Raw genomic sequence first — 136,401 nt, 5'->3', positions numbered from 1 at the left:
GCGAAAGCAACTCCTAAAATTAAAAAAAAAAATGAGTTGCATTAACAAAAGAGGTTTTTTGTTGTTTTTTTTTTTAAAGAGAGGTGTCTACAGTACAAAAGCTGTATAGACGAGTTAACAACTCTGCTTCCCCTGGGTACAAAGTTCCACCTTGTCTTTTGTGAGGCGAAGTCTCCCCCTAGTGGAGGCTGGTTTTACAACTAGTCCCGGCCACCCCGCGCCACAAAAGAAGAAATCTGCCCACTTTCCCCTGCCTCCCCGTCTGTAAATTACGTTGGTAGCAGACTGTCCAGCAGGAGAACGTGGTGCAGGGTACTGAGCAAAGAGTCAGGGGCTGAGTCAAGTTTTAGAAGGAAGTAGGGGTCGGGGTGGGGGGACGAGGAACTAACTGGAGAGGCTCTAAGAGCCTTGATGACTTGGGGGGGGGGGGGAACTTGAGCTTCCGGTGGGTGGAGGTTTCCCACCGCCTCCGGCCAGAAGGAGGTGATTAACATGCTGACGTCACTGTGCTCTGGGGCAATAGCTTTTCTGGGGAGAAGTGGACGGCGCGGGTAGGGATTCTCAGGAGCCAGGTTAGGCGTCATGGGGATGAATTCCCGACGTCCCCGCCGTCCCTCCGGACTCCCCCAGAGCCCCAGTGACGCGATGATCAGAGGCGTGAACGCTTTGCCTTCCCAGAGACTGATGGGGGGAAAGGCCGTGGCACGGCCTCTCCGGTTCCTGGCAGGGAGGGCAGAGCCTGGCCCACCCTGAAAGTGGCCCCTGGGGGTGGGGGGTTGGGGAGGGGGATGGGAGGGCCCTTGTGTCCTGGCTACCCTAGCTCTCATCTGACCTCACCTACAGGAAACTACCCGGCTGGAAACTCCCTCAGCAGGGAAGCCTTTACGTGGAACTTCTTCAAACCCCCCCCCCCCATTTTTTTTTTAAATTTATTTCTTTGGAGAGAAGGTTCACGGGTGGGGGGAGGGGCAGAGAGCGAGGGAGAGAGAATCCCACGCAGGTTCCATGCGGTCATCGCGAGCTCCGCGTGGGGCCGGGGCAGAAGTGGGGCGCTTAGCGAACTGAGCCACCCAGGCGCCCCGCGTCTACTCCGGTCTCTGAGACTCAGGTACGCAGGCTTCCACGTTCCGTCACACTGTGGCCCTCCCCTTGGTGAGGAACGTTGGGGGCTGCCACGTCAGGGCGTGTATCTCCAGTCCCCTTTGCACTTCTCAACCGCAATACTAGAAGCAAGGAAGACAGTCTTGTTTCCTGAGTTCGACTGCTGGTCCTACAAAACCTAGCTCTTCAATTCGGCTCTTTTGCTCTTTCGCATAGCTAGCTGGAGAATGCCGTCCAGGGAGCCACCCTGGAATAATTATTTCTGCCCATTCCTGCACCTCTCTTTGTCCTGCCTGCACTTCTTCTCTTCATTTTTATTTTTATGAGACAGAGAGCACGCAGCACGTGAGCAGCGGAGAAGGCAGGAGGGAGAGTGAGACTCTTAAGCAGGCTCCAGGCTCAGCACGGAGCCTGATGTGGGTGGGGCTGGCTCCCAAGACCCTGGGAGCAGGACCTGAGCCAAAGTCAAGAGCCAGATGCTCAGCGGCCTGAGCCACCCAGGCGCCTCCCACTTCTTCTCTTTAAAAGGTGAATTTCCAGGGGCTCCTGGGTGGCTCCTTGGTTGAGTGTCCAACTCTTGGCTTTGGTTCAGTTCATGATGTCACTGTTGGTGAGTTCAAGCCCCTCATCGGCGGGCTCTTCACTGACAGTGGGGAGCCTGCTTGGAATTCTCTTTCTCCCTCTCTCCTCGCCCCTCTCCCGCCCATTCTCTCCGTTTCTCTCTCAGAATAAATAAATAAACTTAAACATTTTAAGGAAAAAAAGGTGAGCTTCCAGACACTGAAATTCTGGAGGGAAAAAAATTGGACTAACTAGCTGTGGCAATGCTTCTGGGGTGCAAAATGCAACATATTTCTCTAGGAGTCCATTGACAAGGAAGATAGCTGATGGAGAAAGGGTATTTCTTTCCCTGAGCATGTCGCTAAAGGACAGCCCCCAGATCATAATTCTCTTTAAGATGGTAGTTTTTAATATAACAAAAAGTATTAGGAACCCTATACGAAGGAGTGTTGTTCTGCCTTGAAAAGGCAGGAAACTCTGGCACGTGTCACAACATGGATGAACCTTGAGGACATTATGCTAAGTGAAATAAGCTAGACACAAAAAGACAAATAGTGGATGATTGCATTTATATGAGGAACTTAGTCAAAATCGTGGACACGGGAGATTGAATGGTGGTGGCCATTCTACTGGGAGGAGGGGGATGGACGGTGGTGTTTAATGGGTCCGGAGGGTCAGTGTTGCCAGACGACAGGACTTCTGGAGATGGAAAGACGTGACCGATATGCAGCAATATGAACGTACTTAATGTTTTTGAACTACACACTTAAAAGGGTTAAGGGGTGGCTCAGTCGGTTAAGTGTCCCGACTTCGGCTCAGGTCATGGTCTCGTGGTTCGTGGGTCCAAGCCCCGCGTCGGGCTCTGCACTGACAACTCATAGCCTGGAGGCTGCTCTGGATTCTGTGTCTCCCTCTCTCTCTGTCCCACCCCCGCTTGCTCTCTGTCTCTCAAAAATGAATAAATGGTGTTTTTTTTTTAATTTTTTTTAACGTTTATTTATTTTTGAGACAGAGAGAGACAGAGCATGAACGGGGGAGGGTCAGAGAGAGGGAGACACAGAGTCCGAAACAGGCTCCAGGCTCTGAGCTGTCAGCACAGAGCCCGATGCGGGGCTCGAACTCACGGACCGCGAGATCGTGACCTGAGCCGAAGTCGGCCGCTCAACCGACTGAATAAATGTTTTTTAAAAATATATATATTTTTTAAACATTAAGATGAGGGGAGCCTGGGTGGCTCAGTCAGTTAAGCATCTGACTTAGGCTCAGGTCATGATCTCACAGTTTGTGAGTTTGAGCCGCTCTTAGGGCTCTCTGCTGTCCTCGCAGAACCCGCTTTAGATCCTCTGTCTCCCTCTCTCTCTGCCCCTCTCAAAATAAAGAAACACTAAACATTTTTCTTAAATGGTTAAGATGGTAAGTTTGATGTTATGTGTATTTTAGCACAATAAAAAAAATGGAAGAAAAACAATTGGTGAGTACTGTGAGCTTCACTGCAGGCTGCCAGGGGTACCGAAGGAGGGTACCAGGGCCTGATGCTGGCAGAGGCTCTCTCGCCTCAGTTTACCCAGCACCAGCAGGAGCCCTTCTCTCCAGAGCCTCCGTATCCTTCCTTCCACATGCATAGATCACACAGTCATCATTCAGGCCCCTTGTCTGAAACATCTGGCCTCAAACCACTCCCAAATGTTACCCTTTCCTTTTTATTTGTCAACGAACCGGGCACAGAGTCAGTCATTTCCTAAAAACTCTAGATCAGACTACTTTCCTCATTATCAATCCTCAGTTTTTGAGCAATTACAAAATGCCGGTGTTTTAACTTACTTTTCCAACAACCCCGTGCAAAATTGGTGAGGGAGAGAGGCAGAAAAATGTTCACCTTTAGCCCAGAAGACTGACCCACAGCCTGCGTCGTCCCGATAAGGATCAAGTGAGTGTCGGGTGCTGCGTTCTTCAAGGGTCTCATGACTGCCCGTGCCTCTCACCGATTGTTAACCTCGAGCTGAATGATAAGCACCACAGACATCTTGCGAAAGTGGTTTTAGGAGTAGAAATTCGGAGAAATGTTTATGATCCAATACTTCCTGCATGTCTGTCGCCTCCCACTTGAGCGTATGACCACCAGCTTCAGACAGCCAAAGCGTGGCTCTTTCAGCCCGCGGCTCCTGTCCCCGTGCTACGTGCTGAAATAAACTAAGTTACGCAGTAAAATGTCTCAAGAATTCTTTCCCGACTGGCGCGCTCAATGATCCCGCAAGAGAAAGAGAATAGCATTAGTGCATTTTACATAGGACAAAACGGAAGCATAGGAAGGTTAAATACTTTGTCCACAGCAGCACAGCTAGGAAGACGCAGAACCGGCTTTCACGTTCCTGGACTGGCCTGGCCCTGAAAGTCCAGACTCTGAAATCTGGACGCTCTAGCCCTCCTTGAATCTGATTGGGCTACTGACGGGAAACAGGCTTCTCAGATGCTTAATTTCCTAAGGCACACGGACACTTCAAGGGTGGGACAGGGCTATACTATGCAGCATCACTTCAACCTATTTGACCACTGGGCTTCTTTTTCACGAAGCATCTCAACGAACTCTCCCGGCTGCAGTTTTGCAAAACTTTGCATCGTTAAACAGTGTAATAAGCAACACTGCTTTTGAGAGAGAGGGAGACACAGAATCCAAAGCAGGTTCCAGGCTCCGAGCTGTCAGCTCAGAGACCGACACGGGGCTTGAACCCACAAACCGTGAGATCGTGACCTGAGCCAAAGTCAGATGCTTAACCGACTGAGCCACCCAGGCGCCTGAGAAAATTTTTTTTTCTTGTGATAAGGATTTTAAGGTCTATTCTCTCAGCAACTTTTATTTTTTTTTTTTATTTTTTTTCAACGTTTTTTTAAATTTATTTTTGGGGCAGAGAGAGACAGAGCATGAATGGGGGAGGGGCAGAGAGAGAGGGAGACACAGAATCGGAAACAGGCTCCAGGCTCCGAGCCATCAGCCCAGAGCCTGACGTGGGGCTCGAACTCACGGACCGCGAGATCGTGACCTGGCTGAAGTCAGAAGCTTAACCGACTGCGCCACCCAGGTGCCCCTCTCAGCAACTTTTAAATATACAATACAGTACTATTAACTCTACTCACTATACTGTACATCACATCCCGAGAACTTACTTATTTTATGATGGAAACTTTGTACTTTTTGATCTCCCTAACCTTTTTTGCCCATCCCTAACCCTCACCTCGGGCAACCACCAATCACTTCTCTGTATCTATGAGCTTAGTTTATTATTTTTGTTTTTTTTAGATTCCACATATAAGTGATATCATATGATGTCTGCCTTTCTCTATCTGACTCATTTCACTTAGCATAATGCCCTCAATGTCCATCCATGTTGTCACAATGGCAAGATTTAATTCTTTTTATTTATTTTTAATTTTTTAATGTTTATTTTTGAGACAGAGAGAGACAGAGCGTGAGTGGGGGGCGGGCAGAGAGAGAGGGAGACACAGAATCTGAAGCAGGCTCCAGGCTCGGAGCTGTCAGCACAGAGCCTGGTGTGGGGCTAGAACTCACTAACCATGAGATCATGACCTGAGCCTAGGTCGGACGCTCAACCAACTGAGCCACCCAGGCACCCCAAGATTTAATTTGTTTTAATGGCTGAGTAATACTCCATCACACACACACACACACACACACACACACACACACACACACTCACCTTTATCCATTCATCCATCGATGGGGAATTAGGTTGTTTTCATGTCTTGGCTATTGAGTAATGCTGCAATCAACATGAAGGCCCATATATCTTTTCAAATTAAGTGTTTTTGTTTTCTTTGGATACCCAGAAGCAAATTGCTGGATGATATGGCAGTTCTATTTTTAATTTTTTGAGGAACCTCCATACCGTTTTCCACAGTGGCTGCATCAACTTACATTCCCACTAGTAGTGCAGGGGGGTTTCCTTGTCCCCATATCCTCAGTAGTACTTGTTACCTCTGGTCTTCTTGAGGACAGCCATTCTAACAGGTGTGGCGTAGTATCTTATTGTGATTTTGATTTGCATTTCTCTGATGATGAGTGATGCTGAGCATCTTTTCAGGTACCTGTGGGCCATCTAGATGTCTTCTTTGGAAAAAAATGTCTGTTCTTAGATCCTCTGCCCATTTTTTAATTGGAATGTTTGGGGTTTTTGCTATTGGCTTGAATGAGTTCTTTACATATTTTGGATATTAACCCCTTATCAGATGTATGATTTGCAAATATTTTCTCCCCTTTACTAGGTTGCCTTTTCATTTTGTTGATGATTTCCTTTGCAAGGATGAAGCTTTTTAGTCTGCTGTATTTCCACCTTGCTTATTTTTTACTTTTGTTGTGTTTGGTTTTGGAATCAGGTCCAAGAAGTTATCACCAAGGTAAGGAGTTTACCACCTGAAGTTTTCTTTTGGGAGGTTTACAGTTTCAGGTTGGCACTAAATAATCTGAAGTGCTTGTTATGTATTCTTTCAAATTGTTATGTCTTCTGGTACTGTATACATTACTCGGCAACTTGCCTTCTTCATTTAACATATCATTGAGATAACAGAGTCCTTAGTTGAGAGAAACACAAACGGGGCACCTGGGTGGCTCAGTCGGTTAAGCATCCGACTTCAGCTCAGGTCGTGATCTCGTGGTCCACGAGTTCAAGCCCCACGTCGGACTCTGTGCTCACAGCTCAGAGCCTGGAGCCTGTTTCAGATTCTGTGTCTCTCTCTCTCTGACCCTCCCCCATTCATGCTCTGTCTCTCTCTGTCTCAAAAATAAATAAAGGTTGAAAAAAAATTTTTTTAAATGAAAGAAACACAAACTGGGGTGCTTGAGTGGCTCAGTCAGTTAAGCGTCTGACTCTATTTGAGCTCAGGTCATGATCTCATGGTTTGGAGATCAAGCTCCACATTGGGCTCTGTGCTGAGTGTGGAGCCTGCTTGGGATTCTCTCTCTCTCTCTCTCTCTCTCTCTCTCTCTCTCTCTCTCTCTGCCTCTCCCCCACTGGTCTCTTGCTCTCTCTCAAAATAAATAAACAAACATCTAAAAAGAAAGAAAGAAACACAAACTAAATCTGGCTAATTCAGCAGGAAAGTAGCTTATTAAAGGCCATTGTGTAGTTCGTACAATTTCTGGAAAGTAGGAGCATTAGATTTTAGATTATTAGATTTTAGGTTATTCCCGATTGTCCTGCGAAATGGCTACCCTGAACTGTCACTGCCACTGGGCACAACCACCGCATCTTGCACGTGTGACTCACTGGTACTCTCTCGGCTGGCTCCATGGACACATGACCTGTGCGATCGCCTGTGGCCCTGCACTCGGAAAGGCCACGCTCTTGGTTGAATACTCTGCTGTTTCCATCTTGAAATTCCTAATAATCGTTTAACAAGGGACCCCGCATTCTCATCTTGCACTGGGCCCTGCAAATCGTGCAGTCAGTCCTGGGTTCTGGACATTGGGTGCCTGCTCTTAGAGTCACTATCACCTCTAGAAACGGGACGAAGTTGCCCCTGTTGTCATTAACCCTCACCAGGATGCCTTCACGCATGCCTTCCATGCCGCTCTCCCTCCCCTGTTTCCAATTCAAGATGTGGGACCCCTGCTTCTAACCTGCAGGTTTTCCAGCTACAATGGAGCTAGAAGAATGAATATCTAGTCTTTTATGGTGGGAGGAAAACCGTATCTTCTAAGGCAGAGGTGGGTGGTAGTCCCCCAAACATAGGAAGTAGGTTCAGATGCTCAATAGTTGAATGGAATCACAGCTGCTCAGTAAGATAGAGCCACATGAGTATGTATAGATTTGTCACATCCTTTGAAATAGCTGTCTAGGGGTACCTGGATGGCTCAGTTGGTTAATCGTCCTACTCTTGGTTTTACCTCGGGTCATGATCTCACGGTTCGAGAGTTTGAGCCCCGCATCCGGCTCTGTGCTGACTGTGCGGACCCTTCTTGAGATTCTCTCTCTCTCCCTCTCTCTGTTCCTCCTCGACCTGTGCTCTCTCTCTCTCTCACTCTCTCTCTCAAAATAAATAAATAAACTTAAAAAAAAATAGCTGTCAGGCACCAGGTGGCTCAGTTGGTTAAGCATCCGACTCTTGGTTTTGGCTCAGGTCATGATCTCATGGCTTGTGAGTTCCAGCCCTGCGTTGGGCTCTCTGCTGTCAGCACAGAGCCTGCTTCAGATCCTCTGTCCCCCTGTCTCTCTGCCCCCCCTCTCTCTGCCCCTCCCCCACTCGCACACACACTCTCTGTCTCTCAAAAATAAACAAACATTAAAAAAATAGCTGTCTTCACAGACATCTTTGTACATTTGACCTTATGTACTTACGGTTTTATTTCAGTAAGCTGGATTCTTAGAAGTGGAGGATCTGGACAACTGTGAATATGTTGTGTCTATGTTTAGTATATATTGCCAGATACTTTAAAAAAATTTTTTTTTCAACGTTTTTTTTATTTATTTTTGGGACAGAGAGAGACAGAGCATGAATGGGGGAGGGGCAGAGAGAGAGGGAGACACAGAATCGGAAACAGGCTCCAGGCTCTGAGCCATCAGCCCAGAGCCCGACGCGGGGCTCGAACTCACGGACCGCGAGATCGTGACCTGGCTGAAGTCGGACGCTTAATCGACTGCGCCACCCAGGCGCCCCACCAGATTACTTTTTAAAATATACAGTAATTTAGATTCCCACCAGCAAGATACAAAAGTGCCTTTTTCTTCCATCCTTTCAGTCTCTGAATATTATCACTCTTTTTATCAATCTCATGAGTGAAAAATGACATTATCAGTATTCTTTTGACTTCTGGTTTCTTGACTACTAGCACCTTTTCATATTGTTTATTGGCTACACGGAGTTCCTTTTTGATGGTTTGCCTGTTCCCATCCTTTGCTCATTTTTCTTTTGTTCCTTTTGTTTTAATGTTTATTTTGAGAGAGAGAGTGTGAGAGAGCACGATTAGCAGTCCTGCAAGGGGTGTAGGGAGGGACGGGGGGGGGGGGAGAGAGAATCCCAAACAGAGAATCCCAGCATGGGTCTCGAACTCACAAACTGTGAGATCATGACCTACCTGATGCCGAAATCAAGAGATGCTTAACTGACTGAGCCACCCAGGCGACCTGTTTTTTTCCTCTTTCTTATCAAGTTGTTGGTACCCTATGTGTATTAGAGATACTCTTTATTAGTCATATGTGTTGGGTTATTTCTCAGAGCATGTTTTTAGTTGTTTTTTGTTTGTTTGGGTTTTTAAATTCTATTTATGATATGCTTGAACCCACGAACCCTGAGATCATGACCTGGGCCAAAGCCAGACACTTAACTGATTGAGCCACCCAGGCACCCCTGGCTTAATTTTTTTTAAGGTAGTTAAATATGTCTTTTCCTTTGTGGCCTCTCTGTTTTTGTTATTCTTAAGGAAGTTTTATCATTCATTTCTGTGTTGACTGGTTACAATAAGCACATGTTACTTTTGTAAAAATTATATATGTATTTTTTAAAGGAAAAAAATGTAAAAGCCATGAAAGAATATCTTATGAAGACTTGTATTCTTAGACCCAAATCTATTACCAGCTAGTTACAGCCTCAGACAACTCACCACGCCTCTCAGTATTTCCTTGTGTTAATTTTACCAACTGAGAATAATAGCACCACCCTGCTGACTTCACAGGGTCACTATAAAGATAAAATGAGATTTTAAAAAAGTAAAGGCTTGAGGGACGCCTGGGTAGCTCAGTCGGTTAAGCGACCGACTTTGGCTCAGATCATGATTTCGCGGTCTGTGGGTTTGAGCAGCGCATTGGGCTCTGTGCTGATGGCTCAGAGCCTAGAGCCTGCTCCCCATTGTGTGTCTCCCCACTCTCTCTGCCCCTCCCCCTCTCATGCTCTGTCTCTCTCTAGAAAAAAATTAAAAAAAAATAAAGGCTTGAAAAGTGTCAATAAGGGTTGTAAAAATATGATGTTATTAACATGCATTCCCTCATTACTTGAAAGGTAATGGGGTGAGTAAAAAGATCACTACATTAGGAACTCGTGTTCCATCTTAGGCCAATTACTGAGTGGTACACTTCTAAGCAACTTATTTAACTTCTGTGAGATTAACTTGCCTCATCCCTAAAATGAAAGAGTTGGTCTGTACGTTCCCTTCCAGTGTTAAGGATCTGAAGATACTACAGCAAAATCCCTAACAAGAAAGTTATTTAAATTTCTTTTTGTAGTAAAGGCATATTCTTAGGATTAAGTGTTTAAATATGTATCTTAAAGCTGCATCAATGGAGAATGGGTTGGAAGAGGACAGCTGTGGGTGCAGACACTCATTAGGAGGGTCTGCGGTAGTTTAAGTGAGGGATGGTGGAAGACTGAACCAGGATGAGAGCAAAGGAAATGAAGAACAAGTGAATGAGGCTTCAAAGTCTCACCCGATCTTTTGATCCACCTTAAGGTGTTTGTTAAGTCACGGCAAGTACTGAAATGATGGATAGATGCAGGTATAAAAGCTTTAGCATCAAAACCAAAATTAATCTATTTCCCATCCTGATCCACATTTGTTACCCAGTTTGATTTCTTAAGGCCAGGACTCTTTCTAATGCATACTAGCATTTTGACATATGTAGTGGCTCACAATTTACTTAAAAAAATTTTTTTTAAATGTTTATTTTTGAGAGAGACAGAGACAAAGAGTGCAAGTGGGGGAGGGGCAGAGGGAGAGAGGGAGACACAGAATCTGAAGCAGGCTCCGGGTTCTGAGCTGTCAGCACAGAACCCGATGCAGGGCTTGAATTCACAGACCGTGAGATCATGACATGAGCTGAAGTCGAACGCTTAACCAACGAGCCACCCAGGCGCTCCCCCCCCCCCATTTACTCTTTATACTCAAATATGCAGGGGAGAAAAAGTGGCATATTCACAACTGATCTTTTTCCTAAGCCTCTGTCCCACAAGATGGGATGAAATAGGGGAAAATTTAACGCCCAATTAAATATCTCTGTTTTTTCTTGTTTTGCACAGTAGTGGTGACTGTGTTCCCAAAGATGACCACATCAATATCTCCCCTCCCAAAAGCTCTTTTGCAATGTGACCTAGACAATTACCCTTCAACAGATGGAGTCTACTTCCTCTCCCTTTGCATGGGGGTTAGCCCTCTGACCTGTTCTGACCAATAGAACCGGATGGAAGCACTAACATGTAGCTTCTGGGGTGCAAGCCTTAACAGACCTGCAGCTTCTGTCTCTTTTGGTTGGAACGTTTCTTCTTGGAAGTCAGTTCCATGTCCAGTCACCTTGCCAGAGATCAAGGCCATCGTGGAGAGAGGCCAATGGCTATTTTGATCGTTCCAGCTCAAGCCAAACTCCCATCAGAACAGCCCAGCCTAAGCCCCAGCCAAACAAAAGAACCACGAGAAATGGTGAATTATTTCAAGCCACTAAACTCTGAAGTGGTTATGTAGAAAGAACCAAAACATAGTGTGTGGAGGCTAACTCAGTCGTTCTTGGTAAAATGATCGCTCGTCATTCCTTTAAATCTTTCATGAAGACTGTAACAAGATATTCCACAACACGTGCTGTTCTTACATGTGATGCGGACACTCCTCCCATTGAGGGCTGGAGTCAATATTCAAGTCTCCTCTTGAATTTGGGGGTGCCTATCGCTAAGGTGGAAGTGATACTAAGTTTTAAAAAAAGATGATCTCCTCTGCTTGGTTCTCTCGGGAGCCTCTCTCTTGGCATCCAGCCACCCTGATGTGTGGAAGCTGGGAGACCCTATGGGGAGGCAGCCTGTAGGTGTTCCTGCTGAGATCCTAGCCCACAGCCAGCACAAGGGAGGAGTGACTCTGGATGATTCCAGCACCGACCTGGCAAGTCACCTCTAAGCCTCCGTCTTCCCAGATGGAGTCCCAGAGATTTTGGACCAGACAAATGCTGTTTCTACTCCTTCCAAACTCTTGACCCTGTAGTGGTTTGTTACACAGCAGGAGATCATTAGAACACTCCCTAATGCCACTCAAGGTGGCACCTAGGTGAGTGTGGAACTACCATGGTAGCAGAGAAAAGGAGGCAACCTCAGGTCCCTGTGACTGGCCTCTGGGACCTTACTGCCCTCAGCTGTGTTGGCCTTGGGTACAAGGGCGGCGGATTTGGATGACCCCACCGCGACACCCCGGCTCTGCTCCGATTCCCTTCCGCGGCGTGTTACCGGCACTGCCGGGAAACGACACCAGCCCTTCCCCACCCTCTGGTAGTGACTCAGCCTCGCAGGCGGGAAGCCTCCCGACCGACGGGGCGGACACACGAGCGGGGAGGGGGGGGCGTCCGCGGGCGTGACCGCGGGCGGGAGGCGGGGCTGGACGTGACCACGGACCCGGAAGCCGGGACTTCCGCGGAAGACAGGCGGGCGAAGCCGGACGCGACACGAGGACTGGGGGAGCGATGACGTCCGCCAGCGGGAGGCGGGGCCGGACGTGACCGGGGGCGGGGGAACGGGGACGTCCGCCGGCGGAAGGCGGGGCCGGACGTGACCGGAGGCTAGGGAGGTGGGACATCCGCGGGCAGGAGGCAGGAGGCGGGGCCGGGCGTGACAGAGGGCGGGGCGTGCGGGCGGAGACCTCGGTGGGCGCGGTCGTTGGGTGTCCTCGGGCTCCCGGGGAACGCTGGCTCACCTTTTCTCGGGCCTCAAGCGTCTCATCTGGGATTTGGATTCCCGGGATGTTTGATGAGGCTGGCGAGGTTGGCCGATGTGCAGGGTCGATGTCCCGGAGAAGACACTTCCGTGTCCCAGGGCACGTGGGTGTGGCTGGCGCACTGCGGGCACCCGCCCTGAGCCTGGGGGAGACGGGTCAGGGGTTAGGCGCAACTCGGACGCCCCCAGAAGTAGGAAGGCGAAATCACCACGTGACGAATAAGTTTTGGGGAAATAAGCGTTAATGTGGCCCCGTTTGTCTTTGTAATGAAAAGGTACTCATAATCTCGCCTCTGCCTGACTCTTCCTGGCTCTTCCTCTTCCTGGCTCATTTGACATGATGCCGCCCGTCTTTTTACCGTACTCGCAATTCGGGTTGCACTGACCTTTCTTTTACGAACGTTTGTCATTTGGTAGCTACTATGTTAACGTGATAAAAATAAGTTCATGGGAGTGCGGAACCACTTCAGAGAAAACTTGGCCTCCGTTTTCACAAAGGAAAAAAAAAATAGGATAGGCTTCAGTGGTGCGAAGGGGAAAATGGTTTTTGTTTTCGTTTTGTTTTTAAATGGAGCCCTGAGGCATCAGCTATTATACTTGGGACTCTACCTCTCACTCACTATATGCTACCTTAAAGCCATTCAACAAGGAGTCCAGTAGGTATCTGAAACTCAATACTCAACGGACTCCTCTTTTTCAGCTGTATTTTTCAGGTACTGCGTGGTGAACGCCCCCCTCGTGTCTCTTACAGGGCCACTTTGGTAGTTGTGTATCTGCTCGTGTATGTGGTTTGACAAACCAGTTTTTTTTTTTTTAAACAAATGGCTTTAAAAATAATAATAAGTTCAAACATTAAAGTACATGCAAGGAAAAGTAAATCTTTCCACCTCTGCCCTCAGTTCCCCATTCCCTTTCCCAGAAGCAACCAGTTACCAGGGTCTTGTAGGTACTGCACAGATAATCTACGCATGTGTGTATTTCTCTATGCATATGATGTGGTTTGAAGGAGGGCTCAGCAGCCAACAGCCCAGACAGAATTCTTGATACATTTGCATAATAAAAGGTGGTTCTATTATAACAGGGGGACAGGATCCCTGAGCAGAGAGAGCTGCCCCGGGATTGTGAAGGCAATTGATTTTTATACTTTGGAGTTGGGGGTGGGGTGGGTAAAGACCAGATGAGGTTTCCAAAAGGATTTTCTGACCTTAGAGAAGATTTGGAGGAATCTGGAGGCCTGCCTAGGGTCAAGCTAAGATTTTTCCCTTTAGCAAGGCATTAACATAAAGACGGGGAGTTCCTCGAAGAATGTTATACTCTCCCTGTCTCAAGTATTTGTCAATGGGCTTTAAGTATAAGGAAATTTAATTTTACCTCTAGTTTCTTTTGCCTTGTTCTCCACATCACTTACATATATGTCCTCCATTTTTCCTTCCCCAAACACCACATACTACACACATGGCTCTGTACCCGAGTCTTTCAATTATCATAAGTTGGAGCCCCTGAATGAGTCCAAAAGTGAGGCGTTATGCAAGATTCTATGGTTGGGCTTTAACGTGCTTTCAGCTTTTTGACAAGTTAGGCAGGAGTCCCAGCTATGGGAATTATAGATGCATTTCTGGCCTCTGCCATGCACCGGCTGTTCCTAAACAAAGGGAAAAGGTTTGTTTAGTCTTCTCACTGGAGTTGGGCAGGAATGGTGATGCCTGAGAGTCCTGACTCAGCCACGTGGAGCCCATCCCCCCGCCGCAGTGTGTGCGGCTCTTACCTGAAGCACCAAAACTTGAATAGAACTACTGGCCTGTGTAGCGTGGCCTCTTTGAAAGCCAAGGCTGCTTTTGCATCAGTGGGGGTTCCCTGGGGCCTCACCAAATAGGTAGTGGTGATGCTTGTTGCCGGGGAGGCCACGTTCGGGCAGACAGGCTAGAGCAATGGAATATGGAAAGGGCCCACAGTTAGCACTTTGCTGAATACAAACAGGCCCATCAGGCAACCCACTTCAAAATAACCCCCTCAAAGTATTCATAGGCCGTAACTAACCACTGGACGGACTATTTACAACTAGGCACTGTTACCAAAAAAGGGAAAATTCCAAAAGTCACCATACCTCCTTACTTTCCCCCCCCCTTTTTTTTTCAACATTAAAAAAACTTTTTGGGGGCACCTGGGTGGCTCAGTCGGTTGGGCGTCCGACTTCGGCTCAGGTCATGATCTCATGGTTTGTGAGTTCGAGCCCCACGTCGGGCTCTGTGCTGACAGCTCGGAGCCTGGAGCCTGCTTCGGATTCGGTGTCTCCTTCTCTCTCTGCCCCTCCCCAACTTGTGCTCTTTCTCTCTATGTCTCTCAAAAAATAAATAAATGTAAAAAAAAATGTTAAAAAAATAACTGTTTTGAGAGAGAGAAAGAGAGAGAGCGAGCATGTGCACATGAGCAGGGCAGGGGCAGAGGGAGAGATCCCAAGCAAGCTCCGACACGGGCTTGATCCGACAACCCTGGGATCATGACCTGAGCTGAAATCAAGGGTCAGATGCTTGGGGCGTCTGAGTGGCTCAGTCGGTTAAGCATCCAAAGTCGGCTCAGGTCATGATCTTGCGTTCGTGAGTTTGAACCCCACGTTGGGCTCTGTGCTGACAGCTCAGAGCCTGGAGCCTGCCTCGGATTCTGTGTCTCTCTCTCTTTCTGCCCCTCTACCACTCAAAAAATAAATGTTTTTTTAAAAATTAAAAAAAAAAAGAGTCAGATGCTCAACCCAACTGAGCCACCCAGGCGCCCCTCGCTTTCCCTGCTTAAAAGAAGCCCCCCTCCCACTCTCTTTGCAGACAGAGTCTCCTCCGCTGTCCTGCCCACCACTCCCCTGTGGCGGATTCAATAAAAATCTCCTTTGTTCTGCCTCAGGTGAAATCTTTCACCTCTCATGCCACCAGCTTCGGCCCATCAGTACCCCACGTTTGGGGGCCCCCATCCAACCGGACAGACACCCCATTTAGGCAACGACAGAAGGTTCTTGGTTCATCATGAAAATGAAGTCAAGGACATGCACGCAGCACGGCGGATGGGTGACACAAGCTGGAAAGTTTATTAAAGCGAAAAGTACACTCTTGAGATAGGAGAGAGGCCAAGCTCAAGAGAGAGAGAGCTGCGTGCCTTTGGTGGTTGTGATGTGGAAGACGTTGGGGTTTGGAGTCAATGGCCAAGAAAGAATTCTTGAGATGTCTTCAGTGCAAAAAAAGTGGTTTATTAAAGCACAGGACCAGGACCTGTGGGCAGAAAGAGTTGCCCTGGGATTGTAAGGGGCAGTTGATTCTTTTTAAATTTTTTTTTTTAACGTTTATTTATTTTTGAGACAGAGCGTGAACAGGGGACGGTCAGAGAGAGAGGGAGACACAGAATCCGAAACAGGCTCCAGGCTGTGTGCTATTAGCACAGAGCCCGACGCGGGGCTCAAACTCACAGACCGTGAGATCACGACCTGAGCTGAAGTCGGCTGCTTAATCGACTGAGCCACCCAGGCGCCCCAGGGGCAGTTGATTCTATCCTTGGGGGTTGGAGGAGGGAAAGGCAAGGGAAGTTTCCAAAAGGACTTTCATATGCTAAAGAGGCCCAGCGAGGGTCCAGCTAATGTGGTTTTTCCCTCTAGCAAAACATTAACATTAAGACAGTTTGGAGTTCCTGGAGGAATGACCTACTTTGCCAGCCTTTATAAGGAAATTTAATTTATCTGCATTTCTTTCTGCCTTTGTTCCCCACATCAGTTGTTTCATTTTTTTTTTTTTAGACTGTTGTTAACTAGGGAATGGAATATGTGTTGCCTGAGGTGGGAAACAGGGTTTTGCACTTTTGCTTCGTAATCTGGTCAGGGGTTTCCTGTCTTGGCATCCGCCATCTTGGGCCTGTCTGGTTTGATCCGGCTTCCTGGGGAGTGTTTCCCGGACCGGCCTCAGACCTTCCCACAGCTGGCCACGACTTCTTTATTGCTGGCCTCCGGGTGTCCTGTCAGAGCCTCACTAACTGTGTATGCTGACCTGCAGACTACCCATTTCAGGCCCAAAACACAAGCGACCCAGCCATTTCCTTATTTCTAAGCAAGCCTCGCAGATTCTATCCTGAAACTCCGCAGAAGGCTCATCACACTTTTCCTCGGACCTGGGGCGACAGCAGCCTGGGTTCTGCCTGATGGCAGAGAGGGGACTTGTTTGCTCCCGCAAAGAAGGTCTGTGTCCCTGCCCCCCGAATTTCCCTTCTGCATTCCGCCAAGGATCAGACTTCGGAAGATGCTGACCAGTCTGGGTAGCACAGGCCTATCACCCTACTAATTCTTTGTGCTCTCCATAAAGCCCTGAAATATTCTGACCAACAGGGAGGGACTCATTTCAAGGTGCACAAAGCTCTGAGGAATTTGCCCTTCTCCCCGACTGGCCCAGGTTTCTGGCGTCTACTCAGAAAGCAGCTAGCGGAATGGGTAACCTAGGAATGCTAGGTTAGTTGGTCTGGAACAAGGGTGAAGAAGAGCAGTCGACCACTTTGGGCTCAGGATAGAGAAGAAAGCAGGGCCACTGAGGGAGCTGTAGTTATTCCTTCCGTGCTGCTGTTTGGCTGCTGTTTCGCCATGTACAGCCGCAATGGCCGTATATCCATTCTCTGCCCTATTGTGCATTGCAGGGACACGCGTTTCCCAAGCTTGCAAAGCAAAAGCCAAATTTCTTAATATGTCTCACAGGGAATTCGACTGCCCCCTAGCTCACGCTGATCCAGTCACAGGGGTCTTTTTGCTATATCCGGAATACAGTAGCGCCTGCCACAGGACCTTTGCACTTGCTGCTGCGCTTGCTGGAAGCTGGGCACCCAGATGTCTACAAGGCTAGTTTCCTCACTTCTTGTAGGTTTTAACTCAAAAGTCACATTCTCAGGACCCCTTCCTTGGCCGTGCTGTCTAAAACTTCCCATGCTTCCCCCCCCCGCCCCCCACACACGCATATCGCTGACACTTCCTATTCTGCTGCCCTCTTTATTTCCTCTTAGTATTTGTTATCACTGAGCATACTATATGTTTTATCTTGTTATTGTCTGTCTCACCCACTGGACCGTAAGCTCCATGCAGGCAGGGATTTGTTTTTGTCTCTCGTTGTCATTACCAAATCCCCAGGGGTTAGAACAGTACCTGGCACTTAGGCACTCTGTACATATTTATTTAATAAAGAATGTATGATGGCATTGTTTGTCCTGGCAAGGAGTACGTGACAGCCTGGTATCCATCATGGGGGAAGGGGAAGTAAAATGGGTGAGTGCTCACTATAAAATTATTTACAGTAGTTAGAAACAAAGGACTAAATGTGCGTACAACCACGTGGGTAGACCCTAAAGTTACAGCGCTGAGTGTTACACACCTATCAACTGCACACTTTACAAGGATACATACAAATCCAAGATACATATCAAACACATTAGAGGGGGTGGGAGTAAGGAATAGGGATAAAGGAAAGAAGATTAAGACAAAAATAAAGAGTTTTGTACCCATCCATGTGGACAGAGGACAATGAATTGAGATTAACACTGTACCTGAGGTCCGCCCAAGAACTAATTAATGTTGTGAATATATATTTTTGTTTCATACAAACTTTTTTTAAAAGTTTATTTATTATTGAGAGACAGAGAGCGAGAGCATGAGCATTGGAGGGACAGAGAGAGGGGGAGACACAGACTCTGAAGCAGGCTCCAGGCTCCGAGCTGTCAGCACAAAGCCCGATGCGGGGCTGGAACTCAGGAACCGTGAGATCGTGACCTGAGCTGAAGTTGGATGCTCAACCAACTGAGCCACCCAGGTGCCCCTTGTTTTTGTTTTGTTTATTTTAGAGAGAGAGAATGAGACCGCATGAGCAGGTGAAAGAGGCAGAGAGAGAGAGAGAAACAGAGAGACAGAGAGAGTATCTTAAGCAGGCTCCATACTCAGCACGGGGCTCAGGACCTGAGCCGAAATCAGGTCAGACGCTCAACCCACTGAGCCACCCAGGCACCCCAAAAGGTTTTTAATATTTAAAAAATAGTTTTTATGAAGGAAGTGGCCTACAAATGTCCAGGTGCCTATGGCCAATGAAAGTCACAATATAGATCTGCTACAGTTAAGACAATGAGCATATTCATCACCCCCTTCAAACTTCTGCGGGCCCCTTTTTATTTATGTATTTAAAGTTTATTTATTTTGGAGCTCATGGGTGGCTCATTCAGTTAAGCTTTGGACTCTTGATTTCAGCTCAGGTCATGATCTCACATCGGGCTCTGTGCTGACAGTACAGAGCCTGCTTGGGATTCTCTCTCTCCCCCTCTCTCTGCCCCTCCTCTGCTCATGTGCTCCCTCTCCCTCTCTCAAAATAAATAAATAAACCTAAAAGTAAAACTGAAAGAAATACACATTAAAAAAGTAATAAAAATACACAAAATACATTTGAGAGAGAGAGAGGTAGGGGTAGAGAGAGGGAGGGAGAGAATTCAAAACAGTGCAGAGCCTGATGCAGGGCTGAACCCATGAACCTCGAGATCATGACCTGAGCTGAAATCAAGAGTCCAAAACTTAATCGACTGAGCCACCTAGGCACCTCTGGGCCCCCTTTTTTTTTTTTTTAATTTTTTTTTAAACATTTTTATTTATTTTTGAGACAGAGAGAGACAGAGCGTGAACAGGGGAGGGTCACAGAGAGAGGGAGACACAGAATCTGAAACAGGCTCCAGGCTCTGAGCTGTCCGCACAGAGCCTGACGCGGGGCTTGAACTCACGGACTGTGAGATCATGACCTGAGCCGAAGTCGGACGCCCAACCGACCGAGCCACCCAGGCGCCCCAAGGGCCCCCTTTTAATCCTTATCACCTGCTATCCTCCCATTTCCCAAGCAACCTCTGATCTGCTTCTGTCATTATAGTTTTCATTTTCTAGAATTTTACGCAAATGGACTCCTATAACCCTCTTTTTTGGTTGGGCTTTCACTCGGCATAATTATTTTGAGGTCCATGTTGTATCACTAGTTCACTCCTTTTTGAGGAGTATTCCTTTGCATGGGGATACCACAATTTACCTTCATCTGCTCATTGGCATTTGGGTTGTTTCCAGTGTCTGGCTATTACAGATAAAGCTGCTATGAACATTTGTAGACAAGCCTTCGTATGGGCATTTATTTTCTTTTTGCTTGGTAAATACCGAGGATTGGAATGGCTCAGTCGTATTTTAGCAGTTTAACTTTCAAAGAAACTGCAAAGTGGGCTTTTACATTCATACCAACACGTATGAGTGTATCGATTCCTCTGCGTCCTGGACAGCCTGATACGGCAGGCGTTAATAACAGCGCCTAGTGAAATCCCAGCGTGTTTTTGATTTGCGTTTCTCTGGTTAACCACGTCGAACACCTTTTCGTGTGAGCATTTGCTACTCCTCTGTCTTCTCTGGTGAGGTGTCCGAGGGAGGGGTTGGATTGCGAGCATAACTCTTTAACGAGAAGAAAATGTCTCGTTTTCACCTGGTTGAGAACCGAGGGCCTTAGGATCCCCGTGGGGAGGGGCAGAGAAGAGGGAGGGAGGAGATCGCTGTCGTCGACTGAGAACCGGCGGGGTGGGGGCAGCGGGCACGGGGGAGGGAGCCCAGTGAAGGCAGGTTGGGCTGGGGGCCCGGCTCCTGGATCCCGGCACCCGAGAGCCGAGAGCCGGACCGTCGCCAAGCACTGGCTGGGTCCCCGCACAGCTTTGGCAGATTTTCCGCGGGAGGTGCGACCGCCGCGGCCCCGGCCGGAGGGGGCGGAACCGAGCAGAGGCCGAAGCGCAACCTGCTCATCGGGGGTCCGCAAAGGAACCGAGGGGCTTCGCTCACTGAGCAGCCAAGAACGCTCTCCCTTTCCCGGCCGGAAAAGGACCCCGCAGCGGAGCGCGCCGAAGGGCTGCGGCGGCGCCTGCTGACCCGCGCGGGGCCGAGCCACCTGCCCACCCGCCTCCGGCTCCCGGGCGCCGGTAGTGTCCCCGCGGGCTCGGCGGATTCCTCCGCAGGACTCCCGACGGGGGTGGGGGTTTGTAAAAAAAAAAAAAAAAAAAAAATGTACGGTTGTTTCCGCCCGGTTTCGAACCGGGGACCTTTCGCGTGTGAGGCGAACGTGATAACCACTACACTACGGAAACTGGCCGGCAGCGGGAGCCTGGAAATCCGCCTTGGAGCTCTGCGGCTGGGAGCCGCTGGCCGGCCGGCGGCGGTGAACCCGAGCGCGCCTCCCCGGGGAGCCCCCGGCCCAGCGGGCCCCGGCAGGTGTCGCCGTGGTGGAGAGTCGCAGTCTGCCCCGCAGATGCTGGCCGCGCTGGCGACGTGCGGTAACTACAGGTGGGAAGGGACAGGTGACGGACTTGGCCAGGGTAGGGAAAGCCAGCTTCTATTCGAAACAATACAAATACACTTGATGTTCGCCCAGCACGCAACTTAGAAGGCACTTAGGCGGGAAAACTCCGTTTTCTCTTTCCTATGTCTTTCCTCCTGTGAGTCTCATTTCTGCTCAAACACTTCCTGTCCGCTCCCCACCTGGGTGGGAGGCCTCCCCACGCCCAGCCTGGGACAGCAGCTCAATTCTGACACCATGATCGCAGACACAGCGTCAGATCCCCCAGGTTAAGGGCTCGGTCCCACCTGACACCCCTTGCCCCCCTTCAGGTACATATCACAAGGGCACGCTGTCACCTGTGCTTCTGACCAACCAGCTACAAATCGGAGGTTCCCACCACCTCCTTCTGGGATTTGACAATGTGCTAGAATGACTCACTGAACTAAGGAAAACAGGTTGCTTACCAGAGTGTCCCTTTATTATAAAAGGATGCAACTCAGGAATAGGCTGACAGAAGAGATGCATAGGGCGGGGTGCGGGAGAAGGGGCATAGATAGGGGCTTTGTTGCCCTTTCCGGGCCCTCCCTGTGTTCCCCAAGCTCCCTGAACACCCTACCTAAGGGATCTTTTGCAGACTTCATCAAGGAGGCATGACCCATTATTAACTCAGTCTCCAGCCTCTCTCCAGAGTGGTGGGGGGGGGGGGGGGGGGGAGGGTGTCACTGAAATGTCCAAACTTTTAATCACAATGGTTTTTCTGGTGACTGGACCCCCATCCTGAGACTATCCAGGAGCCCACCAAGAATCACCCCCTTAAAACATGACACATGCCTCTCCAGGAAATTCCAAGGGATTTAGGAGCTCTGTGACAGGAACCAGGTCAAAGAGCAAATGTTAGAACAAAAGATGCTCCTAGCACCTTTAAAAAGAATTGTTTTTTAATGTTTGGTTATTTTTGGGAGAGAGAGAGAGAGAGACAGAGAGTGAACAAGCAGGGGAGGGGCAGAGAGAGAGGGAGACACAGAATCCGAAGCAGGTTTTTTTGTTTTCCTAGCATTTTTCTTTCTTAGGAAATTACAAGAGTTTTAGGAGCTCTAGCCCGGAGCCTGGGACGAAGACCAAAGTATACATTTCTCGTTATGTCACAGTATCACATTGCCCACGCATTTGGGCGGGGCCGCATTATTTTATAACACTGACTATTAAGTCAGACAGATGCTAGCACCTTCTCTCTCTTTCACTCGGGGCCAGGAAGGAGTTGGGGCTCTCGGCAGAGACCAAAACTAAGACTCAGAAAGTTGGAGAACGAACGAAGGCAGGTTGAAACGTAGGGGGCAGGGCAACTCGGGATGAGGTTACAGGATGGTCACCTCAGAAAAGGTCGTCCAGGGACAGGATCGCACCCGCCGCCCTGAGTTCAAAGCTGAAGGTGGCCGCCGACGGTGCCACGTGCGGTCGCGGGCAGGGCTTCCCAGGTAGGTCTTGTCTTGTTCAGGCGCTCGCCGCAGAGAGGGAAGGCTGTACTTCACGCTCGGCCCTGCTGGGCCCAGCACCGGCCCTCGCCACCGCCCGGGGCCCGGCACTGTGATCCAGAGCCTGGTAACAGGACGGACTCGGGTGATTGCAAAAGCCGGACGCGGAAATCATCACCACCACCTTCGGGAGCCCAGCACTTTGCTTCGTGTCTCCCAAAGCCCCACTCCAGCTGAAAGCCACTCTTTCTTTTACCCAGAGTTGAGACCCAGGTCGAGAATTAGGCTGGACCCTGTGCTGGCTTGAAGGGACCCTTCCCTTGGACTGAGGGAGGGGGGTGCCAGGGCGGGGGAGGGAATTCCCATCCACCAGCCCTCCGCCTGACGGTAACAGCTTCTCGGCAACCTCTTCTGTAAGCTAGTTTCATTACTTCTTTCTGAAACATATCTTATTTTTTTTTAATTTTTTAATGTTTATTTATTTTTGAGACAGAGAGAGACAGAGCATGAACGAGGGAGGGTCAGAGAGAGAGGGAGACACAGACACAGGATCTGAGGCCGGCTCCAGGCTCTGAGCTGTCAGCACAGAGCCCGACGCGGGGCTCGAACTCATGGACGGTGAGGACATGACCTGAGCTGAAGTCGGACGCTTAACCGACTGAGCCACCCAGGTGCCCCTGAAATATATTTTAAAGGTAGGGGTGCCTGGGTGGCTCAGTTGCTTAAACGCCCAACCCTTGGTCTCAGCTCAGGTCATGATCTTGTGGTTTGTGGGTTCAAGCCCCGCATTGGGTTCCGTGCTGGCAGCACAGAGCCGGCTTGGGATTCTTTCTCTCTCCCTCTAGCTCTGTCCCACCCTTGCTTGTGCTCACGCGCACGCTCTCTCAAAATAAGTAAATAAACAGTACAAAAACTTTTAGGGTCGCCCTGGGTGGCTTAGTTGGCTAAGTGTCTGACTCAAGCTTGGGATTCTCTCTCTCTCCCTCTCACTCTGCCCCCCTCCTCTGCTCGATCTCTCTCTCTCTCTCTCTCAAAAAATAAAATAAAACATTAAAAAATTTTAAAGTAAAAATGCTGATCATTTACTCAAAAGTGTAAATGAAGAATGGCAGTGAGCTCCTAGTCTCCCTAACTGTAATTCTCAAAAGAAACAAAGCACAGCATCCAACATCCGGCTGCTGGGTCCATTGACACCTGAGGGGCAGGGAGGCTGTGAAGATTGAAGATGTCCTTCAAGTAGGAGCCCCGCCCCCGCCCCGTGGAGAATCACTGATTTGTGATTAAACTTTCACGCTGACACGTGCACCGTACTTCAGAATCTGCTAAATCTAGAAAGGTTATGCCAATAGACGCACAGCATTATTAATGATAAAACCTCTCTCACTTTGAAGTCCTAAAAATAGTTACAATTACAGTTCTAGGCAGCCCAATAATTTTACATTTTTGGTCTTTCCACTGGTGGCCGTCACCAGGCGCTCAGGGTACCGTATAGGGAAGCCCAGAGTCATGTAATGCACTTCCTGGACTTGCGAAGTCGGGAAAGTCACACTTCATCCCTTTGGATTTCTTGCAAAATAGGAATGTATTTCTCTATGGTAACTCACTGCTTGATTTTATTTGTGAGCCAGGAAATAAGATGAATAAGCCAAAGTGATGTGGTAACAGATTGGTTAAATGAACGGTGAATTAGGTCCTATTCTTCTATGACGGATGGGAATAAATCACCACTATACTAATGAGGAAGGAAATGGCACTTTTCATCAAATCGGTTCTCTATATCTTCCTTCTGCTCTGGGTCCAGCTACCTACAGGGCTTTGTTTGCTCTTGTGCCATAGCTCCCTGGTGACCACCAGCATCCAGTCCCCAGCTGGCGGCCGGAGAGAGTGAGAGACCAGCATAGGAGTCACACAAGGTGGAAATGCCAGAAACACTGCGGGCTTTCCACCCCTCCCCCTCCCAAGTCCACAAGGTGGTGGAAGGTGGTCATAGACAGCCCCTCTTCCCACTGGGGACGAAGAGGTGGCCTGGGGGGTGTGGGGCCCACGTGTGGGAGTGGGCAGAGCAGAGCAGAGGCTTGGCCTTGCAGAAGCGGTGGGTCAGCAAAATCCAACCGCGGGCTCAGGCCAGAGGCCTGCCTGCCTGGCTCCTGCTGGCGGAGAGGGCAGTAGGCGATCGCAAGGAGCCCTCTGTTGGCGTCTATCCTACAGGCGAAGCAAAAAGAGCGATTAACCGGGTCCAGGGTCCAGCCCGACGCCTGGCTGGGAGTTGTAGCCTGGGCTTCCTGAGCTCTTAGGCCTTGTGCAGAAAGCATCAGGAAAAGGGCTGTGAAAGGTAGGGAAATATAAAGCTTTTCCCTTTCTTCCATGGCCTCCCTCCCAACTTGTCATGGTGTCGTTTTTACTTGCTATTTAATGTCGTTCTGTGTGAGGAAAAATTAAAATAATTCGCACAAATGTTACCTGTCATCTTTATATTGTACAAGGCCCATTTCTTATCCTCTACTTTATCTGGTTTTTTCTTAAAAATTTTTTAACATTTATTTATTATTGAGAGACAGGGCATGAGCATGGGAGGGGCAGAGAGAGTTGGAGGAGACAGAATCCAAAACGGGCTCCAGGCTCTGAGCTGTCAGCACAGAGCCCAACGCAGGACCCGAACTCACACACCAGGAGATCATGGCCTAAACTGAAGTTGGACACTTAACCGACTGAGCCACCCAGGCGCCCCTCTTCTGCTTTATCTTGAGCTCCTAGAGTCAAGCTTCTCTCCTCCCCATAGGTCCTTGGACTTTGACGTGTCCCCAAGATTGAGCAGGCACCCCTATGCAGAACATGTCCCATTTACTAGCTGATCCTGACAATCGGGTGACCAAAGGGAAACACATTTCCTGGGAAACTGTAGCATCATCATGTTCTGTTCACTCTCCCTTGCTGCCTCAACTTCCCCTTAAAAGTTTCTGCTAAGCTCTGCTTACCTCACCCTATGACAGAAATGCCCTTTGCTGTTTGATTTTGAGATATTTGCAGATTTCTGAGATTGGAGCATTCTCTCTATTGTGGTAGTCTTTTTTTTTTTTAATTTTTTTTTCCAATGTTTATTTATTTTTGGGACAGAGAGAGACAGAGCATGAACGGGGGAGGGGCAGAGAGAGAGAGAGAGAGAGAGAATCGGAAACAGGCTCCAGGCTCTGAGCCATCAGCCCAGAGCCCGACGCGGGGCTTGAACTCACGGACCGCGAGATCATGACCTGGCTGAAGTCAGACGCTTAACCGACTGCGCCACCCAGGCGCCCCTGTGGTAGTCTTTTTTGAGAAGTCTCTCCTTAACTAAGTCCGGATTTGGTTTTAGTTGGCAGTGCAAATTCAAAAGCATTTAACTCATAGGCAGAATCACCAGAATCATGCACATAAATTAAAAAAAAATGTATTTCAATTCTAGTTAGTTAATATATGGTGCAATATTGGTTTCAGAAGTAGAATTTAGTGATGCATCACTTACATACAATACGCAGTGCTCATCACAAGGCCCTCCTTAGTACCCATCACCCAATTAGCTCATCCCCCCCCACCTTCCCTTCAGCAACCCTCAGTTTGTTCTCCGTATTTAAGATTCTCTTATGGTTTGCCTTCCTCTCTTTTTTTCCCCTCTTGTCCCTTATGTTCATCCGTTTTGTTTCTTAAATTCCACATATGAGTGAAAACCTACGGTATTTGTCTTTCTCTAACTTATTTCACTTAGCATAATACATTCTAGCTCCATCCACATCCTTGCAAATGGCAAGATTTCATTTTTTTGATGACTAATAATCCATTGTTCATATATATATATATATATATATATATATATACATACACATATATATCACATATCTCACATCTTTTTTATCCATTCATCTGTCGATGGACATTTGGGCTGTTTCCATAATTTGGAAATTTCCATAATTTCCACAGTTGTTGATAGTGCTATTAACATGGGGGTGCATGTGCCCATTCAAATCTGTATTTTTGTATCCCTTGGGTAAATACCTAGTAGTGTAATTGCTGGGTCTTAGGGTAGTTCTATTTTTAACTTTTTGAGGAACCTCCATACTGTTTCCCAGAGTGGCTGCCCCAGTTGGCATTCCCACCGGCAGTATAAGAGGGGTCCCCTGTCCCCGCATTCCCAGAACATGTTGCACAGACTTAACTCAACTGTTTTTATTTTACTCCTGAATATGCCCATCCTACCGCCATTGTCTGCCTTCAGCTTGCTGATATGGAAGGAAGGACTGGAAGGAAAAGGAACTCTGGCTTGTGCTGTCTTCACCTTTCCTTCTGTGTCATCCTTTCCCCCCTAAGCAGTTGGCTAATACAGGAAGTAAGGGAAGAAAGGATATGATAGGATTATTTGGTCTTTGGTCTTTTTGCTTAGAACGCCATCACCTTCTTATTGCGTGTGAAGCAAATTCTGCTTGGAATGGAAAGCGTGGCCTCGGGGCTGGCAGGTCAGTTTATTCTGTCACCAAGACGACGTGCTTACTGTGCACTCGCCTTAAGTCTCTGAACTCCCATTGCGGCGGTGGGTCCATCCCGAATTCTGTGTTCATCAAAGGTAGCAAATGCTAGGTACAAATGCGCCACGAGGAAGGTGGACACGAATGTTGCTGGTATCTTCTCTGCTCATACGCAGGCGCCCTAGTTCCGGTGGACTCTGTTACAAAACCCACATTTAAAGGTTGTTTAAAATTTCAAGGACATTTCCCGGACATCCCCCCCGAATTCCAAGAGACAGAATCAGTCCTAAGCTCCTTTTCCAGGAGGCGCTACTTAACGTTTGCTGAGCGCCGCTCCCTGGTGGTCTAGTGGCTAGGATTCGGCGCTTTCACCGCCGCGGCCCGGGTTCGATTCCCGGTCAGGGAAGCCTGTTTTCTTTCTGATCACCACCGACATTCTGCTGTTGCGGCCAACAACTCGGTTTTGACCAAGGCTCACGTGCGCGCACCTCACATGCCATCCTGTCCCGAGGTGTGTCAATATCACGGGAATGGGGTACACGGGGTGTATGTGAAGAATGAAAAATTTCTCTAAGCCTAGCCAAACTCGCCTCTGCCTCACTCTATTGGGAATTATGGATTTGTTTTTTCCATCTAAGAAAATTTCTACATGAAACGAGTTCTATCAAATAGACCCACATCTATTACGGTTTGATTGGCATAGGACGGTTTTAGTAATGGATGTAATTTTTTCCCTGTTCATTGAAACCCTAAGGTACATGCGAGAGGTGTAGACAGCTCAGGTGATTTTACCAGATCTGGGGCCGTTTGGTCTTTTGTAAGGGCAAGAATACATTTCTATATGTTGATTAGTTCATTTTACCTGTAAGACAGGAACTATAATGCAAAGATGAATAGCAACTCATATGACACCAGTCTTTGGCTCCCTGGTGACTTTGTTCTCAGCACTGATTTCAGGATCACCTGGGAAAAGCTTGAGAGGCAGGCAGATTTTGCGAGGCATCGTCTTATTCCGGGGATCCCTGAGCTTGGCCTTGGCGGGCAGGAGTGGGGAGCCACGGGAGCACTGGCTGGCCTGCAAGGCTGCGTGCAACCGGCCTTGGGGGTAACCAGGCTCAAGAGCCGTAACAGTAGCAAAATGTCAGCGGTGGACAGAAAGGAAAAAAAAAAAAAAAAAGAAAAAAGAGTAAGGAAGGCGAGACCAGCTTCCCTGACTGGGAATCGAACCCGGGCCGCGGCGGTGAAAGCGCCGAATCCTAGCCACTAGACCACCAGGGAGAGGTGTTTGGGGCACCTGAGCAGCAACTCCTAGAATAAGATCTTAAGAATGATGCAGCCACCTGTTAGGGGCCTTTAGAAACGTCTGGAGAATGCTCTGTAGGGGAGTGTGTGGTGCTGGATGCAGCGACTGCCACGTGGGTCAGAGGGTGGCAGGAAACTTTAGTGGCAGAAAAGTTGCAAAAAAGACTGTCACAAGTCAAGCCAGGGAAGAGGACACTTTTTCCTACATTTTTGTCACCGACTCCCTCTGACCACAGGGCTCGCTCGTGTTTTTCTTTTTTCCCCCTCTTCATTCCTAAAATGTTTGTGCCTCTCTCACTTCTAGATTCCCCGTGGTTGATTGAGGAAACCCATGTCTCTCTTTTGCTCCCTCACCCCCCAAAAAGGATCCTGTTCCTGATCTTCTCCGATTATGGCCCTCCCCGGTGCAGAGGGAGGAACATTCAGGGCCAAGGGGACATGCCCACCGGAAGCCGCACCCCTCTCCCCGGCCTAGCTCTGTTATTTGGGACCTAGAATGACCTGCACAAACGGCTGACGTTTGGTTAGGGCGCCCCTCTCCCCCACCCGCGTGGTGGAAGTGGATTAGCCTCCGGTGCGTGCAAGTAAGGCTCGACAGGTGGCCAAAGGAAGGTTGTTTGCAGGGGTTTGAACAGATCCTGGTGCCCACACACCTGCACAGGACCCCTCTCAGTGCAGGAAGGAGCTAGAATTGAGAGGAGAGGGTCTTTCCTGGGCCACGGTGGTCAGGCAGAACTATGACGAGTCTCACAATTCTAAATGCAAATCTGGACCCACAGGTCCTTAAGAAAATATTTTTGTCAATGTAGATGGAAAGCTCTTATTGTATGTTACTGCTTATGAGCTTAATTGATCAATTTAAAACATCTAGACATATGGTATGTGGCCCTCCATTTGTACTGTTCCCCGCAATCACAAATATGAGGCACTAATGGAGGGTCTTTTGGGCTATTCCCTTTTGTATTCCTTCCAGGCCCACCCCCAACAGAGCTCTCAGCTCCTTACCCACCACTGGGAGGATCTAAAGTCATGCTCCCCCAAACTAAGTCATCTTCCTCCATTCCCCCAACCAGGAACCTTTCCCACGGCCCCACCCCACAGCACCCTTGGAAATAAGCCCAGAACCTTTTCTACCCACCATATCTGTGGAACGTACGGTCCTTTCTGTTTTAACCTCTGTGGCTCTCCCTCTGGTGAGGACACTGCCAAGTTCTTTGGGGGGTATTTTCGCCTCAGCAGCTCAAGCAGCCCGCGTGTGGATTAAGGTAGTGGGCTAGCAGGTAACAGGTATGCAGTTTCTCCTTAAAATTGTATTCAGTAGCATGTTTCCAATTAAAAAAAAAGAAATTATAAAGTTGTTTCTGTTTCTTGTAATTTGAGGAACCCTCAGATCTTCTGCTAGGAGTTAATGAGAGGAGGGAGAAGAAAGCACCTGCTTGCGTGGTGTATCAGAGTTCTTCAGAGACACAGAACCAATCGGAGATCGACATCCACACGTATATTTGTATCTATGTCTGTGTGTATATCGATATCTATACCTGTACCCACATGTATATCTGTATCTTTATCTATATCTATATATGTTTCTGTATCTGAAGATCACATGATCATGGAGTGTCGAGGTCTGCAAAGTGAGCTGGCAAGCTGGAGGCCCAGGAGAGTTGGTGGGTCCAGTTGGAGTCTGAAGGCCTGAGAACTAGGGAAGCTGCTGGTGTAGTTCAAGTCCAAAGACCAAGGCCAGTACGCTCGAGACCCAGGAAGAGCTGGTGTTGCAGTCCAAGTCCATAAGCAGGAAAAACTCAATATCCTAGTTCAAAGGCAGTCTGGCAGGAGGAGTTGTCTCATCTGATTGGATGAGGCCCACCCACATTAGCCAGGGCAATAAGCTTTACTCAGTCTACTGACTTAAATGTTAATTCCATCCAAAAACATCCGCACAGAAACACTCCAGGGGCACCTGGGTGGCTCAGTGGGTTAGGCCTCTGACTTCGGCTCAGGTCATGATCTCACGTTCGTGAGTTCGAGCCCAGCGTTGGGCTCTGTGCTGACCACATGGAGCCTGCTTCCGATTCTGTGTCCCTCTGTCTGTGTCCCTCCCCATCTCTCTCTCTCTCAAAAATAAATTAAAAAAAAATGAAAAACAAAAAAAAAGAAACACTCCAAATAATGTTTGACCAAATATCTGGGCACCCCATGACCCAGTCAGGTAGACACATATAATTAAACATCCTAGAAGGTGATGCCTTATACTAAACACACAGAAGAGAGATCTGCCTTGGTTAGGCTTCAGTGTAGGATAGTTGCTTCTTCAGAGCACTTTTGCCTTTGCCTCTGCTCTCTCTGCGTATAGTGCAAAGTTGCTTTCATCCGGTCACATAAGAGGGATGAATTAAAAAGAAAAAGTCCGTTCTGACAGAGCAACAGCAGGGCTGGAGAATAGCAGGTTACCAACACACCTCCCCCAGGGGACTCGAACCACCAATATATTGATTTATGGTCAAACCAGCTGACCATTGGACTTCAGGGACTCTGCGGCTGAGTTTTTTTTTTTTTTTTTTTTTTTTAAGTGGAATGCATATAAGTTTAACTATTTTAGAGTGGAACTATCCAGTTACAGAACTATTCAGTACATTGTTAATGTACTAAGTAACTTTGTGTAACTACCTTAACTATCTCGTTCTAAAACATATTCATCATCCCAAAATAAAGCCCCACATCCATGAAGCAATTACTCCTCGATACACGCTCCTCCTGGAAGCCATCATCTTGCTTTCTGTTCCTATGGACTTATCTATTCGGGATATTTCATTTACACGAAATCATACAACAGGTAACATTCTGTCTGTGGCTTCTTTTACTTAGCTTGTGGTTGGAGTTCCTTCCAGCTGCGACATGTATCATTTAAATGTTAATTCCATTCCTTTTTATGGCTGATTAACATTTCATTGTGTGTATATGCGACATGTTTATACATTCACCCACTGATGGAACTTTTGGTTGTTTCTCCCTCTTGGCTGCTGTGAGTAGTGGCGCTGTGAACATTCACATGCAAGGACTAGTTTGAGTATCTAGGTTTTTTTTTTGTTTTTTTTTTTTTTAACGTGTATTTATTTTTTGAGAGGCAGAGACAGAACAGGGGGAAAGAACCGAGGAGGGATAGAGAGAGAGGGAGACACAGCATCTGAAGCAGGCTCCAGGCTCTGAGCTGTCAGCACAGAGCCTGACACGAGGCTCAAACCACCTGAGACACCCAGGCGCCCCTCGGTGCCCCTGGTTTTAATTACTCTGGGTATATACCTAGTAAGTAAAATCGTGGGGTCATTTACATTCTCACCAGCAATGTTTGGTGGTCCTCATTTCTCCTTCCTGCCAACACTTTCTATTTTCTATTGTTGTTGTTGTATTTAAAGTGACAGCAATCTTAGTGGGTATGGAGTTAACACCACATGTGTTCTAGAATGACTAAAATTAACAAGATTCGTGATACCAAAGGAAAAAGAGGGCCTTCGGTATGACCCCATTTATGTAAAATCTAGAAAATGCCAACTAATCTACAGTGGCAATAAGCAGATCCGTAATCGCTCGAGATGCGCAGGTCAGTGGGGACGTGACTTAGCAAAAGGCAGAAGGGGGGAATTATCAAGGGCTATAAGGACACTTCTGGGGATGATGGGTACGCTCATTATTTTGATTGTAATCATGGCTTCAGTAGTACATACATATGTCAAAACATCACACTGTATATTTTATTTATTTATTTTTATTTATTTATTCAATGTTTGTTTATTTTTGAGAGAGACAGAGAACAAGCAGGGAAGAAACAGAGAGAGAGAGAGAGAGACACAGAATTGGAAGCAGGCTCCAGGCTCTGAGCTGTCAGCACAGAGCCCAATGTGGCTCAAACCCAAGAACCATGAGATCATGACCTGAGCCGAAGTTGGACACTCAACCAACTGAGCCACCCAGGTGCTCCTTTATTATATATTTTAAACATGGGCAGTTGGTTGTATGTTAAATACTAAAGTGTTAAAAAAAAAAAAAGAAACAAGGTGAGGGGTGCCTGGGTGGCTCAGTCAGTTAAGCATCTGACTCTTGATTTAGGCTCAGGTCATGATCTCACGGGTTCCTGAGATGGAACCCCACGTGAGGCTTTTCACGGACAGCGTGGAGCCTGCTTGGGACTCTTTCTTTCCCCTCTCTGCCCCTCCCCCACTTGTGTGAGCTCTCTCTTTCTCTCTCTCAAGAAGAAAAAAAAAAAACACCAAAAAAAGGAAACAAAGCCAAACAGTTTTACATATACCTTTTGGAGGTCACTAAAGTCTCTTCATTTTAAACGGTGCCATAAATTGAACATGTAGGGGACTGATTACACCATTCTCTTTTTTTAAGACTGTTTTAAAAGGAGACTTTCTGAGACTTTAAATTTCTCACACCTGTGACAAAGTCCTAAGTCATTAGCAATGTAGATTCCCAGATGGCAACAGATGACCCTTCACCGCTACACAGCAGTTCTCCGGTTGTTAGACTCCCTTTCCAGAGTATTCAAAATATCTTGCCTGCTTTCCAACCAACAAAGCCCTTTCACCTATTTCAGATACCCATATTTTTCTGTTACTAATGTCTAAATATTAGTGGTCTTGGATAGAAACTGCATAAATAAACTTTAGCAAATGAAGCAGAAAAGGAATTAATTGAGAGATCACTGGGTGGTCATAGATTTATGAGAATTAACAACCAGACTCAGATAAAGGGAATAACCAAAGGGGAGCTAGGAGGCCAGAAATATAGCCAAACTCATGCCAAAGAAAGAGTCTGGGAAGGAAACTACAGAATCTGTCAAAACTACATGCTAGCTTTGACTTCCTGGATAAAGGAATTCTAAACTGTTTATGAGTCTACACATCATTGAATCAGAATCTGGGGGAGTACCTTATAGCTAAAAGAACCAAGAATTTTTCCTCCTCTACACTGCTTATAATGAAACACTAGAAAGGAGACATGAAGTAAGGACTGAGTATTCAGTTTTCAGCTGAAATTTGGACAAAATGTAAGGCTTGGGACAGTTTCCATCCAGCAAATGCTTCAGGAAGAAAGAGGAGCCAAGGAGATCAAACCCAGGTGCTGTCAGGAAACATGGTCCAGGGGAAAGAGGAACCTAAATCTGTATCTACAGAAGTCTTTATTAACACCTCAAGAAGATCGAAGGAATGCCTCCTAGACTTTTTCAAAAAGAAAGAAGGCCTTTTATGAATCTTAAGGGCTTGCCTCAGAGACCTTCCTGTTAAGAAGGCTTTTAAGGATCTTAAGGACATTGACCCACAGCAACCTTACCAGGGGCCCAATGTAGAAAAGGGCTGATCTCAAAGAGATTTGTGAGTGTGGCTTTGCCTAATAAGTGAAGTATATATTGATATATTTATAAGAAACTCTTCAAGCTTTTAAAGGAAGTATATCAGCTTGGACCAAAAGGGACAGAGGCAGTACAAAATTGAAAGAAGCCTTTGGACCTGCAAACTCCTATGAGCAGGAAGCAGGCTGAGCAAATGATCAGCTGTGAACACCGACTATTCCTCTGGAAAAGTAAGCAGAATTCAGGAAGCAGAAGTGAGGAATTCCCAGGGAGTAGTAATGGGGCTTAATCAAGGAACTGGCCACATGAATCTGACTGGATGTCAGAGTTGATGCGGACCAGTGGTCTTCAATTTCTCTCTTTCTAATGGGAGTGTCAACAGAGGTTGACCCATGCCTGTCCCAACACTGTATGTTGGAGATGTGGGGGCCGGATAACTTATTCTTTCACTCAAAAGTCTTTTGACCAAGAAGAAACTACTCACGGGGCCTCAGGTATAGCAGGAACAACTAAGAAATGAGATAAGGAGCTTATGAAGAGAGGGGAAACATGGAGTTCTGCAGGCAAAGGAAGCATGTTTGTGGCTCAAAGGACAGTAGTCTCTGGGTGGACTGTGAACCACCAAGCTTTAACCTAACAGCAGAAAGTCTAACTCATTACAAAGATCAGGCAGAGTCCATGGGCTGGCATTTCCTATTGAATAATTTGTGGCCGAACACCAGACTGTACTCTTGGGTTAACTGCCAACTCCTGGGTGCAGCACTTTGGGGAGCTCAACTCTAGGCAGTCAGAGACCCTGCCCTGCTCTCCTGAGTCTGAAAACCTGGCAGTACAACGGATTTGGATGATTCCAGAAGCCAAGTTCTTTCGGCCAATATGGGGCGAGTACATAGAATAGCCTTGGAGCCTCTATAGCTTTGTAAATGGCAGGAGAAAGATTTAGGGACTATGGTGCCCCCATTTGTTCTGGAAATTCCCCCAGGGGGCACAGCTGGATCAAACTGATCTTGGTAGGAATTTCAGAAAGTAGGTTATGAACTGAAAAAGTATGGTAACTGTATCTGTTTTCTCACTCATCATTTTATTTACAGCTCTTTACAGAGTGCCTGGCATGTAAGAGTTGTCAATATGTTTGTTGAATGAATGTATGTGTGCATGAATAAATAGATGAATAACAGGTACATATTTAGAGACTGGGGACAAGCCAGGATTTTGTGTTTTTCGAAAAGCCTTCAGGGAGAAAGTTTGATTTAGCCGACAGTTTCGTTTCCGTGGTCTTCCTGTCTGCGGACTTCTGAGCTAAGAAGGGCATCTGAGAGATGGGAAAAAAAAGTCAGCTTTGGCTGAGGGGAAAGTCCAGCTCACAGGAATTCCTGGCATGAGAACACACAGACAGGAGTCCTGGCAACACATACCTTGTACTATAACAGGACTTCTCAAGGTGACCCGGGTCCAGTCCCCGAGGGAACCTGGCAGTGGGCTAACAGGAATGGAAGGCAGAGAAGTTAAATTGGAAGAACTCGATGACGGATGGATTTGCTGGGTGAGGGAAAAAGACTTGAAGGAAAGTCCCCTTCCCATCTGGCTTGTTTCCCTAAAGGTGGTGGTAATGCCATTCACTAAGAGAGGAAACACTGGAAAAGACTCTCATGCCTCGGGGATGAGGAGAAGGTGAACTCAGCTTGGGAGAGGATAACCCTGAGGGCAACGGGTCATGTGAAGCAGGCAGGTGGAGGCGTGGGTAGGTTTAGAACTCAGAGAGGTTCTGGAGACACAAATTTGAAAGTCAACAAGATCACCAAAAGAGCACAATATGAAACGAGAAGCGTTGGAGCCCCAGTCAGAGCCTTGAAGGTTTATTTCTAGGACCTTCACTGCAGCCTTATATCTAAGAGCAGTGTCAGTTCTAAGTAAGTAGCAGGATAAACGTGAGAGCACATTAATGCAGGAAATGAAACTTTAATTCCTTTTAAACGCGGCCAGAGATCATTGGGTTTCTCCAGGTGCTTGCCATCTGCTACAAGAATTAACTGAACTCAAAAGAGCCTTAACTGTTTTCTGTACTAGCAGTGCTCATTTGCAAAGGCCCACTTGCTGTGGAATTCTGCAAAAAAAGCAGCTCGAAAAAGGTTTTGATTTTAGAGGAAAGGGAAGTACAGGTACCTAGTTTCTCCATAGAAAGCTCCCGATCCTAAGATGTGGCACTCGGAGAATCTCTCTTAGTAGACAAGTAATTCGCGGAATTTTGGATTGGAAATGGAACTCTGATTTTTAAAATGAAGGAAAAAAAAAAGCGAGGCTATCACTTCAGGCGTCCCTGGGTGGGATCGAACCACCAACCTTTCGGTTAACAGCCGAACGCGCTAACCGATTGCGCCACAGAGACTACCCACAATCCCTAGCAAAATTTCGCACATCCTATGTATGTGTAGACCATTAACCCAACACTAGCGTTCCGCCATCTGGGTTCGTTTCTTCATCTTGAGATTGCAAGTAGGTTCCAAGTTATGTGATTCTAAAAGCCAGAACAGTAAACCATCCCTGTCATACAACAGTTGAATCCTTGCTTCCTTTCTTCCCAATCTCTTAGCATCAGCGGGAAGCGACGTCCTCTTTCTCCCCAAGTGGAGATCTGGACCTGAGTTAAGACCCGATTCACCACCGGAGGAAATGGAGAATGGCGGGATGGAGTGGAGGACTAAGCAGGGATTAATGAGTGCTGGGGAAACAGCTTGCTGCTGATTTGAACTGACATCCCTGCTTGGGACATCAGCCTGATGTTCTTACTTCGCTAAACTTCTATGAAACCCACTTACATTACCTCTCTCTGAATTATAAAACCCAGATGCCGAGCGTTTATTTAAAAACGTAACTTCAAAAGGGCAGTGATCTTCAAAGCTCTTCCTGAATGTGATTCTCAAGTAATAGCGAATATTCCAAGGGGGAGGGAAGACAACCTCTGGAGACCGGACATACAGACTAGGTTGAACACTTCCCCCAGTTCTCCTCCCTCCACTCACAATTGTGGTTCAAAAATATCGCCAATGGGCCCTGGCTCTCGGTAGAGAATTTAGTAATTTATAATAAGTAAAACTACATTTTTTCTTAAACATTTTTAAATTTAATAAATTTTTTAATTAATTAATTTTTAACTTTTACATCCAAATTAGTTAGCAGATAGTGCCACAATGATTTCAGGAGTAGATTCCTTAATGCCCCTTACCCATTTAGCTCATCCCCCCTCCCACAACCCCTCCAGTAACCCTGTTTGTTTTCTATATTTAAGAGCCTCTTATGATTTGTCCCCCTCCCTGTTTTGGTATTATTTTTACTTTCCTTCCCTTATGCTCATCTGTTTTGTCTCTTAAAGTCCTCATATGAGTGAAGTCATATGATTTTTGTCTTCCTCTGACTAATTTCGCTTAGCATAATACCCTCCAGTTCCACCCACATAGTTGTAAATGGCAAGATTTCATTCTTTCTGATTGCCGAGTAATACTCCATTGTATAGATATACCACATCTTCTTTCTCCATTCATCCATCGATGGACATTTGGGCTCTTTCCATACTTTGACTATTGTCGATAGCGCTGCTATAAACATGGGGGTGCATGTGCCCCTTTGAAACAGCACACCTGTATCCCTTGGATAAATACCTAGTAGTGCAATGGCTGGGTCGTAGGGTAGTTCTATTTTTCATTTTTTGAGGAACCTCCGTACTGTTTTCCAGAGTGGCTGCACCAGTTTGCATTTCCACCAGCAGTGCAAAAGAGACCCTCTTTCTCTGCATCCTACCCAACACCTGTTGTTGCCTGAGTTTTTAATGTGAGCCATTCTGACAGGTGTGAGGTGGTATCTCATTGCGGTTTTGATACAACTAAAATGTTTTACATCGAAACCAATCTGCAAGTTACTTTGAATCAAGAAAATAAGTGTTAGTAATGAACGTAATTTGACTGGTTGGATGAAATTCTAAGAACAGGTAAATTTTCAGAATTTTGTAGAGCCTGTGGGCATTTGGCGAAACCCTCTGCCATTTCCAGGGGTAGATACCGTGACTCAGAAATTCCTGGCTAGAGAAACACAGATCGTTCATTGCACAGACTTAGGCTCAGAAAAACACGAGTACAGGTACACCGCATATAGTTAGTCTTCTAGATGTAAACAGGTGGAAACTTCAGCTGCTTGTAAAACCAGATCAAAGTCATCTTCACGAAGTAGAAAATATTAGCATGCCATTTCTCTGCTAGACAACAAAGCAGATATGACTGAAACACACTGGTCCCTCAGGGATACATCTTCAGTTGACTCAAAAGATTTTATAAAAATTCACAGGCCAAGTTACCTAGAGGTACAGGGGTCATGGCAGATGGCTGAGTCAACAGACCCGAAGGGCTTTTTCCCACCCATATATTTTCTTACCAGGCTCTGAGGATCCACGTCCTGTACTAAGGAAGAAAGCCCAGTAGCTTCAGAGAATACATGGGTACTGAAACGAAAGCCAGCTTTCCCATATGACCAGCAGCTAAAAGCCTAGGAAGAAAATACAGAAAATACAGAGCACAGAACGGATTTCCCAGGATCAGAAACAATATGAGGCACTGTTTGCAATATAGCCAGGACGCCTTGGGGGGAGGGGGGGAATCAAATGGTGTGAAAAAGATTGGCAAAAGGGAAGAGTTCTCAAAAAGGGAAAAAAATCAAAATAAAAGGTCTTCAGAGAAAGGAAAAACTAAAGAAGTCAAGACAAGCTAGTATAAGGAAGATGTATTAAATAGTTTTAATGTAATGAACGTCGCACTGGGATACAGGTTGCACACAACGCAGGAGTGTGCGATTCACCTTGGAGAGCACCCATAGAAGAAGGGTACCGAGCTGGTGAGAAGGAACGGGAAGATCCTGGCTAGGTGTAAGGTAAGGCCGGAACGGGAAACTAGTAAACGTGAAATCTTGGTGGCGGGCAAGAGGAATGAGGGACAGGGGTGGGGAGAGGAGGGGGAGGACCGTACTTCTGGGTAACACGCCGGCCGCTCGGTCATATGACGGAGGGTATCAGTCACGCAACTGGAAAAACACGCACACGAGAAGTCCACTCCGTCCTCCCGTGTGATGCACAGGTTCCCACCTGCTTGAGGTTGGATCTTCCTCACCGGCTCCACCTGTATCTGCGTGCTCTCTCACCTTCATTGCCTGATGGTCCCAATGAAGGGACTTGGCGAGAATTTGCTTTTCACATCCAGGTTCGGATTCCACGGTCGGTCTCAGTTCTCCCATTCCCCCAAACCACCACTCCCGTGGGACACAGTAAGCGCCGCAGGGAGGATTCCACCTCTGCCACCGCTGGTTCCGCCGCCCCGGAACGAACACCACTGCCACCCTTCATCCACACACCGCGACCTCTTTCCGGCGCGATGCCCGCTTTGCGCAAAGAGGCAGCGTGCAGGAAGTACCGAGCGCCAAACCCCTGCGTGAGGGGATCTGGGTCCCCTCCGAGTCTGGGCCAGGATGCCGTGCGGGGGAGGGGACAGAAACCGGGGGGGGGGGGGGGGAGGAGTCGGGAAGGGGGTGGCCCGTGCCGGGCGCCCGTGCAGGGCAGGGAGTCGAGGGCGGCAGGCAGGGGCAGGCGTGGGGAGGCAGCCGGAGAGGGGTCGGGCGCCCGGGTGGCCGGCCGCCGCCGTCCTCGTTAGTATAGTGGTGAGTATCCCCGCCTGTCACGCGGGAGACCGGGGTTCGATTCCCCGACGGGGAGGCAAGACGCCCTTTTTGGTGGCCTGCGCAGCTCTGGGTCCCACCTCTTGCTCCCGAGGGGCAGGGGCGCTTCTTCTCGGCCGTCCGTCGTCCGGCCGGCGGCGCGTGCCCGGCCTGCCCACCGTCCACCGGCCCCAGCCCTTTGCGTGGCTCGAGGCCGGACGCTGGGTCGCCACCGCGCAGCCGGGGCCTCGTGTGGTCGGTCCCCGCGGCAGCCACGGCGAGCTCCTCGGCGACGTGCCGCCCAGCCGCACAGCCGCCGTGGGAGGCAGATGGGTCCGGTCCCGTCTGGATGCGGGAGGTGGTGTGGCCTGGCACCCGCCCCCTCTGCTCCTTCCCGCGCCCGGCCAGGCCGGGCCGGGCCGGGCCGGGCCGCTAGCTGCGGGCCGCGGAGGACGCGGAAGACGCCGGGCCGGGGACGTGGCGGGGCTCCCCAGCCGGCCTCCGAGGGCCCGAGAGCGGCCAGGCGGCCAGAGCGCCCTCCAGAGGCGGGCGGCGGTGGGCGCCGGGCGCCGGGCGCGGGGCGCAGGGCGGGCGGACGGGCGGGCGTGCCCGGCGACCGGCCGGCGCAGCTGAGTCGGAGGGGCGAGGCTGGGGCGCCGGGCGGCCGGAGCCCGTGGTGGCCGGAGCCCGTGGTGGCCGGGCAGAGCTGCGGCCGGGCGGGACGTCGGGGCAGGGATGCGCCGGGCGGCGGCGGCAGCGGCAGCGGCGAGAGAGCGCCAAGGCGAGAAGGCGCCGGAGCGCACCCTGGGCCGGCCGCGTCGGGCCGGCCCGGGCCGTGCAGCGTTGGTGGTATAGTGGTGAGCATAGCTGCCTTCCAAGCAGTTGACCCGGGTTCGATTCCCGGCCAACGCAGCCGGCCGACCTTTTGCGCCGCTCCGGGGCCCTCCTGGCCAGGCCCGCCGGGCGCTGGCAGTGGGGGACGGCGTGCCGGCCCGCTGGGCGCTGGGCGCTGGGCGCTGGGCACGTGGCCCGAGGCGGCGTGCGGGTGCGAGGGCGGCCGGCGCGCAGCGTTTTGCGGGTGCTGCCAGCGGTCCGGGTGGACTGCGTGGGGCCCGCGGGCGGCTGGACGTGCAGAGGCAGGGGCCTCGGGGCCCAAGCGGAGCCGCGTGGGGGGAATGGAGGCGCTGGGTCCAGGGGGTGCAGGCCAGGCGCGCAGCCTGTCGCTCCCTGGTGGTCTAGTGGTTAGGATTCGGCGCTCTCACCGCCGCGGCCCGGGTTCGATTCCCGGTCAGGGAAGCCTTTCTTCTTCCTCTGGCCCTCCGGGGCCTGCCCTCCCGGCCGGCCGAGCCGAGCCACCCACCGCCCCGGCCCCAGTGCACCCGCACCACCCCCTTTTAGCCCACGCCAGCACGCCAGGCCGAGCTGGCTAGCTTGTCGCGGGCCCCGCCGCCACGATGGAGGGGTGCACACAAGGCCACCTGCCACGCCCCGACGGGCAGCCCCAGCCTCGCCCTGCCACCTCGGCCCGTCCGAGCCTTTTGGCCTGGCTGGCCCACCGGAGGCCCTCGGCCTCGCCTCTCCCCTTCGCCCCCACCCGCGCACACGCTCGCCTGGCACCTTCGCTTCCACAGCCCGAGACGCGAGTGGCCGGGGCGGCCTCTGTCCCCCGCCGGGACCACCAGTGTGCGCAGGCGCCCCTGCCCCCCGAGTGTGCTCGGACCCCCACCGCCCCCTCCGGTGGCGCTCCTAGCTGGCCGGGCTGACGAGCCATCCTGTCCTCCCTCGTGAGGTGCCCGCGGTGGCGGTGCTGGGCGCGTGGGTCAGGTGAGCCACGCGCAGCCCTGAGTCCCGTCACCTGGCCGAGCAGCCCCCCTCGGGCCTGCGACCTCTCGGGCGGCTTCCCTGCCCCACGCCGGGGCGGGAGCGCCACGACCTGGCTGGCTGCGTCTCTCCCCGGCGACGGAGAGCGGACCCCAGGGGCACGCCGGTCTTGGGCGCCGATGGGAGCGCAGAGTCCGACCGCCGTGCCCGGGAGGTGGAGGAGGGAAGAGGCATCCGGGCACGGCCCGGACCCACCCACCCCCCCCCCCCCGGGGCACTGGAGGTGAGACAGCGGGGAGGTGCCGTGGGAGCCCCGGGGGAAGACAACCCAGCAGCCAGGCAGGTGGGCGGCGGTCGACGCACCCCGGGGGACTGGGCGCACTTGTCGCCAACTTGTCATTCCACTTGCAGGACCCGTCGGTCCTTCCATCCTAGGCGCCGTCCGTCCTTCTGTCCACCCCTGTCTGTATCCGTCCTCTTCTGTGGATGCCTCCCAAGGTCCATCGCACACCTCAGTCTCCTTCCCGCCCCAATTTGGACACCCCTGTCCGCCGGGGATTTGCTCTGTGATCAGAGGTGTCCCCTCTCGAGGCCAAGCGGTCAGCCGGTGCGCCGCGCACACCTGCTGGGGCACACTCGCTTCAACCGCACAAGCCCCCTGCAGCGGTGCGGAGGAGTCGCGGCGGCCGTGGGTCTCCGGGTGCTTCCCGTGCCCGCGGGAAGTTTCCTCGGAGTCCTTGCTTTTGCGTGTGTGTGTGTGTGTGTGTGTGTGTGTGTGTGTGTGTCGGGAGGGGGTGGCTGGTGGGAGGGGCGGCGGTGCGAGGTGGTGCCGAGGGAAAGGGAGGAGCGTGTGGGTGGCAGCGCGAGTTGGTGCGTGGATGCGTTCCTTGCAGTGAATCGGGAGACTGGAGCGAGGCGAGCGTCGTTAAAGAGAAGAAGGGCAAGGCAGGTGTGTGGGCGGGCGCGGACGGGCCCTTGGCTCCGGGGCGGGCGGAGTTTTGTCCCCAGGGCGAGCGAGCCACGGAGGAGGAAGGGAATGTGCGGCAGGGGCGGGGACGGACCCCCAGAGAGGAGCAGAGGTGGCTTTGGCCAGGTGCTCTGAAGGTGGGAGAGAGGCTTCGAAGCGGAGCGCGCAGTTGGCGCTGCGGGGGCCAAAAGGGGATGGCGCGTTGCATGGGCCGGGAATCGAACCCGGGCCTCCCGCGTGGCAGGCGAGAATTCTACCACTGAACCACCCATGCACCCACGGACGTGGGCCACAGAGGGCTTCCCCAGCGGCGCCGGCCGCCTCCGTTGCCGGTCCCCGCCAGTAGTGAGCGTGAGCGTGAGCGTGAGCGTGAGCGTCTGCTCCGTGGGAGCAGGAGGCGGGCGGTCTGCAAGACAGGCTCCAGGCACGCGGAGAGCCAGCCCCTAGGGCGCGGCGCGGCGCGGCCCGGCTCGGACGTCCGGGCAGAGGAAGGCACGGAGGCGGACTGGGCTCATCCCGTGCTTTGTCCCTCGTCCGGGGCCGCCGCCACAGCCTGCCCGTGTCCCCAGAGGCAGCCAGGAGCTGGACCCAGCCTGGCCAGCGCCCGATCCCCAAACAGCCGGAGCCATTTGTGGCCGGTGCCGGCAGGCGAGGGACCTTGCCTTCAGCTACTCCCAGCCCCGAGCCAGAGTCCGTTTGGCGGATGGTTTTCTCGCGCGTGCAGTGTGTGTCCCGGCGGAAGGGGTGGGGAACGGACCTCTCGTGTGTGGAGCCATGGGGCCAGGGGCCGGGGCCGGGGGCAGGGGGCGGGGCCGGGTGGGCTGTGTGTCTTTGTGTCTGTGTGTGTGTGTGTGTGTGTGTGTGTGTGTGTGTGTGTTTGCGCTCGCGCCGGCGTCTGTCGGAGTTAGAGGCCAGGTAGCGCCGCCTGCGCCTCTGAGTGCGTCTCGGGCCAAGAGAGCAAAGGCCTGAGCGCGCTGGCCGGAGCCTCTCCCTAGGGGTCCGGCTCGGTGCCTTGGCAGGTTGGGAGGCAGGAGGGCGGTCTTGGATCCGGGCGGAACGCTGGGGCGGAGTGGCCGGCCGGCGGCGGCGGCCTCCCCGAGCCAGGAGATGCGCTGTGGTGCCCGGCTGGATGGCCTGGGGGTCTAGGGCTTCCGCTCACTGCTCCCTGCAGCCACCTTCCCGGCTTGGACTCGTGAGCCAGGCCCACAGAAGGGAGGGGTCCGCGCCGCCGGCTGGCCAGCAGCCGGCTGCGCTGTATGGCTCCCGGGAGGCAGACAGGCAGGCAGGTAGGTGTGGCCAGGGGAAGGCCCCTAGGTGGAGAATCGTGTGGGCCGCCTCGGGAGGGTGTGGAGAGAATGGACTAGGGCCGGGGGAAAAGCACGGGGTGACGGTGGGGTGGGTGCGTGTTCCCGGTGGCGGCGGAAGCGGACGGCTGGCTGGAAGGGCCAGGCGCTGTCCAGCGGCCACAAGTGGGAGCGGGAAGCGCGGGGAGCTTTGCAGCCTGGGCTGGTTCGCGAGTGCCGGGGTGAGGAGGGCAGGGGCGGGAATAGACGAGAAGGAGGACCAAAGAGCCTCCAGAAAGACGCAGGTGCGAAGTCAGCGAAGCCTGCGGGTGTGGGAAAGGCGCTCGAGGCGCGGGGGAGTGCGTGTGTGTGCGCCCGCGCGCGCCCGCGTGCGCGCGCGCGCTCAGAGCCCGAGGCGGCGAGGGTGGAGGGGCTGGAGCTCGGTCCCGGGCAGCGTGTGCTCGGGTGCGGGGCGGGCCGCGGCCGCGAGAGGGTGTGGTCCAGGCCCCGGTGGCGTGGCTGCTGTGTGGGGCGGGCCAAAAGGTGGGCGTGTCAGGAGTGGGATTCGAACCCACGCCTCCAGGGGAGACTGCGACCTGAACGCAGCGCCTTAGACCGCTCGGCCATCCTGACGGCGGGTGTGGGCGCGTCGCCGCTGGCCTGGCTGGGACGCGGCGCTAACGCTGGTGTCCTTGGCCGACATGGCGCCCGGCTGGCGGCTGTGTGCGTGCGCAAGGGGCGAGACACGCGCGGCGGCCCCGGAGGAGCACGGCCAGCCGCCTCGCCGCCGCCGCCGCCGCCGCCGCCGCCGCCGCCGCCAGCGCGGCTCCCGTCGCTGTCGCACCCCCACCCCCAGCTCCCTGCAGGCCCCGTCCAGCGTCGGCGCCCCTTGCCCTGCTCCCCACCCCGCCTGCCTCGCCCTCGCCGTCGCCGTCGCCCTCGCCCTCGCCCTCGCCGCCCCGCTTGCCGTCTGGGGCCTTTTCTCCCGGCGCGATGCCCGCCTGGCAGACGAGAGAGAGGCAGCGCTCGTTGGGAGTACTGAGCGCCGTCCGGTCCGTGTGTGGGCCCCGGGTCCGGGCGGACTCCGAGTCGGGGCCGGGGGCTGCCGTGCGGGAGAGGGGGCCGAAGCGGGGCTGGGGTCGGGTGGGGCGTGGCCCGTGCCGGGCGCCCGTGCAGGGCAGGGCGTCGAGGGCAGGCAGGGGCAGGCGTGGGGAGGCAGCCGGAGAGGGGTCGGGCGCCCGGGTGGCCGGCCGCCGCCGTCCTCGTTAGTATAGTGGTGAGTATCCCCGCCTGTCACGCGGGAGACCGGGGTTCGATTCCCCGACGGGGAGGCAAGACGCCCTTTTTGGTGGCCTGCGCAGCTCTGGGTCCCACCTCTTGCTCCCGAGGGGCAGGGGCGCTTCTTCTCGGCCGTCCGTCGTCCGGCCGGCGGCGCGTGCCCGGCCTGCCCACCGTCCACCGGCCCCAGCCCTTTGCGTGGCTCGAGGCCGGACGCTGGGTCGCCACCGCGCAGCCGGGGCCTCGTGTGGTCGGTCCCCGCGGCAGCCACGGCGAGCTCCTCGGCGACGTGCCGCCCAGCCGCACAGCCGCCGTGGGTGTCGCTCGGGTGGGAGGCAGATGGGTCCGGTCCCGTCTGGATGCGGGAGGTGGTGTGGCCTGGCACCCGCCCCCTCTGCTCCTTCCCGCGCCCGGCCAGGCCGGGCCGGGCCGGGCCGGGCCGCTAGCTGCGGGCCGCGGAGGACGCGGAAGACGCCGGGCCGGGGACGTGGCGGGGCTCCCCAGCCGGCCTCCGAGGGCCCGAGAGCGGCCAGGCGGCCAGAGCGCCCTCCAGAGGCGGGCGGCGGTGGGCGCCGGGCGCCGGGCGCGGGGCGCAGGGCGGGCGGACGGGCGGGCGTGCCCGGCGACCGGCCGGCGCAGCTGAGTCGGAGGGGCGAGGCTGGGGCGCCGGGCGGCCGGAGCCCGTGGTGGCCGGAGCCCGTGGTGGCCGGGCAGAGCTGCGGCCGGGCGGGACGTCGGGGCAGGGATGCGCCGGGCGGCGGCGGCAGCGGCAGCGGCGAGAGAGCGCCAAGGCGAGAAGGCGCCGGAGCGCACCCTGGGCCGGCCGCGTCGGGCCGGCCCGGGCCGTGCAGCGTTGGTGGTATAGTGGTGAGCATAGCTGCCTTCCAAGCAGTTGACCCGGGTTCGATTCCCGGCCAACGCAGCCGGCCGACCTTTTGCGCCGCTCCGGGGCCCTCCTGGCCAGGCCCGCCGGGCGCTGGCAGTGGGGGACGGCGTGCCGGCCCGCTGGGCGCTGGGCGCTGGGCGCTGGGCACGTGGCCCGAGGCGGCGTGCGGGTGCGAGGGCGGCCGGCGCGCAGCGTTTTGCGGGTGCTGCCAGCGGTCCGGGTGGACTGCGTGGGGCCCGCGGGCGGCTGGACGTGCAGAGGCAGGGGCCTCGGGGCCCAAGCGGAGCCGCGTGGGGGGAATGGAGGCGCTGGGTCCAGGGGGTGCAGGCCAGGCGCGCAGCCTGTCGCTCCCTGGTGGTCTAGTGGTTAGGATTCGGCGCTCTCACCGCCGCGGCCCGGGTTCGATTCCCGGTCAGGGAAGCCTTTCTTCTTCCTCTGGCCCTCCGGGGCCTGCCCTCCCGGCCGGCCGAGCCGAGCCACCCACCGCCCCGGCCCCAGTGCACCCGCACCACCCCCTTTTAGCCCACGCCAGCACGCCAGGCCGAGCTGGCTAGCTTGTCGCGGGCCCCGCCGCCACGATGGAGGGGTGCACACAAGGCCACCTGCCACGCCCCGACGGGCAGCCCCAGCCTCGCCCTGCCACCTCGGCCCGTCCGAGCCTTTTGGCCTGGCTGGCCCACCGGAGGCCCTCGGCCTCGCCTCTCCCCTTCGCCCCCACCCGCGCACACGCTCGCCTGGCACCTTCGCTTCCACAGCCCGAGACGCGAGTGGCCGGGGCGGCCTCTGTCCCCCGCCGGGACCACCAGTGTGCGCAGGCGCCCCTGCCCCCCGAGTGTGCTCGGACCCCCACCGCCCCCTCCGGTGGCGCTCCTAGCTGGCCGGGCTGACGAGCCATCCTGTCCTCCCTCGTGAGGTGCCCGCGGTGGCGGTGCTGGGCGCGTGGGTCAGGTGAGCCACGCGCAGCCCTGAGTCCCGTCACCTGGCCGAGCAGCCCCCCTCGGGCCTGCGACCTCTCGGGCGGCTTCCCTGCCCCACGCCGGGGCGGGAGCGCCACGACCTGGCTGGCTGCGTCTCTCCCCGGCGACGGAGAGCGGACCCCAGGGGCACGCCGGTCTTGGGCGCCGATGGGAGCGCAGAGTCCGACCGCCGTGCCCGGGAGGTGGAGGAGGGAAGAGGCATCCGGGCACGGCCCGGACCCCCCACCCCCCCCCCCCCCCGGGGCACTGGAGGTGAGACAGCGGGGAGGTGCCGTGGGAGCCCCGGGGGAAGACAACCCAGCAGCCAGGCAGGTGGGCGGCGGTCGACGCACCCCGGGGGACTGGGCGCACTTGTCGCCAACTTGTCATTCCACTTGCAGGACCCGTCGGTCCTTCCATCCTAGGCGCCGTCCGTCCTTCTGTCCACCCCTGTCTGTATCCGTCCTCTTCTGTGGATGCCTCCCAAGGTCCATCGCACACCTCAGTCTCCTTCCCGCCCCAATTTGGACACCCCTGTCCGCCGGGGATTTGCTCTGTGATCAGAGGTGTCCCCTCTCGAGGCCAAGCGGTCAGCCGGTGCGCCGCGCACACCTGCTGGGGCACACTCGCTTCAACCGCACAAGCCCCCTGCAGCGGTGCGGAGGAGTCGCGGCGGCCGTGGGTCTCCGGGTGCTTCCCGTGCCCGCGGGAAGTTTCCTCGGAGTCCTTGCTTTTGCGTGTGTGTGTGTGTGTGTGTGTGTGTGTGTGTGTGTCGGGAGGGGGTGGCTGGTGGGAGGGGCGGCGGTGCGAGGTGGTGCCGAGGGAAAGGGAGGAGCGTGTGGGTGGCAGCGCGAGTTGGTGCGTGGATGCGTTCCTTGCAGTGAATCGGGAGACTGGAGCGAGGCGAGCGTCGTTAAAGAGAAGAAGGGCAAGGCAGGTGTGTGGGCGGGCGCGGACGGGCCCTTGGCTCCGGGGCGGGCGGAGTTTTGTCCCCAGGGCGAGCGAGCCACGGAGGAGGAAGGGAATGTGCGGCAGGGGCGGGGACGGACCCCCAGAGAGGAGCAGAGGTGGCTTTGGCCAGGTGCTCTGAAGGTGGGAGAGAGGCTTCGAAGCGGAGCGCGCAGTTGGCGCTGCGGGGGCCAAAAGGGGATGGCGCGTTGCATGGGCCGGGAATCGAACCCGGGCCTCCCGCGTGGCAGGCGAGAATTCTACCACTGAACCACCCATGCACCCACGGACGTGGGCCACAGAGGGCTTCCCCAGCGGCGCCGGCCGCCTCCGTTGCCGGTCCCCGCCAGTAGTGAGCGTGAGCGTGAGTGTGAGCGTGAGCGTCTGCTCCGTGGGAGCAGGAGGCGGGCGGTCTGCAAGACAGGCTCCAGGCACGCGGAGAGCCAGCCCCTAGGGCGCGGCGCGGCGCGGCCCGGCTCGGACGTCCGGGCAGAGGAAGGCACGGAGGCGGACTGGGCTCATCCCGTGCTTTGTCCCTCGTCCGGGGCCGCCGCCACAGCCTGCCCGTGTCCCCAGAGGCAGCCAGGAGCTGGACCCAGCCTGGCCAGCGCCCGATCCCCAAACAGCCGGAGCCATTTGTGGCCGGTGCCGGCAGGCGAGGGACCTTGCCTTCAGCTACTCCCAGCCCCGAGCCAGAGTCCGTTTGGCGGATGGTTTTCTCGCGCGTGCAGTGTGTGTCCCGGCGGAAGGGGTGGGGAACGGACCTCTCGTGTGTGGAGCCATGGGGCCAGGGGCCGGGGCCGGGGGCAGGGGGCGGGGCCGGGTGGGCTGTGTGTCTTTGTGTCTGTGTGTGTGTGTGTGTGTGTGTGTGTGTGTGTGTGTTTGCGCTCGCGCCGGCGTCTGTCGGAGTTAGAGGCCAGGTAGCGCCGCCTGCGCCTCTGAGTGCGTCTCGGGCCAAGAGAGCAAAGGCCTGAGCGCGCTGGCCGGAGCCTCTCCCTAGGGGTCCGGCTCGGTGCCTTGGCAGGTTGGGAGGCAGGAGGGCGGTCTTGGATCCGGGCGGAACGCTGGGGCGGAGTGGCCGGCCGGCGGCGGCGGCCTCCCCGAGCCAGGAGATGCGCTGTGGTGCCCGGCTGGATGGCCTGGGGGTCTAGGGCTTCCGCTCACTGCTCCCTGCAGCCACCTTCCCGGCTTGGACTCGTGAGCCAGGCCCACAGAAGGGAGGGGTCCGCGCCGCCGGCTGGCCAGCAGCCGGCTGCGCTGTATGGCTCCCGGGAGGCAGACAGGCAGGCAGGTAGGTGTGGCCAGGGGAAGGCCCCTAGGTGGAGAATCGTGTGGGCCGCCTCGGGAGGGTGTGGAGAGAATGGACTAGGGCCGGGGGAAAAGCACGGGGTGACGGTGGGGTGGGTGCGTGTTCCCGGTGGCGGCGGAAGCGGACGGCTGGCTGGAAGGGCCAGGCGCTGTCCAGCGGCCACAAGTGGGAGCGGGAAGCGCGGGGAGCTTTGCAGCCTGGGCTGGTTCGCGAGTGCCGGGGTGAGGAGGGCAGGGGCGGGAATAGACGAGAAGGAGGACCAAAGAGCCTCCAGAAAGACGCAGGTGCGAAGTCAGCGAAGCCTGCGGGTGTGGGAAAGGCGCTCGAGGCGCGGGGGAGTGCGTGTGTGTGCGCCCGCGCGCGCCCGCGCGCGCGCGCGCGCTCAGAGCCCGAGGCGGCGAGGGTGGAGGGGCTGGAGCTCGGTCCCGGGCAGCGTGTGCTCGGGTGCGGGGCGGGCCGCGGCCGCGAGAGGGTGTGGTCCAGGCCCCGGTGGCGTGGCTGCTGTGTGGGGCGGGCCAAAAGGTGGGCGTGTCAGGAGTGGGATTCGAACCCACGCCTCCAGGGGAGACTGCGACCTGAACGCAGCGCCTTAGACCGCTCGGCCATCCTGACGGCGGGTGTGGGCGCGTCGCCGCTGGCCTGGCTGGGACGCGGCGCTAACGCTGGTGTCCTTGGCCGTCATGGCGCCCGGCTGGCGGCTGTGTGCGTGCGCAAGGGGCGAGACACGCGCGGCGGCCCCGGAGGAGCACGGCCAGCCGCCTCGCCGCCGCCGCCGCCGCCGCCGCCGCCGCCGCCAGCGCGGCTCCCGTCGCTGTCGCACCCCCACCCCCAGCTCCCTGCAGGCCCCGTCCAGCGTCGGCGCCCCTTGCCCTGCTCCCCACCCCGCCTGCCTCGCCCTCGCCGTCGCCGTCGCCCTCGCCCTCGCCCTCGCCGCCCCGCTTGCCGTCTGGGGCCTTTTCTCCCGGCGCGATGCCCGCCTGGCAGACGAGAGAGAGGCAGCGCTCGTTGGGAGTACTGAGCGCCGTCCGGTCCGTGTGTGGGCCCCGGGTCCGGGCGGACTCCGAGTCGGGGCCGGGGGCTGCCGTGCGGGAGAGGGGGCCGAAGCGGGGCTGGGGTCGGGTGGGGCGTGGCCCGTGCCGGGCGCCCGTGCAGGGCAGGGCGTCGAGGGCAGGCAGGGGCAGGCGTGGGGAGGCAGCCGGAGAGGGGTCGGGCGCCCGGGTGGCCGGCCGCCGCCGTCCTCGTTAGTATAGTGGTGAGTATCCCCGCCTGTCACGCGGGAGACCGGGGTTCGATTCCCCGACGGGGAGGCAAGACGCCCTTTTTGGTGGCCTGCGCAGCTCTGGGTCCCACCTCTTGCTCCCGAGGGGCAGGGGCGCTTCTTCTCGGCCGTCCGTCGTCCGGCCGGCGGCGCGTGCCCGGCCTGCCCACCGTCCACCGGCCCCAGCCCTTTGCGTGGCTCGAGGCCGGACGCTGGGTCGCCACCGCGCAGCCGGGGCCTCGTGTGGTCGGTCCCCGCGGCAGCCACGGCGAGCTCCTCGGCGACGTGCCGCCCAGCCGCACAGCCGCCGTGGGTGTCGCTCGGGTGGGAGGCAGATGGGTCCGGTCCCGTCTGGATGCGGGAGGTGGTGTGGCCTGGCACCCGCCCCCTCTGCTCCTTCCCGCGCCCGGCCAGGCCGGGCCGGGCCGGGCCGGGCCGCTAGCTGCGGGCCGCGGAGGACGCGGAAGACGCCGGGCCGGGGACGTGGCGGGGCTCCCCAGCCGGCCTCCGAGGGCCCGAGAGCGGCCAGGCGGCCAGAGCGCCCTCCAGAGGCGGGCGGCGGTGGGCGCCGGGCGCCGGGCGCGGGGCGCAGGGCGGGCGGACGGGCGGGCGTGCCCGGCGACCGGCCGGCGCAGCTGAGTCGGAGGGGCGAGGCTGGGGCGCCGGGCGGCCGGAGCCCGTGGTGGCCGGAGCCCGTGGTGGCCGGGCAGAGCTGCGGCCGGGCGGGACGTCGGGGCAGGGATGCGCCGGGCGGCGGCGGCAGCGGCAGCGGCGAGAGAGCGCCAAGGCGAGAAGGCGCCGGAGCGCACCCTGGGCCGGCCGCGTCGGGCCGGCCCGGGCCGTGCAGCGTTGGTGGTATAGTGGTGAGCATAGCTGCCTTCCAAGCAGTTGACCCGGGTTCGATTCCCGGCCAACGCAGCCGGCCGACCTTTTGCGCCGCTCCGGGGCCCTCCTGGCCAGGCCCGCCGGGCGCTGGCAGTGGGGGACGGCGTGCCGGCCCGCTGGGCGCTGGGCGCTGGGCGCTGGGCACGTGGCCCGAGGCGGCGTGCGGGTGCGAGGGCGGCCGGCGCGCAGCGTTTTGCGGGTGCTGCCAGCGGTCCGGGTGGACTGCGTGGGGCCCGCGGGCGGCTGGACGTGCAGAGGCAGGGGCCTCGGGGCCCAAGCGGAGCCGCGTGGGGGGAATGGAGGCGCTGGGTCCAGGGGGTGCAGGCCAGGCGCGCAGCCTGTCGCTCCCTGGTGGTCTAGTGGTTAGGATTCGGCGCTCTCACCGCCGCGGCCCGGGTTCGATTCCCGGTCAGGGAAGCCTTTCTTCTTCCTCTGGCCCTCCGGGGCCTCCCCTCCCGGCCGGCCGAGCCGAGCCACCCACCGCCCCGGCCCCAGTGCACCCGCACCACCCCCTTTTAGCCCACGCCAGCACGCCAGGCCGAGCTGGCTAGCTTGTCGCGGGCCCCGCCGCCACGATGGAGGGGTGCACACAAGGCCACCTGCCACGCCCCGACGGGCAGCCCCAGCCTCGCCCTGCCACCTCGGCCCGTCCGAGCCTTTTGGCCTGGCTGGCCCACCGGAGGCCCTCGGCCTCGCCTCTCCCCTTCGCCCCCACCCGCGCACACGCTCGCCTGGCACCTTCGCTTCCACAGCCCGAGACGCGAGTGGCCGGGGCGGCCTCTGTCCCCCGCCGGGACCACCAGTGTGCGCAGGCGCCCCTGCCCCCCGAGTGTGCTCGGACCCCCACCGCCCCCTCCGGTGGCGCTCCTAGCTGGCCGGGCTGACGAGCCATCCTGTCCTCCCTCGTGAGGTGCCCGCGGTGGCGGTGCTGGGCGCGTGGGTCAGGTGAGCCACGCGCAGCCCTGAGTCCCGTCACCTGGCCGAGCAGCCCCCCTCGGGCCTGCGACCTCTCGGGCGGCTTCCCTGCCCCACGCCGGGGCGGGAGCGCCACGACCTGGCTGGCTGCGTCTCTCCCCGGCGACGGAGAGCGGACCCCAGGGGCACGCCGGTCTTGGGCGCCGATGGGAGCGCAGAGTCCGACCGCCGTGCCCGGGAGGTGGAGGAGGGAAGAGGCATCCGGGCACGGCCCGGACCCCCCCACCCCCCCCCCCCCGGGGCACTGGAGGTGAGACAGCGGGGAGGTGCCGTGGGAGCCCCGGGGGAAGACAACCCAGCAGCCAGGCAGGTGGGCGGCGGTCGACGCACCCCGGGGGACTGGGCGCACTTGTCGCCAACTTGTCATTCCACTTGCAGGACCCGTCGGTCCTTCCATCCTAGGCGCCGTCCGTCCTTCTGTCCACCCCTGTCTGTATCCGTCCTCTTCTGTGGATGCCTCCCAAGGTCCATCGCACACCTCAGTCTCCTTCCCGCCCCAATTTGGACACCCCTGTCCGCCGGGGATTTGCTCTGTGATCAGAGGTGTCCCCTCTCGAGGCCAAGCGGTCAGCCGGTGCGCCGCGCACACCTGCTGGGGCACACTCGCTTCAACCGCACAAGCCCCCTGCAGCGGTGCGGAGGAGTCGCGGCGGCCGTGGGTCTCCGGGTGCTTCCCGTGCCCGCGGGAAGTTTCCTCGGAGTCCTTGCTTTTGCGTGTGTGTGTGTGTGTGTGTGTGTGTGTGTGTGTGTCGGGAGGGGGTGGCTGGTGGGAGGGGCGGCGGTGCGAGGTGGTGCCGAGGGAAAGGGAGGAGCGTGTGGGTGGCAGCGCGAGTTGGTGCGTGGATGCGTTCCTTGCAGTGAATCGGGAGACTGGAGCGAGGCGAGCGTCGTTAAAGAGAAGAAGGGCAAGGCAGGTGTGTGGGCGGGCGCGGACGGGCCCTTGGCTCCGGGGCGGGCGGAGTTTTGTCCCCAGGGCGAGCGAGCCACGGAGGAGGAAGGGAATGTGCGGCAGGGGCGGGGACGGACCCCCAGAGAGGAGCAGAGGTGGCTTTGGCCAGGTGCTCTGAAGGTGGGAGAGAGGCTTCGAAGCGGAGCGCGCAGTTGGCGCTGCGGGGCCAAAAGGGGATGGCGCGTTGCATGGGCCGGGAATCGAACCCGGGCCTCCCGCGTGGCAGGCGAGAATTCTACCACTGAACCACCCATGCACCCACGGACGTGGGCCACAGAGGGCTTCCCCAGCGGCGCCGGCCGCCTCCGTTGCCGGTCCCCGCCAGTAGTGAGCGTGAGCGTGAGTGTGAGCGTGAGCGTCTGCTCCGTGGGAGCAGGAGGCGGGCGGTCTGCAAGACAGGCTCCAGGCACGCGGAGAGCCAGCCCCTAGGGCGCGGCGCGGCGCGGCCCGGCTCGGACGTCCGGGCAGAGGAAGGCACGGAGGCGGACTGGGCTCATCCCGTGCTTTGTCCCTCGTCCGGGGCCGCCGCCACAGCCTGCCCGTGTCCCCAGAGGCAGCCAGGAGCTGGACCCAGCCTGGCCAGCGCCCGATCCCCAAACAGCCGGAGCCATTTGTGGCCGGTGCCGGCAGGCGAGGGACCTTGCCTTCAGCTACTCCCAGCCCCGAGCCAGAGTCCGTTTGGCGGATGGTTTTCTCGCGCGTGCAGTGTGTGTCCCGGCGGAAGGGGTGGGGAACGGACCTCTCGTGTGTGGAGCCATGGGGCCAGGGGCCGGGGCCGGGGGCAGGGGGCGGGGCCGGGTGGGCTGTGTGTCTTTGTGTCTGTGTGTGTGTGTGTGTGTGTGTGTGTGTGTGTGTGTGTTTGCGCTCGCGCCGGCGTCTGTCGGAGTTAGAGGCCAGGTAGCGCCGCCTGCGCCTCTGAGTGCGTCTCGGGCCAAGAGAGCAAAGGCCTGAGCGCGCTGGCCGGAGCCTCTCCCTAGGGGTCCGGCTCGGTGCCTTGGCAGGTTGGGAGGCAGGAGGGCGGTCTTGGATCCGGGCGGAACGCTGGGGCGGAGTGGCCGGCCGGCGGCGGCGGCCTCCCCGAGCCAGGAGATGCGCTGTGGTGCCCGGCTGGATGGCCTGGGGGTCTAGGGCTTCCGCTCACTGCTCCCTGCAGCCACCTTCCCGGCTTGGACTCGTGAGCCAGGCCCACAGAAGGGAGGGGTCCGCGCCGCCGGCTGGCCAGCAGCCGGCTGCGCTGTATGGCTCCCGGGAGGCAGACAGGCAGGCAGGTAGGTGTGGCCAGGGGAAGGCCCCTAGGTGGAGAATCGTGTGGGCCGCCTCGGGAGGGTGTGGAGAGAATGGACTAGGGCCGGGGGAAAAGCACGGGGTGACGGTGGGGTGGGTGCGTGTTCCCGGTGGCGGCGGAAGCGGACGGCTGGCTGGAAGGGCCAGGCGCTGTCCAGCGGCCACAAGTGGGAGCGGGAAGCGCGGGGAGCTTTGCAGCCTGGGCTGGTTCGCGAGTGCCGGGGTGAGGAGGGCAGGGGCGGGAATAGACGAGAAGGAGGACCAAAGAGCCTCCAGAAAGACGCAGGTGCGAAGTCAGCGAAGCCTGCGGGTGTGGGAAAGGCGCTCGAGGCGCGGGGGAGTGCGTGTGTGTGCGCCCGCGCGCGCCCGCGCGCGCGCGCGCGCTCAGAGCCCGAGGCGGCGAGGGTGGAGGGGCTGGAGCTCGGTCCCGGGCAGCGTGTGCTCGGGTGCGGGGCGGGCCGCGGCCGCGAGAGGGTGTGGTCCAGGCCCCGGTGGCGTGGCTGCTGTGTGGGGCGGGCCAAAAGGTGGGCGTGTCAGGAGTGGGATTCGAACCCACGCCTCCAGGGGAGACTGCGACCTGAACGCAGCGCCTTAGACCGCTCGGCCATCCTGACGGCGGGTGTGGGCGCGTCGCCGCTGGCCTGGCTGGGACGCGGCGCTAACGCTGGTGTCCTTGGCCGTCATGGCGCCCGGCTGGCGGCTGTGTGCGTGCGCAAGGGGCGAGACACGCGCGGCGGCCCCGGAGGAGCACGGCCAGCCGCCTCGCCGCCGCCGCCGCCGCCGCCGCCGCCGCCGCCGCCAGCGCGGCTCCCGTCGCTGTCGCACCCCCACCCCCAGCTCCCTGCAGGCCCCGTCCAGCGTCGGCGCCCCTTGCCCTGCTCCCCACCCCGCCTGCCTCGCCCTCGCCGTCGCCGTCGCCCTCGCCCTCGCCCTCGCCGCCCCGCTTGCCGTCTGGGGCCTTTTCTCCCGGCGCGATGCCCGCCTGGCAGACGAGAGAGAGGCAGCGCTCGTTGGGAGTACTGAGCGCCGTCCGGTCCGTGTGTGGGCCCCGGGTCCGGGCGGACTCCGAGTCGGGGCCGGGGGCTGCCGTGCGGGAGAGGGGGCCGAAGCGGGGCTGGGGTCGGGTGGGGCGTGGCCCGTGCCGGGCGCCCGTGCAGGGCAGGGCGTCGAGGGCAGGCAGGGGCAGGCGTGGGGAGGCAGCCGGAGAGGGGTCGGGCGCCCGGGTGGCCGGCCGCCGCCGTCCTCGTTAGTATAGTGGTGAGTATCCCCGCCTGTCACGCGGGAGACCGGGGTTCGATTCCCCGACGGGGAGGCAAGACGCCCTTTTTGGTGGCCTGCGCAGCTCTGGGTCCCACCTCTTGCTCCCGAGGGGCAGGGGCGCTTCTTCTCGGCCGTCCGTCGTCCGGCCGGCGGCGCGTGCCCGGCCTGCCCACCGTCCACCGGCCCCAGCCCTTTGCGTGGCTCGAGGCCGGACGCTGGGTCGCCACCGCGCAGCCGGGGCCTCGTGTGGTCGGTCCCCGCGGCAGCCACGGCGAGCTCCTCGGCGACGTGCCGCCCAGCCGCACAGCCGCCGTGGGTGTCGCTCGGGTGGGAGGCAGATGGGTCCGGTCCCGTCTGGATGCGGGAGGTGGTGTGGCCTGGCACCCGCCCCCTCTGCTCCTTCCCGCGCCCGGCCAGGCCGGGCCGGGCCGGGCCGGGCCGCTAGCTGCGGGCCGCGGAGGACGCGGAAGACGCCGGGCCGGGGACGTGGCGGGGCTCCCCAGCCGGCCTCCGAGGGCCCGAGAGCGGCCAGGCGGCCAGAGCGCCCTCCAGAGGCGGGCGGCGGTGGGCGCCGGGCGCCGGGCGCGGGGCGCAGGGCGGGCGGACGGGCGGGCGTGCCCGGCGACCGGCCGGCGCAGCTGAGTCGGAGGGGCGAGGCTGGGGCGCCGGGCGGCCGGAGCCCGTGGTGGCCGGAGCCCGTGGTGGCCGGGCAGAGCTGCGGCCGGGCGGGACGTCGGGGCAGGGATGCGCCGGGCGGCGGCGGCAGCGGCAGCGGCGAGAGAGCGCCAAGGCGAGAAGGCGCCGGAGCGCACCCTGGGCCGGCCGCGTCGGGCCGGCCCGGGCCGTGCAGCGTTGGTGGTATAGTGGTGAGCATAGCTGCCTTCCAAGCAGTTGACCCGGGTTCGATTCCCGGCCAACGCAGCCGGCCGACCTTTTGCGCCGCTCCGGGGCCCTCCTGGCCAGGCCCGCCGGGCGCTGGCAGTGGGGGACGGCGTGCCGGCCCGCTGGGCGCTGGGCGCTGGGCGCTGGGCACGTGGCCCGAGGCGGCGTGCGGGTGCGAGGGCGGCCGGCGCGCAGCGTTTTGCGGGTGCTGCCAGCGGTCCGGGTGGACTGCGTGGGGCCCGCGGGCGGCTGGACGTGCAGAGGCAGGGGCCTCGGGGCCCAAGCGGAGCCGCGTGGGGGGAATGGAGGCGCTGGGTCCAGGGGGTGCAGGCCAGGCGCGCAGCCTGTCGCTCCCTGGTGGTCTAGTGGTTAGGATTCGGCGCTCTCACCGCCGCGGCCCGGGTTCGATTCCCGGTCAGGGAAGCCTTTCTTCTTCCTCTGGCCCTCCGGGGCCTCCCCTCCCGGCCGGCCGAGCCGAGCCACCCACCGCCCCGGCCCCAGTGCACCCGCACCACCCCCTTTTAGCCCACGCCAGCACGCCAGGCCGAGCTGGCTAGCTTGTCGCGGGCCCCGCCGCCACGATGGAGGGGTGCACACAAGGCCACCTGCCACGCCCCGACGGGCAGCCCCAGCCTCGCCCTGCCACCTCGGCCCGTCCGAGCCTTTTGGCCTGGCTGGCCCACCGGAGGCCCTCGGCCTCGCCTCTCCCCTTCGCCCCCACCCGCGCACACGCTCGCCTGGCACCTTCGCTTCCACAGCCCGAGACGCGAGTGGCCGGGGCGGCCTCTGTCCCCCGCCGGGACCACCAGTGTGCGCAGGCGCCCCTGCCCCCCGAGTGTGCTCGGACCCCCACCGCCCCCTCCGGTGGCGCTCCTAGCTGGCCGGGCTGACGAGCCATCCTGTCCTCCCTCGTGAGGTGCCCGCGGTGGCGGTGCTGGGCGCGTGGGTCAGGTGAGCCACGCGCAGCCCTGAGTCCCGTCACCTGGCCGAGCAGCCCCCCTCGGGCCTGCGACCTCTCGGGCGGCTTCCCTGCCCCACGCCGGGGCGGGAGCGCCACGACCTGGCTGGCTGCGTCTCTCCCCGGCGACGGAGAGCGGACCCCAGGGGCACGCCGGTCTTGGGCGCCGATGGGAGCGCAGAGTCCGACCGCCGTGCCCGGGAGGTGGAGGAGGGAAGAGGCATCCGGGCACGGCCCGGACCCCCCCACCCCCCCCCCCCCCGGGGCACTGGAGGTGAGACAGCGGGGAGGTGCCGTGGGAGCCCCGGGGGAAGACAACCCAGCAGCCAGGCAGGTGGGCGGCGGTCGACGCACCCCGGGGGACTGGGCGCACTTGTCGCCAACTTGTCATTCCACTTGCAGGACCCGTCGGTCCTTCCATCCTAGGCGCCGTCCGTCCTTCTGTCCACCCCTGTCTGTATCCGTCCTCTTCTGTGGATGCCTCCCAAGGTCCATCGCACACCTCAGTCTCCTTCCCGCCCCAATTTGGACACCCCTGTCCGCCGGGGATTTGCTCTGTGATCAGAGGTGTCCCCTCTCGAGGCCAAGCGGTCAGCCGGTGCGCCGCGCACACCTGCTGGGGCACACTCGCTTCAACCGCACAAGCCCCCTGCAGCGGTGCGGAGGAGTCGCGGCGGCCGTGGGTCTCCGGGTGCTTCCCGTGCCCGCGGGAAGTTTCCTCGGAGTCCTTGCTTTTGCGTGTGTGTGTGTGTGTGTGTGTGTGTGTGTGTGTGTCGGGAGGGGGTGGCTGGTGGGAGGGGCGGCGGTGCGAGGTGGTGCCGAGGGAAAGGGAGGAGCGTGTGGGTGGCAGCGCGAGTTGGTGCGTGGATGCGTTCCTTGCAGTGAATCGGGAGACTGGAGCGAGGCGAGCGTCGTTAAAGAGAAGAAGGGCAAGGCAGGTGTGTGGGCGGGCGCGGACGGGCCCTTGGCTCCGGGGCGGGCGGAGTTTTGTCCCCAGGGCGAGCGAGCCACGGAGGAGGAAGGGAATGTGCGGCAGGGGCGGGGACGGACCCCCAGAGAGGAGCAGAGGTGGCTTTGGCCAGGTGCTCTGAAGGTGGGAGAGAGGCTTCGAAGCGGAGCGCGCAGTTGGCGCTGCGGGGCCAAAAGGGGATGGCGCGTTGCATGGGCCGGGAATCGAACCCGGGCCTCCCGCGTGGCAGGCGAGAATTCTACCACTGAACCACCCATGCACCCACGGACGTGGGCCACAGAGGGCTTCCCCAGCGGCGCCGGCCGCCTCCGTTGCCGGTCCCCGCCAGTAGTGAGCGTGAGCGTGAGTGTGAGCGTGAGCGTCTGCTCCGTGGGAGCAGGAGGCGGGCGGTCTGCAAGACAGGCTCCAGGCACGCGGAGAGCCAGCCCCTAGGGCGCGGCGCGGCGCGGCCCGGCTCGGACGTCCGGGCAGAGGAAGGCACGGAGGCGGACTGGGCTCATCCCGTGCTTTGTCCCTCGTCCGGGGCCGCCGCCACAGCCTGCCCGTGTCCCCAGAGGCAGCCAGGAGCTGGACCCAGCCTGGCCAGCGCCCGATCCCCAAACAGCCGGAGCCATTTGTGGCCGGTGCCGGCAGGCGAGGGACCTTGCCTTCAGCTACTCCCAGCCCCGAGCCAGAGTCCGTTTGGCGGATGGTTTTCTCGCGCGTGCAGTGTGTGTCCCGGCGGAAGGGGTGGGGAACGGACCTCTCGTGTGTGGAGCCATGGGGCCAGGGGCCGGGGCCGGGGGCAGGGGGCGGGGCCGGGTGGGCTGTGTGTCTTTGTGTCTGTGTGTGTGTGTGTGTGTGTGTGTGTGTGTGTGTGTGTTTGCGCTCGCGCCGGCGTCTGTCGGAGTTAGAGGCCAGGTAGCGCCGCCTGCGCCTCTGAGTGCGTCTCGGGCCAAGAGAGCAAAGGCCTGAGCGCGCTGGCCGGAGCCTCTCCCTAGGGGTCCGGCTCGGTGCCTTGGCAGGTTGGGAGGCAGGAGGGCGGTCTTGGATCCGGGCGGAACGCTGGGGCGGAGTGGCCGGCCGGCGGCGGCGGCCTCCCCGAGCCAGGAGATGCGCTGTGGTGCCCGGCTGGATGGCCTGGGGGTCTAGGGCTTCCGCTCACTGCTCCCTGCAGCCACCTTCCCGGCTTGGACTCGTGAGCCAGGCCCACAGAAGGGAGGGGTCCGCGCCGCCGGCTGGCCAGCAGCCGGCTGCGCTGTATGGCTCCCGGGAGGCAGACAGGCAGGCAGGTAGGTGTGGCCAGGGGAAGGCCCCTAGGTGGAGAATCGTGTGGGCCGCCTCGGGAGGGTGTGGAGAGAATGGACTAGGGCCGGGGGAAAAGCACGGGGTGACGGTGGGGTGGGTGCGTGTTCCCGGTGGCGGCGGAAGCGGACGGCTGGCTGGAAGGGCCAGGCGCTGTCCAGCGGCCACAAGTGGGAGCGGGAAGCGCGGGGAGCTTTGCAGCCTGGGCTGGTTCGCGAGTGCCGGGGTGAGGAGGGCAGGGGCGGGAATAGACGAGAAGGAGGACCAAAGAGCCTCCAGAAAGACGCAGGTGCGAAGTCAGCGAAGCCTGCGGGTGTGGGAAAGGCGCTCGAGGCGCGGGGGAGTGCGTGTGTGTGCGCCCGCGCGCGCCCGCGCGCGCGCGCGCGCTCAGAGCCCGAGGCGGCGAGGGTGGAGGGGCTGGAGCTCGGTCCCGGGCAGCGTGTGCTCGGGTGCGGGGCGGGCCGCGGCCGCGAGAGGGTGTGGTCCAGGCCCCGGTGGCGTGGCTGCTGTGTGGGGCGGGCCAAAAGGTGGGCGTGTCAGGAGTGGGATTCGAACCCACGCCTCCAGGGGAGACTGCGACCTGAACGCAGCGCCTTAGACCGCTCGGCCATCCTGACGGCGGGTGTGGGCGCGTCGCCGCTGGCCTGGCTGGGACGCGGCGCTAACGCTGGTGTCCTTGGCCGTCATGGCGCCCGGCTGGCGGCTGTGTGCGTGCGCAAGGGGCGAGACACGCGCGGCGGCCCCGGAGGAGCACGGCCAGCCGCCTCGCCGCCGCCGCCGCCGCCGCCGCCGCCGCCGCCGCCAGCGCGGCTCCCGTCGCTGTCGCACCCCCACCCCCAGCTCCCTGCAGGCCCCGTCCAGCGTCGGCGCCCCTTGCCCTGCTCCCCACCCCGCCTGCCTCGCCCTCGCCGTCGCCGTCGCCCTCGCCCTCGCCCTCGCCGCCCCGCTTGCCGTCTGGGGCCTTTTCTCCCGGCGCGATGCCCGCCTGGCAGACGAGAGAGAGGCAGCGCTCGTTGGGAGTACTGAGCGCCGTCCGGTCCGTGTGTGGGCCCCGGGTCCGGGCGGACTCCGAGTCGGGGCCGGGGGCTGCCGTGCGGGAGAGGGGGCCGAAGCGGGGCTGGGGTCGGGTGGGGCGTGGCCCGTGCCGGGCGCCCGTGCAGGGCAGGGCGTCGAGGGCAGGCAGGGGCAGGCGTGGGGAGGCAGCCGGAGAGGGGTCGGGCGCCCGGGTGGCCGGCCGCCGCCGTCCTCGTTAGTATAGTGGTGAGTATCCCCGCCTGTCACGCGGGAGACCGGGGTTCGATTCCCCGACGGGGAGGCAAGACGCCCTTTTTGGTGGCCTGCGCAGCTCTGGGTCCCACCTCTTGCTCCCGAGGGGCAGGGGCGCTTCTTCTCGGCCGTCCGTCGTCCGGCCGGCGGCGCGTGCCCGGCCTGCCCACCGTCCACCGGCCCCAGCCCTTTGCGTGGCTCGAGGCCGGACGCTGGGTCGCCACCGCGCAGCCGGGGCCTCGTGTGGTCGGTCCCCGCGGCAGCCACGGCGAGCTCCTCGGCGACGTGCCGCCCAGCCGCACAGCCGCCGTGGGTGTCGCTCGGGTGGGAGGCAGATGGGTCCGGTCCCGTCTGGATGCGGGAGGTGGTGTGGCCTGGCACCCGCCCCCTCTGCTCCTTCCCGCGCCCGGCCAGGCCGGGCCGGGCCGGGCCGGGCCGCTAGCTGCGGGCCGCGGAGGACGCGGAAGACGCCGGGCCGGGGACGTGGCGGGGCTCCCCAGCCGGCCTCCGAGGGCCCGAGAGCGGCCAGGCGGCCAGAGCGCCCTCCAGAGGCGGGCGGCGGTGGGCGCCGGGCGCCGGGCGCGGGGCGCAGGGCGGGCGGACGGGCGGGCGTGCCCGGCGACCGGCCGGCGCAGCTGAGTCGGAGGGGCGAGGCTGGGGCGCCGGGCGGCCGGAGCCCGTGGTGGCCGGAGCCCGTGGTGGCCGGGCAGAGCTGCGGCCGGGCGGGACGTCGGGGCAGGGATGCGCCGGGCGGCGGCGGCAGCGGCAGCGGCGAGAGAGCGCCAAGGCGAGAAGGCGCCGGAGCGCACCCTGGGCCGGCCGCGTCGGGCCGGCCCGGGCCGTGCAGCGTTGGTGGTATAGTGGTGAGCATAGCTGCCTTCCAAGCAGTTGACCCGGGTTCGATTCCCGGCCAACGCAGCCGGCCGACCTTTTGCGCCGCTCCGGGGCCCTCCTGGCCAGGCCCGCCGGGCGCTGGCAGTGGGGGACGGCGTGCCGGCCCGCTGGGCGCTGGGCGCTGGGCGCTGGGCACGTGGCCCGAGGCGGCGTGCGGGTGCGAGGGCGGCCGGCGCGCAGCGTTTTGCGGGTGCTGCCAGCGGTCCGGGTGGACTGCGTGGGGCCCGCGGGCGGCTGGACGTGCAGAGGCAGGGGCCTCGGGGCCCAAGCGGAGCCGCGTGGGGGGAATGGAGGCGCTGGGTCCAGGGGGTGCAGGCCAGGCGCGCAGCCTGTCGCTCCCTGGTGGTCTAGTGGTTAGGATTCGGCGCTCTCACCGCCGCGGCCCGGGTTCGATTCCCGGTCAGGGAAGCCTTTCTTCTTCCTCTGGCCCTCCGGGGCCTCCCCTCCCGGCCGGCCGAGCCGAGCCACCCACCGCCCCGGCCCCAGTGCACCCGCACCACCCCCTTTTAGCCCACGCCAGCACGCCAGGCCGAGCTGGCTAGCTTGTCGCGGGCCCCGCCGCCACGATGGAGGGGTGCACACAAGGCCACCTGCCACGCCCCGACGGGCAGCCCCAGCCTCGCCCTGCCACCTCGGCCCGTCCGAGCCTTTTGGCCTGGCTGGCCCACCGGAGGCCCTCGGCCTCGCCTCTCCCCTTCGCCCCCACCCGCGCACACGCTCGCCTGGCACCTTCGCTTCCACAGCCCGAGACGCGAGTGGCCGGGGCGGCCTCTGTCCCCCGCCGGGACCACCAGTGTGCGCAGGCGCCCCTGCCCCCCGAGTGTGCTCGGACCCCCACCGCCCCCTCCGGTGGCGCTCCTAGCTGGCCGGGCTGACGAGCCATCCTGTCCTCCCTCGTGAGGTGCCCGCGGTGGCGGTGCTGGGCGCGTGGGTCAGGTGAGCCACGCGCAGCCCTGAGTCCCGTCACCTGGCCGAGCAGCCCCCCTCGGGCCTGCGACCTCTCGGGCGGCTTCCCTGCCCCACGCCGGGGCGGGAGCGCCACGACCTGGCTGGCTGCGTCTCTCCCCGGCGACGGAGAGCGGACCCCAGGGGCACGCCGGTCTTGGGCGCCGATGGGAGCGCAGAGTCCGACCGCCGTGCCCGGGAGGTGGAGGAGGGAAGAGGCATCCGGGCACGGCCCGGACCCCCCCACCCCCCCCCCCCCCGGGGCACTGGAGGTGAGACAGCGGGGAGGTGCCGTGGGAGCCCCGGGGGAAGACAACCCAGCAGCCAGGCAGGTGGGCGGCGGTCGACGCACCCCGGGGGACTGGGCGCACTTGTCGCCAACTTGTCATTCCACTTGCAGGACCCGTCGGTCCTTCCATCCTAGGCGCCGTCCGTCCTTCTGTCCACCCCTGTCTGTATCCGTCCTCTTCTGTGGATGCCTCCCAAGGTCCATCGCACACCTCAGTCTCCTTCCCGCCCCAATTTGGACACCCCTGTCCGCCGGGGATTTGCTCTGTGATCAGAGGTGTCCCCTCTCGAGGCCAAGCGGTCAGCCGGTGCGCCGCGCACACCTGCTGGGGCACACTCGCTTCAACCGCACAAGCCCCCTGCAGCGGTGCGGAGGAGTCGCGGCGGCCGTGGGTCTCCGGGTGCTTCCCGTGCCCGCGGGAAGTTTCCTCGGAGTCCTTGCTTTTGCGTGTGTGTGTGTGTGTGTGTGTGTGTGTGTGTGTGTCGGGAGGGGGTGGCTGGTGGGAGGGGCGGCGGTGCGAGGTGGTGCCGAGGGAAAGGGAGGAGCGTGTGGGTGGCAGCGCGAGTTGGTGCGTGGATGCGTTCCTTGCAGTGAATCGGGAGACTGGAGCGAGGCGAGCGTCGTTAAAGAGAAGAAGGGCAAGGCAGGTGTGTGGGCGGGCGCGGACGGGCCCTTGGCTCCGGGGCGGGCGGAGTTTTGTCCCCAGGGCGAGCGAGCCACGGAGGAGGAAGGGAATGTGCGGCAGGGGCGGGGACGGACCCCCAGAGAGGAGCAGAGGTGGCTTTGGCCAGGTGCTCTGAAGGTGGGAGAGAGGCTTCGAAGCGGAGCGCGCAGTTGGCGCTGCGGGGCCAAAAGGGGATGGCGCGTTGCATGGGCCGGGAATCGAACCCGGGCCTCCCGCGTGGCAGGCGAGAATTCTACCACTGAACCACCCATGCACCCACGGACGTGGGCCACAGAGGGCTTCCCCAGCGGCGCCGGCCGCCTCCGTTGCCGGTCCCCGCCAGTAGTGAGCGTGAGCGTGAGTGTGAGCGTGAGCGTCTGCTCCGTGGGAGCAGGAGGCGGGCGGTCTGCAAGACAGGCTCCAGGCACGCGGAGAGCCAGCCCCTAGGGCGCGGCGCGGCGCGGCCCGGCTCGGACGTCCGGGCAGAGGAAGGCACGGAGGCGGACTGGGCTCATCCCGTGCTTTGTCCCTCGTCCGGGGCCGCCGCCACAGCCTGCCCGTGTCCCCAGAGGCAGCCAGGAGCTGGACCCAGCCTGGCCAGCGCCCGATCCCCAAACAGCCGGAGCCATTTGTGGCCGGTGCCGGCAGGCGAGGGACCTTGCCTTCAGCTACTCCCAGCCCCGAGCCAGAGTCCGTTTGGCGGATGGTTTTCTCGCGCGTGCAGTGTGTGTCCCGGCGGAAGGGGTGGGGAACGGACCTCTCGTGTGTGGAGCCATGGGGCCAGGGGCCGGGGCCGGGGGCAGGGGGCGGGGCCGGGTGGGCTGTGTGTCTTTGTGTCTGTGTGTGTGTGTGTGTGTGTGTGTGTGTGTGTGTGTGTTTGCGCTCGCGCCGGCGTCTGTCGGAGTTAGAGGCCAGGTAGCGCCGCCTGCGCCTCTGAGTGCGTCTCGGGCCAAGAGAGCAAAGGCCTGAGCGCGCTGGCCGGAGCCTCTCCCTAGGGGTCCGGCTCGGTGCCTTGGCAGGTTGGGAGGCAGGAGGGCGGTCTTGGATCCGGGCGGAACGCTGGGGCGGAGTGGCCGGCCGGCGGCGGCGGCCTCCCCGAGCCAGGAGATGCGCTGTGGTGCCCGGCTGGATGGCCTGGGGGTCTAGGGCTTCCGCTCACTGCTCCCTGCAGCCACCTTCCCGGCTTGGACTCGTGAGCCAGGCCCACAGAAGGGAGGGGTCCGCGCCGCCGGCTGGCCAGCAGCCGGCTGCGCTGTATGGCTCCCGGGAGGCAGACAGGCAGGCAGGTAGGTGTGGCCAGGGGAAGGCCCCTAGGTGGAGAATCGTGTGGGCCGCCTCGGGAGGGTGTGGAGAGAATGGACTAGGGCCGGGGGAAAAGCACGGGGTGACGGTGGGGTGGGTGCGTGTTCCCGGTGGCGGCGGAAGCGGACGGCTGGCTGGAAGGGCCAGGCGCTGTCCAGCGGCCACAAGTGGGAGCGGGAAGCGCGGGGAGCTTTGCAGCCTGGGCTGGTTCGCGAGTGCCGGGGTGAGGAGGGCAGGGGCGGGAATAGACGAGAAGGAGGACCAAAGAGCCTCCAGAAAGACGCAGGTGCGAAGTCAGCGAAGCCTGCGGGTGTGGGAAAGGCGCTCGAGGCGCGGGGGAGTGCGTGTGTGTGCGCCCGCGCGCGCCCGCGCGCGCGCGCGCGCTCAGAGCCCGAGGCGGCGAGGGTGGAGGGGCTGGAGCTCGGTCCCGGGCAGCGTGTGCTCGGGTGCGGGGCGGGCCGCGGCCGCGAGAGGGTGTGGTCCAGGCCCCGGTGGCGTGGCTGCTGTGTGGGGCGGGCCAAAAGGTGGGCGTGTCAGGAGTGGGATTCGAACCCACGCCTCCAGGGGAGACTGCGACCTGAACGCAGCGCCTTAGACCGCTCGGCCATCCTGACGGCGGGTGTGGGCGCGTCGCCGCTGGCCTGGCTGGGACGCGGCGCTAACGCTGGTGTCCTTGGCCGTCATGGCGCCCGGCTGGCGGCTGTGTGCGTGCGCAAGGGGCGAGACACGCGCGGCGGCCCCGGAGGAGCACGGCCAGCCGCCTCGCCGCCGCCGCCGCCGCCGCCGCCGCCGCCGCCGCCAGCGCGGCTCCCGTCGCTGTCGCACCCCCACCCCCAGCTCCCTGCAGGCCCCGTCCAGCGTCGGCGCCCCTTGCCCTGCTCCCCACCCCGCCTGCCTCGCCCTCGCCGTCGCCGTCGCCCTCGCCCTCGCCCTCGCCGCCCCGCTTGCCGTCTGGGGCCTTTTCTCCCGGCGCGATGCCCGCCTGGCAGACGAGAGAGAGGCAGCGCTCGTTGGGAGTACTGAGCGCCGTCCGGTCCGTGTGTGGGCCCCGGGTCCGGGCGGACTCCGAGTCGGGGCCGGGGGCTGCCGTGCGGGAGAGGGGGCCGAAGCGGGGCTGGGGTCGGGTGGGGCGTGGCCCGTGCCGGGCGCCCGTGCAGGGCAGGGCGTCGAGGGCAGGCAGGGGCAGGCGTGGGGAGGCAGCCGGAGAGGGGTCGGGCGCCCGGGTGGCCGGCCGCCGCCGTCCTCGTTAGTATAGTGGTGAGTATCCCCGCCTGTCACGCGGGAGACCGGGGTTCGATTCCCCGACGGGGAGGCAAGACGCCCTTTTTGGTGGCCTGCGCAGCTCTGGGTCCCACCTCTTGCTCCCGAGGGGCAGGGGCGCTTCTTCTCGGCCGTCCGTCGTCCGGCCGGCGGCGCGTGCCCGGCCTGCCCACCGTCCACCGGCCCCAGCCCTTTGCGTGGCTCGAGGCCGGACGCTGGGTCGCCACCGCGCAGCCGGGGCCTCGTGTGGTCGGTCCCCGCGGCAGCCACGGCGAGCTCCTCGGCGACGTGCCGCCCAGCCGCACAGCCGCCGTGGGTGTCGCTCGGGTGGGAGGCAGATGGGTCCGGTCCCGTCTGGATGCGGGAGGTGGTGTGGCCTGGCACCCGCCCCCTCTGCTCCTTCCCGCGCCCGGCCAGGCCGGGCCGGGCCGGGCCGGGCCGCTAGCTGCGGGCCGCGGAGGACGCGGAAGACGCCGGGCCGGGGACGTGGCGGGGCTCCCCAGCCGGCCTCCGAGGGCCCGAGAGCGGCCAGGCGGCCAGAGCGCCCTCCAGAGGCGGGCGGCGGTGGGCGCCGGGCGCCGGGCGCGGGGCGCAGGGCGGGCGGACGGGCGGGCGTGCCCGGCGACCGGCCGGCGCAGCTGAGTCGGAGGGGCGAGGCTGGGGCGCCGGGCGGCCGGAGCCCGTGGTGGCCGGAGCCCGTGGTGGCCGGGCAGAGCTGCGGCCGGGCGGGACGTCGGGGCAGGGATGCGCCGGGCGGCGGCGGCAGCGGCAGCGGCGAGAGAGCGCCAAGGCGAGAAGGCGCCGGAGCGCACCCTGGGCCGGCCGCGTCGGGCCGGCCCGGGCCGTGCAGCGTTGGTGGTATAGTGGTGAGCATAGCTGCCTTCCAAGCAGTTGACCCGGGTTCGATTCCCGGCCAACGCAGCCGGCCGACCTTTTGCGCCGCTCCGGGGCCCTCCTGGCCAGGCCCGCCGGGCGCTGGCAGTGGGGGACGGCGTGCCGGCCCGCTGGGCGCTGGGCGCTGGGCGCTGGGCACGTGGCCCGAGGCGGCGTGCGGGTGCGAGGGCGGCCGGCGCGCAGCGTTTTGCGGGTGCTGCCAGCGGTCCGGGTGGACTGCGTGGGGCCCGCGGGCGGCTGGACGTGCAGAGGCAGGGGCCTCGGGGCCCAAGCGGAGCCGCGTGGGGGGAATGGAGGCGCTGGGTCCAGGGGGTGCAGGCCAGGCGCGCAGCCTGTCGCTCCCTGGTGGTCTAGTGGTTAGGATTCGGCGCTCTCACCGCCGCGGCCCGGGTTCGATTCCCGGTCAGGGAAGCCTTTCTTCTTCCTCTGGCCCTCCGGGGCCTCCCCTCCCGGCCGGCCGAGCCGAGCCACCCACCGCCCCGGCCCCAGTGCACCCGCACCACCCCCTTTTAGCCCACGCCAGCACGCCAGGCCGAGCTGGCTAGCTTGTCGCGGGCCCCGCCGCCACGATGGAGGGGTGCACACAAGGCCACCTGCCACGCCCCGACGGGCAGCCCCAGCCTCGCCCTGCCACCTCGGCCCGTCCGAGCCTTTTGGCCTGGCTGGCCCACCGGAGGCCCTCGGCCTCGCCTCTCCCCTTCGCCCCCACCCGCGCACACGCTCGCCTGGCACCTTCGCTTCCACAGCCCGAGACGCGAGTGGCCGGGGCGGCCTCTGTCCCCCGCCGGGACCACCAGTGTGCGCAGGCGCCCCTGCCCCCCGAGTGTGCTCGGACCCCCACCGCCCCCTCCGGTGGCGCTCCTAGCTGGCCGGGCTGACGAGCCATCCTGTCCTCCCTCGTGAGGTGCCCGCGGTGGCGGTGCTGGGCGCGTGGGTCAGGTGAGCCACGCGCAGCCCTGAGTCCCGTCACCTGGCCGAGCAGCCCCCCTCGGGCCTGCGACCTCTCGGGCGGCTTCCCTGCCCCACGCCGGGGCGGGAGCGCCACGACCTGGCTGGCTGCGTCTCTCCCCGGCGACGGAGAGCGGACCCCAGGGGCACGCCGGTCTTGGGCGCCGATGGGAGCGCAGAGTCCGACCGCCGTGCCCGGGAGGTGGAGGAGGGAAGAGGCATCCGGGCACGGCCCGGACCCCCCCACCCCCCCCCCCCCCCGGGGCACTGGAGGTGAGACAGCGGGGAGGTGCCGTGGGAGCCCCGGGGGAAGACAACCCAGCAGCCAGGCAGGTGGGCGGCGGTCGACGCACCCCGGGGGACTGGGCGCACTTGTCGCCAACTTGTCATTCCACTTGCAGGACCCGTCGGTCCTTCCATCCTAGGCGCCGTCCGTCCTTCTGTCCACCCCTGTCTGTATCCGTCCTCTTCTGTGGATGCCTCCCAAGGTCCATCGCACACCTCAGTCTCCTTCCCGCCCCAATTTGGACACCCCTGTCCGCCGGGGATTTGCTCTGTGATCAGAGGTGTCCCCTCTCGAGGCCAAGCGGTCAGCCGGTGCGCCGCGCACACCTGCTGGGGCACACTCGCTTCAACCGCACAAGCCCCCTGCAGCGGTGCGGAGGAGTCGCGGCGGCCGTGGGTCTCCGGGTGCTTCCCGTGCCCGCGGGAAGTTTCCTCGGAGTCCTTGCTTTTGCGTGTGTGTGTGTGTGTGTGTGTGTGTGTGTGTGTGTCGGGAGGGGGTGGCTGGTGGGAGGGGCGGCGGTGCGAGGTGGTGCCGAGGGAAAGGGAGGAGCGTGTGGGTGGCAGCGCGAGTTGGTGCGTGGATGCGTTCCTTGCAGTGAATCGGGAGACTGGAGCGAGGCGAGCGTCGTTAAAGAGAAGAAGGGCAAGGCAGGTGTGTGGGCGGGCGCGGACGGGCCCTTGGCTCCGGGGCGGGCGGAGTTTTGTCCCCAGGGCGAGCGAGCCACGGAGGAGGAAGGGAATGTGCGGCAGGGGCGGGGACGGACCCCCAGAGAGGAGCAGAGGTGGCTTTGGCCAGGTGCTCTGAAGGTGGGAGAGAGGCTTCGAAGCGGAGCGCGCAGTTGGCGCTGCGGGGCCAAAAGGGGATGGCGCGTTGCATGGGCCGGGAATCGAACCCGGGCCTCCCGCGTGGCAGGCGAGAATTCTACCACTGAACCACCCATGCACCCACGGACGTGGGCCACAGAGGGCTTCCCCAGCGGCGCCGGCCGCCTCCGTTGCCGGTCCCCGCCAGTAGTGAGCGTGAGCGTGAGTGTGAGCGTGAGCGTCTGCTCCGTGGGAGCAGGAGGCGGGCGGTCTGCAAGACAGGCTCCAGGCACGCGGAGAGCCAGCCCCTAGGGCGCGGCGCGGCGCGGCCCGGCTCGGACGTCCGGGCAGAGGAAGGCACGGAGGCGGACTGGGCTCATCCCGTGCTTTGTCCCTCGTCCGGGGCCGCCGCCACAGCCTGCCCGTGTCCCCAGAGGCAGCCAGGAGCTGGACCCAGCCTGGCCAGCGCCCGATCCCCAAACAGCCGGAGCCATTTGTGGCCGGTGCCGGCAGGCGAGGGACCTTGCCTTCAGCTACTCCCAGCCCCGAGCCAGAGTCCGTTTGGCGGATGGTTTTCTCGCGCGTGCAGTGTGTGTCCCGGCGGAAGGGGTGGGGAACGGACCTCTCGTGTGTGGAGCCATGGGGCCAGGGGCCGGGGCCGGGGGCAGGGGGCGGGGCCGGGTGGGCTGTGTGTCTTTGTGTCTGTGTGTGTGTGTGTGTGTGTGTGTGTGTGTGTGTGTGTGTTTGCGCTCGCGCCGGCGTCTGTCGGAGTTAGAGGCCAGGTAGCGCCGCCTGCGCCTCTGAGTGCGTCTCGGGCCAAGAGAGCAAAGGCCTGAGCGCGCTGGCCGGAGCCTCTCCCTAGGGGTCCGGCTCGGTGCCTTGGCAGGTTGGGAGGCAGGAGGGCGGTCTTGGATCCGGGCGGAACGCTGGGGCGGAGTGGCCGGCCGGCGGCGGCGGCCTCCCCGAGCCAGGAGATGCGCTGTGGTGCCCGGCTGGATGGCCTGGGGGTCTAGGGCTTCCGCTCACTGCTCCCTGCAGCCACCTTCCCGGCTTGGACTCGTGAGCCAGGCCCACAGAAGGGAGGGGTCCGCGCCGCCGGCTGGCCAGCAGCCGGCTGCGCTGTATGGCTCCCGGGAGGCAGACAGGCAGGCAGGTAGGTGTGGCCAGGGGAAGGCCCCTAGGTGGAGAATCGTGTGGGCCGCCTCGGGAGGGTGTGGAGAGAATGGACTAGGGCCGGGGGAAAAGCACGGGGTGACGGTGGGGTGGGTGCGTGTTCCCGGTGGCGGCGGAAGCGGACGGCTGGCTGGAAGGGCCAGGCGCTGTCCAGCGGCCACAAGTGGGAGCGGGAAGCGCGGGGAGCTTTGCAGCCTGGGCTGGTTCGCGAGTGCCGGGGTGAGGAGGGCAGGGGCGGGAATAGACGAGAAGGAGGACCAAAGAGCCTCCAGAAAGACGCAGGTGCGAAGTCAGCGAAGCCTGCGGGTGTGGGAAAGGCGCTCGAGGCGCGGGGGAGTGCGTGTGTGTGCGCCCGCGCGCGCCCGCGCGCGCGCGCGCGCTCAGAGCCCGAGGCGGCGAGGGTGGAGGGGCTGGAGCTCGGTCCCGGGCAGCGTGTGCTCGGGTGCGGGGCGGGCCGCGGCCGCGAGAGGGTGTGGTCCAGGCCCCGGTGGCGTGGCTGCTGTGTGGGGCGGGCCAAAAGGTGGGCGTGTCAGGAGTGGGATTCGAACCCACGCCTCCAGGGGAGACTGCGACCTGAACGCAGCGCCTTAGACCGCTCGGCCATCCTGACGGCGGGTGTGGGCGCGTCGCCGCTGGCCTGGCTGGGACGCGGCGCTAACGCTGGTGTCCTTGGCCGTCATGGCGCCCGGCTGGCGGCTGTGTGCGTGCGCAAGGGGCGAGACACGCGCGGCGGCCCCGGAGGAGCACGGCCAGCCGCCTCGCCGCCGCCGCCGCCGCCGCCGCCGCCGCCGCCGCCAGCGCGGCTCCCGTCGCTGTCGCACCCCCACCCCCAGCTCCCTGCAGGCCCCGTCCAGCGTCGGCGCCCCTTGCCCTGCTCCCCACCCCGCCTGCCTCGCCCTCGCCGTCGCCGTCGCCCTCGCCCTCGCCCTCGCCGCCCCGCTTGCCGTCTGGGGCCTTTTCTCCCGGCGCGATGCCCGCCTGGCAGACGAGAGAGAGGCAGCGCTCGTTGGGAGTACTGAGCGCCGTCCGGTCCGTGTGTGGGCCCCGGGTCCGGGCGGACTCCGAGTCGGGGCCGGGGGCTGCCGTGCGGGAGAGGGGGCCGAAGCGGGGCTGGGGTCGGGTGGGGCGTGGCCCGTGCCGGGCGCCCGTGCAGGGCAGGGCGTCGAGGGCAGGCAGGGGCAGGCGTGGGGAGGCAGCCGGAGAGGGGTCGGGCGCCCGGGTGGCCGGCCGCCGCCGTCCTCGTTAGTATAGTGGTGAGTATCCCCGCCTGTCACGCGGGAGACCGGGGTTCGATTCCCCGACGGGGAGGCAAGACGCCCTTTTTGGTGGCCTGCGCAGCTCTGGGTCCCACCTCTTGCTCCCGAGGGGCAGGGGCGCTTCTTCTCGGCCGTCCGTCGTCCGGCCGGCGGCGCGTGCCCGGCCTGCCCACCGTCCACCGGCCCCAGCCCTTTGCGTGGCTCGAGGCCGGACGCTGGGTCGCCACCGCGCAGCCGGGGCCTCGTGTGGTCGGTCCCCGCGGCAGCCACGGCGAGCTCCTCGGCGACGTGCCGCCCAGCCGCACAGCCGCCGTGGGTGTCGCTCGGGTGGGAGGCAGATGGGTCCGGTCCCGTCTGGATGCGGGAGGTGGTGTGGCCTGGCACCCGCCCCCTCTGCTCCTTCCCGCGCCCGGCCAGGCCGGGCCGGGCCGGGCCGGGCCGCTAGCTGCGGGCCGCGGAGGACGCGGAAGACGCCGGGCCGGGGACGTGGCGGGGCTCCCCAGCCGGCCTCCGAGGGCCCGAGAGCGGCCAGGCGGCCAGAGCGCCCTCCAGAGGCGGGCGGCGGTGGGCGCCGGGCGCCGGGCGCGGGGCGCAGGGCGGGCGGACGGGCGGGCGTGCCCGGCGACCGGCCGGCGCAGCTGAGTCGGAGGGGCGAGGCTGGGGCGCCGGGCGGCCGGAGCCCGTGGTGGCCGGAGCCCGTGGTGGCCGGGCAGAGCTGCGGCCGGGCGGGACGTCGGGGCAGGGATGCGCCGGGCGGCGGCGGCAGCGGCAGCGGCGAGAGAGCGCCAAGGCGAGAAGGCGCCGGAGCGCACCCTGGGCCGGCCGCGTCGGGCCGGCCCGGGCCGTGCAGCGTTGGTGGTATAGTGGTGAGCATAGCTGCCTTCCAAGCAGTTGACCCGGGTTCGATTCCCGGCCAACGCAGCCGGCCGACCTTTTGCGCCGCTCCGGGGCCCTCCTGGCCAGGCCCGCCGGGCGCTGGCAGTGGGGGACGGCGTGCCGGCCCGCTGGGCGCTGGGCGCTGGGCGCTGGGCACGTGGCCCGAGGCGGCGTGCGGGTGCGAGGGCGGCCGGCGCGCAGCGTTTTGCGGGTGCTGCCAGCGGTCCGGGTGGACTGCGTGGGGCCCGCGGGCGGCTGGACGTGCAGAGGCAGGGGCCTCGGGGCCCAAGCGGAGCCGCGTGGGGGGAATGGAGGCGCTGGGTCCAGGGGGTGCAGGCCAGGCGCGCAGCCTGTCGCTCCCTGGTGGTCTAGTGGTTAGGATTCGGCGCTCTCACCGCCGCGGCCCGGGTTCGATTCCCGGTCAGGGAAGCCTTTCTTCTTCCTCTGGCCCTCCGGGGCCTCCCCTCCCGGCCGGCCGAGCCGAGCCACCCACCGCCCCGGCCCCAGTGCACCCGCACCACCCCCTTTTAGCCCACGCCAGCACGCCAGGCCGAGCTGGCTAGCTTGTCGCGGGCCCCGCCGCCACGATGGAGGGGTGCACACAAGGCCACCTGCCACGCCCCGACGGGCAGCCCCAGCCTCGCCCTGCCACCTCGGCCCGTCCGAGCCTTTTGGCCTGGCTGGCCCACCGGAGGCCCTCGGCCTCGCCTCTCCCCTTCGCCCCCACCCGCGCACACGCTCGCCTGGCACCTTCGCTTCCACAGCCCGAGACGCGAGTGGCCGGGGCGGCCTCTGTCCCCCGCCGGGACCACCAGTGTGCGCAGGCGCCCCTGCCCCCCGAGTGTGCTCGGACCCCCACCGCCCCCTCCGGTGGCGCTCCTAGCTGGCCGGGCTGACGAGCCATCCTGTCCTCCCTCGTGAGGTGCCCGCGGTGGCGGTGCTGGGCGCGTGGGTCAGGTGAGCCACGCGCAGCCCTGAGTCCCGTCACCTGGCCGAGCAGCCCCCCTCGGGCCTGCGACCTCTCGGGCGGCTTCCCTGCCCCACGCCGGGGCGGGAGCGCCACGACCTGGCTGGCTGCGTCTCTCCCCGGCGACGGAGAGCGGACCCCAGGGGCACGCCGGTCTTGGGCGCCGATGGGAGCGCAGAGTCCGACCGCCGTGCCCGGGAGGTGGAGGAGGGAAGAGGCATCCGGGCACGGCCCGGACCCCCCCACCCCCCCCCCCCCCGGGGCACTGGAGGTGAGACAGCGGGGAGGTGCCGTGGGAGCCCCGGGGGAAGACAACCCAGCAGCCAGGCAGGTGGGCGGCGGTCGACGCACCCCGGGGGACTGGGCGCACTTGTCGCCAACTTGTCATTCCACTTGCAGGACCCGTCGGTCCTTCCATCCTTTGGCAAAGGGGCCGGCGTGTTTCCCAGCGGTCCCTTTCGCCTCTTCCGCGCCCCACTCCACACCCCCGATGAGCGACGTCCTCCAACCCCCCCCCCACTCACGCACACGTTTCACAGTTTCACTTTTCACAGTTTCCCATCTCGCCTCACCCTGTGCCTCGCCATGGTAGGCGCCGTCCGTCCCTCTGTCCACCCCTGTACCCGTCAACTTCTGTGGATGCCTCCCAAGTCCATTGCACACCTCAGTCTTTCTCCTGCCACATCATTCCCCACCGCACGCCTGGCTGAATGGCAGAGCTCGACCCTGGGCTCAGGTGGTTGGCGGAGGGAAAGGGAATGTGGGCACTGTTGGTTGGCCAGCACCCAGGCAGCGGAGGTGAGAGAGGGTGCAGATATAGGGAATGGAGGGGGAAAACCCAGCGGCCACGCAGCCTGGAGGGGGGCAGAAGTACCTCGGTGACAGGGAGGTCCTCTATCTATGGTGTTATTCAATTTGAGGCCCTGTACTCTCCATGGTATGGCACCGTTGCCAGCGTGGTACCCAGAAATAAATTCCTCCCCCTGTGTTGTGCTACCCCCAATCAGCAGCACACCCCCCCATCCCCTGGTTTCACTTTTAAGTTTCCTCTCCCCATGTTGCCTTACACCCAGCCTGGGTATGTTCCAAGTCTCTCCTCAGTCATGTATATATCTTCTCCTGATGCTCAAGTTTTTTTTTTTTTAGAGACATTTCCACCACAGACAATCATGCATCAGGTTGGGAAATTGATTATTGAGTCATACATAGATTAAAATTCTAACAGCCAAGGGAATCGTGGGTGATACCAAAGCTTGGTCGCTCCTAGAAATAGTTTTTTCCCAGAACATTAGAGGTAGGATGCTCCTGCTGACACATTGATTTATGAGTTGTAGCCCTTTAAGACTGTGTGGGATGAAATTTCTGTTGTTTTAAGGTCTCACTGTGATTAATATTTTTGGAAGCCCTAGGAATTAAATATCATTTGTGTAATTGCCATCTAGGTCTTGGAATTAATATTCTACGTTATATCTTTGACCTCATGCCTTTCTATATGGCCTGTCTCTGGCTTGTCATATTTTTAGCCTTATTAGCTTTTATCGATATTTGTTGGGGCATCTGGCGGTCCCAGCCAGTAGAGCACATGACTCTCAATTTCAGGGTAATGAATTTTAGCCTGTTGGGCATAAAGCTAAAATAAAGTAAAACCCTCCTGTGAAATGTGCCCTCGTACGCGGAGGAAAGGAACATTTTTATCTTGCAAGGCAAAGGGACACAGAGAAGAATCTGAAAATTTGCAATATTTGAGACAGAGTGCTGGTGAGGATTTGAGGAAGTGGTCCATATCATCCAGTCTTTTGGAAGTCAAATTATAGTACAAAGGTTTTAGAGAATAATTTGGATGTATGTAAATTTTAAATGTGTTTATCATTTATCAAGCAGTTCAACTGTGGGAATTTATCTTAATATTTGCACCGGTGGGCAAAGTTGTATGTTCATCACTTCATTATTGGTGTCCTAGAAAACTAGGCAATATTCCCCATATTCATAGCTAAGAACTTGTTTATGAAATATACAACACAATATAACTGTTTAAAAGAGTCAGTAGGTAAGTACATATATTAATTATACTTTTGTGGCAGTCAGCTTGTAAGATAGTTTTTGATGATCACCACCTCCTGGTTTCCAAACCTGCCACAGTCCTTTCCTAGATTGTAATGGGATTTGTCTTTGTGAATGACAGAACATAGCCAAAATGTAAGTATGTCACTTCTAAGATTTGTTTAGAAAACGCTATGGTTTCCACCCTGGGCTCTCTCTCACAACTTTCTTTGGGGAAAGCCAGTGAACATTTTGCGCTGATTCACAGGCAGCCTAGGAGTGGCCCAAAGGGGGAGGAACAGGGTTTAAGTGAACCACCACCCACACGAGTTGGGTCCCCCCCCAGTTGTAGTTAAAGCTTCAGGTGACTGCAGGCCCAGGCAACGGCTTGACAGCGACTTCACGAGGACGCGGAAGCAGAAACCGTGAAGCTAAGTTGTTCCTGGATTCCTCACTCCAGAAGCTGTGACATAATACATGTTTCTTCTTTGAAGCTGCTAAGGTTTGGAGTAATATAACATGTGCTCCGTAGAGAACAAGCTAACGATATATCAGTTGTCTGCAGATAACTAATACAAATTACATGTTAAAAAAGTAAATTGTACCATAGTGAATTTATAATATGAAAAATGATAAATCATGAAAAATCATGAATCATATAATTATTTTCATAGAAACTCTCGAAATTCAAAATACAATAATATGGCAAGTAGGGGCTCATATCATTTGTCCCCCAGTCTTATTTAAATGTGCTTAGGGGGCCTACATGGCTCAGTCGGTTAAGGGTCCGCATCTTGATTTTAACGGGGTCATGGTTTTGTGGTTTGTGGGATCAAGTCCCACATCAGGCTGTGCACTGACAGCACAGAGCCTGCTTGGGATTCTCTCTCTGCCCCAACCAAGCTCATGCTCTCTCTCTTTCTCAAAATAAATGAAATTTATTTTTAAAATGTTTTTAAATGTTTTTACAATTAATTTTTTAAATTGATGTATAAATGGCATGCAATGAAATGGACACATTTAAAGTGCACTATTTTGGTGGCGCCTGGGTGGCTCAGTCGGTTAAGCTTTCGACTTCAGCTCAGGTCATGATCTCACGGTCCATGAGTTCGAGCCCCGCGTCGGGCTCTGTGCTCACCGCTCAGAGCCTGGAGCCTGTTTCAGATTCTGTGTCGCCCTCTCTCTGACCCTCCCCCATTCATGCTCTGTCTCTCTCTGTCTCAAAAATAAATAAACGTTAAAAAAAATTTTTTTTAAAGTGCACTATTTGGTAAGGTTTGATGTTTCCTCACATCCCTCTGTAATCTCCCCCTTCTTGTCCCCTCCAGGCAACAACTGGTTTGCTTTCTGCCACCACTGAGTACTTTTGTTTTCTAGAGCACGCTGTCTGCTAGAATTTCTGTGATTATAAAAATGTTTTATATTTGTGTTTTCCACGATGGTAGCCACTAGTCACATGTAGCTATTGAGCACTTGAAAAGAGGCTCGTCCTGGGGCGCCTGGGTGGCGCAGTCGGTTAAGCGTCCGACTTCAGCCAGGTCACGATCTCACAGTCCATGAGTTCGAGCCCCGCGTCAGGCTCTGGGCTGATGGCTCAGAGCCTGGAGCCTGTTTCCGATTCTGTGTCTCCCTCTCTCTCTGCCCCTCCCCCGTTCATGCTCTGTCTCTCTCTGTCCCAAAAATAAATAAACGTTGAAAAAAAAAAATTAAAAAAAAAAAGAAAAGAAAAGAGGCTCGTCCAAATTGAGAAATCCTGTAAGTGTGAAATACACACTCCGTTTCAAAGACTCAATATGAAGATAAGAGTGTAAAACATCCGTATATTTTTATACCAATTATACATTGAATTAGCATTGGATGGGGTATATTGGATATTATGGATTACGTTGTGTCCCCTCAAAATCCGTATATTGAAAGCTTAAGTCCCAGGACCTCAGAATGGGAGCTTATTTGGAAATAGGATGTCTCTCTCCTATGCAATGAGGATGAAGTGAGTTTGCAGTCGAGTGGGCTGCTAATACAATGTGGATGCTCCTCACCCATATTAAAAGGGGAAATTCAAATACACAGACATACTCACGGGGGAAGAACACCAGGTAAAGTCTGGAGTTCTGCTGCAAGCAAGGAAATAGCAGCAGCTAGGAAGGAGGCCTGGAACATATCCTTCTCTAGCATCTTCAGAAGGCGCATGACCCTGATGACACTTTGATCTGGCTTCCAGCCTCTGAAACTGTGAAACAATAAATTTATGTTGGTCAAGCCAGTCAGTTCATGGTACTTTATTATGGCAGCTATTTAAAATTAATATGTTGGGGTCGACTGGGTGGCTCAGTGGGTTAAACGTCCGACTCTTGATTTGGGCTCAAGTCATGATATCATGGTTTGGGGGTTTGAGGCCCACGTAGGGCTCTCCACTGACCTTGAGGAGCCTTCTTAGGATTCTCTCTCCTTCTCTCTCTGCCCCTCCCTAGCTTGTTTTCTGTCTCTCAAAATAATTAAAAACTTTTTAAAAAATTAATACATTGGATTCAAAAAATATGTTATTAAATTAATTTTAGGGGCACCTGGATGGCTCAGTCGGTTAAGTGTCCAACTTCGGCTCAGGTCATGATCTCGCAGCTTGTGAATTCGAGCCCTGTGTCAGGCTCTGTGCTGACATCTCAGAGGCCTGGAGCCTGCTTTGGATTCTGTGTCTCCCTCTCTCTCTGCCCCCTCTGCTGCTTGCTCTCTGTCTCTGTCTCTCTCTCAAAAATAAACATTAAAATTTTACAAATTAATTTTATATGTGCCTTTTTAAAAATACTCCCTTTTGTTTTTGTTTTCCAACGTTTATTTTTGGGACAGAGACAGAGCATGAACGGGGGAGGGGCAGAGAGAGAGGGAGACACAGAATCGGAAACAGGCTCCAGGCTCTGAGCCATCAGCCCAGAGCCTGACGCAGGGCTCGAACTCTCGGACCGTGAGATCGTGACCTGGCTGAGGTCGGACGCTTAACCGACTGCGCCACCCAGGCTCCCCCAAAAACACTCCCTTTTGAAGAAGGCCCTGAATCTCCCCTCTTCAAACACCCTACAGAACAGATGTACGAATTTCTGAAAAATCAAGCAATCCCATTTTAAACAAAACAACAAGCATATTCCTTATTCTGTGGCATGGCGGCTAAGGTGATATAGACCCCCAGAGGAAACTTTTCCACAGTTAAGGCAACAAGAATGGAATCAAGCTCCCCACACCTATGATGGAACGGATACCTATTCCTACCCTTGCCCCTCTGGAGTGTGTATTGTGACCACATAAGGAGTTGTGATGAGATCACAGTAAAGAATTATGGTGGAGGTGAACTGTAGCACAAAAGTCTGTAAGAATAAATCATGTATTTGACTTTTTCTCTGATTTTTTTATACGAAGAAGGAAATAGCTATCCAATCATCAAACGTACGAGGTGAGCCCTCAGCAAAATTGTCAGTTAGTTGCTTTTTATTTCTCTCCTTCCAACCCTTCCCTGAGCTGCCCTGTCTTCTCACTGGCCCTCTCCCTAATTGCTGGCATTCCCAGCATTCTGGATCTTTGTCTCCTCTGATGAAACCACCAGCCTGAGAAGGTGATTCTCCCTGTGGTGTTAAATGACTGTCCTCAGCTAGGGATGAAGGTTGCTTATAAGAAAACAAAACCCACTCGAACTAGATTAGTGTCTGTAAGCCAATGAGAGGAAACCTCAAAGCTATTTAAAGACGGGAGAAAAAGCATGACGTGAGCCGGCTGAAAGCGAGACTGGAAGTGTGTTTGGCAAGCCACGATTCGAAGACGTGACCACTCGCGTCTGCTTTTTTCTCTACTTCTCTCCAGTTTCGACCAACTCCCTCATTCTCTCTTGCTCTCTCACTCTCTCCCCTTTCCGTCCTCCAATCCTTCCCGTCTCCTTCTCTCAGATGGCTTGTTTTACTTTCACATGACCTAACGTGGATGATTTGAAAAGCTCTTTCAATTAAAGACCTGCCGTAACCTACCTAAAGCGTTTGCGACGCGGTTCAATTTCAAAGAGCATCTGATTGGTCGTTGGTCGTCACGTGAGCTCCCTCCTTCCTGGGTCATGATAGGCCCTGGCCGCCCTGAGGTGGGAGGGGAGTGAAGGAGTTAGGAGAGGGCTTTTCCAACCTGCAAGACAGAGGGCTGTCTCTTCTATCTAGGAGCGGGGCGCAGGGAGTGGAGCACGCGTGTCAGGTTTCTGCTGACGTTGCCTATTGAAAATAGATATTGGCATTACCTATTGTCCCCTGTGGGTCTGGATGTATTGTGAAAAATACTGTAAAAAGTATATACGTACAATTTCATAAATGCTAGAGAGATCATCCCCATTAGGGAAGAGATGATTTTTTTTTACCTTCCCGTTTTTCACTTCTTAGTTTTCAAAATGCTCTATTATATATGTGAATTTAAATATGCGGCTCACATTACATTTCTACTGGACAACACTGCTCTAGGGTATACTTAGCAACAAATGGATCCCATCAGGTTTACCGGAGAGCTGTTTCTTCTGCTCCCAGTCCTTTATCTGGTGATGCCTATCTACTCCACATCCCTAGTAAATACGGAAAGTCAATCTCTGTTTGGCAAACAGCAACTGGTCCCGCCTTTGATATTTACCTAGAACACTCTCCCATTTATATGTAATCTAGCTCTCAAAATCTCAGGTCCTCTTGATGATCTATTTGGAAGAACTCTCTGACTTTGACACTCGATACTCTCTTCTGAGCACGTTTTTTAATCTGCCCTTCAAATCCACAAACTTCTAGCCATAGACATTTTTGCTGGCAACATGGATGGTTATGCGCCCATCCTGATCCCATGGGAGCTATCCTATTGGGCAGGTGTGCTTGATTTTGCTTTAGGAGAACTAAACAATGCCATATTATTCAATCATGAACAATGACATTGTTCTAGGAATTATAGAGAGCATCTTACTACCATTATGTAGTTCAGCAAAAATAAGTGTTACATTAGGATCTCTGCCTTGGAGAATTCAGTCTGTTGATGTTACTCTTGAGTTGTGGAAAGAGACAATTAGAGAAATGGACAGGATAACCTATAAGTGGTAAGTGCAGATGAGAGAATGAGACAGGGAGGTATAAGGGGACCTAGGTTTTAGCACTGAAGAGAGAGATGCCCTGGGGGCTCCTGGGTGGCTCAGTCAGTTGAGCGTCCAACTTTGGCTCAGGTCATGACCTTGCAGCTCGGTGGGTTTAAGCCCCTCATTGGGCTCTGTGTCAGGATCTGTGTCGGGCTCTGTGTCGGGCTCTGTGCTGACGGCTCAGAGCCTGGAGGCTGATTCAGATTCTGTGTCTCCCTCTCTCTCTGCCCCAACCCACTTGCATTCTGTCTCTGTCTCTCTCAAAAATAAATAAACATTAAAAAAAAGAGAGAGCGATGCCCTGGGTCAACTCACAGCCCTTGTCTGGACTATGGTTTCCTCGCTTACACAAATGAAGGGTTGGACTTTAACTCTTTAGTCTTATGATTCCTTTTTTTTTTTTTTTTTTTTTTACATATATAGTAGGAAAAAAAGATACTCCTTTCCATGGACAAACAATCATGCTCAGACATTTCAACTTTCCTACCTCAGAGAGAATTCCGAATAGTCGTGAACAACTTTCTGAAATGGGGGAAGATATTGTATCTCTTATTATGAGCATGAACCACACCACCTGTATTCCTGCCCTTGTTCACAGGTTGTCTTAATCCTCAAACCACTGTAGATCTTGCATAGACAGAGTGCTCTCTGATGCCTCAGAAATGCCACTCCCGACCTTGGAATGCTGAATAGAATTTTCTATAAGTTCTGATAAATGTGTTGGGGTAGGTGGCCAGGAAATCTTATAGGAGGCATTATTAAAAATTCAAGCCCAGGATACACACAGTTCTGTCTAATCTGAGGCAACAGAGCAAGGCTCTAGGAGATATGTGCACATAAAGGCTCTGGACCTTCTGGAAGGGATAGATCTCTCTTCCTCTGCTCATCACACACTTACACATTGAATTTAGCACATATACCTTTAAAGTTCTACCTGAGGCCAAAGAGCAAGTTCCTTTACTTTCTACACTGTCATGTCAAGAGCTCTGCTTCTGCAAAGTCTGTCCCAGAAGGCTGCAAAAACAACCAATCTTCATAGGTTCTTTATCAATTCCATTGACTTCATTTCCTAATAGCAAAACAAAACCCAAAACCCCCCAAAACAACCCCCCCCAAAAAAAACCCAAAAAAAGACCAACCAACCAACAAAAAACCCTGGGCTCTCTTAGTATATGGGAAGAGTCATTGGTGGGGTGGGGATGGGCGTTCTTTTATTGACACTTGTTAACTAGAGAGTGGAATATTCATTACTTGGGGCAGGAATTTCTTGGATGCAGGGTTTCTGCCTCCCTTTCCTTATTTGGTCAGGTGTTGCCTACCGTGGTATCCGCCATCTTGGGCCTGTCTGTTTTCATCCCGCTTCATGTGGAGTGCTGCCAGGACAGGCCTCTGACTTTCCCCCTAGCTGGCCATGACTTCCTTGTTGCAGACATCCAGGCATCCTGTTAGAACCTAACTGCCTACTCTAACACGGTGACTGGCTTTGTTTCCCACAGTCGCTTGGCCTGATTAAAATTTTAGGTGCTTTCCCTTGACAGGAGGGAGTCCATCTTGTTTGTTAGCTGTTGCTGTCTAATCATTGGGGTCTTTTTTTCTCACTAGTGTTAGCCAGTGAGTACCACCCAGTCCTGAGCTCAGAGGACCTGGCGAGTGAATATCTGTAGATTTGGCCTGGATTCCCTAGTTCAGTGTTTTCCAAAAGCTGTTCCCCAGCCACATAACTCCTTGAGAGAGGTTTTTCAGAATGAAGGGCTCTGTGGTCAAAATAACGCAGACATTCTGCATACACTGTTCCTCTCCTTGTATGTTCATAATGCCCATTAAACGCTCCAAGAAGCCTTATTGCAAAGAGAACTTTCAAACTAAATTTTATAAGGCATTTTTGCCAAACCTCGATAACCACAAAATCTTTTTTCCTCTGTAACTTTTATCAGTGTCGTTCCGACCAGATGTGGCCAACTGTCACCCTTTGGGAAATGCTGACCCAGTGCTTTATTTGGGAAGTCAGAGAGAAGAAGAGAAACTCTGAAGACATCCTGGGCTCCCTGACTGCCATCGGCCTTGGCCTTAGCCCCTGGCTCGAGTGACTTCACAAAGGTTCCCCCACAGGGGACCTGTTTATTCCAAATCTCTGACTTAACAACTCATTTTCCCCATCCCTCCCCTGTGAGGTCTAGCAATTGTATTCATTTTTCCACCTTGGTGTCAAATCACTTTCTGCTGGCTGATGGGACTTCTGCCACAGCAGTGGACGCGGAACCATCTTTTTCTGTGCAGAGAGACTTTCAAAGCTCCAAGGGAAACTGGAGAAATTATAAAGTCAAATGGAGCCAGGGCCCTCAGGGCAAACGGCCTCTCATCTCAAGGTGTAACAGCACTGGTCGTGATGGGGTTTTAGGGTGAGGGTGGAATTTGGAGCTGAGGGCCAAGAAAGATTTCTTGAAGACATCTTTGGTGCAAAAAGGTGATTTTATTAAAGCACGGGGGCAGGACCCATAGGCAGAAAGAGCTGCTCTGGAGTTACGAGGAGTGACTGGCCCTACACTCTGGACTTGGGGGAGGCAAAGCCAGAACGTAAGTTTCCAAAGGGGTCGCCACACGTCAAAGACCCACAGATCACTGGAGGCCCAGCCACTGCCAAGTCATGGCTGCCCTTCCCTCCCGCAAAGCATCAGCATCAAGACAGTAGGGGTTCCTGGAGAAATGTTCTACTCTGCCAGCCTCAAGTATTTGTCAATGAACTGCAAGTTATAAGGAAATTTAATTTTACCTGCCATTTCCTTCTGCTTTGGTTTCCCACACCACCGTGGAGGGGAGGGTGATGTTAGGGCTCCAGGAAACTGAGTCTATAGGTTTCTGGAGATTAGGCCATTGATAAGATTGCCCCTCTCTCGCAATCCACCAAGATCCCCGTAAACTGATGGAGACTCTATCATCCAACCATCTGTTCTCCATCCCCTCCCCTGTCCTGGGGCAGCCAGGAGTGCCCGCAGAACGTCACAAACATCCCACCTGGAGGGGGGTGCGTGCCAGCCTGTACTTTGCCCCCAGCCTGCCCCATCGTCCCTCATCAGTAGAAGCATCTGTTCAGGACATAGATTTCCTCCTCCTCTAGCCCCTCTTCTGACAGCAACCTGGCTAAGGAGCCTTCCACCACCCATTAGCCTCCGGAGGAAAAAAAAAGAGCCTGTGATCTCCAGACCTAACCGGTAACAGGCCTCACCTTCACTGGGTTTCTGAAGATCAAGGCATGGTCTCAGCCCACCCAGTTCTGTAAGGACTCACGGCAAATGTATTTTTCACAGATTTTAGACAGAGGCTCCTCAAATAGATGAAAATTCAGTACATTCTGCTTCTACTTTCAAAATAAGTCCAGCAAACTTACCACCAGCAAGTGGGTCCAAGCCACTGTCGTCCCTCGCTCGGATTACTGCACAGGCTTCCGACCGGTCTCCCTACACTCGCCCTTGACACCCTACAGTCTGCTCTCACCACGACAGCCAAAGCGGTCCTTCTAAGATGTGCGTTGTATTTGCCGCTTCCTTGCTTAAACTAAGCAAGAGCTTGTCCCTGCACTTGAGAACAAATGCTAAAGCTTTGCAGGGCTCCACGACGTGATCCATGATCTTGACCTCACTGTCTGACCTCATCTACTGCTCTTCCTTGAACACACCAATTAGACCTCTGCTCAGGGCTTATGTTAACTTCTGTTTCTGGAATGTTCTTCCTTACAGATATCCACATCATGCCTCGTCATGGCCTTGATTCAAATGTCACCTTATCAGGGAGGCCTCCCTGATCATTCACTAGAACTCCAACCCACCCCTTCACCATCTCCTAATCCCTGTCTCCTGCTTTATTTTCCCTCATTGTACTTCCTGCCAATCGACGTACCCTGTGTTCCCTTGTTTAACTATGTGTTGCCTGACTACCCTGCCTCCCATCAGAATGACAGCTCCAGGAGAGCAGGGCCTTTGAATTTGCTCACTGCCTTAGAGTGTCTGGCACATGATAAAGCACTCAATAAAAATTCTTCAGCGTTTGACATCAGAAATGTAAACCTAGAAAGTCCTGTATAAACGATATAGTCCACACTCCTCGCCGACGCGAGGTTCAAACCATGAGATCCTGACCTGAGCTGAAGTCGGACGCTCAACAGGCCGAGCCACCTAGGTACTGATAGTGCGCTCAGTATCACAAGCATCCCTCCACTTCATGCTGTCCAGGTAAGTTATCGCTTAAAAAATCTGTTCTACGTCTTAAGACACTCAGGCTAAGTTATGAAACGTAAGTGGATATATTTCAGTGCATGGGAGAAGACGGCCCTGCAACATATGCTCCTCTATATTGGAAACTTTCTGAATTAAAAAGTAAAGACGTGAAATGACTTTGGAAGAGTACCTGTGATGTACTGTGTGGGTCATGTCCAGGTACAGAGGTGCTTACTTTAGGCCTACACCTGGAACTCTGGGGGGTGGGTGGGTGGGGTTTTGAGTTGCTGAGGGCTGGGAGAGAGTGCTGGAGGAACTTGGACAAGACAGTCCCTGAACAGGCCAGGACACAGATCCCAAGCCGGGCCACCTTCCCTTCTGAGGTGAGGACCCTTCTCTTGCAGACCTTTGGCTACAAGTGTCCAGAGTGTGACAGCCAGGCCGGACCGGCCTAGACTCTAAGAGGGAATGAACTTAAAGCTGACGCCTTCTTTCTTCCGGGGCTATAGACTAGCTTTCTCCTTTTTGAGGATGGTTTGGTTTTTCCACTATGGGAGGCATTCACCGCACACTTCTTCTCACATTCCCTTTTTTTCCTGGACCGATCACCTGGACTGATCCCAGTATAGCTGATCTCTCCAGCAGCAAACCTTGCTCCTTCGCACCACTGCACCGGGAGAAGGTTGACTAAGAAACCCCGTCCAGAAGCTGGACTGACCTCTGCATCCTGACTCCCACCTCCTTCCAAGGGCCCCCTGAGCTTTCCACAGGGTTCTCGGGCCTGAGGAGAAAATAGCCACTTATGGACACAGGTTTTCAGTTTCTCTTTTTTAAAAAACTGGTTTCCTTTGAGTTAGGCAAATAACAATATATTACCAAACAGCCAACTTTACTGAAGCTTCAAGCCCTGAGACGCTGCGCCTGTTTAGTGTAGCCGTTAGTGTCTCTGCCTGCCACCTGGGACAGTCAGGTTCCATTGGCCGTCGGGCAAATGACAAGGACATTTTGTTTTCTTTCCTCCATTTCTACCCTCATGTCTCGAAAAGTTTCCTCCTTTTGTCATGCAGAGCCTTTCCAGCAGGCCTCTGGGACGATGCCCCTCCGGACGCCAGCGACAAGGACGTGGCTCAAGAGGAGGGCGTTCCCACAGTTCAGGAAGATCCTCCTTCCGGCGCGCCCCTCCCCCTCCCCGGCCCCGCCCCTGCCCCCGCCCCCGCCCTCGCCCGTCAGAGGAAAGGGACTTGATTAAGGAGGGAAATCAAATCCAATCAATGCAGGCTTCAGCTAGCTGGTTTCGGTTATTTCAGTGTTGCAAATCCTGGAATAGAAAAAGACTGAATTAAAACGACCGGATCAGAAAACAAAAAGCTGCGTTGCATTGGCCGGGAATCGAACCCGGGCCTCCCGCGTGGCAGGCGAGAATTCTACCACTGAACCACCAATGCTGTTGGCTAACGCTCGGTGGTGGCATCCCTTAGCTTCATCTCTGTCCCGAGCTCCGTTCCACGATGTGAATCAGGCTCCCGCTTGAGTCACCACTGAGTCACCAGTTTGAAAATATTGTCTTTATGTTCCAAGACAGAGAACGTTAGGACTCAAAAAAGAACAACATAAGCTATTTAAAGTCCTGACTCTGAGGCTCTATTGGCATGACGATGACACGCTTTCGGCTCTCCCGGCTCATCAACCACCCAGGGGGCGCATTTGTCCTCGTGGGGAGTTGCGACCTGAAGTGGTTTCGGATCTCGCTTCGGGCCGGCGGGGAGGAGCTGGAACTTTCCCCTCCACGCCGAGCCAGGAGCGGGTAACCGGCAGGCGGCGCGACGGCGCGGGATGAAGGGCTCCTGGAGGCCGAGCCAAGCAGCCCGGAGTCCCAAGGGCTCAGGCGTCCGACGCGGCCCGCGAGAAACCACCAGCGAAGTGGCCGTGGGCACCGACCCTAGCCCCACGTGCTCGTGGGTCGGCGTGCTGCAGGGAGGCGGGGTGGCGGCTGCCAGTCACCCACGACCAGGGCACGCGCCCAGCGCCCGGCTAGGTGGCCTTCAGGACCGCGCGCGGCTGGTGCGCGCGTAGCTAAGAGGCCGGCGCACCACCTGCTTGGACGCCACGCGCGCAGGTTCGCGGTCCCGGCGGTGCTGGAGGACCTGAAGCACGGACCCTTGCAGGGGGCCGAGGGAGGGCGGCAAGGCCTGGGTGCGCGTGTCCCCCCCCCCCCCCCCCCCCAGGGGCAGGAGACGTCCTCCTACCCCCAGGAGGTCTCTTCCATGGTGCTGGGCCAGGTGCAGGAGATTGGTCACGGTGCCCGCCTACCTCAACGACCCGCAGCACCAGGCCACCACGGACACCGGTGCCATCGTGGGGCGCCACGGCGGCCACCATTTCAGACGGGCTGATCAGTGCGGCGCGGGGGAGCAAAATGCGCTCATTTTCGACCTGGGTGGGAGCACCTTCGACCGTATGCATTCTCGCTGCCGACGCGGGTGTCTTCGAGGCTCCTGAGGCTGGGTGGGGAGGGCTCGACGACAGGTTGGTGAGCCGCCTCGGGAAGGAGTTCCAACGGAAGCACGGGAAGATTTCCCAAGAGGACAGGCACAGAGTACAAGTGTCGGGAAGTCCTTGCCTGGCCGGAGCACAGCCAGCTGGCAGAGAAGGAGGACTATGAGAATCAGAAGAGGGAGCTGGAGCAAAGTCTGTCACCCCACCTTCCCCAGGCCCTACGTGTCCCTGGGGGTAGCCGCTGTGGAACTGACACTGGCCAGGGAGCCCCCCACCCCTCCCCGGTGGCGGCCTCCTCACCGAGCAGGTTCCTGGCAGGTCATCTGTGATGGTAAGGCCTGGGCTTGTGGGCCCTCTGTCTTCTGTGATCCTGCCCTGAACTTGAAGAATGGGAGTGCAGAGGAATCTTCCAATCAGGGAGCTTTCTTCTCGCCGTGGTGTACCACTGAGGTCTGTGCCCGTGTCGCTTGTTAAAATCCTTTTCTCTCCCATTTCAGACGGGCAGAAGTCATCATTATTAACATTTGTGTGGCACTTCAACATCGCTTTTGCCTACTTTGGTGCTGTTGTACCTGCATGTATGGATTTTGTTAATATATGGGTTTTGTGAAACATACATGGAAATAAACATTTAAAACTCCTCCTTAGGGGCGCCTGGGTGGCGCAGTCGGTTAAGCGTCCGACTTCAGCCAGGTCACGATCTCGCGGTCCGGGAGTTCGAGCCCCACGTCAGGCTCTGGGCTGATGGCTCAGAGCCTGGAGCCTGTTTCCGATTCTGTGTCTCCCTCTCTCTCTGCCCCTCCCCCGTTCATGCTCTGTCTCTCTCTGTCCCAAAAATAAACGTTTTGAAAAAAAAATTAAAAAAAATAATAAAAAAAATAAATAAAACTCCTCCTTAGTTTTCAGTCCAGTTAAATACATAAAGAGGCAAGGCTTTCAGATGGAAGCAGAAACTGTCAGGGTGGGTGCTGAAGGAAGGAAGTGAAGAAAACTCACAAGCCTGTGCGTGTGATTTCCACAGGGGAAAACAGGCTAAGGGAGAGTTTGAGGCAGACATGTCCAGTGGGTACTGAAGTCTGAGGGTTGATAGGAGCGAGCTGTGAGTTACCTGCTGCAAGAGGAAAGGAGATGAGAGTTGGAAAAGTAGAGAATGGAGAGAACCTTTAAGTCCCAGCAAGGTTCCCATGTGTGACCCTAAGATTAAAAAAAAATCCTGTATTGGGATTCTAGTTTAGTTTGTCTGTCTATATGTCCTAATACACTGACAAGATAGTTTATATGATAATTAGCTGGCTCTAATCGAGTTACTTTATCCATTGTTCCTTTTTTAAGCTTGTTCATTTATTTTGAGAGAGAGAGAGAGCGTGCGCATGTGGGGGAGGGATAGAGAGCGAGGGAGAGAGAATCCCAAGTAGGCTCCACACTGCCATTGCTGAGCCTGATGCTGGGGCTTGAACGCACGATCCATGAGAACCATGAGAACTGTGAGATCATGACCCCAGCTGAAATCAAGAGTCTGAGGCTTAACTGACTGAGACCCTTATGTGCCCCTATCCATGTCGTGTTAGAGAATAAACCCCACGTCCTGGACTCTGGAATGTAGAGTATCCTGTCTCTGGAGAGTACATCTAGGGGTGTAATTAAAGTTACTATTGAACTTGTGTGTGAGAGGTTTCTGGTTTCTGCTGATGGGCCCTAAGGGTGATGATTAATCGTAATAATGATGCCAGCCCTGTATCATAATAGCAATACTGAAACCAGATTGCTTAGGTTTTCAGCTCTGTTCCTTTATATCTGGTGGAAGTTAAACTTCCCAAGGTTTGGGGGCACCTGGGTGGCTCAGTCAGTTAAGTGTCTGACTTCGGCTCAGGTCATGACCTCATGGTTCATAGGCTCGAGTTCTGCATTAGGCTCTGTGCTGACAGCTCAGAGCCTGGAGCCTGCTTCAGATTCTGTGTCTCCCTCTCTTCTCCTCCCCCCCACCCCCAAATAAAAAAGCATAAAAAAAAAAAACCAAACACTTCTCCGAGGTTCAGTCTCTCCTTCTATATAGAGGGGATGATGATGAAATAGGACCTATTTCAGGATTGGTAAGAGGGTTCAGTTAATTAGTACATGCAAGAAATGATAAAGTTATGCATACAGCATATGAGCAACACATATTAGCTATTACTAATTATTTTAGTTGAGCGTCAACTATGTAGCAGGTACTTGACATACACAATCTAATTTAATCCTCGCGGCAACATCACAGGGTTTTATTTCTTTGGGGAGATGAGGATTCTGAGGTTCACAGAGGTTAAGCAATTTACTCAAGGTCGCATAGCTGTTAACTGTGGGGGAGGGGCAGGTTGGAATTGAGAATCCCATCCTGCCTGATTCTAGAGCCTGTGCCTTGTCACCTCACAAACAGGCCATGACTCTACTTGTTATCAAAACTTCCCAGTCTGTCATGAAATTGGCTATGTTATTCCTTTAGAACACAGTTGGAGAGAAAAGGTATATATTTTGTTTATTAGTTATATTTTTCACTGATACATGTTTTTTATAGCACGTGGCTGAGGCTGGGAAATATCTTCGGGCTCAATTTTAGTGCCAGTTGAGCAAATGCCGATAGAAGAGCAAGGATAAACTTGCATCAGCTAGTTCCCAATTAACCCAGTCCACACTGGGTCTCTCCTGCGAGCAACGGGGAGATAGACTTTTATCTCAGAACTGCAGGAAGGTTTGGCCAGAGCAAGGCTGCATTACAGTTGGTTCAGGGGCGCCTCTTGCGGGTGACGAGGAGATTGAAGAACAACCCACTTGGCGCCATACTTGTCACTTCCCATTTTTAACTGCTCTCTTTTCCTGCACCTGGGCTTAGTGCTGGCCATGCTGGTTTCACACTGAGAGAACTTGCCCAGAAAAGATGACATCACATACACGTTCTATATTACACTTTCCCTTCCCAGAATTTCCTCCCAACTTCCAACTTGGACTTCCCAAGAGGAATGATACTCATGTTGCTGGGTGAATCGGGGAGACCCTGGGCCCTGGGGCCTTGACCCAGTCAGACCTGAAGGAGTCACCAAAAGTTCTTGGTCTTGTCACAAGAATGAATCCAAGGACAGACATGCAACACAGAGGTCGGGTGACACAAGTGGGAAAGTTTATTAAAGCGAAAAGTACACTCTTTTTGAGAGCAGGCTAGCAAAGGGGCGTGGAGAGAGAGACAGAGAGAGGGAGAGAGTGCCTTCTAGAGGTGGGGTTTGGGTTTCTATCTTTTATTGACAGTTGTGAGCTAGGGGGCAGAATATTTATCACTTGGGGCAGGAAGCAGGGGTTCCTGCTTTTTCTTCCTAATTTGGTCAGGGATTTCCTGTTATGGTATCTGCCCTCTTGGGCCTGTTGCTTTGATGGAGCTTCCTGTGGAGTGCTCCCTGGACAGGCCTCTGACCTTCACACAGCCTGCCACAGCTTCTTGGTTGCTGGCCTCCAGGTATCCTGTCAGAGCTTAAGTAACTTCCTATTCTAACACTCACAGGGTTAAGATAGTTTGTTAGCATTCCAACAACATATTCTCTCTCTCTCCTTAAAAATATATACAGGGTGTAAGAAGGAAAATCGTCTTGTGTTGTGAAAACATTTCAGATCCTCTCATTTGTATGGGATCTATTTTTCCATAGAGGGATTTAAACACACTACTTCATCTACTTTTGAATGAATCTGTTGTTAATGGTTTAGTTTCTTTGGGGACTATTTCTTGTAAGCCTGATAAGGCTTTTTTTTTTTTTTTTAATTTTTAAAAAATTTATTCTTGAGAGAGAGAGAGAGGGACAGAGCATGAGCGGGGCAGGGGCAGAGCAAGAGAGGGACACAGAATCCGAAGCAGGCTCCAGGATCTCAGCTGTCACCGGATCCCGACGAGGGGCTCGAACTCACAAGCCGTGAGATCATGACGTGAGCCAAAGTCGGGCGCCCAAACGACTGAGCCGCTCAGGTGTCCTTGATAAGACATCTTTATATTGTATATAGTTGTCAAAGGACAGAATTTTAACTGAGTAAATCTGAAGATCTAATTGGCTTTTGTAAGTGATTCAAGAATTGGACAATGTCCACTCTAGCAAGTCAAGGAGAACTCTGAGGCCTTTTACAAAAATAAATAAATAAATAAATAAAATCGAAGGTTTTTATAGGCAGGAGGGTGGGTGACAAGTTATTAGCAAAAGAAAAGAAAGGATTGCTCCAGATAAGGTCACCCTCCCTTAGGGGCAAGGGCGGGGTTTCCTACCCTAATTGGTGCAGACTGGAAAATTCCTGACTGGTTAAGACTAAATTTCAGGGATAGGTTTAAACTGCAATTAGGTTAGAATTTAAGCCCCAGTTTGGTGACTTGGCCCAGCATAAGTGACTCCACCTTGGACCTGTCCTTCCTTTCTTTCTTTCTTTCTTTCTTCTTTTGATGTATGTTGATTTTTTCTTTTTTTTTTTCTTTTTTTTTTTTTTTGAAATTTTACATCCAAATTAGTTAGCATATAGTGCAGTAATGATTTCAGGAGTAGAATTCAGTGATTCATCCCCCACATATAACAACAAGTGTCCTCCTTAATGTCCCTTGCCCATTTAGCCCATCCCCCACCCACAACCCCTCCAGCAGTCTTCAGTTTGTTCTCTATATTTAAGAGTCTCTTATGTTTTGTCCCCCTCCCTGTTTTTATATTATTTTTGCTTACCTTCCCTACTGTTCATCTGTTTTGTATCTTAAAGTCCTCGTATGAGTGAGGTCACATGATATTTGTCTTTCTCTGACTGACCAATTTCACTTAGTATAATACCCTCCAGTTCCATCCACGTAGTTGCAAATGGCAAGACTTTGTTCTTTTTGATTGCCGAGTAATACTCCATTGTATATACGTGCCACATCTTCTTTATTCATTCATCCGTGGATGCATTTGGGCTCTTTCCATACTTTGGCTATTGTTGATAGTGCTGCTATAAACATTGGAGTGCATGTGCCCCTTCGAAATAGCAAACCTGTATCCCTTGGATAAATACCTAGTAGTGTAATTGCTGGGTCTTAGGGTAGTTCTATTTTTAATTTTTTGAGGAACCTCCATACTGTTTTCCAGAGTGGCTGCACTGGTTTGCATTCCCACCAGCAGTGCAAAAATGTTCCTCTTTCTCCTCATCCTCCCCAGCATCTGTCCTTGCCCGAGTTGTTAATTTTAGCCATTCTGAAAGGCATGATGTGATAGCTCATTGTGGTTTTGATTTGTATTTCCCTGGTGATGAGTGATGTTGAGCATCGTTTCATGCGTCTGTTAGCCATCTGGATGTCTTCTTTAGAAAAGTGTCTATTCATGTCTTTTGCCCATTTCTTCACTGGATTATTTGTTTTTGGGTCTGTCGTTTTCTTTTTAACATAGTTTGATTAGTGTAATAACAACCATGTCACCCAGTTCCTCCCCAAAAGTATTACAACAAATTAAATCAAAATACGTGCCCATTACTTAGAAATGAAATCTTGCTACAATTCCTCTAATGTAAAAACAGCGTTTTCTTGCCCTACTCTCAATTCCTCACAGGCAGCCACTTTCAAGTGTCTTTTGTTTCGGGTTTTTTTTGTTTGTTTGTTTGTTTGTTTTTTAGGGCCTTTTTATTGTGCAATAACTTTTGATTGACAGAGAGTTGGGAAGATACTACAGAAAGTTACTATATATCCTTCACCCAGCTTCCCCTAATGTTAAGATTTTTACAGGAGTGCCTGGGTGGCTCGGTCGGTTAAGCGTCTGACTTCGGCTCAGGTCATGATCTCACAGTCCGTGAGTTCGAGCCCCGCGTCAGGCTCTGTGCTGACAGCTCAGAGCCTGGAGCCTGTTTCAGATTCTGTGTCTCCCTCTCTCTGACCCTCCCCCGTTCATGCTCTGTCTCTCTCTGTCTCAAAAATAAATAAACGTTACGGGGCACCTGGGTGGCTTGGCCGGTTAAGCGTCCGACTTCGGCTCAGGTCATGATCTCACAGTCTGTGAGTTCGAGCCCCGTCAGGCTCTGTGCTGACAGCTCAGAGCCTGGAGCCTGTTTCAGATTCTGTGTCTCCCTCTCTCTCTGCCCCTCCCCTGTTCATGCTCTGTCTCTCTCTGTCTCAAGAATAAAATTAAAAAAAAAAAAGGATTTTTACATAACCATGGTGCACTTATCAAACCCAAGAAGCTGACATTGGTACAATACAGTTAAGTGAACTATAGACTTTATTCAGATTTCATGTTTTTCCACTAATTTTTTTTTTCCAGAAGCCAATCCAGGATACCATGTTGCATTTGGTTATCATATCTTCCCTGATGTGGAAAATGTTGGGGTTCAGAGCCAATGGTCACGAAAAAAATCCTTGAACCATCTTTGGCGCAAAAAGGTGGTTTATTACAGTATGGGGACAGGACCCATGGGCAGAAAGCTGTCCTGGGGTAGTGACAGGTGACTGATTATGTAAGTTCAAGTTGGGAGGGGATTAGGGATAGCAGAAGTCTCTAAGGAATGTTGGAAACAAGGTTTCTAGGACCTTGAGGGGGCTAGCTATTTTTAGGAAAAGGTCATTTATTACTGTTTAGTAAAAAAAAAACCTCAGTCGTGAGACCCTTCGGATGCATATCTGGGGGCCATATACCTGGAGGATGATTGCCAACATGTATCTTGGGGGGCAGCGAAAATGAAGTTTCCAAAAGAATTTTTGTATGTTAGACAGGATCCTGTGGGGTTGGGCTAAGGTCACCTTTTGCCCCTAGCAAAGTGTCAACTTCAAGGCAGCTGAACTCCCAGAGGAAGTTCACTCTGCCGGTCTCAAGGCCTTATCAATGGGATGTAGGCAGTAAGGACATTTAATTTTTTTCTTTTGCCTTTGTTTCGTACATCATTCCCGACAATCTGTGACAGTTTCCCAACCTTGTGTTTCATGACCTTGACATTTCCAAGACCACTGGTCAGTATTCGGCAGATTGTCCCTCGATTTGGGTTTATGTGATATTCTTTCATGATTAGACTGAGGTTTTTAAGAAATGCCCATCTCCATGAATTCGATCAGTGGGACTGTGACCTTGATCACATGGTTAAGGTTACACTTTGTTTTTTTACATGTCTCTCTTGTGAATGCATTGCCATCGGCTTTAGCGTAGACACCTCTGTTCTAAGCGCGGTGTCTGACGTAGTGTGAGTACTCATCTGAAACTGCCTTGGTGAGAAGCAAGGGAAAGGGTAGTCCAAGTTCAAGATCAGCCTGTGCAAAGGCACCTAAATTAGATCGGTACTGTTCAAGCTTTCCGATGCGTGTGCATCACCTGGAGACCTTAGGAACTTTGGATTTGGTGGGTCTGAGGTGGTGGCCTGCGACCTGCATTTCTAATAAGCCCCTAGGTATTCACCTAAGCCTCCCACCAGCTCAGTGTACTTACTATACTGCTGGGAGCTTCCTGAGGTCACGGTCTGGTCTAGTAAATAACAAAAAATGCAGTTTGGCAAAGTTTCACCAATTTCACCAATTGACCTAGAGATCCTTCCAATCTCACACCTGTGAACCTCACACATTCAGCTTGACAGCTCGTCCCTCTTCCCAAAAGGGCAACAAGGTTTTTTTTTTCATAGCCACTTCCTCCTCCATCAGAAAGCATCTTATCTGTGACCTTCAGGAAAAAGGAGCTCTCGAAACACCCAACTCCACGAGTTTACCTTTCCTCTGTATTACTTTCCCAGATTTTTTCTGTTGATTTATTTTCCTGAGTTTTGGTGACACAGCAAACCTACTGAATTAGAATTGGTGGTGGTTTTAGCGCAAGCAGGTAGGCGGGTTTCAACCCCATGTCTGGACGCCAGCAAGGGAGAAGTCAGGGTCAGCTATGGGGAAAGTCAGATACCTGTCCTGGCAACATTCCAAAACTAAAGCCAGAAGAAAGCCGGATCAAATCAGACAGGCCCAAGGCAAAGAAGGCCTGCAACCCTGCTCCCAAAGAAATCCCCTCCCCAAATAATATTCCACCGCATGGTAAACAGCTGTCGATGAAAGATAGAGACCCAAACCCTGGGCCCTGCTCTCCCTTGAGCGGGCTGCTCTCACATCTGGAGAGTGCACTCTCTCTCCCTTTAATGATCTCTTTTCCAGCACTACTCAACTAGTGTCTGGTCTGTTCTTGAATTTTTCTCTTGGGAGGAGCCTAAGAGCCTGTGGTGACATCCCAGGGAGGGGCTGCGCGGAGGCCTCAGGGCCAAGGGGTCTCCCCAGTCCACCCCGCGACAGATGAACGGCCTGCCCTAATATGCTTGGCACATAGGAAGGGCTCAATATATTGTTGTTAGATAAAGGAGTGGATAAATAGGTACCAAGAGGACGGAGTCTAAGGCAGAAACACTTTTTTTTTCAGTTAGGGATAGATCTTAGTGTCAATTGTTTCCTGATTTCCTAGACCAGTCTCCTGCCTGTAACAGAAAAAAATAGATTGTTTCATATTTACAATGAAGCATAATATTCATATGTAGGCACTCAGGACAAAGAGGTGTCGATCAATCAATACTCCCTTCTCCGTGAATTCAATTCTATTTGTTGGTGGGAAAAAAAGTAAAAAGGAACACTTTGTCAGAAGTGGGATTCGAACCCACGCCTCCAGGGGAGACTGCGACCTGAACGCAGCGCCTTAGACCGCTCGGCCATCCTGACTTCGCATCAAGTGCCCTCTTATTTTCCTTTAGTATTATTCTACAGTATTGTATCATGACGTTAACATACATCAAAGCTGTATTTATTGTTTTATATAAAATTAGAACTCTCCATGGGGTCCTTGTCAAAGCACGGAAAATAAAACTGTCTCCGACTCCTCTTTCCTACTTCACCATCCTAAACGGTAAGGATCCATTTTAACTTTCGCCCTTCTGAGCCCTCCAATCACTCCTCTAGCGCGGCGGAATCTCGCCAGGGTGGGCCCCTTGCCGGCCGGTCTCCTTCAGACCCTCCGTCCCAAATCGTCGGTACCGAATCCCACGCCCCGCGGATCCAGCGCTGGGACGAGCCCAGTGGCAGAGCTGGGAGCGCGGACAAGAGCAGGGGGCGGGAAAAATCCCTGGGCCGAGCGAGGCGTCTACTTTCCTGCTGGGCTCCGCGCTGCCCCGGCCTCCAGTCCCTGTCCGTAGCCGGAGGATCGACTAGGAGTAAGGCCGAGGTCCATTCTCGTTAAGGGAAAACTCCACGCACTTCAGAATCGTGGAACACCGTGGTCCAAGAAGCCACGGCCTCCATTTGCCTTATATAGAAAATTCCCAGAACTCGGGAACGTCAGCGTTGGTGGTATAGTGGTGAGCATAGCTGCCTTCCAAGCAGTTGACCCGGGTTCGATTCCCGGCCAACGCATCAATTTTCTTCTTCCCGAGGAAAGCCACTCGGGATGCTTTTGGCTTTTTTTTTTTTTTTTAAAAGCCTAAACCCAAACTAGGAACCGCGGGCACTGCCTTCTCTCCCGGACTCATCTGTCGCTGTGGAGCCCCTTCTCCTCCCAGCCGCGCTTGGGTCCAGTGTCCGACTCGGAAGGCTTTCTTTCCTGTCTGCCGCTCCTCCCCGCCTTTCTTTCCCCGCTGCCACCTCTGGAGGAACCTGCGCGACGCCGGGTGCCAGGTACCGAGTGCCGAGCGCCGGGAGCCGGGTCTCCGGAGGGCCCTGCGTGCAGGTGCGCGAGGTCCGTGCGGCTGCCCTGCGAGTGCGTCGGGAGAACTGCGCTTGCAGGTACGACAGTAAACTAAATAATTAGCAGAAGTCAATAAATGGACACCCAGCTCAGCCACTGAAGAAAGTCTAAGTACGCTGGGAGCAACTTGGGCATATGAATCCCCTTTTTCAACTGTAAACGTTATGAAATCTAAGTACGCATCCAGTTTTTCCGATGAAAATTTAACGCCCGAGTGTGCAACCTGCTGTCTGTTGAGTGTCCAATACATACTGGTTTGAAGACAAAGTATGAAAAAATTCTAATATCTTCATATTGGTTACACGCCCAAACAATATTTTGGAGATCTTGGGCTAAAGGAGATGTGGTATTAAAAGCCACCCGTTTCTTAATTTTTAATGTGGCTGCAAGAAAATGTAGATTACATGTAGGGCATTCGGCATGCGTCGGTTGCGACGCGCCAGTCGAGGCAGTAAAAAAGGCACAGCGTTGCCAGCAGCCAGTAACATTTCACGGAAGTGTCCTGGCAAGTTAGAAGTAAGTTTGTAAACAATGACTTGGGAGCTTATTTCGCGGTTTTCCTCGTTAGTATAGTGGTGAGTATCCCCGCCTGTCACGCGGGAGACCGGGGTTCGATTCCCCGACGGGGAGACTATGGGACATTTTTTTTTTCTCCCTCCCACCCCACTTCCTTGTTTCTATACTCTCTTATTGGAGAAATAGAAGTTATTCCTAAATGTGATTTCAGATTCTCTCCAAAAGTATGCTCGTCACATGCGAATTTCGTGGATGATGGGCAAGAGTACGGGTCCTGCGTTTATTTTGACCCTGGTTCTTCACTCTGGAAGCGAGTTTCCACCTGATCTACCACTGAAAGTTGCCACTGGGTGCAACTTTCTCCCAACCGCGTAATTTCCGGCTGCCCGCTGGAGGAGAATCCCGGGATCCAGGCTGTGCCTTGAGCTCTGTATTCCAAACGTCCACTCTCCACCTTGCGGTCTCCCGCTCCCAGGACTCAGGAGGCGCTCCTGCTTTCTTCCTCCCGGGCTTGTTGCTAGTCTGCTGTGGCCGGCCAGCGTTCTCAAGTTCACACTCTTTGAGCCGCCTTACTACGACCAACTTGTGCCCACAGAAGGGAGCACTGGCCTCAGAATCAGAACACCTGCTCTTTTGTCACTAAGAGGCTGTGTGCTTCTGCGCAAGTCATTTTTCTCGGGGCTTCGGCTTCTTCATCTGTAACGTGAAGGAGCCAAGCTACAGTTTCTGAGACCCTTTGCGGCTCTAAAGTCCTTTGATGTAGTGCCCTGCGGAGCACCTGGGGCACAGCATGTGCTCATTTTTAGAAAAGACAACATTTTTCCTGCATATAAGAGTAATATATAGTCCTTCTAGAAAATATGGGAAATAAGCAAACCACAAAAGAATAAGAGGCACCCATATTTCCATCACCCAGGAAATCCCCATTGTTAATGTTTTGCTGTGTGCTTAGCTCTTTGGCATTTAAAAAAATTTTTTTTTCCAACATTTATTTATTTTTGGGACAGAGAGAGACAGAGCATGAACGGGGGAGGGGCAGAGAGAGAGGGAGACACAGAATCGGAAACAGGCTCCAGGCTCCGAGCCATCAGCCCAGAGCCCGACGCGGGGCTCGCGGGCTCGAACTCCCGGACCGCGAGATCGTGACCTGGCTGAAGTCGGACGCTTAACCGACTGCGCCACCCAGGCGCCCCCTTTGGCATTTTTTAAATGCAAAGTTGGAATCACGGTGTGCGTACTGTTTTTTAACCTGCATGAGTGTTTACTTAAAAATCTGAATATTTCTATATTCATTGAATGTTAGTCTAAAACGTTACTTTAATGGCTTCGTCGCGCTATATTAAATGGCCACATTATAGCTTCTTCAACGAATCTCCTAATTTTGAACATTTCTTTTGCGGCAGTTTTTCTCTCTTCTGGTGGAGGAGCTCTTGGAATCTCTGCCTGGTACTCTTTTCACCCTCCAGCTATTATTTTCACCATGGCCTCCCTGAAATCTGTGCTGGGTAGATACTTGGTTGGAGGGTAAGCCAGAGATACGAGAGATTTATTTGCAGATTTGATTTTCCGGAATCAGGCTATCTCTTCTCTGAGATTTGCTCCTTCAATATCCAGCCGGCCTAGCAGCCTTCAACTTTGCCTCAATGCATGAGGTATAAGACTGGTTTTCTGCCTGAATTTATGTGCCCGCGTCTCATTTCCTGGAAAGTGCCCTCAGAACGAGGATCCTGCCCTTATGATTCCTCCTTCCATAGCTTGAATCCTCTTTTTTTTTCTTTTTAAATTTTATTTATATCCAAGTTAGTTAACATATACAATGTTCTTTATTTTCTATCTCCTTTGATCGCTTTCCAGTGCCTTATAGATTTTTTTTTTTAATTTGTCCAGAGTTTATAATTATTATGGGCACAGTGGTTAGTACCACACAAACTCCCCCACCAGTATGGAAAGGAATTAACTTTTTAATTGTATTCATAGCGTTTTTGAACAGAAGTTTCTAATTTTTATGGAGACAAACACTTTCCCTGGTAGTTTCTTAACTTTTTTCATAAGTAGAAAACTCTTACCCACCCCAATATCAGATCAGTTTTTACCTTTATTTTCTTAAGTGTTTCCTTTTGCTTTTTTGGTATTATCCCTTTAATTCTTTTTGAAACCATTTTGAGATGTAACATGGGTAAGTATAACTCTATTCCCATCCCTCCACCTGGTGATTCTCCATTCAATTCATTGCATAGCCCACCCCTCAACCATTGATTTGAAATGACATCATTGATGGGTACTACCTCGTCCATCCCTCTCAAAGAAGACAACACAAAAACTCTGGGACACACTTGACTCCAGTCCCAGCTTGGGTCCATGAGCTAAACGTGAAACCAGAAGATATCAAGCTTCCTCCCGGATACTGTGAATGACTGGGTGTCAGTGGCTTACAGTCCCTTAGGCTGCTGTCCCTTGTTGTCTCTTCTTGCTCATGTTTTTGATATTTGGCTATGTGAGTGGTGCCCCGGTCTGATTTCCAAGACAGTTTTGACTCCATCTTGGATTATGAGCTGTTTATCACGAACCCAGTAGATTGCATGCTTTCTCTTAGGTATCGTGGATCAACAGGATGGTATAAACCTTTCTCTGTTCCACTGTTGGGATCTTTTCCACAGGAATTTGAGAAGAGTCCAACACAGGGACCTGGAACCCCTCCCTCCTCCCGCACCCGGGTTGTCTTTTAAGAACAAAAAGCTGCACAGATCCTTGGTGGCAAGGTATATATTATCACAATGTGCCCACAACTGTAGCCCAAGACTACAAAGTTCTTTAGATCGTTTCATCCCCTCAGTATCTAACAGTCCCGCATCAGAGGTGGAGGTGGAAGCGTTATCTGCTTTTGTTTTAATTTGGAGTTGGTTTTATTTTATTTTTGCTTTTCAGTTTATTCACTGTAGTGGATATGTCCCCTGGTTTGCTCAGCACCCAGTCCCCTACCATTCTGGTTTGCTTTCCTGTGCTATTGAGGCTGGGAAGCTAAAAACTACATTTCCTAGATTCCTTTGCAGCGGGGGTTCTGGTTATGATTTACGTTCCACCAACCAGATGTACTTTAGTGAGATCTGATTTGTAACTGAGTTACATGGGAGAGACACGGGGATACAATTTGGGTGGTGTAAATAGTGGCCAATGCAGCCCATGTTCTGGAGCCAGAGACCGGAGACTGGGGAAGCTTTTTAATTTGTTTTATAGCAGGTTTTGCTGGGTAGTGTGGTAGCCCGATATACAGAATAGTTTGGGGAGCTATTCCTGGATGTTAGCCTAGAGTCTGTTTCTTCAGGACTCTGTATTTCAGGAGGATTCTGTATTTCAACTATTCCCTACTAGTCCTTAACTGCACGTATAGATCTGTGTGTTTACGCGTCTCATAAAACCGATTTCCAGGCAACGTAAGTTGTCGTGCAAATCCTATTTAACCTTTCAAATCATCTCCAAATTGTTTGATTTTTAATAATTGTCGGTTTTGTTTGATACAGCTGTCACTGGCTAAATGATGCCTCTATCTGAACCCTGCTTTACCCGCGTCAAATTCCCCCACTTTCTGTCCAATACATTGATAGTCGTGCAGTGACTTGTGTAAGCTGAAAATTTTTTCCTAAAATTAGGATATTGAATCCTTTGACATCTTCTGTTAAACTAACAGCAATCGTGGGGTGCCTGGGTGGCGCAGTCGGTTGAGCGTCTGACTTCAGCCAGGTCACGATCTCGTGGTCCGTGAGTTTGAGCCCCGCGTCGGGCTCTGGGCTGATGGCTCAGAGCCTGGAGCCTGCTTCCCATTCTGTGTCTCCCTCTCTCTGCCCCTCCCCCGTTCATGCTCTGTCTCTCTCTGTCCCAAAAATGAATAAATGTTGAAAAAAAAATTAAAAAAAAACTAACAGCAATCGTGATAAGTTTTTTTTCCCCATCCTTTGAAATACTGTTTGAGGGTTGCTTAGATCTGTTTTCTCTATCACACAATAGTCATTTATTGGAATGATATGTGTCATCAGGCTGGATGAGGCAACTAACGGGATTGTGAGGTACATGGGCTCTGTTGTGCTTCCCGTGTTTGAACTTGGCTCCCCTTCTCTGTTTCCTCATATGTAAAAGGGGGTAATGATGACGATTATAATTCTCAGATGAGTTAATAAGTGTTTAGAATGGTGTCTGGCAATGAGCAAGCATTAATTATCTTCTTTATTACTAACGCAATTACCCGCGGTGGGAGGATGTTTGGGGTTTGAAAAACAAACAAACCTGTTCCATGAAATGAAGGTGAACCTGGCACAAAAACAGACACATAGACCAATGGAATAGAATAGAAACCCCAGAACTAGACCCACAAACGTATGGCCAACTCATCTTTGACAAAGCGGGAAAGAACATCCAATGGAAGAAAGACAGTCTCTTTAACAAATGGTGCTGGGAGAACTGGACAGCAACATGCAGAAGGTTGAAACTAGACCACTTTCTCACACCATTCACAAAAATAAACTCAAAATGGATAAAGGACCTAAATGTGAGACAGGAAACCATCAAAACCTTAGAGGAGAAAGCAGGAAAAGACCTCTCTGACCTCAGCCGTAGCAATCTCTTACTCGACACATCCCCAAAGGCAAGGGAATTAAAAGCAAAAGTGAATTACTGGGACCTTATGAAGATAAAAAGCTTCTGCACAGCAAAGGAAACAACCAACAAAACTAAAAGGCAACCAACGGAATGGGAAAAGATATTCGCAAATGACATATCGGACAAAGGGCTAGTATCCAAAATCTATAAAGAGCTCACCAAACTCCACACCCGAAAAACAAATAACCCAGTGAAGAAATGGGCAGAAAACATGAATAGACACTTCTCTAAAGAAGACATCCTGATGGCCAACAGGCACATGTAAAGATGTTCAACGTCGCTCCTTATCAGGGAAATACAAATCAAAACCACACTCAGGTATCACCTCACGCCAGTCAGAGTGGCCAAAATGAACAAATCAGGAGACTATAGATGCTGGAGAGGATGTGGAGAAACGGGAACCCTCTTGCACTGTTGGTGGGAATGCAAATTGGTGCAGCCGCTCTGTAAAGCAGTGTGGAGGTTCCTCAGAAAATTAAAAATAGACCTACCCTATGACCCAGCAATAGCACTGCTAGGAATTTATCCAAGGGATACAGGAGTACTGATGCATAGGGCCACTTGTACCCCAATGTTCATAGCAGCACTCTCAACAATAGCCAAATTATGGAAAGAGCCTAAATGTCCATCAACTGATGAATGGATAAAGAAATTGTGGTTTATATCCACAATGGAATTCTATGTGGCAATGAGAAAAAATGAAATATGGCCTTTTGTAGCAACGTGGATGGAACTGGAGAGTGTGATGCTAAGTGAAATAAGCCATACAGAGAAAGACAGATACCATATGGTTTCACTCTTATGTGGATCCTGAGAAACCCAACAGGAACCCATGGGGGAGGGGAAGGAAAAAAAAAAAAAAGAGGTTAGAGTGCGAGAGAGCCAAAGCATAAGAGACTGTTAAAAACTGAGAACAAACTGAGGGTTGATGGGGGGTGGGAGGGAGGAGAGGGTGGGTGATGGGTATTGAGGAGGGCACATTTTGGGATGAGCACTGGGTGTTGTATGGAAACCAATTTGTCAATAAATTTCATAAAAAAAAAAAAAGAAATGAAGGTGAACCACAATACAGATGGGGGAAAGGGGCACCTGCCCCTCCGTCACCTGTTAGCCCCCAATTTCCCCTATGTTCCAGTCTGCGTCCCAGTCTCCAGCCTATCACAGGACGGCCAGCAGAGGCCACAACATGTGGCTGATACTTTGTGTGACGCGTTCCCGCCTGCCCGTTCTCTCTGTTATTTCCTGACTCTCGGTACCAAGTTTGGGTGGAGGCTGTGGTTCCCACAAGTGGCCACAGGCAAGGGTGACTACTGAGTAGTAATGAGTGGTAGCAGACAGCCACAGTGTCGGGGAGCCAAACTGACACTGGGCCTTTGTTAACTGGACCAGGATTCGGGTGGCCCTGTCCTGGGACAGGACAGTCCTATCACCAGGACTTGCAGTAGGCTGGCTTAAATTGGACCCGTAGGTTGGGAGGCATTGAGCTGCCTCTTGACAGTGCTCATGTAGAATTCTTTAGAGTTGGCCAGCAGTGGCATGGGGACTGGCTTTCTGGTGTCTAGGGACAGCCAAAGCAGAACCCAGACGACGATTCTTTCTGAGGGGGAGTTAACGGGTATGGCACTGACCGATCAGAATGTTACCGTCTGTACATTTCCCTCCTCGTCACAGGATTAACTGTCTTCCAAAAGTTTTCTGTTGTCGTCGCCTTTGTTGTTTTTCTAGCAGTTTTATTGACCCGCAGATCCCGTGCAATACGTATGCTAAGCATTGAAGGTCGGTATAGTGTTCCTTTTCCCTGGTGCACATGTAAAACCCTGAACAATCAACAGTTTGGGTATGTTATATATTTGTTACTACTCCATCTAAGCATTTTTCTTTTCTTTAATTTTTTTTTAATGTTTATTTATTTCTGAGACAGAGAGAGACAGAACATGAATGGGGGAGGGGGGAGAGAGAGGGAGACACAGAATCCGAAGCAGGCTCCAGGATCCGAGCTGTCGGCACAGAGCCGGACGCAGGGCTTGAACTCATAAACCATGAGGTCATGACCTGAGCCGAAGTCAGGGGCTCAACGGACTGAGCCACCCAGGCGACCGGATCTAAGCATTTTTCAATTTCCACTCAATTTCTCTTTGATCCATGCATTATGTTAAAAGCATACGTTTGAAAAATTTCCACATATATGAGGGTTTGAAAAGGTTTTTTTTTTTTTGGAGTTGCTTTCTAAGTTAAATCCCGTTATGTTCAAAGAATGTGTTCTAAATAGTGCCAATTCCTTGAAGCCATGTTTTATGGCTTCATATAATAAAGTGAATTTTTGCAAATGTTTGAGAAGAATATGTAGCCAAAAATTATTGGTTGCAGAGTTCTAATTATATATATTTAATTTTTTTTTTAATGTTTACTGATTTTTGAGAGAGAGAGACAGCACAAGTGGGAGATGGGCAGAGAGAGAGGGAGACACAGAATCCAAAGCAAGCTCCAGGCTCTGAACTGTCAGCACAGAGCCCAATGCAGGGCTCGGGCCCACGGGCAGCGAGATCATGACCTGAGCAGAAGCCGGAGGCCCAACTAACTGAGCCACTCAGGCGCCCCTAAATATATATATTTTAAACCAAGCTTATTAATTGTGTTCATATGCTTAATTTTTTTTTCTCTGCTTGACCTATTGAATGCCGAGAATAGTAAGTTGAATTCTCTCACTGTAGAATTTGAAGAATCAACTATAGATGAATTTGTCAGTTTTCTCTCAGAGGTCTAATAATTCTTGCTTCTATGTTTTAACATCATTTTATTAGATACACATGTATTTAGAATTGTTATATGTTTATCATAGTTTAATCTTGAATCATCATGTGGCGACATCTTTATCCCTTATGATGCATTATTTCTTAAACTTTATTTTGTCTGGTATTACTTAGGTATGTGCCAACTTTCTTTTAGACTGTTCCTGTCATATCTTTTTCCATTCTTTTCCATTCAGTCTTTCTGTGGTTTTTTTTTCTGTTTTAATGTCATTCTTCTAAAACAGAATAAAATATATTTTTAAAAAATCCACTCTCACTGGCAAATTTTCTCCATTTATATTTATTGTGATTACTGATATATTTGGATTTATTTCATCATCCCATTTTGTACTTTCTTTTTTATTTTTTTTTAATGTTTATATACTTTTGAGAGAGACAGAGACAGAATGCGAGTGGGGTGGGGCAGAGAGAGAGGGAGGCACATAGTCTGAGGCAGGCTCCAGGCTCCAAGCTGTCAGCACAGAGCCTGATGCAGGGCTCTAACTCAGGAGGTGTGAGATCAGGACCTGATCTGAAGTCAGTCACTCAACCGACTGAGCCACCCAGACACCCCTGTACTTTCTTTTTTAATAACTCAGTTTTTCTTGTATTTTTTTTTTTGCCTCCTTTTAGATTGTTGTCTTGTACTTGCAAAGCGAAACATGGGAAATGTATGCGTGTTTAGAATAAACTGGAAAGTAATTTTTAATTTCTTCTGCCAATCCGATAAACAGGTGAAGGTGAGAGTAGCGGTTCCCAAACTTGGACTTTGCAGATAAGTAGAATTTCCCCTAAAATGTTGGTGACCAATATAGAGTTGCCAACTTTTTATTTTGCCGAATTAGGAAATTAATAAAAACAACCGCAGACACTGCTTTGTATAAAACAAAGAACATTTTAAAACAAACTTAAAAGTGTAAAAAAAAGGTAATCTCAATATAGAGTTCTTTTGGCAAACTTCTCTGAGATACACACACACACACACACACACACACACATAATTTGGGCCTATATGGGTATTGTGTATTCTCATTCTCTGAAGACACCGACCTGCACCCACACTGGAATCCACTGAGTAGGGCGCAGAGGTGTAAAAGGAAGAGAAGGTTCTGGGCAGAGGGTGGGGACTTGGCACCACAGAGAAGGGCTGCCTGTGGGTGCCTGGGTGCGTCAGAGGTGTGGCTTGGTAGAGGGGTTCGGGGGGGCCAGGGGCGGAGGTGATGTGACTCAGGAAGCCTGCGGCTGCGAAATGACCCAAGAACAAGAGAGAAGCTTTCCTCCGGGCTGCAGAGAAGAGGCCAGGCACTGACCAGGATCCCTGTGCTGGTGATGCTGGATGAGGGGTCTCTGCCCTCAGATATTTAGATCTGGATTTGCCAGTGTGAGAGTCTTTAAATTACAGGCAGTTACAAACTCTGTGTTCTGTCCCGGTGCCTAATGCACGAGTAGAAACCTTTCAAAAACAGCTGGGCTTGGAGATTAGTCTTGTTCTACTGGGCTTCCTTGCTTAGACGTTTCATTTCGCCGGGCGTGATTGGACACGTGATACGGTATTTTAAACATTCACAATAGCAAGCTGATTGTGAGTTACCACTCGCCCAGGCACGAGCGCATAAATCGTCTAGATCAGCAGGAAAGTCGACTGTACCTCCCGGAGCAAAGCCGAGTGAACTCGCGAGCGCACAGAGAGACTTCGTGCTGGACTCCCCAAGGAACTGGGCTGCTGCGGCTTCTCGGCATCATCTGGGTGCACACCGAGGCCTGTCCCAGGTCTAGGCAGGTGCCTCCGCAGCGCCGGGGGAAAGGCCTGCTTGGCTGGGGCCACCCGGCGCGCCGGAAGGGGACCGCCCCGCGGGTTCCCACACCAGCCCCGAGCACCGCTTCGGGGCGAAGCAGAAAGCGCGGCCGAGTGTTTTCCTCCGGTGAACTGGGTTGGCAGAGGCCCTGGCTTCCGCCTGTCTCTGTGGCGCAATCGGTTAGCGCGTTCGGCTGTTAACCGAAAGGTTGGTGGTTCGAGCCCACCCAGGGACGTGGCCTGACTGTTTTGAACCGCGGGCGTGGGTGTGGGTGTTCTTCCCGGAAGCCGAGGGGCATCCTCCGCGTGGCCAGGTTCTCCCTCACCCCTGGTCCCTCGCCCCCGTGGCCTGGGTTTCCTAGCAGGAGGTCCGCCTGGGTAGAGCTGCGGTCAGGAGTGAGAATTTTAGCCGCTTGACTTCAGTTCTACGAAAACTGCCTCGTGAAATTGTTGTAAAAATGTTTGGCGACCAAAGGAAGCCAGCACTGGTAACCCGAAGGTGAGTTCGTTACCAAACCTGTGCCTGCCTCGCCTTTGACCTTGTGTTGCCTAACTCATCAAACGGGCTTGTCCGGAGCCTGGGCCCCTAGTCATGCCGCGTCCGACTGGTTGCCAGTTTTTGGAGAGTCTGCTTTCTAAATATCTTCCAAATAGGCACCTGCGTCCCCAGCCTCGCTGCCACTTACTTCCTCACTATCTAGTCCCCCACCCCCCACCCCCGCCGCCCCTTGAGTTACTGCAACAACTACCTAGGTTTCTAGGCGGGTTTCCTGTCTTCAACTCCCCTCTCCCTTCCTTGCACGGAGCTGCCTGAGAGGCTTCCTAAAACTCGTTCTGCCTGAAATCCCTCCACGGCTGGCTGGGGGCCCGGAGGCGCTCTCCTCTGCTAGGAAGGCCGTGCCTTTGATGATCTGGCCCCTGAACTCCCTCTTCTCCCTCACTGGCTCTTTACACTGGAAAAGGGCCGAACCACCTTCTTGAACCCTACTCTGGCTTCGGAATCTTTGCCCAGGGATCTTCAGCGTTCCTCCTCTCTGCCTGGCGAACTCCCCCTTCACCACCACAAGAACACTGCAGCCTTTTCTCCACTCTCTCCTCAAGGCTTTTCTCCCTAGAATGGAGACTCCTCCCGGGACTGACCCTGTGCTCTACATCTCTGTCTTCAGCACTGGGACTCAAGCTGGGCATACTGTAGGCCCTAAATAGATGTGAGGTGGATGTCCAGGGTTTCCCAGTGCACCTGCCTTATGTCTGAATCTCATCCGATATTCATACATCAAGCTTGAATCGTCTTGACCTATAGCTCATAACTTGACCTATAGCTCATAACTCAGTTATGAGCTATGGCATATGGCTCATAACAATTAGGCTGCCCCTATACCTCTGTCCAGGCCCCTGGCTCCTTCCCAGGGGTGCCGTCTCCTGCCCAGCACCTGCTCTGGAACTACTTCTAGCTTTCCCCCCTCCCCTACTCCCATCCCACACCACCTGTAAAAGTCTCCTGTGCCCGTTGCCTCAGCAGGACTGGTGAATTCGCCACTGGCTGATTCACATGAGCTGCGGTGACATGATTTAGTTTAGACACATGATTAGTTTAGACACTAACCCCTGGTAGAATGTCGGACAACAGGAGGGAAAATGGGTTTTTATTATCAGGTCTTCTTACCACGGTTTTTCCATCTTCTGGCTGACAGTAGCACGCAAAATCTTGTAAAATGCTTTATTGGAATCAAGAAATGTGCTTAAAGCTTGTACAAAGAAATAAGATTGCTAAGCTTTCTTCCACAAGCAATGCTGGTGACCCCACCCTTACTCATTGTCACTGACAGGCGGAGGGATTTCCAACTGTCCTAGCTTAACTCAGCAGACCTGAGTGCATAGAGTATCGCTTAGCCAAGGTTTGTTTGGTGAGTGATGTAAACAAAACTGCACCTGAATTAGACACTGAAGCAGAAAGCTGGTTCGCTGTTCCCTGCCTCTCCTCTCTCTGACTGTGGCTTATCCTGGCCAAGTGTCCTGCCTCCTGAGCAGCTGTAGTGGACTCTTTCCTGCCATGTTTTCTCCGTTCAGACCCGAGAACTGAGAGCTCACTGAGCTCAATCTGGGACAGCCATGCTGCCCTCCTTCCTGCGGACGTAGGGATTGTTCTGTGCTTTCTTTTCCAACACCCTCCAATCCCCAACGTCCTTCCAGGACCATCTTCGACTCATGACATCAAGAGGGTCCATCATTATATACTCACAGACCATCCCAATTCTGGCATGGGCCCCCCTGAAAAACTCAATTCTATACCACCCCTGTGATCTTTCTGCCACCCACACCATGGCTCATATCCTAGGAAGACAGGGATCTTCTCTGATCTGTCCTGGACTGCCGTGCTCTTTCTCAGTCACCTGCTTCACTGGTTCTGCCGTCTCCCCTAGACCCTCCACAGCCCCCAAGATCTGTCTGGAAGGAGTTTTAGTGTGCCTCACAACAAATGTAGACCATCAGCCAGCTGGCCCTCGGCCATAATTCTCTTACCTACATATTCGGCTATTTAAGAACAACGTTCGCATGTTGGGTCACCATCCAGATTCTGCATTGTCGTGTTGCTGTGCCAGGGCAGTCGTGCAGAGAGAGCATCTGTGTGGCTCTGAGACTTCAGTTCTGAGGGATGCGGCTACTCACTGGGGCGTCACTGTGGGCACCTGAAGGTCGCCAGCCCTGCCTTCCCAGCAGAGACCGAGAGAAAATGGAGTGGGGTGAGGGACCCTCAGCCTGGACGCTGCCCCCGGAGCTGCCTGTTGGGGACGACGAGGTTGTGAATCCAGAGAGAGGTTCGGGGGTGCCGGTTTTATTGCCCCTGTTTGTCCTACGGGCCGTGGCTCCACGTGACTTTGCCGTCTTTCCACTCCTTCACGGAGCTCTGAAGGTCTCTCTGCACAGCCACATGCAGCCCTGTGTCCACTACAAATAGGAGTGCTGTCACCAGGAAGAAAGCGATTTGGTACCAATGTGGAAGGAACGTTGAGGTGGAGGGAACTGGCGGACCTAACGGGAGAAGCACAGGGATGAGAAAGATGACAGTTGTTAAGGCAGAAGTTTGGTGTCTGTCCAATTATTTCATTTCGTCCAGCGGTTAACTACATAGGCTTTGAATCTTGGGAATGATCCTGGAGAAAAGTTCATTATTCCCGCTCCCTGCACCACCACCACCCCCCCACCCCCCCGGCTCCTTTTCCCCTCAGTCTCTGCATCTGTAAAGTAGACTCCAAACTAGCTAGTGATCTCCTAACGTTGTTGTCAAGAGTCACTGGGTGCTTGGGAGGAAGCACCTGGCACAGTGTCCAACACACCGGAAGTTGCCCAATCAATGTCAACTCGTCCTTGTTACAGAAGGGGAACTTGACATTCAGCGAGACTAAGTGGCTTGCCCACTGTCACACGATGAATGAGCCACAAAACCAGAACCCCGTCTCTAGGCCTTCTCCGTGAGGGGGTGAGAGGCTCCCACCAGGTGGGCTCGTGGTTAAGCCTTGGGCTTGGAGAGGACAGGAAGGCAGGTCAAGATGGCCAGCATCATGTGCGCACATACCCTTGCGGGCATGGTTTGACTGGCGTCAGTGAGGACAGGTGCATTTATGGGGAAGGAAACGCGGTTTCCGTTCCTGCCGTCACATTGCAGAGTGAATGACGCCCCTCAGCCCCCCTCGGAAAGAAGCCTCGGCAATCATCAGGACGCAAAGCAAAAAGCGTAGGATCCTCTGAACTCGTCTTCCCAGGGTAAACGCAGACCCCATGCACAGGGGGCTCTGGGCCCTCTTAGGTGCACAGCCTCACCTTGAACCGTGATGTTCACAGCCTCTGATGACTCATTTTTACTCCCGATAAGCCCCCTGCAGAAGTAGGAGCCACTGTGTTTGCTCGTTGCTTTTGGAATGTAGAAGTCGGAATTCTTATGAAAAAACATCTTGCCCCTTCCGTCCTGGAAATATTGAACCTTCTGTACCATCCTGTTCTTCCAGCTGTGGCACCTCAGCTGGATGGTGTCTCCCTCCTGGAACACCCAGCGGGGCGCCTGAAGCAGCAGCCAGCCTGAAAGACACCGAGACCACAGGCCCCGGAGGCCTCAGCGACGAGAGCAAACACCTTCCCAAGGAGACACCACCCAGATCCTGGGATGTCATGGAGAGCCAGACTGGGAGCCATCCCTGCAGAGCTCCCTTTGGGGAAAAGGCCACTGGGCCCCGCAGGAGAACTCAAGTCGCACCAAGACTTTTTGTCCAATGGGAAAGAGAGACGCACACGTCAAACCGTAAGGTTAGAGCTGAGGGACTTAAGTGATGAGGTAGGTGAGGAGCTATCCACAGGGTCCTTAAGGCCTGTGCTGGGGTTTGCTATGGCAGCTGATAAGCAGCCGCCGTAGGCTTTAGATCAAAGAGTAAACGTTGCACTTGAACGTAATGATTTGCCCCATCCAAGGAAAGGTAGATTTCAGAAAGGATAGATAATTATAGGAATATTCGAAGACTCCTGCCAGTCAGGAGTGAGGTCACTGGATGGCCACGGGAGTTGCTACAGAAATCGTGAAGGAGAACTCAAAATAAAAGTCAGGGAAGGGAGGGGCGCCTGGGTGGCTCAGTTGGTTAAGTGCCCAACTCTCTCTCTCTTTGTTTTTTTTAATGTTTATTTATTTTTGAGAGAGAGAGAGAGAGAGCATGAACAGGGGAGGGGCAGAAAGAGAGGGAGACAAAGAATCTGAAGCAGGCTCCAGGCCTCAACACAGAGCCCAATGAGGGGCTCAAACTCATGGACTGTGAGATCATGACCTGGGCTGAAGTTGGACGTTTAACCGACTGAGCCACCCAGAGCCCCATTAAGTGCCCAACTCTTGACTTTGGCTTGGATCATGGCTCAGGATTTGTGGGATCGAGCCTTACCTATATCAGGCTCTGCACTGACAGCATGGACCCCACTTAGGATTCGTTCTCTCCCTCTCTCTCTCTGCCCCTCCCCCACTTACACGCGCACCTGCATACACGTGACTTCTCTCTCTCTCTCAAAATAAGTAAATAAACTTAAAAAAATTGAAATAAAAGCTCAAATGGCTTTAAAAAAAAAGTCAAGGAGGGGAAAGAGGGGCATGAATGGTAGTGCTCATGGTAACTGCTACTTTCTGAAGGGCCCCAGGGCCCTCATCACTGAGCACAGCCTGCTCGAGAGAAAATTCGTATATCACCAGGATGCTTGTTCTCACAACTCTGTCACCCAGTAACCAGATTTCACACAGAGAGAACACGACAGTCACAGCCAGGAGGTTGACCTGAATAATGAAAAATGACATTGCAGATAAATTTTAAAATGACACAAGAAAACAGTCACGAGATAATGCTAAGTGAAAAAGACAGACTACAAAAGCACAGAAGCACAGAAAAAAAAGGAAAAGAAAGAAAATGTGCTGAAATATTAACAGGGGTTTCCTCTGAAGGATGGGACTATGGTTATTTTAGTTTCTTTTACATAGTTTTGAGATTGAACCCAAAAGACTTTTGTAATAAGAACAGGACAATAAAACTTCCTATAATTAAAAAAAAAAAAAGTCTGCTGCCTTACGCTACACAAAATTGGTAGAACACAAAAATTCTCTGCTTGGGAGATTTGCCAAACAGAAAGTAACCTTAATTACTTATCAAGAGATATTTATCAAAAGATGATGTACCCATATATCCATTTACTTTTTCAGTGAAGAGATACATCATTATTATCATAAGAGTATGGTTATAAGAATATGTACATATATATGTGTGTATATCTAATTGTGTGCAGAGAGAGAGAGAGAGGGAGAGAGAGAGAGAGAGAGACTGGTGATCTCCAAAAAAGTAAAGAGGACTTATCAGAGGAGGAGGTAAGTGGAGTAATAACAATCAATGATAATCAAGAGTTGGCCTGGTGAAGTTAATGCTCATGGTCTCATTTTCATATGGTCCTCATTGACAGGCCTTCTTTTTTTTTTTTAATGTTTATTTATCTTTGAGAGAGACACAGAGTGTGAGTGGGGGAGGGGCAGAGAGAGAGCTGAAGCAGCTCCAGGCTCTGAGCTGTCAGCACAGAGGCCAACACAAGGCTCGAACTCACGAACTCTGTGTGGGATCATGACCTGAGCTGAAGTCAGACGCCCAACCAACTGAGCCACCCAGGTGCCCCTCATTGACGGGCCTTCTAAAGCCAGTTTCTGGATCAAGGTTCAAGGCAAATTTATAATTCTCAGACTTGATTTTTCTCTTACGTCCTGTTGATAATCCCCCCCTTTTATTTGGTCCATGGAGGCCATCTCTCACCTCATTAGTAAGAGACATGCCTCCTTGTAATTCTGTAGTGTGACGACCACGTCAGCTGCGTGACAGGCAGGGGCTAAGGAACCACAAAGATCAGCTCCAGGGGCACCTGGGTGGTTCAGTCGGTTGAGCGTCTGACTTTGACTCAGCTCATGATCTCACAGTTTGTGGGTTTGAGCCCCACATCGGGCTCTGTGCCGACAGCTCAGAGCCTGGAACCTGCCTCAGATTGTGTCTCCCTCTCTCTGCCCCTCCCCGGCTCGTGCTCTGTCTCTGTCTCAAAAGTAAATAACCATTAAAAAATTAAAAACAAAATCAGTTCCAGAGGCCCAGTTCCGTGAAACTCTTTGCGAGCCCACCTCCGTCAGGCCCTCCTTCCCCCCTCCAGCCTTGTTCCATCCACACCCGGTGGGCAACTGAGCCTCGGAAGTAGTCAGGCTTGCGAGGCGACACTGCGGGCACCAGGCTAGGTAGTGTGATTCCAGGGCCACCAGGACGGATCCCTGGGAAATACCTCCCCTCACCTGCTTCCGATGCCTGGATTCTGTAAACACACAAAGACTTTCATGCCATGCTCAGTGTGCATGTATCTCCACTAGGTGATTTGCACTGAAGAGTGAGAGAGGGGGCCCTGATGGGGGGGGGGGGGAGGGGCTAGATATGACCCTAGGCGGTTAGGAAGGTTAGGAGGAGAGCTTAGGGCGCGGTGTGTCTGAGAGTCAGAAGGAAATGGAGCTCACAGAAAAACAGATCCGGCACTTTACTCAGTAAATATTATCGAGCGCCGGTGTCAGGTGCCGACCTTTGGAGGACACCGTGGGTACCGGGCGCATCCTACGTGAGCCGGAGCGGCTGGGACTGCGCCCCGCAGCGGTCCCGTACCCATGACCCCCCCCAGGTTTCGACATTTTGCCAGAGGCCCGCTTATGGTTAGAACCACAACTCTGATATCATTCAGGGGGACCGCAGATGCTGTCATCTCAGTTGTAACCCTCAAGGATGACATCTTCTGGCTCTCCCCGAGTCGTTCAGCGTCTCCCCTCTCACCCTTTGCTGGAGATTCCCTCCTTTCCGTTCCCGACTCACCAGTGTGCACTTCAAGCTGCACCGGGTCGCTGGCTTCCGAGAGGCCCGTCTGGCACTTATACTCGCCACTGTCTTCACTTCTGGCAGCTTCGATGGAGTAGCTGGGGGCCCGATGGGGGATGACGCTCCCGTTGTGCCACCACTGTGCGGAATCGTCCCCAGGGGGGTAGGCCCCCTGGCACCTCAGAATCACACCGTCCGAAACGAGTACCCTGTTCCATTCAGGTTCTAGGACCACCGTGGCCTTCGAGAGGTCTGCTGAGGAGCCAGGAGAGGAGAAGGTGGGTCAGGGCAAGGAGCAGGCCCTACGCTGGCACTCCCCGGGGACGCTCGGAGCCAGAGGGAGCCCATTGCACACCCACCGTCGGCGACTCAGCCTTGGCCTGTGACTCAGACTTGGAGCATCTTGGCTTCAGGGCGCTTAGTCCCATTTCTGGCCTCTCCTTATCTTGAGGAAAAGTGGCCACAGAAGCCTAGCGCCAAGCCCCACCGTGCGGGGGAAGTGCCCCTGACAACCCTCAACAGCTTCCCAGGCAGAAGGCATTTCCCAACACCCTGTGGCCATTACACGCCATATATGTGCCTCGCTTGATCAATCCAAGGGCACAAAGCCAACTCACCAGCTCGCGTGCCAGCAGAAACTGCAAGACAAAAGAGGGAAACAAATACTGAGCAGGGGCAGAGAGCAGGGCGGCCGGAGCGGATGTAAATTCCCTAGCCCATCCCTTTCCTGAGAGTCCAGCGTTGCCAGGAATCAAGGCGTATACGTGGCTAGCTGTCCCGCTGCCCGCCCTCTGTTCCCCCGTGTCTGTGCCCCCTGCTCTCCTCTCCAGCCAAGTCCCTGTCTTCAACACCATATCCTTACTCCTTAGTCCCTAGTCAAACTCCCAAAATAAGGGCACAGCCTGAATTTCCCTGAATCAAGCCATAGAAACAACCTCAACCCGTGTCCCCCCCAAAAGGGTGGAAATGAAAAGTCTTAGCGGGCAAGCCCAGAATGTCAGAATGGAAGAGACAGAAATTAAAGAGCATCTATCTGGTCCACAGTCTTCATCTTACGGATAGGGAAGCTGAGACCCCGCAGGGTGAGGGCACAGGGACCTCACAGTCCCCCTCTACTTCCTGGTTATGCCCACCTCAGAGGGCTCCCATGTCTAGCCCCCAAATGTTTGTCCTGGGAACTAAATCTAGTGCTAGAGATGGGGTAAGGGGTCCTATGCCTTGGGAGGGCTCCCTTCCCTGACCTGAGAAGTGGGATCTGCTGAACCCAGGGCGTTCTGAGCTTCTCCATCAGCCAGAGTGGCCCTGACTTACCCAGAAGGTGACTCTGACTTACCCAGAAGGAGCAGGGCTGTCGGGGACAGCAGCCGCCACATGCTGCCACGGTAGAATGAACAAGTCACTGCAGATGCACTGAGCTCTGAAGGGACGGAGCTGACTCAAAGAGAGGAAGTAAACAGTCTTTCCCTCACCCCCCTCCCCCACGCCCTCAATTCATTACTCTCTAGGTTCCTTTTCCCAGAAAGTCATCTGATTTCTGAATCTGAATTCTGACCCGTGAGCCCCAAGATAGGGCAGGAAGAGGAGAAGAGCCTGGAAGAGGAGCTGAGGGAGGCTCCCCCTTTGGTCCACATAGGTCTACAGCTAAGCGTCTAGTGACACAGGGTCTGTCCGAACGCGCCCCCGTAAATCTCAAGGTTTTTCCCCCACCTGGTAGGTTTGGATCTACTCCGTGCCAAGAACAAGATATCGTGACCCTGGGGATGAGACTCAAGAGGGAGGGCATTCATTGAGGGATCTGGTGCTCTACTTCAGACCTTGTCACTCTCCCGCCTGGCCCAGACCTGCCTCCAGCCAGCCTGGACCTGCCTGCAGTCATTTAAACCGTCAGACCCCTAGAAGTGTGGCCGTCCCGCCCCCCCCCCCCCCCCCCCCCCCCAGCGATCTCTCCACTGATGTATTTTTCAAAATTCAAAAAGCATGTACCTTGGGGTCTGTAATGCGCTTCTTAGGGTGAATTTGACCATGAGATTCACACCTTCTGTTAAAGGAAACCCGGGCAGTGAGACAGAAATGGGGCCCTGGGATGCCACTGATTGGTTGAAGGGAAGGCAGGAAAGGGGGGCCGGTGGGGAAAGCAGCGAGGAGAGGAGGCCGGGAGCTGTTTACCTTCAATCTACCGTTACCATACCAGGGGTGGGCTGAGTCACAGCAGCTCGGGTGAGCTTAGCCCGTCAGGGACCCTCTGGGCTGCTCGGTGAGCCTGTAGCCACCGTCCCAGGGCTCCTGACTGGAAAAGGTGGAGGCGCTGTGGCCAGGAAGTCTTGAGATTGCTAACCTGTTCTGCTTTCCCGAGCGCGCCCCACCCCCAACACCCGCGCCTACCTCTGTGCCCTCCCCCTCCCACCCCCCCGCTTCGCTTTAATCCTGGTCCCAGACACAGCATCAAATGGCTCTGCTTAGCAGTGCCAAGGCCCCAGGAGGTTCCTGGACATCTGGGACAGGGCTCGCTTCTAAAAGCCGCGGGAAAGCCTGGGAGGTGAACAGCAGACAGATGCGATGTTTGACAGGGGTAGCGTGGAGGCGGGGCCGGCACAGGAGCCTGTGACCTCTGCTTTGGACCAGTGCCCCTCCCCGCTCCAAAGTCGTATTAAAAACCACTTCTCAGGACTTGATTTTCGTTTCCTGTTGCTCCCAGGTAGAGTTTACTGGTGCCGCCCTCCCATCCACCCGCCCCCTTCACGCATTCTGCAGCAACCTCTCCGCCACAGGCCCTGGGATTCGATGTGTGCTTAGCATCAACAGTGAAAACGCACCAGGCAGCGGGTCTGGTGCTCCCTTTCAGGTGCCGCATTTACACCTCGCAAAATCCAGATTAGTATCCAGCTAGCTACCTCTCCGGGCACCTCAGGTCCTTATCTGGGAAACCCACGCGCAGAGAGTGCCTTCAGGGCCGTGGAAGGCTTCCCAGGCCGAAGGGGACCCCCTCCGCGCGCGCGCTCTGTTCCTCATAGTTGTCGGAGTGGCTTTCGGGCACGTGAGTCGTGGCGCACGGCATTCACTGTAGCTCTCCTTCTTTGCGGTTGCGTTTTCGCCTCTGACTCAGCTTCTGTCCGTGGTCTTCCAATGGAGGGAGGAATGAATTGCTAGCTGCAGAAAATGGGCTGGACAGGAAGGAGAGAGCACAGGAGGACCGCAAGAGTGGGAAGCGGTCTGCAGGTCTGCATGAAGCATTCATTGAACAAGCCTCAGCTCCAGCCTGAGGTTGTAAGGGCTACTTTTATGGTGTGGGTAGAATGCACATTTCTTTTCTTTTTTTTTTTGAAGCACAGATAGTCTTGGGATCTCTTATACTCGAGTGTTTGTCCTCATCTTTTTGCCTCTTCTTTTCTCCTTTCGTTCTTTCCTCTCCGGCTTCTTCTCTTCCCTTACTTTGCCTCCAACGTTGAAACGCCAGCCACAGCACAAGGTTCTGAGATTATCGAGGTCAATCAGTTATCATCCCCCCACCCCCACCCCGGGACTCACACTTTCTCAGGGGGAGACCACCAGATGCGCCACGGGGACTATAAACAACAGAAATCTATTTTCTCATAGCTCTGGAGTTCAGCGGTCTGAGATCAAGGTGTAGACAGGATTGGTTTTTTTTCCAAGTCCTCTTTCCTTGGCTTGTAGGTGACCATCGTCTCCTTATGTCTTCACATGGTCTTCCCTCTGTGCATGTCTGTGTCCTAATTTCCTCTTCATTTTATTTTATTAAAAAAAATTTTTTTTAATGCTTATTTGTTTTTGAGACAGAGAGAGACAGAGCATGAGCGGGGGAGGGGCAGAGAGAGGGAGACACAGAATCCGAAGCAGGCTCCAGGTTGTCAGCACAGAGCCCGACATGGGGCTTGAACTCATATACCGAGAGATCATGACCTGAGCCAGAGTCGGATGCTCAACCGACAGAGCCACCCAGGGGCCCCTATTTTATTTTATTTTATTTTATTTTATTTTAGAGAGGGAGAGAGAGCATGAGCAGGGGAGAGGGGAGAGGGGCAGAGGAAGAGAGAGACTGAGAATCTTAAGCAGGCTCCACATTCAACATGGACCCTGACTCGGGGCTCGATCCCACCACCCTGGCATCATGACCTGAGCCAAAATTAAACGTCAGACACTCAACTGACGGCATCTCCCAGGCACCCCAGTAATCTCCTTTTCTCATAGGGGCACCAGTCATGTTGGATTAGGATGCATCTTAATGACTTCCTTTGACTTAATCACCTTTCAAAGTTTCTATCTTCAAATACCGTCACTTTCTTGGGTACTGGGGGATTAGGACTTCAAAATCTAAATCTCTGGGAGACACAGTTTAGCACATAACACTGGTCCAAGTAGGGAAAAGGGGGATGTGGCCTGTTTGGTTTCTGCAGTAGAAACCAGTCTCCACTTTCTATTAAGACTACTTGAAGTGGGAGCTTCCTCAAGGGGGGGATGAGATGCTGATATGGACCCTGGACAGTCAGGACAAAGGTCCATGATGCCTTTATAACAGAGATTCTTTTTTAAAAAAATTTAATGTTTATTTATATGAGAGACAGGCAGAGTAGAAGCAGGAGACGGTCAGAGAGAGAGGGAGACAGAATCAGAAGGAAGATCCAGGCTCTGAGCTGTCAGCACAGAGCCCAACACAGGGCTCGAACTCATGGAGTGTGAGATCATGACCCGAGCCTAAGTCAGAGGCCCAACCGACTGAGCCACCCAAGTGCCCTCATAGCAGAGATTCTTAAAGGGAGTAGCAATTCATTAAAACCCTTTTTCAGGGGCAACTGGGTGACTCGGTAGGTTAAGCAGGTTAAGCATCCGACTCTGTTTCAGCTCAAGCCATGCTCTCACAGTTCATGAGATCAAGCCCCGAGTCAGGCTCTGCACTAACAATGCAGAACTAACAATGCAGAGCCTGCTTGGGATTTTCTCTCTCTCTCTCTCTCTCTCTCTGCCCCTCCCCCCACTTCTCTCAAAATAAATAAACACACACACACACACACACACACACTTTTTCACTTCTACTCAATCTTCAACCAAAAGTTATCAAGTGTCTGTCCCCCCACCCCAGCCCCTGAAATTATTCAGGGAGAGGTCATGAAGAGTTCCTGGATTGCCTCATTGAAAGAGCTTCTTGAGCTTTCTACGGCACTTAATATGGTTGACTTCTCCCTTAATACGGAAGCCCCCGCTTCCCTGTTCTCCTCTCTTATTTAGCCCCTCCTACCCAATCTCCTTTGTCAGCTTTTCTTCCTTTTCACCCTGTGAAAGTTGCTGTGCCAAGTTTCTCTCATTGTTTCCCCTCATCTCCTGCCCCTCCTCTCCCATCTCCTTCCTTGCCTCCCTGAAGCTCCCCTATTTTCTCTCTCTGATAATCAGAGAAATCTTACCCCTACTTTATCTTAACCTAGGATCTCTGCATGGGCTTCACATGGGACTTCTTAAATCACAAGGAAATTTATGTGTATACTTATTTGCATTTTTTCTTAGGAAAAGGATTGAAGCTCTTGTTAAAAGTGTAAAACACCATGCTGGTGCCTCATAAACCTTGTGTTTTGTCCAGACCTGCCTCCTGAGTTGCAGGGTCGTGTGTCCAACGGCCTGCTGGGAGTCTCCATCTAAACTCACAGCTATTTCCAGCTCAACAATGTCAAAAGCTGAGGTCATTATCTCCCCACCCAAAGCCTGCTCCTCTTCCTCTATTTCTTAGGTCCATGAAATGTACCACCCTCCTCCTCCTCAGGCAGATCAAAAAGCTGACTGAGCATCACCCCCAGACCCCTCCTTGTCTATTACCCTCACAGCCAATCCCTTGTCCAAATCCTGTCCATTCCACCTTCTTCACACCTGTCTTACATGCTTCCCTTGCATTTCCGCTACGTTAATGGCGAATCTCCTCGCAGCTAAACTGTTAAAATAACTTCCCAACTTTTCCTTCCACCTTCAATCTCTCTCCTCTCCAATCTATTTATTGGACTATTATCAGGATATTTTTTAAATGTTTTTAAAAATTTTTTTACTGTTTGTTTGAGAGAGAGAGAGAGAGAGAGAGAGAGAGAGAGAGTGCTAGCAGGGGAGGGGCAGAGAGAGAGGGAGACACAGAATCTGAAACAGGCTCCAGGTGCTGAGCTATCAGCACAGAGCCCGACTCGGGGCTCGAACTCAGGACCTGTGAGATCATGACCTGCGCGGAAACCAGGAATCGGAAGCTTAACTGACTGAGCCCCCCAGATGCCCCCAGAGTAATTGTTACAATATGTGAAACTGCTCATGTCATTCCCCAGCTTTGAGTGTTGATGACTGGCTTTTCATTTTATGAACATTATTCTGGCAGCAATCTAAGAAGGTGTAGACTGTTCACCGTGACCAAGTCCTCCATGATCACCCAAGGAATACTGAGTGCCTGGTATGTTTCAGTCACTGCACTAAATGCTGAGGATACAATACAAACAAAGAGGAACAGTTTCCCTGCCCTCAGAGTCCTTACGGTTCACAGGTATTATGAGTACCACAAAGGAGAAGCGCGGGCTTTTAAAGGAGAAGGGACGAGGGTGTCATCCTAATTCAGATCACCGGGGACAGCCCCAACCTCCATGTTGCACTTCTAATAGCAATCAGTAGATACGCGTCCGGATATGGAACCAGTGCCTTTGGAGACGTTGTTTCATTTAGGCTTCACCTCGGAGTTACCACCGCTATTGTTAGCTCCATTTTACAGATATGAAAACCGAGGCCCTAGAAGGGTTAAGTAAGGGATGGAGTTGAGATTCTATCCCAGACTCATCTGAAACCCGGCGCCCTTCCGCTTGCACTTCTCCTTTATGGGACTCACTAACCTCGTGGAACTGTACGTATCCAGCTCTGCGAACACGCCAGCCTATTTCCCTCCATCTGTGGTCACGCTTCTCTGTTTGCCTGAAATGCCTATTTCCCTCCAAACCTGCCTGCTGAACACGCAATTACCTTCTGTGATCCCATTAAAGTGTTCCGTCCCCCCACAGATGCCCTCTGTGGGCATAAACAGAACCGTGTAAACCACCCAGTCTGTGGTATTTTTACAGACCATATATGTATTATAGCAGCCTGAGCTGACTAATACAGGAAGTCAAAGAGCAGACCGGTGACGTAGGCTTCGCCAACCTGTCTCTTCTGGGATGCTGCATCCCGAAGACGTGACATTATTCACGTGTCAGGAAGATGCACTCTTAAGGGAAGAAGACGGTTGGGTCCTAATCATCACAGCGGTGGGACAGGCTGACCTGCCTCCAGTTGCCATCCAATAAATTCCTTTCCTTTACGTAGTATGTCTAGATTCTGATGCAGTTGCTTACAGTCAAGAGTCCTGAGTGATACAGTAGGAAAGGAGGACCAGAAGATGGTAACTAGAGGGGATCAAAGAAAGGAAAGACAAGGAGTTTTGTTTTTGTTCGTTTGTTTTGTTGCCTGAAGTGAAAGACTTGAACTTGTGCTGGGGTCCAGCTCCAGCGGGTCCAGGGGTTCCCGAACGATGAACGGCGTCGGCGGAAAACTGAAAATAAAATAAAACAAAAATAAAATGGACACAGACCACAGCAGTGGGTTAGAGTGGCCGCTTTATTGTGGCAAACGTGGCATTATAGTTGTTAGCGATTTCCTTGTAGCGTGCGTCATCTATGTTTTCTGGCGTTACCTGATTCTGAAAATGTTCCTATGTGTAATCACCCTTTAAGGAATAACGTGGTTATTTTCTCATAACGTTTCCTCCTGCCCTTTGCTTACTGATTAATTTCTTACATTATTTTCATTATGTATCTACGTTTATCCATAATCTATAGAGCATTTGCTTTGCTGTTTTCATGAAAGGTCATCTATCTCTCAACGCCTCAAGTGGAACAGTTACGGGGCCATGACCTCTTAGCTGTTTCCCCAAACCATTGGTGGTTTGGGGAACAAAAGTGTTCGCCTCGGTCCAAGATGCTAGAAGGGGGCCAACAGGGCCTTAGGAACCCACGCCTTACACATTCTCAGAGAGACAATGCACCTAGGAACTAATGAACCGTTCTGTACCTTAACCGACTAGGTTCAGTCATCATCTGGAATGCCTCCTGGAGGCCAAGTGGGCCTAGGGGTTGGAGTAACCTGTGCCCATAGATACACTCCTTAGTTACCCAAGTGGGGCTTTCAAATCCATTTGTTCCTTCCTTGGCTGGGAAATGTAGGAGGCTATCCTTCCTTTAGGTAGAGGAGTCTTTATAGGGGGTGGCAAGGACTAAAGGTAGGGCCGTGCAATTTCCTTGCGGAACTTTATTTTCTTTCCCCAATGGTTCTTTTCCCGGGGGGCCTGTGGAGGGCAAGTCCCCAAAAGACAGTTCCCCAGGTACTTTTATTAAGGCCAAATTACATAAAAGCGGGAATATAAGAAGCTTCGCTGTTGGTGGGCGGCCTACGGTCCCGATCCGTCCACCGCCCGGGCCCCGCCATCAGGCTGGTTGGATAGCTCGGCTTCCGGCAAACCCGTATACAGGCCACTTAAGTTTCTTAATGGCCATTATGATGAATGGTTGGGGGGAAAGTCAGAGGCTCGAGGCACTCCCCAGGAAGCCGGATCAAACCAGACAAGCCCCAGATAGCGGGTGCCAGGGCAGAAAACCCCTGACCAAATAAGGAAGAAAATAGTCAAACATGGCACCGCACCAAGAAATGAATAGTCTAGCCCCTAGTTAACAACTAGCAATAAAAGATAGAAACTCAACCCCAGGGGGAGCAGCTCTCTCTTTCTCGAGCTCTCCGGCTCTCACATCTTGAGAGTGTACTTTTTCACTTTAATAAACTGTCCCCGTTTTGTCACTCATTCACTGGTGTGTCTGTCCTTGAATTTTTTTTTTTTTCTCATGAAGAGACCAAAAACCTTCAGCGACATCTTTGGGACAGGCTGGGGTGAGCCCCGGGGCCTGGAGTCTCCCCCGTTCACCTGGCAACAAAACCAGTTAAAAGCCCATCCTGAATCAAGGGTAGGGGATATAGATCCCACCTCTCGATGGAAAGAGTGTCAAAGAATTTGTAGCGATGTTTGGATACTGTCGCAACCAGCCGCTTTAGTAACTTTTTGGGGATTTCCTGATCCTTTGAGGGTCTGGTGATTAAAGTGGAAATATTTAAAACAGAGAGGGTTGGGTGGCTCAGTCGGTTGAGTGTCCGACTCTTGATTTCAGCTCAGGTCATGATCCCCAGGGCTCAAGTCAAGCCTTGAGTCGGCTCCATGGAGCCTGCTTAAGATTCTCCCAGGGTGCCTGGGTAGCTTCGTTGGTTCAGCATCCGATTTCATGATTCCGCTCAGGTCGTGATCTTGCAGTTTGTGGGATGGAGCCCTGCGTCGGGCTCTGTGCTGACAGCTCGGAGCCTGGAGCCTGCTTCGGATTCCGTCTCCCTCTCTCTCTGCCCCTTCCCCGCTCACGCTCTGTCTCTCGCTGCCTCTCAAAAATGAATAAATGTAAAAAAAATTTTTTTTTTTGGAAACAAAATAATAAAAAAAAATTTTAAAAGAAAGAATAATCACAGGAAGAAGGGAGGTAGTCGATGTTAACTGGAAAGAAGAAAGCCAGACAGACATTACCCATGACTCTCGTCCCAGACTCAAAACTTTGGGTAAGATTATAGCAGCAAAGAAATAGTGTGTGTCATAGCACTGTCTTAGCTCAGGGCTACAGTACAATGCTGAGACATCTAGGGAACAAGGACGTCTTGAACTTGAATCCACGGTAACCCCTGAGTCCTTTGCAACTCAAAAATTGCTCTGACTCAGTTGACTTCACAAGTCTAATACAATGTACAGTGAGGGGGTAGAACTACCCAATATCTATACTTCCTCCTTCCCCACACAGTGCTGATTTTATTCAGGAACTGGCATCACCCCATACGCAGAGGTGTCTCCCGATTGGTCTAAGCCACTGAGGGTGTAGCATTCTCCCGGCTTTTATTGGTTAAGTGGGGGCAGAGGGGACACTGTCCAAACGATCCCTTCAGGCAGAAAGGAATGGCTTTTATACGTCATATTTGGGAGAGAGGATGTCTCTCTTCCACGGGCTGTGAACAAGGACCCATTATGTCTCAAGCTTTGCTGGCAGCTGTTGTTAAGACTGTGAGGAGAGCGAGCATGAGGCAAAATACCAAGGAGGGCAGAGGGGAGGGAGGGGAGGGATAGAATGTGGCCTTGGTGACATCGCTGAACTTCCGAAGCAACCAATTTAGACTTGTCATAATTTGAGATACACTTCCTTGTTGTTTAGGCCTATTGAAGTCAGGGCTTGTTGCTTTCAGAGGAAGGCATCCTAATGGACACGCAGGTATTTACCAACTAAAAGAATAAAAAACTCTCTTTCTTGGGGTGCCTGGGTGGCTCAGTCCATTAAGCTTCCGACTCTTGATTTCGGCTCGGGTCATGATCTCACAGTTGATGGGATCGAGCCCCACACTGGGCTCTGTGCTGACAGCGTGGAGCCTGCTTGAGATTGGGATTCTCTCTCTCCTTCCCTCTCTCTCTCTGCCCCTCCCCTGATTTGTTCTCTCCCTCTCTCTCTCTCTCTCTCTCTCTCTCTCAAAGTAAATAAATAAACATTTAAAAAGAAGAGGGGCATCTGGGTGGCTCAGTTGGTTAAGCATCCGACTTCTACTCAAGTCGTGATCTCACAGTTTGTGAGTTCAAGCCCCATATTGGACTCCCTGCTGTTAGCCTGGAGTCCACTTGGGATCCTCTGTCCCCCTGTCTCTGCCCCTCCCCTGCTTGCATATGTATGTGCGTGTTCTCTCTCTCTCTCTCTCTCAAAAATAAGCGTTAAAAAACCCCTCTTTTTCTGGCAAGACCTCCTAACTAATAAGGGAGAAAACTTGGCATTTAAGGAAGAAGAGAAACTATTCACAGGGAAGCCAGGAGTTGTAGACCTTGATTATGTGACCTGGAACAAGGCACTGAATCTTACCAGATCTCAGTCTCTGAGGTCCATGAGCTGAGAACGTAGATTATATGTTTGCCAAGAGCCCCTCTGGTTAAAGAATTCCGTCTTAATGAACGTCAACTAGAGGAAAGACGACTCCTTCGCTTTTTTGTTAAGCATCCCTGGTCTGCCGAGAAATGAACAATGAAAGCCCACAGAGAGGCAAAAGGAAATTTAATGGCCTTTTAAGGAAATATTCTACCGGTTCATTTTAATAGCAAAATATAGTAATCTCTGAACTACGACTGCAATAGACATCAAAGTCATTTAATGAAAATATTCACCGTTTCACGTCCCATAAAGTTAGGAAAAGAAACAGGAAAGGAAACTGTCAGACTCAGAGAAGGGAGGGGAAAGGCAGAGAGTGTGGTGGGAAGACATGTAATGGGAACAGAAGGTGACGAAACAGCCTGGAGAAGTGAAAGGTGGCAGGAAAGTTACCTGGGTTCACAGACACTGAGTCTCAAATGTAGACGGAAAACACACACATACTAGGACAGGCACGCAGAGGCCTGGAATCGGACACACCTACAGAGACACATACAAGAAGTCATGGGAAAGGGAAGGGTCACCTCTAAACAATGGGAAGTCATCGATGCAAAGGCGGGGGGGGGGGGGGGAAGCCACAAGGAAATAAAACTGACTTTGTGGCGCGACCTTAGGCTACAGCCTGTTACTTTGGCTGTGCGCGTTAAAATCATATAGCCTATTGGGGCGCCTGGGTGGCTCCGTCGGTTACGCATCTGACTCTTGGCTTCGGCTCAGGTCATGATCACACGGTTCGTGGGATCGAACCCCGCATTGGGCTTTGCGCTGACAGTGTGGAGCCTGCTTGGGATTCTCTCTCTCTCCCTCTCTCCCTCTGCGCACCCCCCCCCCCAAAGTAAATAAACTAAAAAAAAATTTTTTTTAAATAATATAGCTTATTGACATAAAAGAGTGTCCCAGAAATTCGATGTTATCTGCTAGAGTGACTTATAAATGCCCTACCTTCTCATCCGATGTCAGAACATGCTTAGAGTCCCCCTGGACTTGCAAACATTTAAAGTTTCAAAAGAAGGCGTTGCTGTGTTATGGGGAGGACATTAGCCAAGGAGGAAGGAAATCCAGTTTCGGTTTCAGCATGACCACTGCTGGCTGTCAAGCCACTTCTCTTCCCTAAACCTCTGTTTCCTCAAACGAGGTAATGATTATGTCTAGCCCCCTTCTATCTTAAATATGCTGGCTTCCCATGTGATTTCCAGACACCGCAGAATGCAGGAGGCTTTGGCTGCTAAAGACCCTAATGAAGGGCCGCCTGGGTGGCTCAGTGGGTTGAGCCGCTGGACTTTGGCTCAGGTCAAGATCTCATGATCCCTGTGTCGGGCTCGGGGCTGACACCTCGGAACCTGGAGCTGCTTCGGATTCAGTGTCTCCCTCTCTCTCTGCCCCTTCCCTGCTCACGCTGTCTGTCTCTCTCTCAAAATAAACGTTAAAAAAAAAAACGTAACAAAGGCCACTGGACAACTTTTAGGAGCTGAGGGAATTTTCTAGCAAAGCTAACAGATTAATACGTCTAAGATTTAAAAAATCAGTTACAAAAACTGAACTCATGCTTTCGCTCACCCACACACTAGTCACTACCTGGGAAAACAAAAGGCGACACCAAAAAAGAAACGTTTCGGAAAAAGAGGTGGAAATGGTTTCATTTGGTTACTGGGTGCCATCCCTTTGGAGATGAGGGGGGGTTGGAGGCATCCACAGGAGTGTGAGCAGAGCCCAGAACCATCCCCAGGAATTCAGTCCCTGTCCCTCTCCACGATGTGTCTGGTCATTGTTTGCTATAAACATTTTCTGCTGGAAAATATGCACGCGAAGCTATAATATATTCTTGCTAAGGAATAAGCAAAACAATTCAGAAGGTAAGAAAGCAAAAGTGAAAGTGACTTCTAATGACCTGTACCCCGTTCCTTAGGGGTAACCACTCAGAAGTCTATTGTGTTCTTCCAGAGCTTTCCCTGTGCATTCAGATTCATGGAGGCGCAGACCTATCTACATATATTTACATTTTGTTCATTTTTGCCGACGTTGTTTACATATTGTATTACATAGGTACACCCTACTAGGTAGTGGGAGGGGGAAAAAGCTACAAAAATATTTTTGAGGGGTGTGTGGAAAGGAAGAGGCAGTGTCGCTACTTTGGCCTGTTATTTCTTTTCATTTTTTTTCAACGTTTATTTATTTTTGGGACAGAGAGAGACAGAGCATGAACGGGGGAGGGGCAGAGAGAGAGGGAGACACAGAATCGGAAACAGACTCCCGGCTCTGAGCCATCAGCCCGGAGCCCGACGCGGGGCTCGAACTCACAGACCGCGAGATCGTGACCTGGCTGAAGTCGGACGCTTAACCGACTGCACCACCCAGGCGCCCCCGGCCTGTTATTTCTAAGAGACTCAGTTCATCAAGGGCACCAGAACGAGATTTCTCTGGTAAGAAGTCGGCCAGCCCCACCGCTGTTTCTCCCTTGGGAACAGAACATGATTTTGTTCAGAAATACGAAGGCCAGGAGCTTTAGGGGAAGCTCAACCTCTTACCAACCTCAGGAGGTGACTTTTCATCAGTCCAAGTCGTACTTCTCCAATTTGATCTACATCGGAGTCATCTGACTGTCCTGCAAATTAGTAGGCCTGGCTCTCAGATTTTCTGATTGAGGTGGGGCCTGGGAATTTGCATTTCTTTCTCTTTTTTTCATACTTATTTATTAAAAAAATTGTTTTCTCAATGTTTATTTTTGAGAGAGAGAGAGAGACAGAGACAGAGAGCAGGGGAGGGGCAGAGAGAGAGGGAGACACAGAATCTGAAGCAGGGTCCAGGCTCTGAGCTGTCAGCACAGAGCCCGACACGAGACTTGAACTAGAGAACTGTGAGATCATGACCTGAGCTGAAACTGGATGCTTAATCGACTGAGCCCCCCAGGTGCCTCTGCTTATTATTATTTTTTTTAAAAATCTCTACACCAACCTAGGGCTTGAACACACGACCCTGAGATCAGGAGTTGCATGCTCTATGAACTGAGCTGGCCAGGTGCCCTGAATTTGCCTTCTTTTTCTTTTTCTTTTCTAAATGTAATTTTCTGTCAAATTAGCTAATGTACAGTGGATACAGTGTGCTCTTGGTTTCAGGAGTAGATTCCCATGACTCGTTGCTTACATACAACACCCAGTGCTCATCCCAACAAGTGCCCTCCTCAATGCCCATCGCCCATTTTCCCCTCCCCTCTGCCTCCCCCATCACCCCTCAGTTTGTTTTCTGTATTTAACTTGCATTTTAAAAAATGTTTTTATTTTATTTTTGAGAGACAGACAGAGCACAAGTGGGGAAGGGGCAGAGAGAGAGAGAGAGAGAGAGAGAAACACAGAATCTGAAGCAGGCTCCAGGCTCTGAGCTGTCAGCACAGAGCCAGATGCAGGGCTCAAACTCACAGACTGTGAGATCATGACCTGAGCCGAAGTCGGACACTTAACCGACTGAGCCACCCAGGCGCCCCTTAGCTTGAATTTCTAATAAGTTTCCAGGCAATGCTGACCCTGCAGATTCAAGAACTACACTTTGAGAACCACTCCCCCTGCCGGTGATGGACGTAGGACAGAACATGTGATGCAGTTCTGGACAATGAACCCTCAACCTGCAACCTGCTGGGGGGCTGTGGAACACAAGAAGCAATGAATTCTCCGTCAGTCTTTGGATATGATGACGTTTGCGGGTGTGATGCTGGGTGCACCTGCTGCTGTTTTGCTCCCACGAGGGAGGGAAGTGGCTGACAGGCTAACGATAACAAAGCAAAGAGGGAAGAATCTGGGTTACTGGTGACATTACTGAGTTATAGCGTAACCAACGCTGGAAATGCCCCATCTTCCTACAACTTTGACATGTGAGATCATAAAAGATTTCTTTCTTGCTTAAGCCATTTGAGTGGAACTTTCTAGCACTTGCAGAGAGACACCTCTCTCTCAGTGTTTAGGGAGACTCCAGCTAATGTAGTTGTACAGCAGTTAACCTAAAGCTAGAATTTGTACATTTTTAGGTTGTTTCTAGTTTTCGGTATTCTCAAGAGTTCTGCAAAGAGCAGGAAGATTTCATTTTATTTTATTTTTTGGCATATTTCCAAAGGCCATGTTTGTAGTGTCGTAGCTCTGCCCATTTCCAAGCTTTCTGATAGTGCTTCCATTGTTTCTTTCCAAAACAATTCCTTTGTTAAAAAATTTGTCGATATTTTTTTTTTTCATTTTTGAGAGATAGGGGCAGAGCATGAGTGGAGGAGGGGCGGGAGCGAGGGAGACACAGAATCCGAAGCAGCCTCCAGGCTCCGAGCTGTCAGCACAGAGCCCGACAGCTTGAACCTACGTAGGTTCGGGGCTTGAACCTACGAACCGCGAGATCATGACCCGAGACAAAGTCGGAGGCCTAACCAACTGAGCCCCCACCCCGGTGCCCCCAAAACAATTCTGTACATTTGTACTCCGTTCAGAAATCTATGAGAATCCATTCAATCACTTTCTTTTTTAAATTAAGTTCTTCATTTTAATTCCAGTATAGTTAACATACAGCGTTATGTTAGTTTTAGGTCTACAACATAGCGATTGGACAATTGTCTACATCACTCAGCGCTCGTAAGGTAAATGTGCTGCTCATTTCGACCGCCTGTTTCCCCGGTCCCCCCACCTCCCCTCTGGTGACCAGCAGTGTGTTCTGTATCGTCCGTTTCTGGGTTTCTCTCTCGCTCGCTCGCTTTCATTTGTTTTCACATTCTTTTTCGTAATCTTTGGTAACTTCATAGACAAGAAATGGGATCTCATCATTTCAACTTTCTGTGATGACTAGTAAGAGTGAACATTTCCCGTGTATTTTATTGGCTGTGTTTCCTCTTTTATATTTCCATTAGGTGGGAAGCACTTAAGCCAGTGTCTAGCACATTTAGGCATTTAATGTCTGTGTAATCAAAGGTCCTTGGATGTCTGTTGGCTCCCCCATCCCACCTGGTTCTCGAAACTCTATGTTTTTCTCTTTAATTACTTATAGAACAAAAACACCTCTTGGGGGTATTAATTAAAATGTTTTTTTTTTCCCAGATTGCAATTGGTAGTTTACTTAGAGCTGGTTTTAGTTTTGTATTACTGAGAAATTTAAAAAGTTTTAGGAGGGGCTCCTGGGGGGCTCAGTGGGTTAAGCATCTGACTGGCTCAAGTCGATTTCATAGTTCAAGAATTGGATCCCCGCTTCTGGCGAGCCCTGCCTCTTTCTCTGCCCCTCACTCACTTGCTCCTTCTCTCTCTCTCAAAAAAAAGTTTTATGAGGATCTTTTCCTCTCCCCCCCCCCCCCAGGCTTAGAAATCTTTCTTCCTTCAGAGAATTTGATCACTGTTCAGTTCTATTGTATTCTGGGTTGCCTATAGTTTGGTTCTTTTTTCTTTTTTTGAAATGTTTTCCTTATTTATTTTTGAGAGAGAGAGTGTGAGCATGAGTAGGAGAGGGGCAGAGATAGAGACACAGACAGAGCCCGACACAGGGCCTGAACTCATGAACCACGCGAGATCATGACTTGAGCAGAAGTTGGACGCTTAACTGACTGAACCACCCAAGGGCCCTTCCTATAGCTTGGTTCTTGTGACTCACTCTGTGATCCTTCTGAAACGCATTTGTGAGTTTTGACAGTGGTCTAACAACTTACCTTATTATGCTCCCAATTTTAAGAAAAAAATGTGGTAAGAAACACATAGCATTAAATTTACCACCTTAACCACTTTGCAGTATAGAGTTCAGTAGTATTAAATCTATTCACACTGTTGTATACCGGATCTCTCGAATTTTCGCATTTTGCAAAACTGAAATTCTTTACCCATGAAACACTAATTCTCCCTCTCCCCTCTTCCAAGCCCTTAGCAGCCACCTTTGTGCTTTCTGCTTCTATGGTTTTAGCCACTTTAGATACTCCTTATGAGTAGAATCATACGGTATTTGTCCTTTTGTGACTCGCTTACTTGCTTAGTTTAATGTCCTTGAAGTTCGTCCATGATGTCGTATGCAAGAAGATTTCTCTCTTTTTTCAGACTGCCTAAGATTCCATTGAATGCATATGCCACGTTTTCGTTATCTGCCTCTCTGCTGATGGGCATTTGCATTGGGCTATTGTGAATAATGTTGCAATGAACATGGGGTGCAGATATCACTTGAAAATCCTGCTTTGAATTCCTTTGCTAAGGTAATGGTGGTGGGGTTGAGCTAGTCAGCAAGGAGAACTGGTAAGACTGGATGCGAGTTCTGAAAGAAAGGAAGGAAGCCACGATGATACCCAGATTTCTGGCTTAGCAGGTGCTATTCCCTGAGGTAGGAAATATGAAGGGAAGAAATTTAGCCAGGATGGAGCTGGAGGGACGTGATAAGTCCAGATGTGGAGACTCTGGGCTTGGGATGCCTGCGGGACATACCAGTGAGTGGTCGGAATCGGCTAGAAGGAGAGGGCTGGGCTAGAACCAGAGACAGAGACTTGAGCTGAGTTGTACTTTAGGAAATTAACTGGGAGCCATAGAAGTGATTCCCTTGTTTGCTGAGGCCTTGAGGTAGATGGATTTCCAGGGATGAGAAGATAATTTTGAACCGCTTAGAAACTTGTTTACAGTGCTTCGAATGTTCTGGGCAAGTATTTACTTGCTACTGAGTGGGGCAGATTCACTCTCTGCAGAAGTAGCCCGCAGCATGCTTGGCTTAGGACGGTGTTCCTACCTCCCTGAATCTTCACCCTCGCTGGAGACCTGTGCACTTGATACAGTTAAGTCTGTATCAAGCTGGTCTGAGCAGGAGGTCGAAGCTTATCTGAGTTGCAGACCTTAAATATTGGGCTCTACCTCCTAGCTTCCTGCTACAATTTCAAATCCTACCCTCACTACTAAAGCCAGAGTGCCGATGAATGAAAGCAAGACCATTTCTGAATGTCATTGTCAAGGGTCACTCAAGAAGGGCAGAGCAGGTGGCTTAAAGCAAGAGCGTCCTCCGGTTGGTTCTTCTTGCTTCTGAACCTGACTCACTCTTGCTTCCCTGGCCCCTTGGCTGGCTGTCACTGGTGTCAAACCATTCACTCAGATCTTTAGTCTTCTTGAAAACTGGGGATCTTTGTTCGGCAGAAGAGACTCACATTGTCTACTTTGCTTCAACAGAGGGCAGTATAGAGCCGCTGACAGATTACATTTCTCAGCTCAGAGAAAAAAAATCAGTTTCCATGACCCCAGTGGTCCCAAAATACAACACACCACGCTTCATGTATTCATGAACGGGACGGGAGAGATCTTTGTGAAGGGAGGGAAGCCCCTGGAGAGTCTGCAACTCTTAGATGACTCCTCCTCTGGCAAACAAGAATTTAGCTGTGTGCCACTTGTGGAGTGGCCTCGAAGAAGGAGTATGGGTTGGCAAAATAGCTTTGCTCACAGAAAACGGGATGGGCAAAAACATGGCAACACATGGCAGATTTAGGGAACAACAAGACATTTGGTATTCGTGGAGCACAGGCTTGGGGGGGGGTCACCAGTGATAGATAACCTGTCTCACACACACTATGTGTGCTACCCTGAAGGGTATAGGTGCCATAGAGAAGGGTCCATCTTGGGGGCGACTGGGTGGCTCAGTCGGTTGAGCGTCTGACTTTGGCTCAGGTCATGATCTCCAGTTCAGTTTGTGGGTTCAAGCCCTGCATCAGGCTCTGTGCTGACAGCTCAGAGCCTGGAGCCTGCTTGGTGGATTCTGTGTCTCCCTTTCTCTCCCTCCCCTACTTGTGCTCTCTCTCTTTCAAAAATAAATTAACATTAAAAAAAAAAAAAGAAGGGTCCACCTTGAAGGACTCCCATCCTGAAGGCAATGGGAAGTCATTGAAGGATTTTGAACAGGGGTAACCCAAACTGTTAGCCAATTTTGGTTTTGTTTTGTTTTTAATAAGTATATACGTGTATTGCCAATCTTTTTAATTTTAGCCCATCAGCTGTGCATATAGTGATATCTCATTGTGTTTTGAAAGAGAGAGAGAGAGAGAGAGAGAGAGAGCGTGAACAGGAGAGGGACAGAGAGAGAGGGAGAGAGAATCTCAAGCATTCTCCAAACTTGGGCCTCAAGCTCACAAAACCATGAGATAATGACCTGAGCCAAAATCAAGAGTCAGATGTTTAACCCAGTGAGCCACCCAGGCGCTCCTCTCTCTAAGATTTTTAAAAAGAGAAGTCTATTGGCATTTTAATGATTTTCTCTTTATTTTTGGTTTGTAGGAGTTTGGACCAGATGTGTTGGGGTGTGTGTGTATGTGTGTGTGTGTGCGTGTGCACATGCGTATGTGTGTATATGCTTAGTCTGTCTATGGTTCTCTCAGCTTCTTAGATCTCTGGTTTGATCTGTTATTTCTTCAAATGTTTCCTCGGCCCCATTCTTTCTCTGTTCTTTGGAATTTCAATGACACGTATATTAGACCATTTTATGTTGTTCCACATTTCTTGGACGTTCTGTTCTACCTCTTTTTTTTCTACTTTCTTTTCCTGTTGAATTTCAGTTTGGATTTCACTTTGGTTAGTATTTATGAACCCATCTTCAAGGCACCGATTATTTCTCAGCTGTATGGAGTCCATGAAGGGCCCTGTGGAATATATTCCTTCCTCTCTCCTGTCGTGTTCACAATATTCTTACGTTGCCATTTGACTGTTCTTACAGTTTCTATCTCTCTGTTGAAAGTCCTTATCTGTCCATGCAAGTTGTTGTGTTTACCACCAGAGCATGTAACAGAAGCGTTTAACATATCACTTATAGCTGTTTTATTTTATTTACAGTTTATTTATTTATTTATTTAGAGAGCAATAGCGTGAGTGCGGGAGAGGGAGGGAGAGAGGGAGAATCCCAAGTAGACTCCAGGCGCTCAGTGTGCAGAGCCCGTCGCAGGGCTTGAACCCACGAAACTGTGAGATCATGACCTTAGCTGAAATCAGGATTCAGTCACTTAACCCACCGAGCCACCCAGGCACCCCACACATAGTTATTTTAAATTTCTTGTTTGATAGTATCGCATGTGGATCATCTCTAAGATGGTTTCTCTTGCCTGCATTGTCTTTTGACAGGGCTGTATTTTTGTGTAGTTTCATAATTTTTTTAAAGTTTTTATTTGTTTAAGGAATCTCTACAGCCAACATGGGGCTTGAACTCACAGCCCCAAGATCAAGGGTTGCATGCTTTTCCAACTGAGCCAACCAGGCGCAAATATAGTTTCATAATTTTTATTTTATTTATTAAAAAAAATTATGTTTTTATTTTATTTTTGACAGAGAGAGAGAAAGGGAGAATCCGAAGCAGTCTCCAAGCTCCGAGCGGTCAGCAGAGTCCAATGCAGGGCTTGAATCCACAAACCATGAGATCATGACCTGAGCTGAAGTCGGACGCTTAACTGGCTGAGCCACCCAGGCGCCCCATTTTATTTTATTTCTTAATGTTTATTTGTTTTTGAGAGAGAAAGAAAGTGTAAGCAGGGGAGGGGCAGCGAGAGAGGGGCACAGCATGGAGCCCCGTGCCAGGTTCGAGCTCACAAACCCTTGAGATCATGACCTGAGCTGAAGTCCGTCGCTTAACCGACTGAGCCACACGGGCGTCCCATAGTTTCATAATTTTTCATTGAATTCTGCACATCACATATAGGACCCTAGAGACTGGAGTAAATGCTATTGATGCTTGGAAATGAGCACCCCTTCTTCTGTTAAGTGTGGAGGACTGAGGCAATTGTTAGGAGTAGACCCGGGCTTGGATTTTCTGGTTGCTATGGTTGGTGTCTATTCTAGTGTCATCTTTGCTTGAGGTACGGGGCTGGTTTTCCTGGAGGGTTTTTCTCAATGTTTTCTGCTCCCCCTTCCACTTTAGGCTTTCCTACGTGTCTGCACCTCAGGTGGTCTCTCCACAGGGTAGGGTGTGTCTGCTTCTTATTCAGGACTTGTTAGCCTGGGAGGTGGGGACAGGGATTTGTCTGTCATGCCGGACTTGCCTCAGTCTTAGGCCAGCTCTCTGTCCCTAGATCTTGCGAATAGACCCTGTCAATAATCCTGCACCCCTTCCAATGATAGAAGCCTTCTCATGGTCTGGGCCTGGGATGGTTTGGAGGCCCTCCCCCAGGGGTAGAAGATTTCTTTTTGTTCCCCTCCTGAGGTGTAATGGTTTTTCACCTATGCCCTGGGCCCTTCTTCTAGTGATGGAAGGGTATCTGTCATCCGTTAGGGAGAAGGGGTCAGGGAGAAGGGCTTCACGCCCTTCCCACAGTGCTCCTGTTATCTAGGCGTGTGTCACCAGAGAGGCTTTCTCTGATTTCCCTCTCTGCTCCTGTTCTCTTCATGAGCATCGGGTGAAGATCCACAGAGAAGACCCTGGAAGCGGGTGTGAATGGCGCTTGCATCAGCAGCTCTCAGTTCTTGGCCACACCTGGGTTTTAGCAATTTGTTTAAACTTTTAGTTGAATTTTTCTAACCCATTTGTATGGCAGCCCCTTCTTCCCCCTACACTCTGTTGCTGGTGAGCACTTCCGTCCTAGCTCTGTTTGGAAGAAACTCTTGCCTCAGATCTCTGAAGGGTTCAAGAAAGAGTCTCAATCTTATCTGGCATTGTGTGTGTGTGTGTGTGTGTGTTTCTAATTAAAGTAATTTAAGGTGGCTGGTTTTTGAAGCTGTTTTTATACCACTGAACCAAAATGACCAAGTCCAAAATGAAAAATCACCAGAAGGACCAGGCATGATGCATACAGGCACAGGAATTAGGTGAGGATATCTGTTCCTCACAGGACTTGATCATCTAAAAAGCTAAGAGAGGTGCCTGGGTGGTTCAGTCGGTTAAGCGTCCGACTCTTGATTTCAGCTCAGGTCATGATCTCATGGTTTGTGAGTCTGAGCCCTGCATCAGGCTCTGTGCTGATGGCCCGAAGCTTGCTTGGGATTCTCCCTCTCTGCCCTTCCCCCAGTCTCTCAAAATAAATAAATATTTAAAATTTTGAAATATGTTTGACATATAGCATTGTATAAATTAAAGGTATACAACATGTTCATTTCATACATTTATATATTGTAATATGATTGCCATTATATTGGTGATCGTCACCTCTAGCACATTACATAATTATCCTTTCCTTAGCAGTTGGAATAATTAAGTTCTAGTCTCTTATCAAGTTTGATGATTATAATACAATATTTCTGTCTAGTTTGTACCCTTAAATGACATCTGCTCCAACCTCCAACTCCTGTGACCGCCATTTTACTGTCTGTCTTTATAAATTTGGCTTTTTAAAATTCCACATATGAATGATGTCATACAGTACTTGTCTTTCTCTATGTCACTTAGCATAATGTGCTCAATCAAGGTCCATCAATGTTGTCACAAATGGCAGGATGTCCTCTCTCTCATGGTTAAATATTACTCCATTGTGCGTGAGCACACACATTTACACACACACACACGCATGTCTATGTGTGTTGGCACCACATCGTCTTTATCCATTCATCCAGTGATGGGCACTTAGGTTGTTCCCATGTCTTGGCTATTGTGAATAATGCTGCAGTAAATATGGAAGTGCGTATATTTCTTCAAAATTCTTTTTTCATTTCCTTTGGTATTTAGCCAGAAGTGGCATTGCTCAATCATATGGTAAATCTATTTTTAACTTTTTGAGGAA

The 136,401-nt window shown here is 54.1% G+C and overlaps 1 protein-coding gene and 42 non-coding genes across 44 annotated transcripts; 25 read left to right on the top strand and 18 right to left on the bottom strand.

The window, feature by feature from the left end:
* Positions 1-20,426: 20,426 nt before the first annotated feature.
* Positions 20,427-20,499, bottom strand: TRNAV-CAC. Its single transcript has one exon. It is a non-coding gene; the product is annotated as a tRNA-Val (tRNA).
* A 6,490-nt stretch (positions 20,500-26,989) lies between these two features.
* TRNAE-UUC lies at positions 26,990-27,061 on the top strand. Its single transcript has one exon. It is a non-coding gene; the product is annotated as a tRNA-Glu (tRNA).
* An 800-nt stretch (positions 27,062-27,861) lies between these two features.
* On the bottom strand, positions 27,862-27,933 carry TRNAE-UUC. Its single transcript has one exon. It is a non-coding gene; the product is annotated as a tRNA-Glu (tRNA).
* Positions 27,934-35,619: 7,686 nt separating this feature from the next.
* TRNAN-GUU lies at positions 35,620-35,693 on the bottom strand. Its single transcript has one exon. It is a non-coding gene; the product is annotated as a tRNA-Asn (tRNA).
* Positions 35,694-38,984: 3,291 nt separating this feature from the next.
* On the top strand, positions 38,985-39,056 carry TRNAD-GUC. The gene has a single exon. It is a non-coding gene; the product is annotated as a tRNA-Asp (tRNA).
* A 782-nt stretch (positions 39,057-39,838) lies between these two features.
* On the top strand, positions 39,839-39,910 carry TRNAG-UCC. Its single transcript has one exon. It is a non-coding gene; the product is annotated as a tRNA-Gly (tRNA).
* A 312-nt stretch (positions 39,911-40,222) lies between these two features.
* On the top strand, positions 40,223-40,294 carry TRNAE-CUC. Its single transcript has one exon. It is a non-coding gene; the product is annotated as a tRNA-Glu (tRNA).
* Positions 40,295-41,989: 1,695 nt separating this feature from the next.
* Positions 41,990-42,060, bottom strand: TRNAG-GCC. The gene has a single exon. It is a non-coding gene; the product is annotated as a tRNA-Gly (tRNA).
* Positions 42,061-43,619: 1,559 nt separating this feature from the next.
* On the bottom strand, positions 43,620-43,702 carry TRNAL-CAG. Its single transcript has one exon. It is a non-coding gene; the product is annotated as a tRNA-Leu (tRNA).
* A 626-nt stretch (positions 43,703-44,328) lies between these two features.
* On the top strand, positions 44,329-44,400 carry TRNAD-GUC. Its single transcript has one exon. It is a non-coding gene; the product is annotated as a tRNA-Asp (tRNA).
* Positions 44,401-45,197: 797 nt separating this feature from the next.
* TRNAG-UCC lies at positions 45,198-45,269 on the top strand. The gene has a single exon. It is a non-coding gene; the product is annotated as a tRNA-Gly (tRNA).
* Positions 45,270-45,581: 312 nt separating this feature from the next.
* Positions 45,582-45,653, top strand: TRNAE-CUC. Its single transcript has one exon. It is a non-coding gene; the product is annotated as a tRNA-Glu (tRNA).
* Positions 45,654-47,347: 1,694 nt separating this feature from the next.
* Positions 47,348-47,418, bottom strand: TRNAG-GCC. Its single transcript has one exon. It is a non-coding gene; the product is annotated as a tRNA-Gly (tRNA).
* A 1,557-nt stretch (positions 47,419-48,975) lies between these two features.
* On the bottom strand, positions 48,976-49,058 carry TRNAL-CAG. Its single transcript has one exon. It is a non-coding gene; the product is annotated as a tRNA-Leu (tRNA).
* A 623-nt stretch (positions 49,059-49,681) lies between these two features.
* On the top strand, positions 49,682-49,753 carry TRNAD-GUC. The gene has a single exon. It is a non-coding gene; the product is annotated as a tRNA-Asp (tRNA).
* A 797-nt stretch (positions 49,754-50,550) lies between these two features.
* On the top strand, positions 50,551-50,622 carry TRNAG-UCC. Its single transcript has one exon. It is a non-coding gene; the product is annotated as a tRNA-Gly (tRNA).
* A 312-nt stretch (positions 50,623-50,934) lies between these two features.
* TRNAE-CUC lies at positions 50,935-51,006 on the top strand. Its single transcript has one exon. It is a non-coding gene; the product is annotated as a tRNA-Glu (tRNA).
* Positions 51,007-52,698: 1,692 nt separating this feature from the next.
* TRNAG-GCC lies at positions 52,699-52,769 on the bottom strand. The gene has a single exon. It is a non-coding gene; the product is annotated as a tRNA-Gly (tRNA).
* A 1,559-nt stretch (positions 52,770-54,328) lies between these two features.
* Positions 54,329-54,411, bottom strand: TRNAL-CAG. The gene has a single exon. It is a non-coding gene; the product is annotated as a tRNA-Leu (tRNA).
* Positions 54,412-55,037: 626 nt separating this feature from the next.
* TRNAD-GUC lies at positions 55,038-55,109 on the top strand. Its single transcript has one exon. It is a non-coding gene; the product is annotated as a tRNA-Asp (tRNA).
* A 797-nt stretch (positions 55,110-55,906) lies between these two features.
* On the top strand, positions 55,907-55,978 carry TRNAG-UCC. The gene has a single exon. It is a non-coding gene; the product is annotated as a tRNA-Gly (tRNA).
* A 312-nt stretch (positions 55,979-56,290) lies between these two features.
* TRNAE-CUC lies at positions 56,291-56,362 on the top strand. Its single transcript has one exon. It is a non-coding gene; the product is annotated as a tRNA-Glu (tRNA).
* A 1,693-nt stretch (positions 56,363-58,055) lies between these two features.
* TRNAG-GCC lies at positions 58,056-58,126 on the bottom strand. The gene has a single exon. It is a non-coding gene; the product is annotated as a tRNA-Gly (tRNA).
* A 1,559-nt stretch (positions 58,127-59,685) lies between these two features.
* Positions 59,686-59,768, bottom strand: TRNAL-CAG. The gene has a single exon. It is a non-coding gene; the product is annotated as a tRNA-Leu (tRNA).
* A 626-nt stretch (positions 59,769-60,394) lies between these two features.
* TRNAD-GUC lies at positions 60,395-60,466 on the top strand. Its single transcript has one exon. It is a non-coding gene; the product is annotated as a tRNA-Asp (tRNA).
* A 797-nt stretch (positions 60,467-61,263) lies between these two features.
* TRNAG-UCC lies at positions 61,264-61,335 on the top strand. Its single transcript has one exon. It is a non-coding gene; the product is annotated as a tRNA-Gly (tRNA).
* A 312-nt stretch (positions 61,336-61,647) lies between these two features.
* Positions 61,648-61,719, top strand: TRNAE-CUC. The gene has a single exon. It is a non-coding gene; the product is annotated as a tRNA-Glu (tRNA).
* Positions 61,720-63,412: 1,693 nt separating this feature from the next.
* On the bottom strand, positions 63,413-63,483 carry TRNAG-GCC. Its single transcript has one exon. It is a non-coding gene; the product is annotated as a tRNA-Gly (tRNA).
* Positions 63,484-65,042: 1,559 nt separating this feature from the next.
* On the bottom strand, positions 65,043-65,125 carry TRNAL-CAG. The gene has a single exon. It is a non-coding gene; the product is annotated as a tRNA-Leu (tRNA).
* Positions 65,126-65,751: 626 nt separating this feature from the next.
* On the top strand, positions 65,752-65,823 carry TRNAD-GUC. The gene has a single exon. It is a non-coding gene; the product is annotated as a tRNA-Asp (tRNA).
* A 797-nt stretch (positions 65,824-66,620) lies between these two features.
* TRNAG-UCC lies at positions 66,621-66,692 on the top strand. Its single transcript has one exon. It is a non-coding gene; the product is annotated as a tRNA-Gly (tRNA).
* Positions 66,693-67,004: 312 nt separating this feature from the next.
* On the top strand, positions 67,005-67,076 carry TRNAE-CUC. Its single transcript has one exon. It is a non-coding gene; the product is annotated as a tRNA-Glu (tRNA).
* A 1,694-nt stretch (positions 67,077-68,770) lies between these two features.
* On the bottom strand, positions 68,771-68,841 carry TRNAG-GCC. Its single transcript has one exon. It is a non-coding gene; the product is annotated as a tRNA-Gly (tRNA).
* Positions 68,842-70,402: 1,561 nt separating this feature from the next.
* TRNAL-CAG lies at positions 70,403-70,485 on the bottom strand. Its single transcript has one exon. It is a non-coding gene; the product is annotated as a tRNA-Leu (tRNA).
* A 626-nt stretch (positions 70,486-71,111) lies between these two features.
* Positions 71,112-71,183, top strand: TRNAD-GUC. The gene has a single exon. It is a non-coding gene; the product is annotated as a tRNA-Asp (tRNA).
* A 797-nt stretch (positions 71,184-71,980) lies between these two features.
* Positions 71,981-72,052, top strand: TRNAG-UCC. Its single transcript has one exon. It is a non-coding gene; the product is annotated as a tRNA-Gly (tRNA).
* Positions 72,053-72,364: 312 nt separating this feature from the next.
* TRNAE-CUC lies at positions 72,365-72,436 on the top strand. Its single transcript has one exon. It is a non-coding gene; the product is annotated as a tRNA-Glu (tRNA).
* A 13,291-nt stretch (positions 72,437-85,727) lies between these two features.
* On the bottom strand, positions 85,728-85,798 carry TRNAG-GCC. Its single transcript has one exon. It is a non-coding gene; the product is annotated as a tRNA-Gly (tRNA).
* A 9,648-nt stretch (positions 85,799-95,446) lies between these two features.
* On the bottom strand, positions 95,447-95,529 carry TRNAL-CAG. The gene has a single exon. It is a non-coding gene; the product is annotated as a tRNA-Leu (tRNA).
* A 615-nt stretch (positions 95,530-96,144) lies between these two features.
* On the top strand, positions 96,145-96,216 carry TRNAG-UCC. The gene has a single exon. It is a non-coding gene; the product is annotated as a tRNA-Gly (tRNA).
* Positions 96,217-97,105: 889 nt separating this feature from the next.
* TRNAD-GUC lies at positions 97,106-97,177 on the top strand. Its single transcript has one exon. It is a non-coding gene; the product is annotated as a tRNA-Asp (tRNA).
* Positions 97,178-106,459: 9,282 nt separating this feature from the next.
* Positions 106,460-106,533, top strand: TRNAN-GUU. Its single transcript has one exon. It is a non-coding gene; the product is annotated as a tRNA-Asn (tRNA).
* A 1,470-nt stretch (positions 106,534-108,003) lies between these two features.
* Positions 108,004-115,148, bottom strand: LOC122475698 (low affinity immunoglobulin gamma Fc region receptor III-like). Of its 2 annotated transcripts, none has more exons than XM_043567760.1 (5): positions 115,037-115,148; positions 114,321-114,341; positions 113,701-113,958; positions 110,120-110,374; positions 108,004-109,330 (listed from the first exon to the last, which is right to left on the bottom strand). In XM_043567760.1, the coding sequence occupies exons 1-5, from the start codon at positions 115,074-115,076 to the stop codon at positions 109,152-109,154; spliced, it is 753 nt and encodes a 250-aa protein (XP_043423695.1). In that variant the 5' UTR covers positions 115,077-115,148; the 3' UTR covers positions 108,004-109,151. The 2 variants fall into 2 exon arrangements, with proteins under 2 accessions (XP_043423695.1, XP_043423696.1); XM_043567761.1 differs by having other exon boundaries at positions 113,701-113,955; positions 115,037-115,134.
* Positions 115,149-136,401: the final 21,253 nt, after the last annotated feature.

This window comes from Prionailurus bengalensis, chromosome E4, assembly GCF_016509475.1.
Source record: "Prionailurus bengalensis isolate Pbe53 chromosome E4, Fcat_Pben_1.1_paternal_pri, whole genome shotgun sequence".
Classification (NCBI taxonomy): domain Eukaryota; kingdom Metazoa; phylum Chordata; class Mammalia; order Carnivora; family Felidae; genus Prionailurus; species Prionailurus bengalensis.
This window is presented reverse-complemented; position numbering and strand designations above follow the sequence as displayed.

Coding starts and splice junctions, on each gene's coding strand:
- LOC122475698 (XM_043567760.1), bottom strand. CDS start 115,076: ATGTGGCGGCTGCTGTCCCCGACAGCCCTGCTCCTTCTGG. Junction 110,375..113,700: donor GCAGCTTGAAGTGCACACTG/GTGAGTCGGGAA, acceptor GGTGTCTTTCAG/GCTGGCTGCTGCTTCAGGCG. Junction 109,331..110,119: donor TGTGAACATCACGGTTCAAG/GTGAGGCTGTGC, acceptor TTCTCCCGTTAG/GTCCGCCAGTTCCCTCCACC.